At 34.1% G+C, this 121,896-nt stretch overlaps 14 protein-coding genes across 17 annotated transcripts; 7 read left to right on the top strand and 7 right to left on the bottom strand.

Annotated features, from left to right (window-relative positions):
* The first annotated feature begins 30,770 nt into the window (after positions 1–30,770).
* Positions 30,771–32,194, top strand: Cox7c (Cytochrome c oxidase subunit 7C). Its single transcript, XM_074241685.1, has 4 exons — positions 30,771–30,892; positions 30,967–31,064; positions 31,816–31,933; positions 32,089–32,194. Exons 2-3 carry the CDS (start codon positions 30,978–30,980, stop codon positions 31,927–31,929), a joined length of 201 nt encoding a protein of 66 aa, XP_074097786.1. The 5' UTR covers positions 30,771–30,892; positions 30,967–30,977; the 3' UTR covers positions 31,930–31,933; positions 32,089–32,194.
* Positions 32,195–44,471: 12,277 nt separating this feature from the next.
* Positions 44,472–49,548, bottom strand: D12 (YEATS domain containing 2 homolog D12). Its single transcript, XM_074241764.1, has 4 exons — positions 49,378–49,548; positions 49,033–49,124; positions 45,548–48,039; positions 44,472–44,955 (listed from the first exon to the last, which is right to left on the bottom strand). The coding sequence occupies exons 2-4, from the start codon at positions 49,115–49,117 to the stop codon at positions 44,785–44,787; spliced, it is 2,748 nt and encodes a 915-aa protein (XP_074097865.1). The 5' UTR covers positions 49,118–49,124; positions 49,378–49,548; the 3' UTR covers positions 44,472–44,784.
* LOC141526698 (uncharacterized) lies at positions 49,548–75,309 on the top strand. The gene is made up of 5 exons (XM_074241768.1): positions 49,548–49,636; positions 73,044–73,144; positions 73,222–73,952; positions 74,360–74,701; positions 74,767–75,309. Exons 2-5 carry the CDS (start codon positions 73,053–73,055, stop codon positions 75,231–75,233), a joined length of 1,632 nt encoding a protein of 543 aa, XP_074097869.1. The 5' UTR covers positions 49,548–49,636; positions 73,044–73,052; the 3' UTR covers positions 75,234–75,309.
* On the top strand, positions 66,357–68,360 carry LOC141526684 (tyrosine-protein phosphatase non-receptor type 9-like). Its single transcript, XM_074241752.1, has one exon. It carries the CDS (start codon positions 67,034–67,036, stop codon positions 67,997–67,999), a length of 966 nt encoding a protein of 321 aa, XP_074097853.1. The 5' UTR covers positions 66,357–67,033; the 3' UTR covers positions 68,000–68,360.
* LOC141526686 (uncharacterized) lies at positions 68,398–70,086 on the bottom strand. Its single transcript, XM_074241753.1, has one exon. The coding sequence runs from the start codon at positions 69,324–69,326 to the stop codon at positions 68,946–68,948; it is 381 nt and encodes a 126-aa protein (XP_074097854.1). The 5' UTR covers positions 69,327–70,086; the 3' UTR covers positions 68,398–68,945.
* Positions 75,310–75,841: 532 nt separating the features above from the next.
* On the bottom strand, positions 75,842–84,157 carry Lrt (Leucine-rich tendon-specific protein). Its single transcript, XM_074241765.1, has 5 exons — positions 83,160–84,157; positions 79,670–79,907; positions 79,157–79,468; positions 77,429–77,761; positions 75,842–77,323 (listed from the first exon to the last, which is right to left on the bottom strand). The coding sequence occupies exons 2-5, from the start codon at positions 79,904–79,906 to the stop codon at positions 75,977–75,979; spliced, it is 2,229 nt and encodes a 742-aa protein (XP_074097866.1). The 5' UTR covers position 79,907; positions 83,160–84,157; the 3' UTR covers positions 75,842–75,976.
* LOC141526697 (IQ and AAA domain-containing protein 1-like) lies at positions 80,194–84,157 on the top strand. Its single transcript, XM_074241767.1, has 4 exons — positions 80,194–80,330; positions 80,590–82,012; positions 82,666–82,999; positions 84,102–84,157. The coding sequence occupies exons 1-4, from the start codon at positions 80,194–80,196 to the stop codon at positions 84,122–84,124; spliced, it is 1,917 nt and encodes a 638-aa protein (XP_074097868.1). The 3' UTR covers positions 84,125–84,157.
* An 8,499-nt stretch (positions 84,158–92,656) lies between these two features.
* LOC141526802 (uncharacterized) lies at positions 92,657–98,686 on the top strand. The gene is made up of 3 exons (XM_074241908.1): positions 92,657–94,370; positions 94,519–94,592; positions 97,106–98,686. The coding sequence occupies exons 1-3, from the start codon at positions 92,848–92,850 to the stop codon at positions 98,635–98,637; spliced, it is 3,129 nt and encodes a 1,042-aa protein (XP_074098009.1). The 5' UTR covers positions 92,657–92,847; the 3' UTR covers positions 98,638–98,686.
* On the top strand, positions 94,372–97,109 carry LOC141526838 (cytochrome P450 9e2). Its single transcript, XM_074241973.1, is given in 2 exon segments — positions 94,372–95,939; positions 95,942–97,109. Coding segments are annotated over 2 exon segments (1,524 nt in total). The 5' UTR covers positions 94,372–95,225; the 3' UTR covers positions 96,752–97,109.
* LOC141526803 (transmembrane protease serine 9-like) lies at positions 98,647–105,037 on the bottom strand (the record flags this gene model as incomplete). The annotated part of the gene is made up of 7 exons (XM_074241909.1): positions 98,647–98,880; positions 99,032–99,283; positions 99,360–99,694; positions 99,834–99,921; positions 102,740–102,922; positions 104,357–104,608; positions 104,693–105,037. Coding segments are annotated over 7 exons (1,608 nt in total), but the record flags the coding sequence as incomplete, so codon positions are not given.
* Positions 99,572–102,713, bottom strand: LOC141526855 (brachyurin-like). The gene is made up of 3 exons (XM_074241997.1): positions 101,615–102,713; positions 101,301–101,552; positions 99,572–101,077 (listed from the first exon to the last, which is right to left on the bottom strand). The coding sequence occupies exons 1-3, from the start codon at positions 101,741–101,743 to the stop codon at positions 100,931–100,933; spliced, it is 528 nt and encodes a 175-aa protein (XP_074098098.1). The 5' UTR covers positions 101,744–102,713; the 3' UTR covers positions 99,572–100,930.
* Positions 105,038–106,120: 1,083 nt separating the features above from the next.
* Kpc2 (Kip1 ubiquitination-promoting complex subunit 2) lies at positions 106,121–109,391 on the bottom strand. 3 transcript variants are annotated; one of them, XM_074241975.1, is made up of 3 exons: positions 109,258–109,391; positions 108,256–108,481; positions 106,121–107,469 (listed from the first exon to the last, which is right to left on the bottom strand). In XM_074241975.1, the coding sequence occupies exons 2-3, from the start codon at positions 108,468–108,470 to the stop codon at positions 106,197–106,199; spliced, it is 1,488 nt and encodes a 495-aa protein (XP_074098076.1). In that variant the 5' UTR covers positions 108,471–108,481; positions 109,258–109,391; the 3' UTR covers positions 106,121–106,196. The 3 variants fall into 3 exon arrangements, with proteins under 3 accessions (XP_074098076.1, XP_074098077.1, XP_074098079.1); XM_074241976.1 differs by having other exon boundaries at positions 109,186–109,307; XM_074241978.1 differs by lacking the exon at positions 109,258–109,391 and adding an exon at positions 109,168–109,184.
* Positions 109,392–109,407: 16 nt separating this feature from the next.
* Positions 109,408–112,124, top strand: LOC141526849 (uncharacterized). 2 transcript variants are annotated; one of them, XM_074241990.1, is made up of 4 exons: positions 109,408–109,679; positions 110,649–110,868; positions 111,301–111,381; positions 111,807–112,124. In XM_074241990.1, the coding sequence occupies exons 1-4, from the start codon at positions 109,515–109,517 to the stop codon at positions 112,010–112,012; spliced, it is 672 nt and encodes a 223-aa protein (XP_074098091.1). In that variant the 5' UTR covers positions 109,408–109,514; the 3' UTR covers positions 112,013–112,124. The 2 variants fall into 2 exon arrangements, with proteins under 2 accessions (XP_074098091.1, XP_074098090.1); XM_074241989.1 differs by having other exon boundaries at positions 109,416–109,679; positions 111,256–111,381.
* Positions 112,049–118,519, bottom strand: LOC141526825 (maestro heat-like repeat-containing protein family member 1). The gene is made up of 2 exons (XM_074241940.1): positions 118,383–118,519; positions 112,049–117,039 (listed from the first exon to the last, which is right to left on the bottom strand). Exons 1-2 carry the CDS (start codon positions 118,420–118,422, stop codon positions 112,139–112,141), a joined length of 4,941 nt encoding a protein of 1,646 aa, XP_074098041.1. The 5' UTR covers positions 118,423–118,519; the 3' UTR covers positions 112,049–112,138.
* Between the last annotated feature and the right edge of the window lie 3,377 nt (positions 118,520–121,896).

Raw genomic sequence — 121,896 nt, forward strand, 5'->3', positions numbered from 1 at the left:
CGAATTTGCGTATTCACTAGAGGATTCTCATTTATATATCTGGCAGCGTACATAGGTATACATAGCACACGGCGTAAATGCGTAACATGTATGAACCGTTCGTTTCCGTTTTATAAATGTATATTTCAGCATGTCCCGTGCGACATTGCCTACAGATATTCTGTCGCATTTCACAATTTCCCTTCCCCTTTCCTTCTATACTTCAATTCTTTTGTGTATTATACATATATATACAAATCCACCCGCCCACTACCGGTGGCGTCCCCGAACCTCTGATAATTTTATTCAAAGGCATTAGTTTTTTCTTCTATTTCTATTTATCTTTTGTTTTTTCCGGAATTATTTTTATTTATTTTCAGCTTTTTTTTTTTTTTATATTTTCAAAGAGGTCCCGATAAGAAAAATATGAAGCCGTTTTGAGGCAGCTACTGTATCACGGTCTCTTTGTGCAAAATAGACGTCTCGGCAAAGTGCGAAGACGGGAGTGGGAAAGAGAGAACTGCTAGAGGCTCAGGACAAAGGATTGTCAGAAACTGTGTGAGATACGCTTCAGGACAAAGAGATCATTGAAAGTACACGCATTTTCCCAGGAAAATTTTTACTATTTTCTGTTTCCAGTCGTTGTTTATGACAGTACTTACGATTATATTCGCTCCTTTTTTCTTGAGTGTCTTGAGTGACGAGCTATAAAAATTCATTCTTTCAGAAATAGTAGTTCAAAAGCTTAGTTCAAAAGCTTAGCAAATACTTAAATATCTCTACTTTCCAAAAGTGAAATAACAATAAACAATATGTAATTATTAACCAAATATAGCAAAAAGTACGCCTCAAAAATCCTCTTATCTTTCAGTAAAATAATTTAGCGAGAAAATCTTTACAAGTTTTAAAAAATAAAAACCGGGAATTCATAGCTGAGAATATTTTAATTGAATTTAAAGCCGGATCTACTTTCCATTGGGAATAAAATCTCCTGTCTTTCACGTGCCTCGTCCCTTGTAATTTTTTTGCTTTGCTCTTTCCCGATTTTGCCATTCCCGATCTTTTTCCTCTTTTAATTCGCCCGTCAGCAGCGATTCGCTTTTTTTTCTCCTCCATTCATTTTTCTTCCTCTTCTCGAGATTTGGTTCCCCTTCTTGCCGCGGACGGCGCCCGCTCATTATTCACGTATGCCTTAATGTTCACAAGGACAAAGAGCGACTGAGAAATAGATTTAAAAAAGCACTCTATAACATGATGCATTATGGAAGCAATAAAAGTCACGTCATACTGTAATACAACTAATGTATTTTATGTACAGCAATAATAATAATAATAATTGTACGTAACTCGGTACGCTCCGACGATTGTATTGGTATGGACGTGATCTCTTAAGATAAATATGCGTGTGCTATATACTAGTTGCGTGGGTGCATGTATTTAAATTGACCGAGATCTCACACAACAAACAACAGTATATACACACACGTACACACATAACCGGGCAATAAATATTTTATGGCATAGGCTGCCAAGAGTTGCGCAACCTCCGGGCGAATAAGAGCTTACAATTCCTACCAGAGCGTCTGGAAGTTTTAACTCTTGATAATATTTTTGTTAGCACAATCATGCTTTTGTTAATTTAATAAACCCCCAAAGTGATATAATTAATAACCAAGCTGTCAAAAATCACTCGAAAAATCTAAAACTAGCATCCGCTGTGTTTACCCCGCATATCAAACTCCTTGGGTACAATCCATCTCTAATGACCCAACGATAATAAAGGGGAAGCCTGGGTAACGGGTTTTCTGAAGACTCTTTAGCTAAAACTCGAGAAAGTACAATCTCAGTCTTACACTAATGATAATGATGATAATAATAATTATCATGATTCCGAGGCTGATAATACCTGAAGCTAAAGTTATAAGTAATAACTAAAGAAGTTGTAATGCAGAGCTTTGTCATCAAACTGTCATTAGATTATTATTGCACTGTAAGTCTTCATCTTCAGACGAGAGATTACTTTAATACCTTAGAGTCATCACTTTCGCTCACTTGCTCTTGCAGTCCGACGGCAAAACTGTATTTTAACCTTCATAAAAAGTGACTTTATATATAAATATCTGTGATATATACATACGATGAGGTTTATTGGCATTCGTAAAGCGCAGAAGGTGTGTTTAATGGTGCGTCATATGTTTTAGGTATGAAATCTTTCATTCAATTCCCCTTGTGTCTTTTTAGTCAATCCACAGTTTGCTGCTTCAAGAATCTTCGTTTTATTTTTTATTTCGTTTCGTTTTATTTTATTTCATCTTTCTCTTCTTTGTTTTACGACTACTTCCTTCCTTTAAGGTTTTGTCTTCGCTCAATAAACATTCGCGAAGAAATATACAATTTTTAATGATAGAACTGCCATAAAAGTGAACTGTGTATCTAAAAACAAAATTGAAGATTTTATGGCTTTTTTTATTGGCTCTAATCCTTTTGCGGATATTGATTGGAAATTGAACTACTAGGATCAAGAAATTTTACCACCTTTTGGACTACTCTTGATATTTGAATTTTATGTGATCAAAAATTAATTATTCCAATCTATAAATGATCATTTTCAAGACAAAAATTTATCTTCAATACTTTACATTTAAACTCGACAAAAATTTAATTAAACAAATCGAAGGTATCGAACGGAAACCGTGAACGCTCGAAATAATTTAATCAAAGGAATAAATCCAGCGTTGATCAAAGAAACTATAATCAAAAATTCCTGGAAGTCAGTCCACCCTTGCTTGCAATTTTAAAGAAAAAGTATCTACTCGAGATCGGTAGGTAGAATCTATGAAAAATGGCGCAAACGGAAAGATTTAAGAGTAAGAAACAAGAGGCATGTCTAGCAGTAACAAAACGAGATTGGAAGCAGAGGAAGGATAAAGACCGGCATAGTGTTATGTCGATGTTGGCTCCTTGGTACTGTTCCCTTGATCTTCTTCACAGCACAGCAGCATCACATCCAACCAACCATCAACAATCTAGCCCTATAAAGAGGCTCACACACATCCATAGACTACTACACAGAGAGAGAGAGAGAGAGAGAGAGAGAGAGAGAGAGAGAGAGAGAGTAAAGCGTCCGCTGGGATTACCAGCCACTCGAGACTCTTTTCTCTTTCTCATTCATCTATTCTTCAGCCAGCGTAGGTACTTCTGCTCGATCTCTCTCATTTGATTCCCAACACCCAGAACAAGACCAAAACCGACAAAAAAGTAAATAACTCCCTTGGTCTTTGTATCGAGTGCTGGGTTAACAAGAACCCCGTTTAACGTACATCTATTAATCCTCTTCTTCGGTCCTACGCAAAAAAAGTTGTTTGAATTTGTTAAGTAGCTCACACATAGCCTAGAGTTATACTTCAGGCACAATGCAACTCTTTCTTCATTTTCAAACTCTAAACAAAAGACTACTCTGCTGTTGCTCACTGCTTCGGCTCTGGCTCTGGCTCTTGCGGCTACTTAACTAAACGGTTGGCAAACAACCGGGGTTTCCTCTGCAGTGTGCTTCAACCAGAATTAGAAGAATCTATCAACAAGAAGAGTTGTAATGCTTGTTTAAGTAATGCCAATAGCTAGCTACCCCAACGCCACTCAGCTATACACCTTGTCTAACCCAGTAAACTCCCGAGTTGATGAACTTACCAAGAGAACCAGAAAACAGGGGATTATTTTTAGCCGCTTACGGTTTCTCGAGTTTGCTATTTACAGTATTAACGAGTAGTTTCATCAGCAAATGCGAGGATGTTCCGTCAGGACCAACAGTCCATTTTAGTGATGGCTTCAACAACACTTTCTCAGGCAAACACAAACACTGGAACTACCTGAGTGTATTCGAAGCAAGCCAAGAGAAACTTGGTGACGATCCTCTGAACTAATAATTGAATCAAGTTTCGCGAATTGACTCCAACACTGAAGCAGCAGAGTGTTTGATCTCCGGGAGCTATTAATAAAAGAGCTGCTGATGATGCGAAAAAAGTGGATGCTAATATGCTATTGGACTACGTAGAGAGCACTTGAAAAAAGCACCTGGAGCTATATGTGACCTAAATAGGGTGAGTATTAAAGGGCTGCAGTGCATTTAAATTAACGTCGCATCTACGAAAATTGATTTAATGGCGATCAAATATTTTGTGAGTGGCTGCGCTTTACCGAAGAACTTTCGCCATGCATTTCTATTAAACGATGTGCACTTACTTTTAGTCACTAAAAGTTTTGTTTTTGGATCGAAAGGAACAAACAAATGGGGGATAACTTACTTAAAGATGGACCACCCCGATTAATGATTTCGAAGGAGAATAAATCGTTATACCAATGGAGCTACAACTCTTGCTTATCTGACGGGGATGAAAAGTACAGTGAAAAGTTCCCGGAGGGTGAGAAGTAGGTAAGGACCAAGTTTGAGAAGTAGACGCTTCGGAGGGTTTGAATTTCTAGCGGGTGAGATAAACGAATATGATATAAGTTTCTGGTGAGGGGAGTGTTAGAAAAAAGGAAATTGTGTAGCAATCGTTATTTGTTGCGTGGTATTTTTAGCGTCTACCAAAATTATCAGTCAAAATAGTAATTTTATCGATGATTGATGATAACTCTGACGGACATGAATAACTCCGCATGAATGGAAGCAAAAAAGGGCAGTCGGTTTAAATACCCAGGACGATCAATCATCTGTCTGGGGAAAAAGGACACCGAGTGTGAAAGCTTCCGTCGATTCAGTGGAAGCCAAGGTAGAACTAACATCCGGTTCTAATGTACTTCCGGGTCCTGAAAGCCAATGAAAGGATACCCATCAAATCTCCAGGGTATTCTCCCAATGTCCAGTCTGGAGTCTGATGATGTCAACGCTAACAGCAATAAACCGAGAGTTGACAAAGCAACAACCAGACCCGGTCTAAGGTCTAGTTCAGTGAGTGGCGATACCGCAAGCTTTCCGGTGGGACATGTCATTCTTTTCTTGAAAACCATTTTCGGACTGTGAAACTCGTCTCTCGGGGCAAATTCAAACTATGGCTTCCATTCTTTTCTCACCGACCTGGAATCAGGAGCTTTTCGGACAACGATCAGTAGAGAGAGAGAGAGAGAGAGAGAGAGAGAGAGAGAGAGAGAGAGAGATGATCAAAATATACAAGTTCACAGAGTGAAATCCAATGGACACTTAGATTTGTTGGTGAAGGATGTTTCAGTGATGCAGAAAACTGTCTGGTCTCCTCCTTGTTTCCTATTATTCCTCGTCTTGTGGAATTGGTGGGTCTTGTTGATAAAAAATAAACCAACTGAAGTAAAAACAATCCAGACAACAGATTTCCGTGTCCAGAGAAGAGTTTTCTTACAACAAAACGAGATACTTCTCAAGCAGTAACTGTTCCAGCCAGCGGACACATCCCAAACGTGTCCCTCAGAAGTTTCGGTAGTTTTTTTATCCGGCAACGTCGCTTCCAGAAACTAATACCAGGCTGGAGTGAGATTCTGTCGAGGGGTTGTAAAGTAAAGGGACGAGGACACGACCCGAGGCCAGAGAGCTACAATGAGTGGGTGACTGGATGTATACTATATACACATCTATAGACTACTTACACTGATAAAAGTCCGAAGCAGTGTAAAGCTCTGCTCAGTCATGCTTTACGTGTCTCCCCAAGCCACCCCTTCAGGCCTGCCTGGTCTTCGTGACCGATAAAAAGCCTCGATTCCCACGAGCCCCGGAGCTTCCCAGTGCTCTTATTTTCTTCTACTCAGCCTCTGTTTCTGTTTCAACATCTACCTATCCGATGAAAAGCTCTTGTAACTGTGAGAAAAACCACCTTAAAAATTAGGACACTGGAGATTTTTCATGACGCTCTCTTTCTCGACTCCACACTTTTCATGCACTTCTACTTATACCCCTCATTCTCTTCAGTTATTTTGCTGGACAACCTTTCTCTCTTCCTTCATTATCTTTTTTTAATTTCGAGGCTGGTTGGTTTTGTGCCAGATGTGAGCCCACTTTTATTATAATTTCAGGAATCCGCTTGTTTCTCCCTCCTCGTTATTCGGATATTCCCTTTTAGATCATGACACTCCTGTCATTATTTCTATTTCCCTTTATTTTTTATTTTTTTTTTTCCATGCCACATACTTTTGAACAAACAACAAAAACACAACACATTTTTTATATATTTTTCTACATCTGTATTTTATACATATGACCAATTAATTTTTCACTTGTCAAAGTAACCGCTGACGCAAAATGTTTTCCTTTTTGCAGTATAATTTTTCAACCTCTGTACATTTCAAAAATAAAAACAAAAAAAGGATCGAGTGAAATAAAAAAAAAAAAATAAATAAATAAAAAAAAAAAACGTCCAGAATCGTTTTTCCCCATTCGAGTGAACACGTCAGCTCTTCTGTGTATGCATACATACATTTACATACCTCACACCCTTACGAAGACCAACATTCACATTCACATTCAGCTCCATGTTATATTTTCCCTGTTGCTATTTTTATTCCGTTTTTACTTTACACCCACCTACACGAATTACTCCAACTGTCCGTGTCGATATACACCACGATTTCTGCGTGTGAGTGTTCCTAGATAGATTCCCACGGGCTCCGCGTGTACGTCGATACTTGGAACTGGCACAAAATCGCACCAGGGAATTTGTCCGGTGGAATCCAACACGACCTCTTCTCTCTTTAGCTTTTTTATTTCATTTCACCCCAAACAATTACATCGAGTTCACCTTCTCGCCTCGCGGGTAGTCAACCAGATGACGTTTTTTTTTTTACATACCACCGCTGGCTCCAAAGAACCTATTTTAAATCCTGATCAGCTGACTCCACAAACACGAACAACTGCTAGTAGTTGGTGACCAACAGTAGTTATATCAACATAAACATCAATAAAACAAGCCGTTGGACAAATTAGTTGCTAAATAGTTGGACATGAAATCTCGTGGACAGTGGCTGTGAGTTAGTGGTGATGCAAAGCCGTCTGTGATTAACGAGTTAGCCGTATTTTGTATTTTCAGCACCAGTTACCAGGATTGGTTTATAGCTACCTCAAAACTCCCGTTTACGTACGGTGAATTGCGGAAGTTTGGCTGGACGTGAGAATCGATCCACTTGGCATCTTCCCATCACACACTCGCTCACCAATGACAAACAAGGACATCCACCAGACGAGCTGAATCATCAGACGCAGTAACTGCTAGAATCCAGACTCTAGTCCTCAGATAAACGTCCTCGTCTTGGAACCACCAGGAGCGCTAGGGTAAACTATCCTCATCATTTTACGAGACTCGTTGGCACGATGGGTTACGATCCTGATCGTATTAAAACCCAGTCTTCAGTCTCCGAGGAATAGACACTCGCCTTTAGCAGTCTGCCGCCCACAAACACGCCAATCCAATGCATTATGCGTCCTCCAAATGGTATACCCTATTTCACCGGTGATATCCCAGAAAACTACCCACTTTATGGGTGTCTTATGACCCACTTTAAGTTTCCCTATCTGCCAAGCTATGAATCATTCTTGACTAATCTTATTATCATGCTACCCTTTGCATGAAAAAGCAAAATTGGAGAACCTTTCTAATCAATTTGTGTTAACAATTCCCGGAATGAACTCTTGGCATTTCTTTTCTGGTTACTTTTATTGTAACAGAAATAAAAATGGTGTTTTTAATATCCAGATGAAAGACTCGGAGTAAAGATGATAAGAAAGCAACCGTGGTCGGAATAATCGGCGCATGAAGACGGAAAGTACGTAAACCCTAGCTCAGGCTTATACCTCTCAACATCGCCGTTTGATGCTGCAGTCATATCACGTGCACACTCTAGGAGTAGAAGGAGTGCTCATACTTATACACTGGCGCCCAATCCCCGATCCTCTGCATTTCGACGTACTTATAATATACATAAATGTGTTTTGCCTCGTTTATGTTTGCTATCTCAGCTCACAGACATATAGGAAGTATCAACCAGAGATACTAACGTGAGAAAATCCAGACTTCAAGAGTGAGTGTTAGTTGGCCTACTCTATTTGGTTCCATCAGAACTGGTTGCTTTGGGTTTCGCTTTCTCTTAAAACTTCTTCCTCTCCATCTTCTTGATCTTCTTCGTCTTCCGCTTGCTCTTTACTATCACTGTTATTGCGCAGTTATACTGTAAAATATACGCTTGCTCGGATGTTAGATTTGGTGGAGGACAAAGAACCCAGAGCAGACTCGAACTGGTATACATAAAAAAAAAAAAAAAAAAGCTCTGGCATCGTAAAACCTTTATTTCTTAAGCTAAGGTTATCTCGGATCTAGACACCGTTGGCCTAAAAATTCAGATAGTTTGGCCCGATCCTAGATTCCAACAACTCCAACGTGAGCAAGATCATCATGATGATCACAGCCTGGTTTTATTATTTATCTTTTATCTGTATTGCTCAGCGTCACTGCTCGGATAATTCTCTTTTTCGTCACATTGTCTCATTCTCATGCTTGAAAAGTTTTGTCGTTTGTCGACGAGTGCTTTTAGAGGACACGAAATAAAGAAATTCTGAAATGGCACGGGTGGGTCAGCCCTCGAGGGATCACTGGACTCATGCTATAGTCTGCAATTAAAATAATTTCGTTGCCTCAACGAATTTCGCTCTCCAGTCTGCAGAGTCTGCTCTGGTATCTGTAACTCTTTTCTGGGCTAACTACGGCTGGATCCCTAGATCTCCATGCCGGTTTAACTTCCACTCGCGGTTTCTCTTTTTCCGCTGTTTTAAACAGCAATCAACAATTTTATGCGACGAGTCAACCCTTGAAGAGTATTTCTCAGTCGCATTGCTGTTTTAATAATTGTGATCATCATTATCATCATCATCATCATCATCATCATCATCATTATCATTATCATCATCATCTCATAGAAAATCAATAAGAATCTTTTGAGCAATCAAAAGCAAAGTCTTTTCACACATAATTCGAAGGCGTTAGTTAAAGTAGTACGAATTTTAATCAGAGGCATTCATTTGAACAATAGACTAATCAACTCAAAATTATGAAGCAGTAGATGAATAGAAGTACCGAATAGTCGATCGCTATCAATTACTTCCAGCTTGTCATTTTTATTTAGCGTGTATCATAATACCGGTTATCAAGTTTAATCAATGTGGCTTTATTATAGTCAAGAAGAATCCTTTTAGAACGGAGCTACAAAATGAAATAAATCCAATCCAAATCTATTGAATATTTTTGAACGTTATTCTCCACCTCCAATTCCATCGGTATTTCATTTAAAACATTTTTTGTCTCTGGATGCTCAATCTTGAATGCACCAGCCACCAATCGGGTAAAACCACTCCCACCTTTATTTCTCGACAATTTCAATTCGTGCTACACCATTGCCTACTTCCTCTCAATGACAAAGCCATCCAAAAGCTCCTGATCAAAACGGAAACACCCGAAATAAAACGTATACTTCGCTAAAATATAAATCCATAGTAACAATCGCACAACACTATTATATTTTCAGTCAATACCCAGATACAGACTATTGACAAGATGACACAGAAAGACAAATGTTTAGCATAAATTCCACGATTTTATCTAACAAAGGACTCTATTTCATTGTTATTGTCGATGGTGGTACTATTTTTATTATTATAATGTTTTTTATCATTTTTCCACTGGGCTGGGATGCTATCGATACTCTAACCTTTGATGACCCCAAGCGGATAAATTCCCAAAAGCCTAGACGCTCGCGGCGGTTAAATATCTCACGGTCCTTTGAGTTCCATCAAAAGAACACGGGCCAGCTTTGGCTAGTCTATAGGATCGCTAGTAGCTAGTGTTGCTTTATATCTACCCGATGAGCATTAAGGCATTAAAGCACAACCTGGACTGATGGAAATTGCTTTAAGCTTGACTTTTATATATTACAAAGAACATACTTTGCATCATTTTGGAGATTTACCTTTGGAACCTTTACTGAAATTCGTGTTGGTTTTGTGATTTCAGATTTAGATTCTTTTTCATTGAGATTTTTATATTAATTCAATGCAATTCACTGTTTCATCATTTTGTTCCTTAAAATTTCATTAATATCATCAAAAGTCATCGTTTTCTTAAAAATACATGAATTTCCTTCTTCTAATTTGTTAGAATGCATATTATCACTTTTTATAGGTGTCGTATTTTCTCAATTCCAAAAATTCAACTCATAAGACCAGTAGAGCTTCATTGATTTCTATTATCAAGCTTTAAAAATCTAATGAATTAGCATTCTTCGAATTCCAGTCTGCATACAGTTCCATGCAGAAAAGCCCCGACATTTCATAGCTTCCAATCTTATCTTAATTTGATCTTCCCTCGAAATTCTTCGAACTAACTCAATCCGTCTAATCTCCATCATCACTTCTAATGTTCTATAATTATTTCAACAAATCTTCAGCTCATCAATATTCAACATCCTCACAATCAGTATCAGTATCACAATTTTGATACACATTACACATGACACTATTCCTGGATCACCAGAACCGAGCATTGAGCACACTCTGTTAAACATAAACTTCAACGCAATATACAACAAATTAACCAGTGACTTTGGCAGAATAGAATCGCAAACGCTAACAAGCGTGGAAGCAAAACAGTTTAACCGTGCGGACGTCACGTGCGTGTGTTTACACAAGACCGGTCTTTGTGAGGATTGAAGGACTTGCCGGCTTCGAGTTGGAGGAGGGGCAGGAGTCCCAGTAGGGGATCCTGATGGGGAGATCGGGGGTGTAGCGGGTACACAAGGCACACCGACCAATGACTAACGACAATTGACAATCGACAAATGAGTGAGTACGAGCGTGAAATCAGTGATATCGCCACAATCATAAGCATCACTGATTATTCCTAGTTTCAGATTCTCCGGTCAAGCTTGCTACTAAATTAAAAACAACAAACAGTGAATAGTGAATGTGTAAATATAGTTTATGAATAAATCAGCAGTTAAACGTCAAGCGTATTCAAAGAAAAGCAAAACCTCACTTTTTTTTTTTTTTTTTTTTTTTTAAATCAACCCGATGACACTAGATACCACCAATGACATCCGTGACACTAGAGACGTCAATCCTGGTGTTGAGTAGTGCACAATTTATATTTAGCTCCATGCTACTCACTACTCTGTAATCTATTACTTTGTCTGCGTCTATGTCTTTATGTCTGTGACTCAGTGACTTCACCAACATTATACCGATATAGTGTAGATAGCATCTCTAAACATGAGAGAATCACTAGGGACTATTGATTCCCGTGCTCGCTGACACGCGTGGGGACTGACAAAGGACGTGCCTTGGACGCGTGTCGCTTTGTTCCACTTTAACCCTCGAACGCGCCCAAAGTACATTCAACCTGACTCGGCAACCGAATATATATGTATGGAGGTAGTCATCGTACAGTATTATTTCCTAACCACAAAAACCCGAGCTCTGACACATCCGCTTGTTTGTTAAATTAAAAAGAGGTAAAATAAATAAATACATATATGTTTATATAATAAAATAAATACAGGCTGAAGTCTGTCGGAAACGTATAATATATCATGACAAACCACACCTTGATTTTTGAATTTGGAAAAATAAATTTGTGGTAGATTTCATGAAAATTGAAAATGTCGGGTGTGATAAATTTGTTGGTTTAGAGAAAAATTTGCTTCGACAGGTTATGGGCCCAGTCTTAAAATTAAATTTTAGATAATTTATAGATTTAATTGGTGAAAAATCAGTAGCAAATCTTAGAACTTTTTTTATTGATAATATCAATCCTTCTTGGAGTGTATTTCACTCTGGAATGATTAAATCGATTTAAAAATATCTAATCCCCGAATTTTTTGTCATGTAATTGGTAAAAGATGTCATGTAATGAAGAAAGATATCGAAGAAGAATATGGTAAGAAAGATGCGAGGCACGCGAACGACCGGTTTCCGGCAACGCCTCCTACGGGTATAATGATTTAATTAACGAGTTATTTTACTTCTTAAACGTTTTTTACTATAATAAAACGCGATATTTTAATGATTATGGTGGATTAATATTAAGCGATCAAATGAATGAAAGCTGGTCGTATAAATATAAAATATAGTTGGCAAGTTATCTAATAAATATGAGTATCGCTTTAAAAAAAAGTAACTTTTTTTAATATCGTCTTTGTGTACATTGAATACTTTATTTCAAAATGACGCAATAGAACCGTTACTTCAAAGAACCCTACTATACAGTGTATTTGAGTTTCTTTGTTCCGACTACATATAACACTGGACTCATGTTTGAAACTTTTTTTTTTTTTCGTTTTATTAGTTTCTTTTTACACGTGTCATTTATAATGGAAATTGATTGTCTAACTTATAGCTAAACACTTTACTTTTCTGTTTCAAATAAATTATTCTACGGTGATTTGACTTTCATTTTATTGGTGTTAACTTTGGACGTTGATTTAGTACATTTTTTTTTTTTAATATTCAGTGGTGGTATGATTTACTTGTTGCTGTAAGATGGACTTTGTAGAGTAACGACTGACAAAAAGTTTATAAAAGTTTTTTGGCCTTGAAATATGTATGATTTAAAGAAAAAACTAATCAACTGATTGAAAATTGTCGTAAGATGAAATGTTGAGGGTGAAGTTTAAATTTTTACTTCATACTATCTTTTAGAAAGAAATAATTAATCGCGTTATTTATAAGATTGTCGCAAAATCGCTGTAAAATCTATAAAAAGCATAATATTTAAAAATATTATAAAAACGTTAAGCTATTATCATGTAATAGACCATAGTGAAGGAACTTTCTTGAAGTTAGACAAAGGAAGATATGTACATACGTTGAAACAGGGGTTAGAGATCAACTGGAACCAATTTCAGCAATGCCGAGCATTTAAATTGAGTCTGACGTAACCTCAAACGCTCGAGGGCGCTCTCCACCCAATCTTTTAAATAAATTACATAGTCTCGTCTCCCAGTTTAGCATTTTTTCATTTCTAATTTTTATTCAAGCAAGAAATTTTATTATTTAAAAAGCTTCTGCTTTTAATAATTCAGAAATTAATGGTTTTGCTTTCGATCTTTAGCCTAGATTAATTTTTGTACGATACTTTTTTTGTAGAGAATTTAATTTCTTAAAGACCAAGACCTTGATTTTTTTGACATTTTGATTTGTGACCATGCTTTAAATTTAATGCTTTAAATTTTGTCTTTAATAATTGACCTAGGATAACTCTGGAACAGACCAAGTTATCAATTAGTCATAAGACACCTTTCTTGTTGGGGATTAAATTATCTAAAAGTAAAGTCCTTGATATCTATGATATCTTAATTCGTTAACGAGTTCTCGATAAAAAACAACCATCTATAAATCATAAATTCAAACGCTATCAAATGAAAATCGCTAATCCATAATTCCTGTTGTTATTTCAGATCAGCTGGATATGGTGGAGCTAACTCGATACTACGGAACAAATAGTAAACTGCAAACTAGAGAACGAGGACGAAAAGAAAGACAAAGACATAGAGGAAGAGGAAGAAGAATAGGAAGAAATTGAGGTTGGGAAGATGAAACTTAATATGAAGAAAGAGAAGCAACTCAACGTAATATTAGTGTTAGTGTTGGCACTGTAGTAGTTCTACAGTGGGTCTTGGTATAACAGCACCAAGCCAGTGGTACAATGATCCCGGGGTCACGCTCCGGTCACTGACATCCGCGTTGGCCACCACTCTCTCTTCTCTTCTCTTTTCTAAGAGTTACAGCCATGGTAACTTTGCCCTAAGACACCAACAATACCACCCCAGCCAGTTCAGAGTACAGCCCGAGCTAACTCTTCGGAGAGCCCCAGTCTCTAACCTAACCTGCTTTGCCCTTTCGACCGCGCTTAGTTCTTAGATACTAGGTACCAGGCCCGCAATCAGGAAACTGCCCGCCATAAATATCGTCTAAGTTGTAAATGTCCAGTTCTTCATACATTTCATTTCATTTTTCTGTCTAAGGTATCAAAGGGCTTTGTTTATCGTACTGATATGATTTTGCCAACTTGCTAATAGATTTACTTTCACGGCTAGCTACTTTTTTTTTTGTTCAATACAAACTAAAATAGATGAAAATAATTTTTTTTTCCTTTAATCAAAAATATAAACAATTTATTCAAAATTGTTGGATTTTTCTTTTTCAATTTTTTTTTTCTCAAGTTCTCAAGTCTTTTGCACAAACTCAAAAATTTTTACGACGTTTTTTGAAATAAAATTTTTTTTTTTTCGATCAATAAAAAAATTACTCTTCAAAAGTAAAAAATTAAAAAATAATGTTTAAGTTTTTTATGAAAATAAACAAGAATTCAAAATTTCATAAAAATTATGCTAAGTGAATTTTTTAAAATTTTATAGATATTTAGAAAAAAAATTTTTTAATGAATGAGACAAAATTAATTAAGTTTATTTTTCGTCAATTTAAAAAAAAAAAAAATGATCTACTACATACTAAATTTTTTTAAATACAAAATTGATTGTTAATTTTTGAGATTAGTTTTTTTTACGCCAAACTTAATTGTATCGCAGGAAAACTATTTATAATTGATAATAACAATTGTTTACTTGCTGTCTAGCTCAGTTCCACCTTTTACTTCAATGAAACATTACAAGTTTACAAATAAGTCTGTAAATCCAATATTTGGTTACATATTAAGTTTCAATTTAACTGAATTACATGTCAATTAGAACCGGAACTAAGTTTGTTGTTGCTAGTTGTACTTAGATCTTAATTGGCTCCTTACTAATGTAATTTCAAACTATTTTAATTTATATTAACAGCCGCAACCTTATTAATACATGAAACAATTTCAGAGATAAATATATATTCTTGTTACCGACGAAAATACAAATTACACAAGTTAAGTCATCAGAATTTTTGTGCTGGCCTTTAGATGTACGCTTGTAAGCAGGACAAAGCAAAACTAGTGGTAGTATGTTGAAATTTGCATGGCAAAAATTTTTTCTTGCAGAAAACAAGCTAATGCATTAAGTATAAAAATAAAAATGAATGCAGAGTACAGAGCACGTACATAGAGAATAATACGTATAAAAAGTATGAAAAATAAAAAAGTACCTTGAGAAGATCCGCTTCTCAAGATTTTCTCACCGTTTGTCTAAAGTCAAGACGCGGGATAATCCACGTTGGCGTAACGACTTTACTGTTGAATTGAGAGCAAAAGCTAGCTTTAAAAATAAAAATTACAATGATGATGATGATGGTGATGATTGTTGTCGTTATCGCGATAGTAGCGGAAGAATTTAAGATTTTTGCTACGAGAAATTGGCAACCTACTGCTGAATTTTTTATTCCAATCGATAATTCATATTTTATTTAATAAAAAAAAAAAAAGTTATAAACTCGATTTTAAAATTTTATTTTTACCGAATAGAACTGATGGAAACGAATGAAAGCAGCAATCAAATTAAAATCGGATTGACTTTTTAATATTTGTGGAGTTGACAACAAATGTCAACCAGATGATTAAATTCTAAATTTATTTATCGGTTTTATTCTATTCGTGAAAATCCGCTGCATGACTTATAGTTATTAGTTATAACCCAAAATAAACAAGATAAAAATCGATTACTTCCAAAATCGGGTGTTAATTTATTCATCTGTTGATTGATTAAACCGAAATAGATCAAGTTTATCTCCCATTTAACCACATTTGAACCTAGAGTTATTCAATTTGACTTTTAAAAACTTCCTCGGGTCTAAAATCGCCTCGTTGACTATTAACGAAAATTAAAATGGTTTATTTGTAGAAATGATGTGGGCTGCGGCCTAGATTATAAAATTCTGAAAAAAAAGAACCCCCACAACCCCTATTTATCATCAGTTTTTCATACAATTAACGACATTAATATTTTATTAATCGATTAATCAAAAAATTGACCTGCGACCGATCAAATCGCGCGACAGCTTATTTTGTTCGGGATTTTAAAAGCTTTTTAATCGGCCAACTTATTTTATTCAAAAATGATTTTTTGACGGAATAAATTAATTAAATTGGAATATACCTTTTCATTTTGTTTACTTTCTATTAAAATATTAATTTTAATTGGGATTTCTTCACAGAAAACTATCAAGTGACTGAGAAGTAAATAATAAGTATTTCGTACGTGCCTGACTCGTTGCTCTGCCCTGGATTTAACAGTGGGTGAGCAAAGTTTCAGGTGTGTCCGCGGTGCTTTATTACGTCAGAAGAAAGAAACGACTTGAAGAATAAAAGAAGTCGGTTCCAGTCTGAGTCTACAGAGGTATGGAGAGAAAAAAGTAAGTAGGATGTCGAAAAAGGAAAAAAGTATAAAATGAAGTTAAAAAGTAAAAAAAGTTAATGTGAATGAAGAAGTAGTATAGAAGAAGATCAATGATAAATGATCGTTGAATTTTATAAAGTGTAATATAAGAAGTTACAATGAAGAATAAAAATAAGTCTTCCAATATCATCGCCGCTTTAAACAATCCCACTAATGGACACCGATCCGCTCGAGCAGCATAAGACAATTGACTCTATTGACTAAAAACCTTTTCTTTATATTATCGAGATCTGAGTGGTATGGAAGCATTCACTGTTATTTTAACTGTTCATTTATTTTCAAAAGACTCTTCTATATTTTTTGCTCAGATTGTAGTAATGGTATATGTATAGCTGACTTTAGTCGAAGTTTTTACTCCAGTGATGCAGAAGAATAACAAAGCGACCAAACCTCAATCGTACTCTGACGCCTGAAATTTGCTTTTTACCTGGCCAATGTGCAGCCTCAAATGAGGAGTTTATTTAAATATTTATTATTTAACAAAAGGTGAGCAAAGTTTCAGGTGTGTGAGTGTATTGGGGTGTCTTCAGATTCAACTATAGAAGAAAAATTCATTCGACTAAAAAATTATGTAAATATTAGATTTTAAGTATAATAAATGTGATTAAAGTCAAAACTGTTGAAAAATATTGATTTTTTAATAAAATATGTTGGGTAGTTGAAAGGTGCTTAAAATTTTACGTAAAATAAGCCTCGCGCGACTTGATTCGTCGCAGGTCAATTTTTGATTAATTGATTAATAAAATATTAATGCCGTTAATTCTATGAAAAACTGATAATTGATATGGGTTGTGTAGGTTCATTTTACTCGGGATTTCATGATCTAGGTCGGAGTACAGTTCATGAACAAAAATACACAAAGTAATTTTTTGTTAATCACTATAATTATGCGATTTAAGAAGCTATAAATTTTTCTAAAGGCCAATTAAATAAAATTATTTATGAAATTTTTCTCAATAAAAAATTTGAAAATTCTTTATTATAATAAACACGAATCTACGAGCTCAATTTATCTTTCAGAACATGTTCAATGCATTAAAAAATGAGTAATAGTATAACATCGATTATCTAATAAAAACCGCGGTCACCTAATACCCGTGAAAGGACACGTAATGCAATAAGGAAAATTCTTTAAGCAAAAAACATTAAAAATACTTGCGGTTTTAAAAGGCGCGGTCGGTGTTATAAAGTAAGGTCGAGATGCAATGAGTAATATTGTAGGTGACTGCATAACATATTATTTATACATAATAATAACTATCATAATTATAAGTATAATATAAGGTAAATAATAAAAGTATAAGTACAAGGTACTTATACCAATGTAACCCAAGTATCTTAGCTGCTTTGACCTATTTATAGGTATCGTGTAACAAGAGAGTACCGCAGCTTCTCATATGACGCGATGAATTACGTTAAGAATTAGATATACCACGTTACACATATGAAATCAGATGCAATCTGAATTATATCTAGTATTATCCTTTTGTTTGTTCTCCTTGCTATTTCGAGGATAGAATTACTAATGTACCATCAATTTTACCGAATTAAATCATTTCTGTACGTATTATTCTATCTAATATACCGGAAAAAGTTTGCTATATACAAAAATAAACATAGATTTATATAGACATTTGTAATTTGTATATATTTTGTAGAAAATTTGTAGGGTAAATGCACTAGTAGTTCTCCGGTTAGATAATATTAATTATTTTTTCAATTTGAATTGAACTTTTAAGTTTAGCTAGTAAATTTTTATATAAAAAATTGTCTTATTAAATTACACATACATTAATAACTGATTAAATGTTTCTTATTTTATCATAATATAGTAATCAGAAATAATAAATTGTATATGTGGTAGAAAATTCTCCATTTAAATTACGATCGAAATTAAATGATTGAAGAACTAAATAACAGATATTTAAATTTTAAAATATATTAATGAATTTTTTTAATAATTCAACATTAAAAATATATTAAAATGTCACAAACAAAAATTAAATTCTCAAAGCATGATATTAAACTTTTTATTTTATTTTAAAAATATTGTAATTATTTAAAATAATAGTTTTAATGAAATAATAATCGCCTAAAATTTGCGTTCATTATTCATAGGCAAGAATTTATAGTAGTTGACGCGCTTATTTACCGAAGTTATTGTGTTTTTATCGATCTTTGTACCTGACTGAAAGTTTAACTTGTATTTACGTAAATATTTTTCCCTTATTGCATCTATAAAGTTATTATAAAACTTATAATGACTTGTAAAAAAATTAAGTTTATTAAAATGAATCCTTAAGATGTTATTTCATTGATTAAAAAAAGTATTTACTTTTTAGAAGCGCAACTATAAAAGATTACTGATTTACTTCAAAACACAATAGATAATTTTAACTAATTATTTTTAGTATAATAAACAATGCAAAAAACTTATAGATACTATTAATAATGCATATTGTAAGTGGTTATAATTAAAAAATATTCAGAGAACATACAATCTTTATTTAACAGTAATATTATTACTTTTATATACGATCGGTCAACTACTAGTGCATTTACCCTAAATTAATTTTCCGATTTTTTTGGCTGAAAGTAAGTGAAGCCTCACTTCTTTGCAATTACATTTATTACGATAACATGTCCTTCGGTTACCTTATCTAGTGTTATTTTAAGAAAAAAATTTTTTTTTCTTGTCGGAATAAAATATATAACATCTAGAGCTTAAATCAAAAAAGGAAATATGATTCCAGAACATTTGTACTTCGTTAATTGAATTATGAAAATATTATTGACATGTTATCGTTTTTATAAATATTCTTAAATTTTTAAATATGTACACGATGTATCAACTAATACTGTAATTTTACGGTTGCGCAGTAATTATTACTGTACTATAATGTAACTCCAAAAATAAAACTCATAAAAACTAAAAGTTGATTACTGTTAATAGACTTATTTGCCAGGGTAACATTAAAAACTCGTAACCTCAAATTGTAACATAAAACAAATTAGCTTTATAGCATTTTAATTGCAATAATTACCCTCGAGTGAGTTGAATAGCTAATCGATAAGTATACCCACGGTATGAAATGTTAATCAATAAAAAATGACGCTTGAAGTATTTAGAAGTTGGCGCCCAGAATAATCCATGATCACGTGGTGCGCCCATCACTCCAATGGGGAATCCCCCGTTTTTAACGGAAACTCAATCGTCAAACTTGAAAGTGAGTTTGTACTTGCAAGTAGAAAGGAGTACTTGCAAGAGGGAAAGAAGTTGGGACAGGGAGGAAAAAACAAGGGAAGGAGATGGGAGTGGGCTTCCTCCTTTGTCCTCGCGATTGCTTGTAAAAATGCAAATGCTCTGAAAGATGCGAAGAGTTGATAAAAGTAAGGGGTGAATTTAAAACTGTCTCGGTCTCAGAGCGGCAGAACTCCTGGGAAACGTTTCAAAAGTACTGGACACTTGAAAATAAAGTACTGCCAATTGCATACTAAACAACAAAATTATGTTTTTAAGAGATGCAAATGTTACGGCTAAAAGAATTTTTATTAGGCTTCTGTTAATTAGTAAACAATTATATAATTGTTGAAGAAGCTTTTTTGTCGACAGAATTTATAAATTTTAGGCGAGAAAATTTTGAATTGTTTGTGTCAAAGGAATAATTGACTCACAAACGATTGAGAAGTTTGAAAGTACAAAAATTTTATAGTCTAGGCCAAAAATTAGTTACTCTCTTTATCTATTTAATAGAATTTTACTCCATAAATTATTCAAAAATTTTTTTTCGGCCTGGGCTCAACTTGTTCAAGTCAATTTTTTTCAAAATCAAAAATTCTATCGTAATAATAAAACAATTAACTCAAACGTTTGATGCATACTCTCAAATTTTTTTAAACCAACAATATTATTACTAATAAACATGTCAGAGTATCCAGATAATTTAATAACACCGAGACGTTTTTATGGTCGGGTAATAAGAATGAGAAATTAATTTTTTTATTAGTCTGTATTCAGCGAGAATTTTTAAGAACAGGTGAAGGGGTGTAACATCACGAGTGATTTCTCTTTATCATGGATTATTTTAATTAAAAAACCGGGAAAGAACATAAAAACTGTTAATTGCTGGAGATAATGAGACAGCGCGAGAAATAATAATTAAAAAATAATTACAATGATAATAATAATATAAAATTAATGTCACGAGTCACGAGTTACCTGGATTTATGATGTCATTAATTATGATATTATATCATCCCAAGAGATAAATAAATTTTTACGGGGGGCACAACTCTAACCATGTTTATTATTTTCATATTTTCTCTATGTACATGAATACGTTTATGTGTATGAATAAATTATTTTTTATATTTCAATTAGGCTCTTTATGTTTGTAATATCAGAGGACCGATCGCCGGACAGAAACATAACCATTATTTTACGAGCACATTAAATGTTTATTAAATTATTTCAAAAAAATCTACAATTTTTACCACTAATTAAAATTTTTATCAGTAAAGTGTCTGAAAAAAAACTTAGGAATTTAAAAAAGTAACAAAAAAAGGTGATTTTAATATAAAATTCGCAATCAGTTTGAAAAATTCCCAAAAAGTTAATTTTTTCGCGACCAACTTTGATCCTGAATAAATTTTGAAAAATTAATTTATCGAGAAATTACGGAATACTTTTTTTGCAGAACGCTCAATTTTCTACAAGAATGCTTTATGGTTGTCTAAATATAAAAATCCTTTGATAAGTTACAGAATTTCAAAGCTTGGAAGAACATTTCTAATGTTAAGAATTGAAAATTGAAATTAAAATCAAGAGTTTTAATTTTAACTTTATTTTATTAAGAAAATAGTAAAATTTTTTTAAAACGGTCTGGAGATCATAAATAAAAAGTGGAACTAAGACTTGTTAGATAGAGGAATCTCTTTTAACTAAAAGAAAAAACCAAAAAAATCCAATTAGTAATTATACAGAATAGAATTTTCCAAGATAGTTGACGGTGATGGCTGACAAATATTTGAGGGTCCTTGAATTTACGTTACTACTCCTGGTCAAGTGGTAGTCTTCATAGACAATGCACACATTTTGTTACCGAGGTTATTCCACAAGCTTTGTCAATAGTAGTCTTGAGCAAACATTTATTTCTGCATGGTAATATTTATTCTACTTCATTTTCCCTAGTTACTACCATTTTCAACTGTTACATCTCGTTATTTTATGTCTGTTTGATTTTTTCAATGTCGATGGTTTTTCGAATCGTGCTTAAATATTGCTACAACTGGGTTGAACGGAAAAATTGTTATATTAAGGAATCAATCGCTGCGTGAATTGAAGCAATACATATTTCATATCTCAAATGTCAAAAAGTCAACTCTAGAAGTCGAGGTTAGTTAAATTAATATACATAAGAAGGTAAACTACCTAATACTTGAACACTTATAAAAATGGGACCAGTACTTTTCGAATTGTTGTAATACAAAATCCGTATATTTACACTGATAAAAAAACAATCTTGATTCAAGAAACTTTTTTTCTTCAAAATTTTTCATGGTTTCTAAAAGTTAGTAAAATTAAAAAATGCAACAGCAAAATTTGATCAAAAATAAGAGAATTTTTTATCTTATAAAAAAATTGTGAAAATTAAATTTCTATACAATTTGTTAAAAATCACCAAAATTAAAAAAATTTCCGAATTTAAAAAAAATTTTCAATTTTTCTTGGCGGGAAATTTAAAAAAAGCTTATTCAAATTCAGTGATTTGATTTTGAATAATCTATTAATTTCTAAATAAATATCGGATATATTCATGTGAAAAAGAGTAAAGTATAGTTTAATAATGAGATTCTACACTGATAAAAAAACAATCTTGATTCAAGAAACTTTTTTTCTTCAAAATTTGAACTCTTGAAACTAGATATAGATATATTTCTTTCAAGAATTTTTGTCTCGTGGTTCAAGATAGGCGATAACATTGATTCAAGATGTTACCAACTTGTGTTAAGAATGGCTTTTTTTTTGAGTCATTAATTTACTTATTTCCAAGAAATAATTTTTTTTCGGTACAACAATTAAAGACTATTTAATTTTTGAAATATTCTTTGATGAATTATTTTAAGTTTTTTAAACGATAATGTTATTTTGGTTGAAAAACTAAATGTATCGATTGAAGATAATATAGCTCTTAAGCCAAGAAAATCTAAATCAAGACAAGAAATTCTTAAAGCAAAATAATCATTTGTCTTCCAAAATAAATTCAATTATTGTTGTCAAAATATAAATATTCAATTATCTGCGTTATTTTGCGCTTCAATCAATTCAAGGTTGTTTATATTTTCATGAAAATCACTCATTTGAATTAATAATTACATCTTTACATATTAAAAGTCGGGTTTACCTATAGATAAACAGTTTTTAAAATTTTTGATCGTAAAGCATTCTCTGATGCTCCGCGATATGAGTCGTGCAATAAATTTTCGATAGAAATATTCAGATCTCGGGATTTAGTAAAAAAAACCGGGCCTGGATTCTATGGGAAGATTTTATAATTATCCTACACCTTTTAGATATTCTCCAATTCTCTGAGTTTAATACTCGGCACCTGAGAATAGATAGAGCTAGAAAATAAAGAGAATAAGATTCTTAGTCTCTTAGGTTATTAAAGTAGTTCAAGCGGGTTTAAGGAGATCTTTTAGAGTGGCAAGAGTAGAGTGGGGATACAAGTTGGCACGACTGTTTCTCAAGAAAAATGGACGAGCGTTTATAGTTTAAACATCAGCCAAAACTTATTTTTACTATTTTAGGTTCCATTGTTTTAACTCCGTATCAATTGTTATTATAGACATAAGTATAATTAGAGTTGCGCTTATTAGCAACGAAGAAACTGTTAAACTTTATTAATTAACGCTGTGTTATATTAAGTAGCTTTTTTTTTAAGTTACTCCAGGAAAATTGTTAAGTACTTTTGACTTCTAGTTCACGAATCCGTCGTTGTGACTTTTGATTATTTTTACGAGAAATTATCTCTGTTATATTATATAAAATAGTTAACAAATTTCTCAACTTACCATTAGGTGCTGCTAAACATTGAAGCGTCCTGAAAAATATAAAACAAAAATTATTATTCTGTGGAAGCAATTAATTAAGTTTTCTTGTTGAAACGTTGGTTCGTTTATTTTTACAGTGATTTTTAATTAAATCTATACAAAAGATATGTTTATATATTTGTATGTATATATATATATATATATATATATATATATATATATATATATATATATATATATATATATATATATATATATATATATATATATATATAAATCTCGTCTTGATATATTCCTAACATATTTTCCAGCAGCACAACAATGACCTGCGGTGTGTTCATTGTTATGTTAAATCGCAATGCAATAACATTGAAACGAAAAGGCGTCAGGTAGTGACACGGTGGATGTACTGAAGAGAATGAGGATTGAGGATGAGAATGTGAGTTAGGCGAGGGTACCAGAGGTATTATTCAACACATACACACAACAGAAAGGGAATCGCCAAGCTTGAAACATAATAGAATACATAAATGTGGAATCAACCTGTACTGACGTAATAATAGGGTTGAAATATCCTGAACGAAAAATATAATACTTAGTCATAATGATAATAATAATAATAATAATAATAATAATAATAATAATAATAATAAAATGGCCTCGAAATGAGTTGAAAGATCTCGACATCAAAACCCGTAAAGTCATCAATATGAATCAGAGCATGCACCCTAACTCATCAGTCGCCAGGATGTACCTCTCCCGGAACATCGGAGGGAGAGGATTGCAGAGCTTGGAGCGGCTTCACGATCGTTTGGTTCTGGGTTTAACATACGAGGTTGCCAATTTCACAGCAGACGAGGACGACTTCCTGATGCAATTTGTTCATAGTCATGAAAATGCGCGGAAGGGGTCGTTCTTGTATAAGGCAGCAATCTACGCGGCAAATACCTTAGGTCTCGGAGAAATAAACGCTCTCATTGAACTCCCGAAAAAGGAGTTCAAGAGCGTCGTCAGGATAGCCGAGGAAAAAAACTCCTCGGTGAACACATGGACAAGTCCATGCACAGCGTGTATTTCAAACACGTCCGTGACCATGGCTTGTCCACCCAGCTGACATTCTCCTTCTTGAAGTCAGCTGGCCTGATGTCCGAGACCGAAGGGTTTATATTTGCCTGCCAAGATGGTGTTATCAACACTCTCGAATACCGTAGCAAGGTGCTCCAGGCGCAGCTTCCGGACACGTCCTGTCGGACGAGTAAACAACATCCGGAGACGCTGATGCACCTTTTGTCGGCATGTCTTGTGCTGGCAAGAGGTGCCTACATACAGCGTCACAATGCTGCCCTGCGAGTACTCTATTATCATTTCAGATATAGCTGCGGTATCGATGAGACACCAGTGCTGCCTTATCTGCCAGGAGATATTCCGCAGGTTGTTGAGAATGACAGTTCCAAAATTTATTGGAACATACCATTCGCAACAACCCGGCGGATTGACCACAACAAACCTGATATTGTGCTCTTTGACAAGGCTACTCGTGACATTTATGTCATTGAGTTTTCGGCCCCAGCCGAATACAATATCTCGGCCAAAGAAAAGCACAAACACCAGATATATCAGGATCTCCTGTTTGAAATTGGCAAACTGTACCCAGGTTACCGTGTCAAGCTCGTCGTTTTGGTTGTCGGCGTCCTTGGAGGGATGAAACAGTCTTTTGTGTCTTCACTTGCGAAGATACCGGCTTGCAGTTCAGCAGCCGTGTCTCTAGCAGTGCGGATGCAAAAGGCTGTCATTTTGGGATCCCTGCGTCTACTTAGGCAAATGAATTTGGCCTGCTGCACTCACTAACCGCCTTGTTGTGTGGAGTGGTGCAGCAGTAATGGATGGCGCTTAGGCTGGGCCCTCGGAGAGTCGGACTCCGGGGAAAACCCCCCTGAGCAATTAATAACAAATAATAATAATAATAATAATAATAATAATAATAATAATAATAATAATAATAATAATAATAATAATAATGACTGCCGTGACTAGTGAACAATAAATAAATAAAATTTTGCTTTTTTAAATAATGACTTTTGTTAAATTACACTGTACTTTCTTAACTATTGAAGTTTTTAAAGATATAAGCTCATCCCGATCTTACACTCATCAAGAGCTTTCATTTGAGTACCCACATGCATTTTCATATATTTTTCATATATACATATATATAATATATGTAAATATATGAAAAATTGATGTTGGTACTCAAATGAAAGCTCTTGATGAATGTAATGTCGGGGTGAGCTTATATCTTTAAAAATGTCAATAGTTCACGAGATACAAGGTCATTTTTTAATATTTTCGAATGCAGCCTAAATACTTATCATAATAAATTGACTAACAGTGAGAATGATATGAAAACTTAAAAAGGCACAAATTCAAGGTGAGACTTTTGCAATGACACTAAATTATATTTTAAAAAATCGATTTTATCTTATGACTATCCTGGAGACAAAATTTTTCTTATTCTCTTAATAATATAGAAAATAATAATAATAAATTCAAATAGTGCAGTGTAATATAATATAATCCAGAAAGATTCCAAAATAAACAAATGTCAAATGTAATTTATGAATAAAGAAATATTATAACTGCTAAGATATACGTCCTTACGATGTTTTGTTGCTCAGAACCAATAATTGATTAAACTCCGACCCATTTGACCCGATTTTAATGAAATGATACTCAAATGTTATCTTTCATCAAGGACTTAGACCTCCTTCAATGTTATTTTGATCAAAACAGTAGGTGCTGAGTTATAGCCAAAAATATAGACATCACTAGAGTTAGAATTGTCCATCGAATTGAATAGTTTTAAGTCTTTAAAACTCTGGTCCATTTTGCCCGATTTAAAAGAAGAAAGGCTTGAATCTATTTTTTTGTAGATAATTTTAACCCTCTTCAATATCATTTTAATTGAAAGTTTAATTATTAAGTTACAGCCAAAAGTATAATTATCACATGAGTTAGAATTGGGCAAACGTTGAAAAAGTTCTCTCCATTTTTTTAAGATTTATCACATTCTATAAATTAATTACCAAAGACTATAATCCGATAATACGAAGATTGCTTGACACTAATACGATAATTGAATAGTGAAAAAGTTGATAATTACATTAATTAAATAAAAAGTCTCAACAAACCGAGATTTATTAAATTACGTCGAATATCCTTGCCAAAAATCTGAAACCTCGATCAATCTTGGAATTTTAATAATGTATAATAAAGTACCTCGTAAAAATTAAGTAGCTTTAAATAAACTTGATAATCGAGGAAAACGTCAAGCTAAATATTTATAAGCTAAGACAAAGTAGCTCCAAGTTAAATTTATTTGGGTAGCGAAAAATTTAAAATTTATCGAGTTTCCATTTACATCATAAACCTCAACTCTGGTTTGGATCGGTTTCCACCGAACTGATTTTTGACCCACTTACTTTCTTGTATCCGCTGAATTTTTTATTTCAGGCAAATATTATTATTCAATTTTTCTTCTGGAGAAAGAAATATTAAATTATACCAATAAATAAAACAACTTTTACCGAACTTATTCTATTAAATTGTTTCCAGTCAAACTGAAATAAACTTTTCAAGTGAATACACTTTTAATAACTTTACTTTTTTAGAAAAACGCTTACTTAATTGGAAATTTATAAAAGGTTATTATTTTTTACGGAAACTTCGAACTAAACCCACAGCACATTTGTTTCACTGTTGAGGATTTCTGGATTATATGATTTATATCATTCAATTACAATATTTTGCAGTTAACAATATATCGCTAAAAGTTTAACAAACCACTCAAATTTTGTTAAATTATACTTTAACGTAAATTTAACTTTTTATTTTATTTTAAAAATATTGTAATTATTTAAAATAATAGTTTTAATGAAATAATAATCGCCTAAAATTTGCGTTCATTATTCATAGGCAAGAATTTATAGTAGTTGACGCGCTTATTTACCGAAGCTATTGTGTTTTTATCGATCTTTGTACCTGACTGAAAGTTTAACTTGTATTTACGTAAATATTTTTCCCTTATTGCATCTATAAAGTTATTATAAAACTTATAATGACTTGTAAAAAAATTAAGTTTATTAAAATGAATCCTTAAGATGTTATTTCATTGATTAAAAAAGTATTTACTTTTAGAAGCGCAACTATAAAAGATTACTGATTTACTTCAAAACACAATAGATAATTTTAACTAATTATTTTTAGTATAATAAACAATGCAAAAACTTATAGATACTATTAATAATGCATATTGTAAGTGGTTATAATTAAAAATATTCAGAGAACATACAATCTTTATTTAACAGTAATATTATTACTTTTATATACGATCGGTCAACTACTAGTGCATTTACCCTAAATTAATTTTCCGATTTTTTTGGCTGAAAGTAAGTGAAGCCTCACTTCTTTGCAATTACATTTATTACGATAACATGTCCTTCGGTTACCTTATCTAGTGTTATTTTAAGAAAAAAAATTTTTTTTTTGTCGGAATAAAATATATAACATCTAGAGCTAAAATCAAAAAAGGAAATATGTTTCCAGAACATTTGTACTTCGTTAATTGAATTATGAAAATATTATTGACATGTTATCGTTTTTATAAATATTCTTAAATTTTTAAATATGTACACGATGTATCAACTAATACTGTAATTTTACGGTTGCGCAGTAATTATTACTGTACTATAATGTAACTCCAAAAATAAAACTCATAAAAACTAAAAGTTGATTACTTTTAATAGACTTATTTGCCAGTGTAACATTAAAAACCCATAGAATAAAATATATAATCACTGGAGCTTAAGTTAAAAAAGAAAACATGTTCCATGAACATTTGTTATTAAGAGTATAAAATATAAAATGTAGAATATATAATTTATAATGTATAAGCAAAAAATCTAACAGACGGTTGTAAACATTTCGAGAAGACTGTTTTTTAAGAGGGATTTTAGTTGCCGTTGGCACTCACCTAAACGTCTCCGTCTACGATCTAGTCCTCCGTAATTCTGAATTCACTCAGGTCCTCCGTCTCCAGCTCCATAGCCAGTACGTGGGTGGTCACGAACCAAGCGGAACTCTCAGGGGATACCTCACTTTGCACTTACGATAACTGAGGACACTACATATTTTAAATCGATTCGATTACCTATGGTTTCTATATTTATGTACTTACATATGAATACTCTATCAGAATTTATAGATAGATTTAACAAATTAATTTTTTTTAATAATTCATTCGGTTAAAAATCAAAAAACGGTTAGGTGTCCGCTGATTTTAATGCAGTTGTAAGTACGATTGTATTTTAGTCGTCTAAAATTGTTCATACCTAAATCTATGTTTTTTTTTACACTCTATATTAAAATTCATACTTGTTTCTGATTATACATTCATATTCGGACGATAGTAACTAAACACAAAAAATTGTGATACTGTAATTGACAAAAATCCAATAATTTATAATACTGAAATTAAAATCTGTTAATTTTTAGAATTTTTATAACAGTTAAATTATTGTGAGAAAATTATTTAAAAATTTCTCTTCTAGACATTAAAAAAATTACAAATGCAATTAAAAAAAAAATTTTTTTTTTTACAATTAAGGTAAAAGCCACATTATTGACACTATTAATATTTAATATTTTGAACTGACAGTAATTTTTAAAAATTTTTTAATTAATTAGAATTCAATAAAAACTTATATGATAATTGGTGTTATTGCAGATGATAAAAATAAAAAAAATTGTGAGATGTTTGTCGATATCAGTATCATAATGATTTTTTTTTTAGCAAGTCAATTTTTATTTAATTTTGAAAAATTATAGATGCAATTCGTAATAAATTTCTTAATTGGAAATTAAAAAGTGATTAAGGGTCCGATAATATTGTATTAAAATCAATAAAAATCAAGTGATTTTAATTATTTTTTTATAAATTTTGAAAAATCATTGATGCAATTTTCTTTTAATTAATTTTCTTAATTATAAATAATTAAGTAATAACACATTCGACAATATTTTACTAAGTCACTAAAAATCTAATAATTTTCGTAATTTTTCGTAGCAAATAAATTTAAGAAAAGAATGAAGGCAATTTTATTTTTTAATTCTTTTAAAACTAACTGTCTTATATAACAATAAAAAAATTATCAGAATTTTTCAATCAAATAAATCTACCGATGCTAGTTTCCAATAATATTTCATAAATTTCTGTTTCATGAATTTATTGTTTTGAATTTCTGGCTATGAAAATTATAAAACTGAGAAAAAAAAATTGTAATCTGGATTATACTAGCTATTATCTGAAATTTTTTTTCACTCAGTATAATCTGAGATAATATCCAGTGTCATCTTGTTCTTTCCGTGCAGAAGATCAATACGTTTAATATTTTGAAGCAAAAAGTCAAAAAAATTTTTTATGAACGTTTTTTTGGCTTTAAAAATTTTTTTTCTCCAATTCAAAAAGACATATCAAAAAAATTTTTGTTTTTTTTTTCTTATTTATCTTTCGTACACATTTAAAAATTGATTGTTAAGAAATAAAATTTTAGACGGTTTTTTTTTATGAAAATTAAATTAGCCGACATTTCAAAATTTTTAGAAATTTTTTTTTTTAATTTCACCAAAAAAAATCAAAAAAAAAATTGTCGTGTTAAAAACTTGAAAAAATATAAGTGCAATTTCTTATAAATATCTTTTTAGTTGTAATTTAATTAATAAAAGAAAAAAAAAACAAAAATTTTTAGACGTCTGCTAATTTTTTTCAGCATTGATAGCGCGATTTGTATATTTATATATTTTTATGTAATTGATAAATAGTTTTTAAAAGATTACATGCTCCACAAACCATGACAAGATGTACCATCAATACATTATGTACCGTAAAGTTAAACTTATCCATTAGCAATCAGCAGACCTTTCAAAAAATAATTACCTTCATTCACTTGAACATTATATTTATCTACATGTTCAAGATCTCAATTATTTATTCTACAATACAAGTTTTTTCAATTTACGATTCTTGTCTTTTTTAATAACTTCCTCAGTCGATTGTAGCAACAATTGAAACAAGATTAATTTTTAATTACGCGTTCATTTTTATTCTTTTCTTTAATACTAATAGCTCAACCGTTTACAAGTACTTACAACTGCTGATTACCGTTTTATTTAATTATATTATACTTATTATTACTCAAAAGAGAAATTGCGCACAATTTACTTTATCCGCAATCGTTTTTATTGATTCCTTTTTCTCCGACTGACAACTGACGCCGAATTTCACAAGATGGCGGCACAAGTTCTACTTTTACTGTACTGCGCAGTTCTTCCACGCTTCTGGCGCATGCGCAGTAGTTTTTACTGCAGAGCTCAGCTTATTGTGATAGCAAAAGCGCAGCAAATTTACAGGTGTTGAATTATTGTGAGTAAAATTAATAATATTTGTGGTAATTATTAATTTTTTACGTTAATTTAATTATTTTTTATATTTTTTAGATAATTTCAAAATGATTTCCAGACAGTTGATTAGAAATTTTACCACTAGTGCTATCCGTCGCTCTGGCCATGGTGATCCTGGAGGTTACCCCGGAGCTGTACGTAATTGCATAACTTTATTGTTGAAATATTTTATTTTTATAATTATAATTTTATTTACTATTTTTTAGGTTGTTTTTTATCTTTGATAATGTCAATATTTTTTAAGTTATTTGAAGCTTGTAAATTTAAAAGCGTATCTCATTTTTTTTTTTAATTTTCAATTGTACAATATTTAATTTTTTTATTATTCAACTGAAATTAACAAACCTAAGAATTTTTTAGCAATTAAATTAATATGAAAAAATTTTAGTTAATAAATTTCAACATAAATTATACATCAAGAAATTTAACAAAAATCAAATTCAAATTTTGAAAAATATTTTTCCTTATCAAAATTGTAGAGAGAATAAAATTTTAAACCATAGAAAGTACAAAAATTAAGGTTAGATTTTTAAAAATTAATGTCAGGCTTAAAAAAAAATTATTTCAGTAAAAACATATGGAAATAACCATTGTCTGTCGAGTAAGTGTGGGCATTACTGCGGATTTTTTTATTTCAATTATAAATAAATCGTACTTGAGTTTTTTGAACTAAAAAAAATTTTTCCCTGTAATTGAAATCTTCAAGAAAATATTTGCATAGTAGTTTTTACACGTACAACAATTATTCAATTTGTTATTAATAAATTAAAATTAACTGGCTATACAGATAGTAAACTATAGCTTCAATATTTTTTTAATGATTTGTTTTATAAATTGTTCCACGTTCGTTATATTAATTTATTAATTATGTAATAATTTCCCCAGAACTTGCCGTTCAGTATCAACAACAGATTCAAGCTTACAGCTTATTTCATCATCTTCTTTGGCAGCGGATTTGCCTTACCATTCATTGTTGTCCGTCATCAAATGTTGAAATAAATTTGTAAGTTGTCTTTTTTTTTTTTTTTTTAAGCACTGTTTACGAATAATTTTAAATAATCAATAATTCAATGATAAAAAAAAATGTTGAAAATTTTTTTAATTATACTTAACAGATTATTATTAAAAATAACTAATTAATACTTATTTATGTTTCAGATAATATTTGCTGGAGTAGTTAATTGGAATTTAAAAAAAAATAATTTAAACCATTTAAATGTATTAAAATTTCTAGCAATAAAATCTTCATCTCTTTCAAACATAATTATATATAAATTATTGTATATTTATTAAATAATCATAATAATACATTAATACTCGTACAATAAAATTCCTTAGGATAAGTATATTATAGCTTAGAAGTATTGAATTCTTAATCATTTAATCTAAACCAGTAATTCATTGTTTTTGTTGTATTTTTGTATCTTTTTTTTTTTAATTATCGAAATCTGGGTACGGTACTGGAGGTCTAGGATTTTTTTTTGAGCCATCTGTTGACAAACAATCTATTAATATATAATTATGAATTATCAATAAAATATTTAAAAACTTACAATTTTGTGAATTTAATTTTTTACACTCAGGACAATCGAAACTATCAGAATCAGCGCAAGTTGATGTTTCTTTTTTTTTTGCTTCAATTTTAGTTTTTTTTCTTTGTGAAATTACCTGAAATTATCAAATACAAATCATTTTTTTTTTTAATTTAACTTTATCATTAAATGAAATATTTTTAAAATAAAAAATATAAAACGACTTTCAAATCAATAAATAATTTTTTAATTTAATTTTATGTTCTTAATTTTAATAAAAAATAATAATTTAATCATTAAATAAAAAAAGTGTCTATTTTAATATTTATGATTTAAATTTTTCAAAATGAAGTTAAATGCGCGCTTAAAAAACCTGCGCGCGCATGTGACTTTAATATGGCAGTTAAGTCAAAGTTTTTAACCGAAAAATTTTTCTCCGTAATTTTTCCACTTTATTCGTAAATATCGCGTTGTTTAATTAAAGTAATTATGTAAATTCGTTCTATAGGCCCTTATTAATAATTTAAGTAATAAATTTAAAAAATTTGTCGTTTATAAATAGAAAAAACTCAGTCTAAAAACTGAAACGGTTGAAAACAAATTTGGCGTTCTTCTTATAAATAGAAAAAACTCAGTCTAAAAACTGAATCGGTTGAAAACAAATTTGGCGTTCTTCAGTAGACATTTTGAGTATGTTCATTGTCAAAAATAATCAGCGAAGCTATTGTCATTTTTGTTTTACGTACGAGAACTTTAAATTATCGAATTTATGAATAGAGCGGATCAAAATTACAAGTAAGTGTTTGAAATTAAAAATTATTTAAATTTTGGTAAAAACATGACACTGAAGTTAGCAGACGCCTAAAAATTTTTATTTTTTTTTTTTTTTAATTAAATTACAACTAACAAAATATTTCTAAAAAATTGCACTTGTAGTTTTTTCATTTTTTTACATGTGATTTTTTTTTTTTAATTGTTCAATTGAAATTTCTTCAATAAAAAATTTCTAAAAATTTCGAAATGTCAGCTAACTTCATTTTCATGTAAAAACTTGTTAAAATTTAATGATATTAAAATCAGCCGGCACTTAAAAATTTTTAAATTTTTATTAACTAATAAATTAGTTATAGATAATTATTTTTAAAAAATTGCATTAATAGTTTTTTAAAATTTCTATGTGAAATTTTTCTTTCAAAGTTTTTAGTCATAATTAATTAGATAAAGATTATAAAATGGCTCTTAAAATTATTATGATAAAATTTTTTATTAAAATCAGAAGAGCTGATTATTTTTTTATTTCAAAAAAATTAACCCTTAATTTTTGAAATTTTTAAGGGATTTTTTTTTCTTGTTAAAAAATCACTAAAAACATTCGGGTCTGTTGATTTAGGTCTTATAAAATTGTATAATTAGAAAATCAGCTTCTTATAAACTGAAAATTAAGTTAAAAAATTTTTATCAGTCATAAAATTTTCTACTTGACTGAAAAAAAAACTTACATCAATACCATAAACAAAAGGTCGTTCACTTTTCGCATTTTTATAATCAACTTTTTTCCTCCAAGCATGATCTTCGCTATTCCGAGAGCTTATTAACGGCTTTCGTGATTCGTTGTTAATTATCAAACATTTGTCCCTGGCTTTGTCTTTCTGTACGCAGGACATTGTTATGCAAAGAATCAACCCAATAACCAAAATAATCATAATTAGAGAAAATGTACCCAGAGTTATTGGCGAAGTCCATAGCTGAAAATAAATTTCGTTGATCAAAATCAGTAAAAAATCAAAAATCATCCGTGTAAATCAAGTAAATGATCACCATATCATAACATCCATCAATAAACGGGTTAGTACATAGCCTACAAACTTTAGATCCTAAATTAGGTTGGTAGGATCCTACTGGACACCTCTGACATTGCGGTGATAAATCCTGGCTGTGAAACCCTGGTGAGCAAGGAACTAAAAGCAATAATTTACAAATTGACTGATCAATTTTTCATCAAGAAGAAGTTATTTCTTAGATAAACTTCAAAAGTTACCACAATTAATAGAACTAAGCCCATAACCTGCAGGGCAGCCAACCAGAAGCCGGACGCCAGCGCCACGGGCAAAAACTTCATGATGGTCTTTCTTTCTCTGGAACCTGGCTTTGGAAATGGGCTCCAATATTTGACGTCCTCCTTGAGACAATCTAAAAGCAACTGTCGTTAAAATTCCAACAAAGACTGTCTGGAATAAATGCAAAAACTTGGCAACTGTGAAATACTACTAACTGTTTTTAGTCAAGATAGTGCTGAGGTTCTGGCTCAGCAACAAAATCAGTTTGTCTTGGATAGCTTTGTGGCACCTGAGACCACACTTAGACAAAAACGGCACAGTCTTGGACAAAGAAGAAAGATTAACCAGGACTTTGATCGTAGCTTCGTGGTAGTTACACTGCGGAGCGAAGATAAATGTGTCACAAAGATGGCGCTTGCATAGAATTCCATTAAACTTCTGGGGCAGATAAGTCGCTAGAATCTCTAAAGCTTCTTCATCACAGTTACTAACCCGGTAGCGGTTACCTCCGCGCAAAGAGTACCGCGGAAGCGTGACTACTTGAATGCCATGTTTGTAGATGTGCTTGACTACTTCTTCGTTGTCTGGATCCACGTAGGTTAGAGTACAAGAGTAGTTTCCTGCATCTTGGATACTCAGACTATTGAGTTCTAGGTTCCCGTTCTTATGAACCGTCCCTAAAATAGTTAAAAATTACTAAGGAACAGAACCAAAGAAACTGAACAATTTACCAGAGACAGGAATGTCATCTTGCCGAGTCCAAGTGTAGTTAGGCTTGCTGATACTGAACATCCAGTTGAACCCACCCTCTTTGTTACAAGGAATCACTAAATCTATGCCCGGGAAAGACAGAATCTCGTGGTCTGAAACAAGAAAATAAGCTAACAAATCTTAAGTTAACCTCAGAATTTACTAACCGCGGCCTACGCCTTCTCCAGCCTGCAAAACTTTCTCCAAGTCCGTCAGCTGGATGTACTTGAGCCCCTTAGCCTGCGCAAGGCTCTTCTGCGCAGGATAAATCTCCTCGATGACCCTAGATGGCGCAAGCTCTAGTTTGTCTCCTATGTCTACAAACTTTTTGCACTTGAAACTCGCGATTCTGTCCAGCAGGTTGTGTCTCTCGGAGACTATGCTCTTGAAGGTCAGAATGCTAGCTTCCAGATCACAGATGCAATTCATGCAATTAACATCATTGTTAGCCTGAAGATTTCTCTTACGAGATTTCTGCTTGTTACTCCGTTCTTTCCTAACCTCTGTGGGCTGTTTGTCCTTGAACTTTATTTTGACATTCCTAATCTTGACTTCAGTTTCTTCCGTGTTATCAAAATGATCATCTTCGTCGTAATCATACGCCACGGACAGAATCTTTCGTTTTTTAAATCCTTCTAGGTTTCTTTTCTTCCTTTTGGTGTCTTCCTTCAAAATCTGCTCGATATCATTTCTCAATTCCTCCACATGACCTGCGTCATATCTAGACTTTAACTTTTTCTTATGACCAACGCGCTTTTTTAGCTTTCTTCTTGGGAGCTTTTTTCTTAACTTTCTTGGCAGATTTTTTTGCCAGCCTTCGATCACGCGTGGAATCAAAATCTGATGGAAAAGCTAGCCGTCGTTTTATGATCTGCAGAGTGGTGTTAACTCCACGTTGGACATCAAAGATTTGATCAATCAGCGCCTTCATTAGCTTCTTATCCTTCTGGTTGTCAAAGTAAACGCCCTCTATCAATGAACTGGCATCATTTCTTTTGCGTCTGAAGCTTTTGATAGCTTGTCTTGGACTGTTGTGCATCGCGTACATTATTTTGAACTTCTCTCCCAGTTTGTCGATCCTTCTAATGGGCTCATCGAAACTGGTGCTATCATATTCCACGTTTTTCTTCAAGTCTTTAATTTTCTCAGATTCCATGCGCTTTTCTAACTCTGACAGCAATCTATGCCTAAGTTTCCGAATGATTTCGTTTCGCTTGACTTCTCTGATCCAATTGTTGCGTTTCTTGCCAAAATCATCCTCTAAATTCATTTTTCGAGCAGATTTTCCGACTAATCGTGAAACTAAATTCTTATCCGAGCGCTTTAAGTACTTGGTATCAGAATCGGCGTTCATATCTGACATGTCAATGGTAAACTCGGAATCTGAACTATCAAAATCTTCAGGATTTCTATAAACAGATGAACCTTTCATAACTTTCACTCTCAAACGTGGATCCAATTCCCGAAGAGATCTGGAAGACCCTTCAACAGATTTGACCACTCGGTCAGCAAAGCTGGAGATTAGACGGTTCAGATTCTTATCCTTGTACAAGTCTTCGAAATTCAAGTCACCGAGGGTTGATTTACGATGTCTTTTCGACTTGACCGCGTGACTGCTATTTCCGAAGTCCTTTATTCTAGTCACGTAGATCAAGATCTTCTCAGTAACTCCTAGTTTGTTGCTATCAAGACCACTGGGTACTCCTGTATGAATTTTTTTTGTGTCATTGTGAAGATCATGCTTATTGTTAAGCAATTCCGGTTCTTTCGACTCTCTGATTTCTCTAGGTCTCACGTCTTTCGGATCAATTTTCACCCAAAATTTCTTATATTTATGCTTCCTCAGAGGCTTTTTGGCCACTGATTCTCGAAACAGAGTCCTGTATTCTGGGGTCTTATCTTTTTTTCGTCCATATAATTTAGAAGACAAGTGATAAGCTTTTGTCTGATATGGCTTTGGTTTGAAGGACTGTTTGGCAACTCGTACTGGTGGAGAAGTTGTCGCATCATTGCCTATCATGTGATTGAAGGCTCTCTTGATGTTATCTAAGATGCTGCGCTTAGCAGACTTCTGGCTTCCCAATTTCTTCTTTTTGCCAACCGATTTCTTCAACTTGTGTTTGTTTTCTTTTTTCGATACCCGGTGCTTCGAAGTCTTCTTCAATGATTTGCCAGTAGACCTAGATTTTACCGGCCCATGATTAACCGCAAGAAGATGCCTTCGTGGTACAGTATCGCCATTATGTGAAAAACCGTACTTGTAAATGCAATAGAACTCTGATGGTGACATCAATTCATTCGACTCTTCCAATTCTGGGCCGCTTAGTTTCACAATTGAGATACTATCGTTATCGGACTCGTATCTTTTGCTAGCACGATAGTTCTTGGAAGTTTCCAAGCATCGTTTCAGAGCATCTACTGAGAACTCCGTAGAAGTTTCTGTCTTAGAAATATTGAACTCTTTGATGGTTTCTTTTAACAAGTCACGATCATCTGAACTGTTTGGCCCAAATTTAAACTTCCAGCTAGTCTTGCCCGATAGAACCGACTTTTCAAGCTGCCGTTCCAAATTGTTTCTCAAATTTTCCACGAATTCATCACCTAGTTCAGATCTACGTTTCTCGACTATAACTGGGACACAAGGAGCAGGAACTTCCTTATGCCAAGACTGAGTACCTCCAATGTGATACTTGTCAGGAGCTTCAGTCGGCCAGATCATTGCAGCAGTTTGTCCGCAAGGTGGACACATAGTTGACGAAGTCGTCGATTCTTCAATAGTCTCAGTAGTTGACTCTGTGGTGCTCGGAATAGTTTCTTCTGAAGTAACTAGACCTTCATCGATTACCAAATCTTCTTGACTTGGACTCACTAGTTTCACTCTGTGACCTTCTAAGTCATCATCATAGACTAGATGGACCACTCGCACCGTATAACTGGACTTGCGTGTTACATAGTCTTTGGTATTATTGGTTGCAGTTACTGGGAAGCTGTTCAATCCTGTTGGTGATGGCATTGGAGTTGTGGAAGTACCAAAAGTTCCAGAAATATTGAAAGTGTTAGAGGTCTTAAAAACTCCAACAGTACTGGAGTTCTCAAAAACATGAGAAGAGTTGGAAGTCTCAATAACACCAGAAGCAGTATTACTCTCAGTAACAAGAGAACTATTCAAAGTCTCCGTAACAAACGAACTAGATGTTCCGTTTAAACCAATGTCACGCTTAGCCCGTTTTCGCATTCCATTACTTAGAATAGAAGACTTCACCCGACGCAATTCATGCTTTGATATTTGTAATGCTTCTTGGATTTGCTTTAACAACTGCTCCTTCTTAATCAATTCGTCGTTCTCGTCTTCCAGCATGGCAATCTCTGCTTTCTTGAGATTTACTCTAGAATCATGCTTTCTGGATTTCTTCGCTCGTTGAGTAATGATTGGTTCAGGTTCATAATCATCATCACTGTAATCATCTTCATCACAATCTCCGTAGTAATCATCATCCCGTTTTTGCCTCCGGTAATCTGGTTTTTTGTCAGCAGAAATAGTCGGCTTAGCTTGTCCACTTTCTGGTTGAGGGTGTCGTCGGTTTTCAAAGTCACTGATCATTTTACTCATTTCTTGGTAGGATTGCTTGGTTACAAGCTTGCGCGGCGTAAAGCTTCTCTCAGGAACTTTGTACCACTGCTGATAGACTCGAGTATAACCTTGAAAGTTCGTCGGTATGACTGGCTCAGGAAGATTTTGGTCTTGGTCTTGGTTAACCCATTCGTTATCTTTGAGCATAAAGGATGGAACAGTCAATTTGATCGTTTTATCCGTAAGATCAGAACCTTTTGACTCCATTACAGAGTTAGGAGGCATAGCCAGAAGTTTTCGTTCCCTACGAGTCTCCTGACTCGCAGCTTCTGAATTTAATGTCGTGCTCGTGCAGTCTTCATACTCCATGGAAGTCTGGTTGTATTCAGGATCCACAATATCCAGCTTTTCACGCCAAACTTCTACTTCAGGATCGTTAACGTATCGAGAATCTTCACTTTCAATCTGAACTCCTTCAGGAGATGGAGTACTGCTGCTTTCAAGGTCACTTGGAAGTGTGTACTTCTTTACAGTCGATGCCTTTATCAAGTCTTCCAACTCTTCTGTTTTCTTTTCAAACTCCTCTTCTTGGTTTTCTAGTAGATTCTCAAGTTCGCCAACTTCTTGCTCGCGTTCATTTACTTCTTTTTCCAGTTCTTCAAGTTTTTCTTCTAAAATGTCTCCAGATCCTGCCATTCCAGTTGTTGACGTTCCTGGGGATCCAGTCATTTGTAGGGTTGTATCATTAAAAGCTGCAGTAGAAGCAGTGAGACTGACAAATGACGTAGATGCTACGGATGGTGTTGAAGCGATTGGAGAATTAGTTTGTTGTGAAGTTGACTTTGAAAATTGAGTAGAGCTTGGAGACGATACTGATGTTGCGACACTCTTGGAAGATTGGCTAGTTTCCGAAGACGCTGATGTCACTGCTGATGATGTAATATTCTCTGATGTACTCGAAGAACTAGATGATACGGTTTCAGTTTGTTCTGAGGATTTAGTGGCTTCAATTGTGGAAGACTCAGTATCTAAAGAGGATAAAATTTCAGGTGTAGATTTAGTTAAACTCTCAGCATCTGTAGAAACTTCAGCAGCGGTAGCGGTTGGAGATTCAGCAGCGTTAGCGGTTGAAGACACCAGTGTTGTAGTTTTAGTCAAACGTTCAGGTTTGGAAGGAGTTTGAGTAACGAGATTTGTCTGCGGGAACCAAAAGAAATTGCCTTTGGCATTGCCTTCAGCCTTGCCTCTAGTTGTACTTTCAATTTCATCATCAGCTGATGTAGCTTGCATTGTTGACAGTTCAGTTTCACTCTCAGTTGTAGATATTGAAGGATAGGTTGAAGATTCTGTTGAGCTTACAGCAGCTTCACTGATTGTAGAAGTTACCAAAGATTCACCAGTTGAAGTTGTCGGAACAGATGTTGAGAAACTAGAACTCGAAGACACCGTAGATCCTATTGTTGATGATTGAGCAATTGAAGTTGAAACCATTTCTGACGTAGACTCTGTCAAATTTTCACTCGTTTCACTCGTCGTCTGCGATGAAGACGAACTAGGAGTATTTATTGAAGTTAGCAGTATTGAGCTTGGTGACTCTTTTACAGATGCAGAACTTTTGTTGTTTGTGATCGATGATAAAAAATGCTCCGTTGTTGTCGATTTTTCAGTTGCCGACGTCTGTTGAGTCACTGATGTTGATGTTCTTGATGAAACAAATTCTGTGCTGAAAATTGGAGACTCGGTCTTTGAAGTACTTTCTTCAGTTGGGAATGTTTCTATTTCAGTCAGCTGTGAAGCCAAAGCGGTTGTCACCTCTTCTTCTTCTTCTTCAGCTTTACTGATAGTACTTTTAGTAGCTTCAATTGGTGGAACTGGAGTAGTCATTGTAGATAACATACCAATAGTCGTAGGTGGTCTTTTGGTAGGTTTAGTTGGTCTAGGTCTTGGAGGTGGTCTAGGAAAGAAGAGATCCCAAAGAAATCCACATCGTTCTCTTTGGTCTTCCCAGGTTCGCATAAGCTTTCGTGCTTCGTCCTCTTCATCATCCAGCTTCCTTTCCTTATCAACTAGGTCTTTGATGAGTTTATCCAGCTTTTCACGCTGTTTTATAAGCTCTTCTTTAGAGATTTCGCATCTACTTTTTGTTGTTGTTACGGTAGTCGAAGTTGTCATCAAAGTTGTGCTGGTCGTTTCGGTTGTACTAGTTGTTTCAGGAGTCGTAGTCTCTGTTTCTGTTGTCTTGGTGGTTTCAGTCTCTGTGGCATTAGTCCCTAAAGTTGACTCAGTTGTCGTTGATTCCGTAGAAGATTCAGTAGCTGACATGCATTCAATGAATTCCGCAGTCTCATTTTCTGTCGTTAATCCAACGATTACCTCAGTAGTAGAACTAATAGTACTAGACATAGTAGTTCCTACCGTAGTCTGATTTGTTGGAGCTCCAGTCAAGAGTCCAATCTCCAACTCCAGCAAAATGGACGTCTCTGTTTCCAAAACAGCAGGATTAGTTTTCCTCATACTTGGAATCATTTCTGTAACTTCGGGTAAATTAGAATCTTCCGTCTCAACATCCTCGTGCCTCAAAATAGATGTTTCTAACCACGGCTTACTAATTTCTGGAGCTAACTCCGTATCAAGGTAGATCGCCAACATAGACACGGTAGGATCGTCCATGAACATCGAGGTCGTCTGCTCTGAGTTCAAATCAGAGTGATCAAATTCTTTGTTTACATCAAAGTCGGGCAGAGTATACGCCAAATACTCTGTCAAAGGCTCATCTTCAATATAGTTAGAAACTGCAGACATACCGGGTAGGTTGAAGTCTCCTAAATCAGAGTCTCCTGTTTGGGTAAGATCCAGCATGTAATAATCTGTTGGGTCTTTCTTTCCGAATCTTTTGTACCTTACACTACGTTCCAGTTCCTGTGAAGCCGCCTTTTCTATCTCATTTTCTTTTTCCTTTCTCGCTTTCACGGCTTTAACCAACTCAAAAGGACCAGGAATTTTCATACTCTTCATAAACTCAAAAATACTTATCGATCCTGAACTTTTAGCCTTACCACCATTCTCTTGCTTCGCCTTTTCTTTTTCCACCTCTTCCTCCGGTATATCCACAGGATTTCCAATAGTAACAGTCGGAATTTCCATACTGGGTGTGTTCTCGGTGTTCTTGATCTTGATCTTCTCTTTCACCACTTTCGCAAGATCATGAACCCCAGGTATTCTAAGCGGCGACAGCTTTCCTTTAGCTTTATCCGTCTTATTCTTCTTGTCAGACTCACTCTTCTTCATCAGATCAAAAGGATCTGGAATTGTAACATCGCTGATTTTCAAAATAGCTAAACCAATAGGAATCTTCTTTTCATTTTTCTTTTCTTCCTTCTCTTTATTATCTTCCTCTTCATCTTCTTCCACTGCCATCAGCCGCCTTCCAACTTTGACCACCCGACTTTGACTTCCACTCAACTTTTTCTCAACATTACCCTCCAGCGACCTTTTTACCTTCTTTCCTTCCTCATAATCCTCCATCTCTTGCTCCTCTTCCTTCTCCAGCATCTCCAAGTACGTATTCAACAGTTCTCCATCATTCTGTTTCTCCTCAGCCTTCCTCCTAACTGAATTTTTAAGCTGTACAACACCTGGTAAATTCAACCTGATGCTCCATCTCTTATTGTCAGCGTTTCTGAGCCGGTTCTTTAACTTCAAACCCCAACGCCGTTCCTTTCCCAATTTCTTGAGACTCTCGTCAATATTTCCAGTCTCCAAGCTGACAAACCTCTCCCTGCGATTAGGAACTTTCACCATGACGCCCTCTGCCGTCACATTCTGAATCATTACCACCGGTAGCAGCATTTCCAACAATTTCACATCATTAGTTCTCAAGAATCTGTAAGAACAGTTAGTTCTTCCACCAGCGTCCATTACTTCTTCAACATGAACATTTTGTATCACCGGACAGCTGGTAGATGTCTCAGGACTTAGCGTACTCGGTAATATCGAGTGGATTCCTCCTAAAATCGCGTCTATACCTGTAGTAGCTTGCGTTGTAGAAGTATCACCAGGAACAGGTTTAGTACTACCACCTGGACTAGTTTCATCAACCCGGTAGCAAGTGCAAGTCACCGTCTGCTCCAACGGATGTTTAACATCCGCTTCAACGCTCAAGTAATCTTTATAGTCATCATTAGAAACTTGCCGCTTCTTCCTGGATTCCTTGCCCTTAACTTCTCGCTTTTCCTGCTCCCTCAGCTGCTCATTGATCTGCTGGACCGAATCCACCAGCTGCTGAAGTTGTCCATTCAGCGGCTCAATCGCCATTGCCAGAGACTTGGACCTAACTTCACCATTATCCGCTCCATCCCTTGACATACCTCCATTCGCCGCATCGTCCAACACCAGGGAGTTGCGCCCCAGACGATCCATCGCTTTGGAATACTTATCTAAATAGTCAAGATTATCAAGCCGATCAGAGTTAAAGTATTTTCGAAAGCTTTTGTCGAACTCTAACGGCTTTCGATTCATAGCCAGGTAGTGTTCCATCTGGTCTTTGTCTAGGTAACTTTCGTCGTAGCCCAGGTCTGAATACTGTCTGCGGATTGGTCCGCGGTCTACCTTATCAACGTCATCCAGCAGCTGAACAGGCAACTGATTTACGTCCTGATCATCAGCATCGTCTAGAAGCTGGAGTGGATTCTGGTACTCCTCGTTCTCCAGGTCCTTCTTGGTCGGCCTGTGGACAAAAGATCTTCCAATGTCACCAACATCATGATGCAAATGAGCTTTGAAGCCCAAAATCGCTGATGTTGGGCTCATACGCCTAACATCCCGATTTTTGACCTCTCGGAACGCTGGGTGGTTCCTCAAAACGTACAATTCTTTCGCCAGAGAGTAAAGTTGGTAATCCCGTTTGGCTTTCGCCAGAGATTCATCCGCGGGCTGGTAGTCGTTGACACGAGGCGCCATCTTAGGTCTAGAATCGCTGTTAGGATTAAAGTACCAGGGATTCCCCTTTGCCAGGCTTCCTTCATTGTCGGTAAGGTCGTCGTAAGAATGAATAGGTTTGAATTTTGACGTTAGGACTGATCGTTTCGCTTTTGATTCAGGTTTTTTTGTAATCTCCGCTCCGCTTATTACAAAAGCCGCACACAAGAGGCTAAAAGAGATTTCACTATTAGATTTTTTTAATTTTACTTTATGAGCATTGATTTTAATTATTTTGACGTACCTGTAAATTACGTAATATCGCATTTGCTTTTGTGATTAAACTCAGACTTCATAGTACACATACAATCTTTGTTTTGTAATTATTATCGGTGTAGAGAAACTGATTTGGGTCATTGGTAATTTTTTTTTAAAAAAACACCAAATTTCATTATTTTTTTTTTTTTTTTTACTTAAATTCGGGTGGTTAAAAACGAGTATGTAGGTTGTATAGAAAATATATAAAGCTTTTATTAAAAACTGACACTTAATGGCAGCTTATTTGACAAGTACTAAGTTCAGTTGTTTTTTTTTTTTTTTTTTTTTTTTGAATTATTCGGAAGAACTTCAGTATAAGCAAAATTTTTCATATCTTGAAATAAAATAAAATAAAAAATAGATGTTTCAAAAATTAAAAACTTAAAAAGAGGCTACGTAAATATGTCAATATTTATTACATAAATTAACATTTTTTTATACAAAATATAAAACGTCTTGTACTTAAAAAGCGTAATACACTGAAATATTTAAGTATAAAATTAAATACAGTTAAGTAATTTCTTAGAAATTACTAAATTCTTAATAATATAAATAAAAAAAAAAACTTCGTGTCGGCTGGTAAATAAATAACGTGAATCAGTCTTCGGGTATATTGATCAATGTATGACCAATTGACCCAAATTATTAGAATTAGAATTATATTAGTTGGCAGTCGTGAAAAAATATAAAACAATTTAATTTCGAATTATCATTGAGTGGTTCCAAGTCCGGAGTTAGTAAAAATGTCAAATTCCTCCCGCTGGCGGATAGCTTTACGTACATCATTTATTGTAATTACATTTGGACACTTTAAATTATTCCTCTCCCAGGCCTTTGATAACGAAGACCGCAGCAAGTTCTCCAGCAGACATTCAACAGCCTGAAAATAATCAATTACAAATTATTGACACCAGACTTCAACATTGAATTCAATTTAAAAAAATTTTTTTTTGAAAAATTTAACAAATTGAAAAAAATAAGCGTTGCACGGAAAGAACGAGATTACACTGAATATGATCCCAGATTATACTCAATGATATCTGTGATGAAAAAAATTTCAGATAGTAACTAGAAAAATCTAGATTATACTGCGTGATATCTCGATTATACTCAGTATAATCTGGATTATACTCATTATAATCTGGATTATACTCATTATAATCTGGATTATACTCATTATAATCTGGATTATACTAGCTACTATCTAAAAAAATTTTCACTCAGTATAATCTAGGATGATATTCAGTATCATCTTGTTCTTTTCGAGTGTATCATAATTTAAATATTGTAAATGAATTAAAAAAAAATTTTTAATTTTTTTTTTCAATTTGCTTGAATGTTTAAATTAAAAAATTCGAAAAATGATCAAAAAGCTCACAAAAGTGAATTTAAAAATTTAAACAATTTAACTTTCCATTTTTTTGCGTTGAAAAAACGCTGCACATCTAAAAAATGACATCAATAATTCCTACCTTAGCGACAACACGACTAGCAGCGGCATCTCTGACCCCCTCTTCAATCTCTTCCTCAGCCAAAGTGACCCCCACCTGGCGGGCAGTTTCATTAACAAAGAAGTTCATCTTAGACTCCTCCTCGTTCATCTTTAACCTCACAAACTCTCCCTTATTTTCTTCAACCGCTTCCGACTCATCATCATCGCGATCATCATCATCACCTTCAATATCAATAATGTCAACTTGCTCCTTCTCCTCTCCGGACGACTTCATTTTCCTGATCCACTCAACCAGTTCTCTGGACTCGGTGCAAGTGTTAACCTCCTCTCTTTCTCCTTTCACCGAGTTTATCAGCGGCCTCATCGCCGTGAAACCCTGGAACCTGCACCAGAGCAGAATTTCCTTAGTCGTCCAAATTTCTTCCTTCTTAACCTTGAATTTCAGCATGTTCCTGATCTTTTTCGCGCGATACCACTCAACAGATCTTTGCTTCCCGACATTGAACCCCAGGAACTCCTCGACAGTTTGGCAAACATACGGAAAACTCTTCTTGAATTCGACGTCTTGAGCTTCTGGAGTCACTATAGGCAGCCGTTTGGCCAAAAAACTCACTATTTTTTCCACATCTGTCTCCTTCAACTCCATAAAGGAGTCTCTTAACCTCAAAACGTAATTAATATCTTTCTTCTTCTTCTCCACAAGCTTCATCCTCTTCCCCGTGACGATTTTAAGCGCCGGTTCGGTGTCAGGAACGTTCAGCATAACGCTTTTCGCGGGATTTATGCTGATAGTAATACCATTTTTGCTATTAACATTCTTCTTGAGAATACTGACTCCGTTACCGTTAATATTCTGCTTTTTCTCTTTGTTAAAGTTCAGAGGAATCTGCTTGTCATTAAACACTAGCACCTGCTTTACGGCACTCGCCATAGTTTCATTAATATCAGGAATTTTTATCTCCAACGGCTGACAGACCGCCTTCGATGATATTAATAGATTCGTTTTATCACCGTTAACACATTTAGACTGGTTTATTTTGCCGATTGATGAGATTTCCTGGCTCCTGGCACTGCCTAGAGCTCCTGAGCCAGGTTTCAGACTTCTAGAAGAGTTATTTCTGCTATTAATATCCTTCATACTCTTGATTCCCGCGTGGTTGATTGTCTTATTGAACTCTCCGATGCTATTAATATTAACATACCGATGTTCCAAGTAAATATTACTCATAACTTCCTTCCTCGTTAACGTCAACACTGTTTCATTATCACTGTCACCACCTGTATCATCACCGTTCTCATTAATATCAATCTCATTTTCAGAGCTTGATTCTTCCGATTCGTAAGTGGGTAGCGAGTAGTTTACAGGGAAAATTTTCAATGCATAAATTGTTTCGGTAACATGATCCAAGGTGAGATTGTGAACAAAAGCCCGAGGAAGATTTGCCTTGTTCTTGAAGATCAGCGTCACATTCAATGAAAAATTTCCCCAGCCACGACGAACCAGGTTGAAGGGAGCCCGATCTACTTCTATGACGTCGTTTGGCTTGTAGCTAGGGTGAAGTTGGAAGATTACTTTAGAGATGTACTCTGAGATTTTGTCATTGTCCTTCTCCCGGACGTACACTTGCCATTTATGGGTGTATTTGTCGTCGTTACGGTCCATTGGAGGAATGGGAGTTGAGATGTTGCCGATTACGATCACTCGGGTTTCTCTGAAGCCATCACCGCGTTGGAATTCTGGTTCGGTGTTTGGGCAGAGTTTTTTTGGAAGATTCTCGGTCTGTTCTTGGTTGTTCTTGCGCTTCAGAGGATTTGATGGTGGATTTTTAGTGGTTGATGAGGTTAGAGCTTGGAAAGATTTGGTACTTAAGCCTGGGTGTTGGTATCTTTGATGAGAAGATGCTAAATGTTGATGATTTAGATGATTTTGACTTGGAACTTGATGATTCTGATGATTAGCACTCAAAGATTGATGATTTTGACCTGGACCATGATGATTCTGATGATTAGCACTCAAAAATTGATGATTCTGTCTTGGAACTTGATGATTTTTATGATTACCACTCAAAGTTTGATGATTTTCACTTGGAACTTGATGATTAGAACTTATTCCATTAATACTCTGACCCGAGTTCTGAGAATCTTGATGACTAGGACCCGGAACGCCATTTTGTGAGCTCAACGGCTTGGTGCTGGATGTAGACGCTCCAGAATCACTTTTAGCGCTCAAACCATCGGTTCCTCGGTTTCGCAGGTTTCTAGGAGCCTTTCCCACGATTTGTTTTATCGCAGGGTGGATTCTCGCTTGCTTTGAGTCGCTGTTTGTACCTCCCTGGCATTCTTTCCGGTTATAAAACTCAGAAATAATCGCGTACCGCAACAAACTGAGCGTTCTGATCGCCTCATGCAGCCGGTCGTTGATCAGCAAGATTTCTTTCTCTTTTTCGTTGATTGATCTGTCGAACTCACGCTCAATTATTGTGTTGATTCGTTTTGTCTTGTTAATAAGAGCTGAAATAATAAATTAATTTATTAATTGTCGGTTTGTGAAATCACAATTATTTTTTTAAATTCAAAGTCATATAAATGAATAATAATCACCGGAATAGTGATGTATAACATAACAAGTCAAGTTTTTATAGTAATTAAAAAAATTTTTTCTTAATTCAAATTATCATTATAAATACTTGATACAATAAATTTTTACATTAGATTTACATTAGATCAAGATTTTTAGATACCTTAGGGAAGCAGTGCAACCTACTTTAGCTGAGAAAAAAATTTTCTCACCTTGAGAAAATTTTTCTCTTGAATATTTAATACCCATTTTATATTATTTTAGCGTGCAATTATACATATTGAATGAAAAAAAATGATTCAATATTATTTGATCTTCCCATTTGACATGTAAGTCAATAAAAATATTAATGAAAATTTACTTCTATCTTTATATTTAATTTTTTGGAGCAAGAGCCTGAATTTTTTCAAAACAAGAAACTTTTCTTGACTTAAATAAATTTTCTTGGATCAAGATACGTATTTCTTAAAGCAAGAGAGTTAATTTTGTTGGAATAAGTTTTTTTTCGCTCAAAAAAATATTTAGAAAGAAAAATATTTTCTTGGTTTGAACTTTTTTTTCTGTGTACCTATATAGCCAGTTAATTTTTATTTAATAATAACAAATTGAATAATTGTTGTACGTATAAAATTACTGTACAAATATTTTCTTGAAGATTTCAATTACAAGAATCAATTTTTTTTAATTCAAAAAGTTCAAGTATTTATTTATAATTGAAATAAAAAAATCCACAGTAATACTCACGCTTACTCTACTCAAATTTACAGACATCTGACAATTTTTTTAATTTTTTTACGACAAAAAATTGCACTTTTAATTATTTTTTATTTTTTTATTTTAAAAAATTTTTTTAAAAATCCAAAAAATTAAAAGCTGTCGATTAATTTCAGCGTCATAAAAATTAAAGGATAAATCTAGAAAATTACCAGTTTCTTCAAAAGTTTTCTGCTGACGACTCGGTCCTGCAATAGCATAATCTGGATCCTGGACATTGTCCTTTAATGTACTCATTTAAGACCTAAAAAAAAAAAAATTAATTAATCCTAAGGTAAAATTTAGAGAGATCAATACTAAGCAAATTAAAATTTAAAACTTACAATAAAAATTACTGATTAATTAAATGAAATGTGAATTTTAATAAAAACCAAAATTTATAATTAATAAAAAAAAAATACAATTGTTGACACCAATTGTTTAAATTGTAACATAAGGGAGTATAAAAAAAAAAAAAAAAAAAAAAAAACAATTGACATACGGAGGTTATGACTCACGTGTTTATTTTTCAGGCACTTGCTTTTGGAGCTTGCGGAGGCTAATTGGCTGACCTCTATTCCGGACACTGGAACAGTTTTCTGGGGGTCGGAACTTCTGGAAGTAACTTTTGAGATTGGCATTGAACGAATAATTTGTTTATGCTGACGCTAAATTGGCGATGCACGGTGCACTTGTTGCCATAACTTTTGTCACATGGACGCGGCTTCGATGAATATCCAGTGAGGTGGTGGAAATTAGAAGTCTACTTTGCCGGCGGTGAGAAAGTTGGCGGCTGGAGGTTGAATCATCACAAGATAAGTGATAATATAACCTTCCGCCGTTACTCTTGTCATCAAGGGAATCCCCTAATGCTGACTTTTATTTAAAATATTTAACAAAAATATTATAATCATTGTTGCTAATTATTTTTAAGTTAAATTTAAAATTTTACTAGAATTTGAATTTGCGCGCGCAAACGCGCGCCTAAATATAGAGTTTGCATATATTTTCATGCTTATGATATATTCGACCAATCACGTTACGAATAGTTTGCTTACATGATATATTTTCATACTTTTCATCTAAATTATAAAAGTGGATTTATCTAAAAATATTCTCAGACCTGAAATTTTTAGTAATTTATCATCATATTTTTAAAAATTGATTTTAAGTGACTTATTCATGAGTAATTGCGGCTTTTCCCCGCTAACAAGTTTATTCTTGTTAATATAGAAAATTTAACTTGCAACGTTTCAAGATCAATAGAAAATATTTGAGTATTTTTTTTGTTGAATAATTAAAATTTTGATGGAACTGAACAAATTTTTTTAACATTAAGTTAACTCGAAAAAATAATATCTTTTAATTTTATAAATCAACTATAGCTGTTACCCGTCCGCTTCGCTGGGCATTTTATCGAATTGTATTTTTAGATCTAAATTTGAAATTTAATTAGAGTATTGTTTTGACTTTCAAAAATTCCAAATTTCATCGAATTAGCATATACCTTTTATCCATGTTATTATTCCAACGAATATTCATTGTAACTTTCAATGTGCAATCATTATAATGTTTGCGTGGCTTTTTTTCAAAAATGAATAATAATTGACACGAAGAAAAAAATTTGAAATAAGAATTTGGAGTCTGTAGCAGCTATAGCTTGGAAATTAAAAATTTTTAATGTTAACACCCACTTTCGCAAACCCCTGTGAGATGAGCTATCGTAAAATTTGCCCATAGACTTTTTCTACATTTCTTACAGAAGATTCCTACCAAATTTGGAGTCGATAGAAGCTATAGTTTAAAAACGGGAATTTTTCATTATTAACGCCCCCGCAATCCTCTTTGGGGTAAAATATCGTAAAATTTGTCCATAAATTATTTTTTCATCACTTACAAAAAATTCCTACGAAATTTGGACTCCCATAATCAGGAAACTGTCATACTGACATATTTTATCTTGCAATTAACTTTCAAGTTCCGTATATCCGGATCAGAAAAATAAAATTTTATATAATATAGGTACATCTAAAATATATATGCTACGAAATGCATCAAATAAATAAGATACTCGCCAGACAAAGTTAATAAATTCTAACCGATGATTCGGATACGTGAGAATTTACTGTACAGTCATGAATAAATTATATCACGTTTCTTAATTAGTTATCAATTATTGATAATCGATAATTATATATAACTAGCTAATCGCTTTGATTCACCCAGAATGTATATATATATATATATATATATATATATATATATATATATATATATATATATATACTCCCCTATCCATAACTAATAAATAAAATTGAAAATAAAAAAAAATTAGAATTTTCAATAATTTTTGTATTTTGCAAATGATTTTACTTTATAAAAGTAATAATATGGCATCATTACACAATGTTTTGACTAGACTTTACGAAAATTTGAAAAAAAAAAATATTAGGAAAACGGTTGACCCTGAAGCCCATCCCTGAAACTTCCCGCTAATTCCATATTTAGGCGCTTAAAATAGCACTTATCATGTTTTTGAGCTCTTAGAGCTTAAAGAGACAGCTTTTCTATACTTTTGAGCTCTTCGAGCTCAAGTCTGATAGGAGTTTAATAAAACACGATTTTTTGAATTTTCAAACTGCAATAACTTTTGAATAAATGAACCGATTTTTACGTAACTCATAGTTACCAAAAATTTTAAGTTTGACAAAATTGTTTTTAATTAATTAAAAATGTTTTTTCTTTCGTTCAAAACTTGAAAAGCTATACAATCAGAACTCAATACAAATTAAAAACATATTTAAAAACTCTTTGGTTATTAATTTATTCAGTCATACAATTCAGTCAAAAATCATAACTGCTTTGAGGTAACAATCTAACTGAAATTTAATATTTTACTGACAATTTTTATCTACCTCTCGATCAAATTAAAAATTACTCCTCCGGTGCTATTGTGGATTTTAAAAAATCATTGAAATAAACAAAACAACATTTTGGTTTGGTAAACATTTATTATAAGCAAAAAATAAATAACTTTCTCTTTTCAACCAATGGCGCTGCGTCTGCAAAACTTCACCCAAGACGCTCCACCCTGCGAAAAAAAAAAAAAAAATTAAACTGCAAGCCGGAAAACCATATTGTTTTTCATGAAAATTATGCTATAGAATATTTATTCAAATTTCAGGAATGTAAAATTAATTCTAAGTCCCGTTAGTTTCACAATTGCAACCATAACTGGTATAAAAAGACCAGCAGTCCTTCAAATCCCGTACATTCTGGACCAATTTAAACCAGGGACAATTTTCATGTCGAAAATTAAAAATTATTTCGAAATGTGTACTGATTTCCTTCACCAGCTTCTATGAAGAGCTAAGCAATAATTATCCACGGAAGATGCTCCATTTTTGGACAATGAGTTCCAAAATTAAAATAACTATAGTAACATTCCGATCACAACTAGCCTAAAAAATGCCTTATTTTCCTTGTTGAAATTATCAACATTAAACAGTAGTCACCAATTAAAATACTCACTCAAACTACAATTAAACATTTTTCTAGTTTTCCTTAAACTTTATCCCAATTATTCGTTTGTTTGGGTACATTTGAAGTCAATAAAACAGGAAAATGTAGTCAATCCAATAGTTTATTATATGTTACACTTGAAACAAACAATTGTTATTCCTTGATAGATATCTTGTTTCATTTCAGTAGCTTTCAACACTGTAAACTATTTTGATAACGTTAACAGTTTTGAAAGCAATTAAAACATTCAAGATTGAGTTTGATTTCAATACAGTCTTCTTTTTAATCCAGATTAGTAAACTTCAAGTACTTGTAGAAATTTTTTGACGTAGAGGGCTAATACCAAATGTACAAATCTTGATAGGAACAGAAATGTCCACTGGAATTAGCTAACCACGTACAGAACTGGTTCTTCGACGATGTTCTTTTGGGCTGATTGAGTCATTCGATCAAAGATTGATAGAAAAGATACTTTTGACAGAATAACTCCGTAAGACCATTCTTCAGATTTCTTCACACTGGAATCACCACTTAGACAATTGTAATTGTTTTTTCTTGCCATGATTCAAAATACAAGCGCAAGAGAAAACAAGTACAACAGACAGAAGCAGTATACTTTTTCTTCTTATCTTGAATACGATGAATGTCTAGTTGATAAGAAAGTTGAGCCGAAGCATCTGTTTTGACATGAAGTAGAAGTTTATCAGCAACGGAACAGAAAGATCCAAAGTTACGGCATGATATGACACTGAACACCCAGTAATTTAGAATGCCTTGAGTTACCATGATACAAGTAAACACATGGAAACTCTAAAGTCATCGAAAAAAACTAGACGCTGAAGTAACCTTAAAATAATTGGTTAAAAATAGTTAAATACACTGAAAATAACGCTTTTAATGAAGATCTCGACGGTATATATCATCTCTGCTGAAAAAAGATCTATGAGACACAAGTAGATTATCTTAGAGTATGATAAAGAGTGACCAAATTTTAAGCCATATATAATAGCTAAATTTATCATTAAAGACAAATTTTTTGGGAACTGGGGGAAATAAAGGATAAAGGGGGAAGGGGAGGACCTTTACTCAGTAGGAATTTTCGGTAACTGAAAAAGTAATTCGGACAGCCCAGACCGGGAATCGAACCCGGATCGTTTGGTTACGCACCAAAGACTCTACCAGTTAAGCTATCCGAGACACTGTCCGTAATTACTATTCAGTCACCTAATAAGGCCTATCGAGTAATAAACACCACCGTCCATCTTACGGTTTTTCGTGGTTTAAAGATACTTATCAATTACAACAATTCTAAGCCTCATACATGATTTTAATGAGATGCTTAAAATTGTCGTGAAGGATTAGCCTCTTCGTTCCAGGTTGCTTGATTGTCTGATTCTTCGATTTGTAGAACGATTCGAATCGTTCGCGTTATAAGCGTTGCTGATGTTGATAAAGAGACATAAGCAACTTAAATAATGTCACGAATTCAGAAATACACTTGCTACAAACGGCATGAAGAGAAGATCCAGAGCTTCTGCATGATGATATCCTTCTCTAAGCTTTATTAAATAATCCAAGTTTCTATGATATGGACGAATACATAAGAAGCTCGAAGTACTTAAATAAAGACTAGAGATAAAGTTTCTTGATCTAAGACGGCTTCTGAAGTTATTCTTGAAGTTGATCTTCATACTTACTTTACACAAATCGAAGAAGGAATAGTCATTTGAATTCAAGCGGAAATTAATGATGGACTTGTCCCAGTGCTCAACTGCTCACTCAATAAAACAATGTAAGCTTATATTAGCTTTCTTCGATACCTCAAGGTGCTATGATGTTTAGAAATACACAACCACTTCAAAGATATCAAAGAAAGATTATACAAGATCTCAGTGATTTCATCCAAATAATTCTTCATGCAGCAAGGGGAATGAAAACACATAACCGATTAAAATGAGTCAAAAACACCAAATATTATAATTTTCGATGAAGTTCTATTGGCTTTAAATCTTTCCGGTGAGCTTTCCGCTGCAAAAATTCTGATCCGTTTCGATGATTGAAAGTACTCAAGTAGGTAAAAATACTTCAACGTCTTAATCATACGAATAGATCAGTATTTTTCTGACTGGTTGACAGGTCCAACAATCCAGCACCAATGTTGGTTTGTGACTAATGTGGAAGAGGCTCCCATGGATGAAAGAGGTGTTAGCAACAACAAAATTAACAATCACTCGTTCTTTGTTGTTAACTCATGCTATTATTAATTAGCAATAACAACAAAACAAAATATTTTCCTAGAATAAATAACAGGGTTTATTTGTTTTGTAACAAGTCACAAATAAATTATTAATTAAAATTTTTAACGTTGTAGTCTTAATTAGAACGATTTTCCTGTTCAAATCTTATCAATTGCCATGAAACAATAAATAAACAAGCTTACACATTATACAGTCATAAATAACATAATATGTAAGTCGAAATAAAAGGGATTATAATGATATTTCTTGGTCGAGAACAATAGATATTGGATGCTTGTAAGTAATCTCGATCCATGATTGCAGTCTTTAACAACAGTGATGTAGAAAAATTCACTTATTGAAAAAGGCAGCTAAAACAGAATAAGAATGTAATGTTTTAGGTCCTCTGAAACCGGCCAAGATGGTGGCGTTCTTATAGTAGTGTTGATGGGAATCAAAATCTATACCAGCTGTTCAATGATCTCATGAATGAAAACATGAGATCACTTAACACCTAGAGTAGCTCAAGATTCAGTATTCTTTCCGCTAGAATGTTTTCTTGACGATTTCCTTTTCTTCAAGACTTGTCTTTCTGATTACTGCAAGTCCTGTGTGGCTGTTTACATGTCTAAAATAGGCTTGATTACAAAAACGCATTGATTAGAACAAGATATAGAAACATAGAAATAAAGGTTAAATTAACTTAAAGAAAGTATAAGTGAAACCGGTAGTTCCGGTGCGGTGAAGAATGTTCGATTCTCATTTTGAAACTCAAAATGGATGGTGCAGTCGAGAAACACAATATCCTTTGAGAGTTACAAAGCTTAAGATTCGAAGTAAAGCTGCTCATTATATTACCCATTATTTTCAACACAATTCAAGACTAGGTTAGTTTCTAACCTATTTATTAAAACTGAGATTTATACTTGCGACTTTAAAGAGTAATGCAAACTTCAAATAAAAGGTCAAACTTACTTGAAATAAAGTATTGTGGACAAATATAAGTCTTTCGGTTACTTTTCAAAGTTAATTAATAAATCCACTGGGAGCAGGACACTCCCGTAATAACTAATGGTCAAGTTCACACTGGATTGAATCGATCTTTTTACAGGAATTTATATGTAAAAGAGAAGGAAATAAAGAGTAGTTAACTCGACTAATTTATTTATTTCTAATTAATATGGCAGGCATGCCTATTGTTATGTTATCATTCGAATTATTTAAGCGACTGATGTAAGCTTAATTAAACAAATGAGTTAGTCATTATAGTGTTGACTGTTGTTTAAGATTCATTTAATAACTGAATAAGATTCACTATAGGTTATAATTATGAGTTAATTGTCATACGTTATAGATCTTTGGAAAGCTGCCATCTTCACGGTAGCGTCATTAACTACTGAGCATGAGTGCAACCTGATATTTTTTGATGTAAATAATACATACATATAATATTCCCTTATCGATAACTAATGAATAAAAACATTTTTTGAAAATTATTATTAAGATTAACATTCTGATAATGATTGATGTGGCAAAATAAAAATCATATTTTTTTTCTAAGTCCAAAAAAAAATTTTTTTTTAAACCGACGTATTTTTTCATGAAATGTGCAGAAATGCAAAAAAAATTTTTTCTTCAAACTAAAAATTTTTTTGGACTTTTAAAAAAAATTGAATTTTTATTATACGCTCTTATAGCAACCTGGAACGCGATATGTTGATACAAGGTTTCTTCCCATAGATTTAAAAGGCTATACCAGAGAATTTTTTCATGGGTATGTACGATAAGTAACTGACTGAATCATTTTGTTGTTAGATTTAGGAATGAGGATTGAAATAAAAACTTTGGTAAATTTAAAATAATATTTATTCGCATTAAGAACTCAATTTTTAGTCCTTATGCTTGTCAATGTGAAACTGCATAAGAAAATTTATTTATAAACGTTTTAAACTGTTCAAAAAACTCAATGAGTTTTTCGTCGCCCGGTTAAATACAAGACTTCAAGACCAGTTTCTTCATCAACCATCACGACTGAATCACTTTCTTCATCGTCTGTAGAATCAGCATCATCGATCGGCTTTTCTTCAACTTTCGAGTCGAACTTCAAGACGTCGAACGAGCAGGATTTTTCATTGCTCTTGATGTAGTCAACCATAGCTGCAACATATTCTTCAACGTCAGTCTTCATCACATAGGCCATAGCTATATAATTCTTGAACTTATTTACATCAAATGTGCGCATTAATATTCTTCTTTCCTTTTCTTCCATTCGATCAAAGAATGGACATTTTGGTGTATTTTCTGACAACTCTATAAGCATTCGATTTCTTAGGACATCCAATTTTTCAATTTCTTTCCAAACATCAGCGTCTCGTTTGAATTTATTTATAAACTTCAACTTAATATAAGACTTCAGCTGTTGCATTTCAACAACAAAGTTGTCGCTATTTATTTTGTCGTAATCAAATTCCTTGGAAATATCAGTGCTGTCACAAAGTTCGTTATTGCGATAAACGATGCAACTGCTCTTGAAGAAAGGTGCAGCTACTGAAAGATCGATTTTTTCCGGGTTTTTATTGAATGCATGAAAAACAACCGTTTCATAATCTACGCCTTTATTCAACTCTAAACATTCGTTTATACTTTCCCGGCTGACCATGCCATTTGTGACGATGTACAGTAATTTGATTCGATCATTTTCATGAAAAATATAGTTTTTTCGGAGGTGCCGTACAAGACATCCTGGATCTCTTCGTTCACAAAGATGGACATTTGATAACTCAGTCACGTCGCCACTAGTATAATTCTTCATTCCAACGTTATCTTCATTGACCTCCCAACAGACGTCGCTCCAGTTCAAATAAACAATTCTTAACTGTCTTGCAGGCTCTTGGACAATCAATTGTTCTTTGATGCTTTCGACGTTACATTTAAATCGTTCAAGAGTCTTGAAGTTGTCGATGTGGTAATCCTCGTCTCTATTTATCGGATCCGAACAATCTTTTGCGTAAATAAAATAATCAACCATTTTTAATGAGGATCAAATTTTTGGGACTTCCCGATAGTACAACACTCTATTTTAAACTGAATAAACATAATGGTTGCCGGCGGTATTTATACGGCCTTCAAAGAACATGATATTGCGAATGGGAGTGAGTAAACTCGAATGACTCAGCTCAACAAATAAAGTATTTTAATGTAGCGACTTTAAGGAGCATTAGATAGATAGTGTTTTTAAAAAATGAACTATTAGCTATACTATTAGGTAAGTCACTCATTTTTTATCTAGCAAAATAGAGGAAGTTCTCCTAATAGCTGCTTTTTTATGCTGACGCTCGACGCCATCTTAAATTAATGCAGCGTCAAAGCTAAACATTGTTTAGCTTTCTAAAAGATGGCGTTCCAGTCGAAATTATACCACGTGACCTCATTTGAGGCTCTAAAACAGCGTCAAGCGTCAGCATCAAAGAGTTTCTTTCACATACTAATTAATCTATTAGTTATTAATATCACGGATTTTAATGTTATGACTAGTATTCTCAAATGAGAGCTTTCAGTAGGTATTGATAAAAGTACTGTCAACATTGTCGTTATGACGTCATACGAGATCATACCAAATGTAACCAGTATCAAGCGGAAAATCACGCTCCCCATGCGTGGAATTGAATGGTTACTCAGTACATGGATTCTGGATAGGTCAATTCAAGGACTCCAGACAGATTAACTCCCCGTACTCACGTGTAGGGCACGTGACTTTGAGCTCCATACTAATAACTTCGGACATGATCTCTGATAACCCCGTTATGACCTTGTTTACAGTATTTTTATCAATACCTACTGAAAGCTCTTATTTGTTAAATTCCGAAAATTCATTAAAAAAAACAAACTGATTAAAAATATTTGAGTTGTTGACTGTTTTTCTGGCAATAACGTAGTTGTACGCTAAGCGTATAAAACTAAAAACACTCTTTGCGCTCATCGGAATCTCATGTGAGTAATAATTCTGTTTATAAAAAATTTTAGAATATCTTCAAATACACTCAATGTTTTTTTTCCAATGGAATTAATTTTTTTGTTAATCACTCTGTTCTTCTATTTTTGTTTAAAATTAGCAATTCAATTTTTCATAAAGATTTTTTTTTTTTATTTTAGCAGTCGTTCGAGCGCAGTTAAAGATTGAGACTTTAAAGTATGAACAAAGTAAAACCGTCGAATTTCTAAACTACTCTGAACTTAGTCACGAGTCAATTTTGCTAGAAGACACTTTTTATTTAGATGTAGAAAGTCCTTGTAAAAAATTTATTTCTTCAATAGTTAATATTAAGATAGTGCCATATTTTTTTGTGTATATATTTCGCTATAGTTATAAAAATTCTTTTTGTTAAAATTAATCCTTCTCTATAAGATTTATCAATAAGTTCAGTCTGTGAATTAATGAAACAAATAAATTTATTTTTACTCGTAACTCAAAACTTTATTTTAAAATAACCCCATGTCACTCAAAAATTGCTTTTTAGATTACATTCAAACGAGAATTTATATGACAAAAATTTTTACGAAAGGTTAGACTCATTAATTATCATTAACTTGATATAATTTTCCAACTGATGTTCTTCCGCTGTAAAATTATCACTCTTGACATTGTCGTGATTAAAATTCTTTAAAATGTCATTGCTGTTACAAAGTTCTCCATTTTGATAAACTAAACAACTTCCTTTAAAAAAAGACGCAGCTACTGTAAGGTCAATTTTTTCCGGGTCTTCATTAAATGCATGGAAAACAACTCTTTCATAGCAGATATCTTTGTTCGCTTCGAAACATTTCATTACACTTTCTTTATCAATGATGCCACTCGTGACGATGTACATCAACTTAATTTTATTATCTTTATCAGCAATGTAGTTTTCTTTCAAGTATTCGATCAAGCTTTCCGGATCTGTAGCCATCATCCAATTGCACGCACAATCATCGTACGCATCTCTAGCTGTTTTCTCATCGACTTCCCAACAAGCGTCGCCCCAGTGCAAGTAAAGAGTTGCCCAATCTGCTTGGGGCTCTGTACCAACCAATAGTTCTTCTTTGATTTTTTTCTCATCCTCTTGAAACTGTTCAAGAGTTTTTAAGCCGTTTTCATGATAATACTTGACTCCTTCTGTTGATCCCGAAAAATCTTTCGCGTAAATAAAATAATTAACCATTTTCACGTTGTGTCAACTTTTCCTTGTTTGCAGTCAAGCAATGTTCCGTCGATAATCCTTTGACGTCTAATGTACACTGGTTCTACGTTAATAACAACAGTGTGTGTTACTCATCAAGTTATTTGTGTCGATGACGTATTGGTGCGGGTTAATTCACAAACTTTGATACAGATAAGGGGGCTTCCTGAAATAGAAACACTCGTTAGAATGATAAAAAAATAAATTTGAATAATCGGTAGTATTAAACTTTACCCAGGATTCGAACCCGTGACTTATACTTTGCACCAAACTCAACCACTAGGCCAAGCTACGAATCAAAATATTCACACCAATTCACAGTTTAACTTTTGTAAAATTACAAAGCTTTACGATTGAACTTACCTATGCAAATTCAGGAATTGTGAAGGATAACGTTTCTGATTAACTTATGTCACTATTTATAATTAATTATCGTAAATACACTGGAAGTGAGTTACTACTATACTGTCTGGAGGTCAATCTTACACTGAATAAACAAAACGAAATTTAAACGACACCCGGAACGTCTGACGCAACAGCTCGTTATAGTTATTATGACGTAAACTAATAACTATTGCGTGCGATTACATTATTAATTAATTCTACTGAACCACCAATTATTGCTAATGATTTAATTGAAAGATGTTTGTATTTGAATAGTCATGACGGTATCTTTGAAGAAAGATATCTATGAAGATATCTTTCGACTGAATAAGATTGATAATGAATTACAAGTTAAGGAACATATGGCCAACTTATTTATGTAAATAAAATGGCGCTGTCTACAGATAAGCGTCACTAACTCCTATGGATCACAATCTAAAATCATTGAAGGGTTACATTGCTTGTATTTCAAAACTATAAATTGGATTCAAGAATAAAGAAATTGCGTCATATATTTCAAAGCAATGCTGGATAGGTCAATTTATGAAATTCAGATAGATCAACTAAACATGATGACTAGGGTGTGCCTTCAATTTTCATGAAGAACCTTTTAAAATTAGAATTTTAAGTTCCGTTTTTGGCAGGAGCTGTGTTTAGGCATTTCCTAAGATATTTTTGGGTGAGACGATTTATTTGATTTTCATAGAATTTTTTAACAGGAGTTTAGTTTGGGTATTTCCGCTGAAATTATAAATTTTGGCCGAAAGTACCCAACTAAATCTCTTTTAATCAATAATGAATATTATATATATATATATATATATATATATATATATATATATATATATATATATATATATATATATATATATAATATTCCCCCATTGATAACTAATGAATAAAGAAATTAAAAATAAAAATAATGTTTATTCTAGAAAAGAAGATATTATTTTGAAATTATATGTCTATGTCAATCACCCATAATACATTTTTTGGTACCTATTATTGATAAATAACTAATGATTGCTTGATAGAATCTTTTTGTTAGGTCTGTATGAAATGAGAGACATAAATTATAAGCGACATAAATTTCATCTTAAATAATATTTATTGCAATCATCTCTTTACATACTGCAATCGTCCTAAATACATTTAGATAAAAATAACATCATAATAATCTGTGAACTTATAAAAACATTCTACATTCTAAAAAATTTTAAGCAGAATTATACAAAAATTTTGGCATCCGTTATCACATTTAAGTAATCCATTATTACACACTAATTGCTGAGCAATAATAATCAGAGATTACAAATATTGGTCCTCAAAGAACACTTGACTAAGAATTTAACTATAGTTACTTTTTTAACCTACTTTTCAACTTTTCTCTCGAAATAAATTCGCTAATTTCAAGGTCGCTACCAAACTTCACTCTTTCTTCTGCTTTGATACGTTCAATTCGACTAGCATGAGACTTATACAACTGAAGAAATTCTTCGACTTTGACTTCCTTCAATACCTTCCGATAGCCCTCATGTACTTCTTTAATTTTAGATAAAACATTAGATGGGAAAACGGTAACCAAATCTCCGTGAAACTTTTTTCTGTTGGAAACATATCTATGGTACTCACGTAAAGTTGGATATTTGTTTGATTCTCTCACACATTCAATGAACAGTTTAGGTAGAGACAAAACTCTGTCAAACTCTAGCGAATCGATAGCTTCGTAAGTAACTTCAATTTTGTCTTTGTCATCGTCGTTGTTAATAACGACTTTCTTGTTATTCTTCACCAATTCCGTATAGAAAGATTTATTATTGTCGATAGCAAAATAGGGACGGAACGTCTTTTCACAAATTTCAAACGTGTCTGACCCAGCTTTGGATGCCTCCAAGTCACCCTCAGAGTACATGAGGTGGACATAGTCATTTAGATGAACTTTCTCTTCAACAATATCGTCACGCAAAATTCCCTTGTGATTCAACTTTAGGTAGTTGAGTTTGTACAGATTGAACGGCTTTTCAATTTCACTGACTAGAAAACCATCTACAGTCTTGAAGATTTTCTTCAATAAATAATAAATTTTCTCCCTCCGTTTTTGGATTTTCTTCAAAGTCATTACGTAACTAAGTAGTTCCCTTCTCTTCTCGATAGACTTCAGATCCAGATCATAATTGAACCATGTCAAAATTTCAATCATATAGCGCGCTACGCTATAATACCCTCTCAGCCGTTCATGCTTGAAGTGTTGAGGATCATTTTTAAAAATTCCTGAGGACAATTCCACGCAGTACCACAAAGCAGTTAGTAAGGTCGTGCTTTCTTGAGGATCTGTTGGAAAAGATGAAAGTCCAATTTTGCAAACCGTCTGACTAATCCGTCTCATGGTGTATTTTCTAAACTGTTCGACGACGTTTCTATCCATCCACTCTTTTTTCTCACAGGTTTTCCACACTGCATAATAAAATAGCCCAATATTATATTTGTACTTATCGCCACCCAAATACGTCGCCATCAAAATGTAGTCGTTGTATTTGTCAAAGTAGTTGGTATCTGATAGCACAAGACAACCCTGAAACCGTCTTCGGGTTTGTAAATCATCCGCCATCAGTTGTTTGTTATTCAAGTAGCAAAAGCTATCGAGTGACTCACTCATTTTTTGATCGTTCATCAAAAATAATGGACAGTCCATGGTCGATTTTAAGTTACTAAAACTGGCAAGTGTCAGCCGGAATCCGCAGTATTTCTTATTGTCAGGGGAAATGATTTTTCGAACTAGATCATACCCTTCTAGAGTAACTACAGGAATTCTTTTATCTTCATCCAGAGTAACGTCAGAGAAATCAATTTTCTCTGCGCGCGTAAGTGCAGTAAGATTTCGCTCCTCTCTTCTTAAAAAATTCTCGAATTTTTTGTCGAACTTCAAGGCATCGAACGAGTAACATTTCGGGTCGCTAACGATATAGTTGATCAAAGACAAAATAGATTTTTTAATGCCAATCTTATCATCATAGACCGTAGCATCGAGATTCTGGTACCAATCCGTTTTAACAAATTCGCGCAGGAATAAATTTCTGTTCTTTGTTTCTAAGTAAACTGCCTTGTACCCCTTGCTTAATTTTTCCCATGACAACTCGTCAAGTAGTCGATCTTTTAAGTTACTCAATTTCTTGATTTCTTCGGAAGCATCTTCGTCTTGATGAGATTTATTGATGAATTTTAACTTGACATAAGACCTTAACTGATTTCTTTCAGCTAAAAAGTTGTTAATATTGACTTTGTCGTAGTCAAATTCCTTGGAGATGTCAGCGTCATCAAAAAGCTTGCTATTACGATACATCACGCAACGACTCTTGAAGAATGACGTTGCTGCCGAGAGATCGATTTTTTTTAGGTTTTCATTGAATACATGAAAAACAACTGTTTCGTAATGCATGTCCTTGTTTAATTTGGAACATTTCGATGCACTATCTTTATCAATTGCACCATCCGTGACGATGTACAGCAACTTAATTTTATTATTTTCACCACCCACATACATTTTTTTCAGGTACTTGATAATGTTCTCCAGCTCTGTGCCATCAAAGTCAGCATCCAAATCGATGTATGCTTCTCGAGTCCTGTCTTCATCGATGCTCCAACAATACTTGTCCCAGTACAAGTAAATAACTTTAGATTCTGTTGGAGGCTCTCCAGCAACCAAAAGTTCTTTTTCAATTTCTTTTACATCCTTTTTGAACTGTTCAAGTGTCTTCAAACCATTTCTATGAAAGTGCTTGACTCCAGCCGTAGAGGTTGAAGAATTGCTTGCGTAAATGAAGTAATTAACCATTTTCGCTTAATATAAACTTTTCTTTTTTTGCAGTAAAACAATATTGCTTCAATATCAACGTTTCTAATGAACTTATATCACTCTTTATAATTAACTAACACAAATTCGCTGAAATTTAGTTACTTCTATCCTGTTTAATGGTCAATTTTACGCTAAATAAAAACAACGACTTACATCAGAATTTATATAGCAGCCGGAACGTCTGACGCAACAATTTTCATTACTTAGTTAATTATTTTAATCATGGTTAAAATAAATAATAATAACTGAAATTTCCTGGACCACAAAGGATTTCCCATTACTTAACAAACACGCCTAGTTATGAATAGTAGTGACTCACCTTTCAACTGAATGAGATTAATAATGAGAAACAAGTTACAGAACTTGTGACATACTTATTGATGTAAACAAAACAGCGCCATCTACAGATAAGCTTGTTTCGTTTATATGCATACTGTTCTCCACAAGTCATAACGGGGGTTATCAGAGATCATGTCCGAAGTTATTAGTATGGAGCTCAAAGTCACGTGCCCTACACATGAGTACGGGGAATTGATCTGTCTGGATTCCTTAAATTAACCTATCCAGAATCCATGTACTGAGTAACCATTCAAGTTCACGCGTGGGGAGCGTGATTTTCCGCTTGATACTGGTTACACCCGGTATGATCTCATATGATGTCATAACGACAATGTTGACGGTACTTTTATCAATACCTACTGAAAGCTTTCATTTGGGAATACCAGTCAGAATTTACTTACATGACCAGGTCAGCTGACATAACCTATTTTAAATTCTAAGTGACGTATATGTGTACGCTAATATAGTAAATCGTATAAAAGTCAAACCATTGAGTCGATAGGTACAGTTGAGTCTCAGCAGCTCTTACGAGATGTCCAGCAAAGTAGTCATTATTGCACTCGTTGCTCTTATCGGAATCTCGAGTAAGTAATAATTCTGTTGATAAGAATTTTTTGGAAATCTTTCAAAACATCCCTCCCTTTTTTTTTTTTTTAATAGAATCAATTTTTATATAAATCACTTTATTCTTATTATTAACTTGATGAAAACTTTTTTCTTCGTGTTAAAACATATATTTAGATTCCTGACCTGTTATTGTTTCAAACTTAGTTTGGCTTCAGCTTACTTATAGATGGTTTAAGTTACCTACTTCATTTTAGTGTGACTCCACCGTAGATATCGAGCCAAAAATTCGTATCTGTGTAACGCTTAAATAGAAACATCAAGTCGAATTTGTCGATATCTATTCATCTAACAGTAAGTCTTACAACATGGATTCATTCTTTTCTTATTTTCAACAAAAAGTCTATTTTTTTTTCAGTGGTCCGAGCGAATCCGCAAGAAGTAATGCAGTTTGCATAACGTCGAATTTATGAGCAACTAACCTGTTCTGTTTTGCAAGGACTAGAATCAGTTGCATTGAGCAACATTGATTTCAAGTCAGTAGAGTCTCCTTGCAATATAAACGCTAAAAAAGTTTTCTTGAACAACATTAGAGTTCCGAGTTCTCAAAAAGCTTTCTAAATAACTGGAACGGAAGTTGTTCTAACTAACAACGAGTTCATCGGACCGGAACAGGAACATTACATGGTGGGCCATAAAGTGCACCTAGAAAATAATACATATCAAGGCCAACTCCAATTTCATCAAACAGCAGGAAATGAAATTGACATAGTAAGAAATATCTATTATGGTCAAGTCCAAATCCATGAGTTACTCGGAACTCAAGTAAAACGATCGTTCAATATTTATAATAAACTTCCAAATAACTTACCTATTGGAAACTGTGCAAGATTTATTCAAAGTGTGTATAATAAATCGAAGGCTGGAAGTGAGGTAGCTTTAAGGCTCGTTAGAAAAATTACTTGCAAGTGCAGTACTTTTTCTTCGGAAATGTAAATAACAACACTTAGTCGTAATTTTTTTTTTTTTTTTTTTTTGAATAACTTTTATTGTAACTATCAAGATTTTGTGTGTTAAAATTGCTTTTTTAATTTAATTTGTAAAGACTATTATCTATAAGTCGACCAAATAAATGGAATATTACCTAAAAATTATCTTCTTTTTTTTTTTTATTTACTCTTTCATCATATATCATATATCAATCAACCTAAATGCAAGCTTTGACACGTGGATCAAAAATTAATTTAAAAATGATGTTTTATCAATCGAATATTGCTCAGTAGATATCATTCAAATGAGATATTTTTCATTTTTTCACAACAATGAGCGCATTGAAAATAAATTATCATTGTTCGATGAAAAATCTATATTTTTTCGTACATTATAGAGCTACTTTGAAGAGAAAAAAAAATCGTCATCACCCTTTCTTCAGACCTGGATAGTTCCGTATTAAACGTAAAAATGATCGAAAAATATGTTATTATTCCTTTTTCTCAGTAAGGATAACAAAATCTACAAAGGTACATTGTATAACAATCTATTTGTATCCCAATATAAAATAGAGATCGATATATGAGGCATCAACTTATTCGTAATGTGATTGGTCGAATATATCATAAGCATGAAAATATATACAAATCCATAGTAACATTAGGACGTTAAATCTAGTACTGTTATAGTTGCTATGGGATTTAATTAATATTCATGTACGCATATTATGGGTTTTATCCATTACGTATATGGTCATAATTTGTACATTAAATCATCACCACAAATGAATTTAATACAATTAATGCCTTAGTAACAGTAATAATTGTGAAATATTTAACTATATATTCTGAAACTAGGCGTTACTCATACATTGCGGTTTACCTCCCATACAAAAGCTAGCATTACGTTAGCGATCAGGATAAACGAATCCATATTTACAATCAAATATCCCTATTTAAATATCATCGGCTGAATTAATTAATTAGTTATAATTCTAAATTTTGTAAGTGAAGGACGTGACACCTAGATATTGTTGCTGTACATTAAACTAAATTATTTATCCGTAACAATGGCACGGACGAGTGGCTTTGACGAGCTCAAATATGTAGACTTCATGGCGCTGATGGAGCACAGTGACTGCGAAGTATTAATCGCTGCGGAGCATCAGAAGATTATCAGTGAGAAGATACAAGGGACGTTTGAAGCGGAAAAAGCTAACAAAAGTCTGAACCGCTACGCAAATGCGGTTTGCTTCGATCACTCAAGAGTAATTTTACCAGCGGAACGAAACAGGGGAAACTACATTAACGCCAACTATGTAGATGGCTTTGAACATAGCAAGAAGTTCATCTGCGGACAAGCTCCAACCCGACGGACGTGTTATGATTTCTATCGTATGTTGTGGATGGAGCATGTGCAAATTGTTGTTATGCTCTGCAAAAAGAAAGAAAATGGCAGGGAAAAGTGTCACCCCTATTGGAGCGACAAGGAGCAATCGTCGATGAGGTTCGGAAAGTTTCGGGTCACTACTACCAGTGTAATGCGGTTTCCTCATTACGTTAAGTCAACAATTGTTTTGACAGATGGAACTGAAGCCACTCAGACAGTGACACATTACAACTTCATTGCTTGGCCGGACCATGATGTCCCGAATAATACCTCAGAATTTTTGAATTTTGTTCTAGAGGTGAGACAACGCCAGAAAGAGTTACATGGAGAGTCGCTGGAGATCGGCCACAAACGTTCCCAGCCGCCTCCAATCGTTGTCCATTGCAACGCCGGTCTAGGAAGAACTCCGTGTTTTTGTGTTGTGGACATTAGTATTTCTAGGTTCGACCAAACAAAAACAGTTTCGATACCGTCAATAGTGTCTAGTATTCGTCAAGCAAGATTTCATAGTTTGTTCAACCCTTTTCAGTACTTATTTTGTTACAAAGCTGTGAAAATGTATGTAGAGTCGGCTCCCGTGAAAGTTGCTACAAGGGCGACTCCAATCCAACAAGCTGTCTCGTTTTTTAGAAATTTAGTTAGATAAATCTTGACGTTAGTCATGATGAAGTAGGAGTTACATTTATTATGTTCGTGCTGTGAAATGGTCTCTTTAATTTAAGAATTATTATGTTATATAAGTTATAAATTATTATTTAAATTATGTTACGAATAAATCTGTATTTAAACTATAAAGGGGTCATTGTTTCATTCAAATGAAAACTAGTTAAGGAAGTACTTGGTGCAAAATATTAACGAGCTTTTGAAATCATGGATAATTAAATATAATCAGATGCATTACTAAGATTGTCGTTCGAATGCGATCTAGTAGGCAATTTTTTATCTCAAACAGGACAAAGTTAAAACTGAATTCGACGCTTAGTTCAATTATAATTGACAATTTTCGTAAAGATTATATATATATATATATATATATATATATATATATATATATATATATATATATATATATATATATATATATAATCTTCCCCTGTTGATAACTAATGAATAAAGATATTTTTAAAAAAAATTTTCCCAAAGAGAGTGACAAAAATCTTTACACAAATTTCTTCTTACTTGATCTTGCGAAAATCATTAGCAGCTCTAACAAATGTCTGATTGGGTTTAAAGAATAAAGAATAAAACCAAATATTATTATAATCTTAAATAATATTTATTAAGTAACTTAGCATAATCTAACGGTTCTACATTAGATTAAAATGACTTGATAACAATTAAAACTATCTAAAAATATAAGTATTGTCAAAATTTTGATTTTAATTATTATTATCACATTAAATTAATTTCTTAGCCTACACTTACAATACAGGAACTAAAAAAATCATCTATTGTCAGACTTATCGCATCCATTATTACAAACTAACTTCACTCGTCCTTTGAATTCACATTCAGTTGAACTATCTTGAGTTCCGGCACAGTTCAAACATCTCTCTAACGTTGATTCTTTCATTCCAAGTTTGATTGGAAGATCAACCTCCATAACCATAGATCTTACGGCCTCGACGGTTCAATGCATAAACGACATCCATGGCGGTGACAGTCGTACGTCTAGCGTACTCGGTATACTGGATAGCATCATGGATAGTGTTTGTGAGGAAGATCCTCAAAACATCACGAATCTCTTCATAGACTAATCCAGAGATACGCTTGACTCCACCACGACGAGCCAGACGACGGATAGCTGACTTGGTGATTCCTTGGATGTTATCTCGAAAAACTTTGCGGTAACGCTTGATGCCCGATTTTCCCAATCCTTTCCCTCCTTTGCCGAATCCTTTCCTTTCTTTGCCCGATCCTTTCCCTTCTTTAGCATCTTTAGGACAATCAGACATGATGATTGTGTTGATCATGGCAGTGAAGCTACTCCAAGATTATTTAGTCGATGACGTACTGGTGTATCTTTGCCAAGAACTAACTGTTGAAGACTCACGAAGAGCAAGAGCCTTCTGTCCTATATAACAGTTGATGCCGTACTAAATGAACCCGAGGGTTAGTTTTGGAATTTATACGGACCTAGAACCTATGGAGGGGGAAAAAATTTACCTAACTTTAAATATAGATTTGGAATAATTAATTATTATTAAAAAGATTTCATCACTAATGGAATTTCCTAGAGTTATTTGTTTCGACCCGTAGCCTTATAAAGACATGTTTATGACGATGATTCATATATTTATTCAATGAGATTGATAATACGTTAACAGTCACATAGCGTTCTATTTTTTACTTTTATCAAGAGGGAAGCGCCATCTACACAGTAGCGTCTCTAACTGCTAATACTTGAGTGACGTCAGAACTGATGATTGCATAATGCATAGTTACCTGCAACTTCAAGTTTTTGTATCAGATGCTAAAGTCGGTGTATTCAGTGCTCTTATAGATTTTGTTCACCATTTTCGTTCAAACCTTGAAAAGCATAGAATTTTTTCCAAAACTGTCAATAATTTAAGGAATTATTTTTATATCGTTCAATTTTCTAAGATTAAAAAATGAGCTGTGATAGACATTATTAATCAGATTACTTTTTTACGTCTTTGCAGAACAGTTTCTTCTGTTATCACATAATTAATGTCATTTTATGTACAATGTATGAATAAATTATATCACGTCTACAGTAAGTAATCGCTAAAGTGAATTCTGAAGAACAAATGATATTAATTTCTTATTAGTTGATAGACAATACTTTGTCAAATCGTCATGACAATTACTCAATAAATTATGAATGGGTACAATATTTCGGATGATTGAGGTTATTATATAATAATTTTTTTTTGTTTCTGTTTCAATCCATAAAAATATTTTTTTTGTTCTATTAAATGTACATTGAAGATTAATATCCGAAATTTTCATTAAGAAATATAAAATTTCATTTTTTTTTTTTTTTTTTTTTAAGTATCATCCAGAACAAATTTTAATTTTGCTTTGTTATTTAACTAAGTATTTACGGACACTGTCTCGGATAGCTTAACTGACAGAGCCTTTGACGCGTAACCAAACGATCCGGGTTCGAGTCCCGGTCTGGGCTGTCCGAATTATTTTTTCAGTTACCGAATTTGTCTTTAATGACAAATTTAGCCATGAATTATGGCTATAACTAAATAAATAATTATTTAAATTGTTACCTATGTAATACGAACTTTATTTAAAAATTATAAAATTTTACACCTACCATTTAAATAATTAATACACTGATAGAAAATTTATGTTGACTCAAGAGATATTTTCTTGATCTAAGAATTTATTTTGGAAGACAAATGATTATTTTGCTTTAAGAATTTCTTGTCTTGATTTAGATTTTCTTGGCTTAAGAGCTATATTATCTTCAATCGATACATTTAGTTTTTCAACCAAAATAACATTATCGTTTAAAAAACTTAAAATAATTCATCAAAGTATATTTCAAAAACTAAATAGTCTTTAATTGTTATACCGAAAAAAAATTATTTCTTGGAAATAAGTAAATTAATGAGTCAAAAAAAAGCCATTCTTAACACAAGTCGGTAACATCTTGAATCAATGTTATCGCCTATCTTGAACCAAGAGACAAAAATTCTTGAAAGAAATATATCTATATCTAGTTTCAAGAGTTCAAATTTTGAAGAAAAAACGTTTCTTGAATCAAGATTGTTTTTCTATCAGTGTAGTTTTATGAATTAATGAATATACTGTCCAATAGTAGTAATTTAGTAAATAAAAATATTCACAAAGTAAAATATCTTCAACATCAAAAACTATTTTAACACCACTTAGACTTACCCCGGTTTTTTACAGTGTATGATTAAATAAACTTTATTGACAAACATTCATTAGACCGGAAAGATTTTTCTCGGATCTAATAAAATTTGAATATGAATTGAACTCTAAAACTTTTCTTATAAAAAAAAACCTACCTGCAAAGCAACGGGTGGGTCCTTATAGAGGCATCAGAATTTCCCATGACGTCAACCCTAGGACAGAGGAGGGAGAGGGCCCTATTATTCTCAGGTCAGTTGAGGACCGAGGATTTTTGTTGTGTTGGTTAGCAAAGGACCAAATGGTCAAATTCTTAGTTCTCGTTTTTCCGAGTTAAGTTTCGATCATTTAGTGTATGTCCGTGTTAGAACTAGCACAGTGACGGCGTTTTCCGCCATGCTTAAGTTATTAAAACGTAAATAAATAAAAATAGTGATTATAAGTTGTTTGGTGATAATAATTTTGAAAAAAATACAGGCAAGTTTTTTTTTTAATTTATTTCTTCTATAATAATTATTTTTTTCTATTTTGATGTAATTTTTTAGCAATGGAGATGAAAATTAACATTTTAAATAACTTTGTACTAAGAAAATTGAATTTATGGAGTAATTTTTGGTTATTCAATAAATTATCGAACAGTTTATTAATTTATGTTTAAAAATTAACAGTTTCTGTCGGTTTAAATGGATTTTTTTTTCGAATAATTAGTCCGTAATAACAATTACGAGTAAACCGTATATTCAAGTAGTCTGTAGCGTGCTTGCGCAGACTCAGATTCTTTGTAATAGAAAACATCTGACTATCTACAGCGTGTATGTAGGAATGGAGAGGGATGACGAGAATAAGGCAAATAGAAAGTAAAAAAAAAAATATTTAGACGCAGAGTTTTTTTACTATTAAATGTAGTTAAATTTTTTTTATGCTCCATCGCTGCCGACACGAATTTTACTCGAAAAATTATTAAAAAAAATTCTAGAAAACGGTTGACCCTAAAGGCCATCCCTCGTAAAGTCACCAAATACGTGATTTTTTGAAGTTTTCGAAAATTTCTAAGCTGTTTGATGGATTTAGCTCATTTTGAAATTTATTTAAGCTAATTTTCTGTAAGATAAAGTCTGCCAAGTTTCATGCACTGAAAAAAATTCTTAAATCAAGAAAATAATTTTGAAGAGTTTCAATGTTTTGATTCAAGACCAAAAATTCTTGAATCAAGTAAAATTAACTTAAACCAAGAAAAATTTCTTAGTTTAAAAATTTTTTTACTTAAAACAAGAAAATTAAATTCTTCAAAATTATTTACTTGATTCAAATTAATTTTTTTTTCTGTGTGAAGATTCAATTCTGCAACATATGAGTAATTATTTTTTACTATATAAGCTACTACGAAAATTGTTTCATTATTATTGCGATTTGAAAATTCAAAAAATACTCTTTATTAAACTGCTACCAGACTTTTGAGTTGAAAGAGCTCAAAAACTTTCTTAGGTTCAATTTTAAGAGCTTATATATGGAATTAGCGGGAAGGTGTAGGAATGGCCTTCAGGGTGAACCGTTTTGCAGATTTTTTTCAAAAATTTTCTCCTATTTAAGGATATTTTTCCGATTTTTGATATCACTAATATTTATTGAGTTGTTTACAAAAACTGAGATTTTTTATTTTGATTATGTATTTTGTTAATAACAAATTGAAATTTTCATTAAAATAATAAAAAAACAACAACATTATTTACAGAATTTAATCCTGCATCAAATGAGTGGTTGTTCATATTTTTATTACAATTTCTAAGATTTTTTTTTAGGAAATTTAAAATTGTACTAATAATTTATCATTACAGATAAAAAAAATGCCTGATCATAATCAACCAGATGACGATTACAAAACCGAAGACAATTTTTCGGACAACGATGAGCTTCCTCTGACAAATGAATCACCCAGGTAATGACCATAATGAAACATCTTGAGATTACAATCTTCAATAATCACAACAAATTAATACTACCAAAATTTTCCAGCATCAGCATAGTTGACAGAATAAACAAGTCACTAAAAACCTTTCCGATGCCTTCGTCGATCAAAAAGTTCACCTCAAAACTCTGGAACTTGGTATCGTTTCTGCTGTTCATTTTGTACGTGGTGCTTTTTATGATAAGCTGCATTGTTTCAAAGTCAACATTGCTGTCAATGACATCGCAACTAGAGCCGAACCACACCGCGTACTGTCGAAAAAGACAAGGCAGCTTCGAGATGATGAGACTAGAACTGGTCCAGTCGGAGGAGGAGCGAATAATGTGGATCTGGTGCCTATTATTAGCATTTGCAGTTCCTGAGTTGGTAAATTCAGTGGTCTGCTTCAAAAAGTCCAGATCTAAGCCTTCAATTTGCCAGTTCCTGCAGGTTATGGGCCCAGAAACGCTCCATGTGGTTGGCATAGCGGTAATGGTCTTCGTAATTCTCCCGGAGATCGACATGATGCGGTTTTGGCTGCTCTGCATCTGGTTCATTTTCGACATGGGTTTTCTTAACCTACTGACCAGAGTCTACAACAACGCTAAGTCCAGAAAAAACACTGTGCTGATTGTCTTAGACTGTTTTATCCTGGCGAATTTGGCTATTATTAATATTGTGTTTTCGTTGCATGAAAGCACCTTTTATGATCACAGTTTTTGGGCGATTATGTTGGCGTCTATTTGTATATTTTTTGGATTTTGGCAGGATACTTCTTATTCTATACTGAGTCCAACTGGTAAGTACTAAAATAAATCACCGGTTGTCAAAACAAAGTAAATTCAAAATTATGCGATGAATTAATCCGTAGAAAAATTCCTTATCCAAAAATTGCCGTCTTAGTGATGAACAAAAAAATGAAATTGTTAATTTTAAAAATTCTCATGTACCGCGACCTAGATTTTAAAATTCCGAGTAAAATGAACCCCCACAAGCCCCATTAATCTCAAGTATTTCAAAAAATTAACAGCGTTAATATTTTATTAATCAATTAATCAAAAATCGACCTACGGCCAATTGAATCGAGCGGCGGCTTATTTTACTCGGAATTTCAAGAGCTTTTCAACTATGCACATAATCTTATCATAATCAATTAATTAGACATATTTTTTTCACATTAATCATAAGCAATTATGTATTCTTCAGGTTACATCCAAATTTTCAACACCGCTCGAGACAAACTCTTCCCTGCGAGACACTTCACCTTCGCACTGATATCAATCTGGAAGATTGTCGTCTTCTTTGCATCAACGATGACTATTCTGTACCTAAACGGCGATAATATCGTTCACATTTTTACCAAGCTTGGACAAACCTTCGGAGAACACAACCTCACTCTCATCGAAGACTTCAATAAGCGCGAAATTTACTACAACGGAACTATCGTTAGCTTGGAAACGATGATATCTATAAAAAATGGAAGTTTTACTTTCACTATTTCAATCCTGTTGACCCAAATTTTTTTGTCTATCGTCAGCAACGTCGAAGGTAAGTCACATTAGAGTTAATTAAAAAATATTCTTGATGCTAATGATTGTATTATAACCTTGAAGACGACAAAGGAGGGCTTCGGATGCTTCACGGGTTCGATTTCCGATCGCGACTCGGCTGGAACATCCCTCTGTCTTTCAGTTTTGGGTTAGTGATCTGGACTTTCTTCGTGCTGGAGCCATTTTGCAAGCTGAACCATGACATGATTATTCCAAGGTACCTTTCATTTGACTCCCGGGAACGGGGATTAAAAAAGGAACTCGATTTGCACAACAATACGCTCTCCGAAACCTGGAAAGTGATTGGCTCGATTGTCTCCGTTCTTTGGATAGGAATTCACACAATCATTCGCTATTACAAGATAATGGTAGAGAACAAAAAGCCCCAGAACTTCGAATACGATCGGCCATTGTTCAACAGATGGCTAAGTTCTCTTCGCGCTCATAAAGACAAATCTTTAGACCTCGAGAAAGAACTTATGACCTTCCAAAGGCAGCAAGAAATTCACTTGGACACCTTGTTCCAATAAATTTATCGTTTTTGTACAGATGATCCTTGTTAATGATATTTTGTAATTAAATTAGCTTTAAGATTTAAAAATTAAGGATTTTTACGAATAATACTTGTTGAAAAATGAATAATTTGTTGCAATTCTTTAAAGATTCCTTAACTATGGAAATTTTTTTAGAAATTTGATCGAGAATAAGAAACATGATTAATGGCTTTTAAATTTGTCATAAGAAGTCGCTAAAGATGACGAGAACAAGCCATCAATTAAGTCGAAATAGAGAATATCAATCCGCATTCGATCTGTTCCATGTTTCTGGATCCAATTATTGTAATTGTATCAGGAAAACATCGACGTTGTCATTTAAAAACATTAATTGGCTTGAGAAACTATAGATCTTATTATTTTCACTTTTAGATCAGAATTCGTTAATTTTCACGACTTTGATTTTAACCAAAAACGTAATAAAAATAAAAATGTTAAAATGTCAGCCAGAGCGCATAGCGGTTTTCTTACATCTAAGCCCCAATTTAAACATTATTAAATTAACAATACAATAATTAATATTAAATCAATGTATTTATCAAAAAACTTTAAAAATATCGTTAATAATAAAAAAAAAAAAAAAAACTATTTACAAAATCCTCATAAAAAAATAATCGGTTATCAGGCACTAAATAACATTATTAATGTACACTTCAACACTTATCCTAATTTTAATTATAAAATTAAAATTCAAATTATTTACAAACAAAATCTATCATTCAGACTTTAGTGGTAGCGAGTAACTTAATATAATGCGCTTTGTGAGTGATTTCAAGCTCCTGCGCAGGCATAAAACACTGAGTTTGAATCTGCGGAGCTTTAACTTTCTTGATCAAGCTACGAACGAAAATAACCACGGTGATGAACAGCACGAAAGACACCACGACAATAACCAAAATAATCATTTCGAAGCTCTGCTTGACAGCCTGGACTTCAACGCACCTGGACCTGCCGTTGGACTCGTCCAAGGTTTCATCATTGAAGCTGGCGCAGACTTTGTACCTGCCAGGAATGAGCCCAGTCATTTCAGCGTAGGCTAGCGAGCAGTTGAGCTTCTTCCTGTGTAGCGGTACTTCTCCAGCAAAGACAATAACGAACAGTTCACAAGAATTGGCTTCAAATGAAGACAAGCTGATGTCAACATGAAGGAAGCCTTGCTCGGACACGTTGACATGGACTCCAGTGATTCTGTGTCCTTCCTTACGAACTGCGGGAAGAACCGTTGAAGAAACGCTGGAGATGTTGGTGGTCATCTGGGACTCTTCCAGGGTGATGATGTCGCTGCATCCAAGACCCAGGGACAGGTCTTCGTGTTCAGAAGGGACCAGGAGGACTACGCAGTACCTGTACTTGTGACCGATCTGGAGGTTCAACGCTGGAATGGTCACTGACAGCGAACAAGGATTCCCCATGAATCTTGAATCACAGTGCAGAGTTTTCGACTCAATCTCGACTTCAGAGCTTCCGGTAGCCTCGTAGACAATCAAGCTGTCGCAGGTGTAACTTTCGCTGCAAGGCTCGACGTTCCACAGGATGTTGACTCCAGATTTATCGTAGCGGAACTCCTTGAGCGTCAATTGGGCGCCAGCTAGCGGGACTTTGGTCATCAGAGGAGGTGTAGGATCGCCACAAAGCAAGCTTCCCGGTGACACCTGGACCAGGATCCCATTCTCCAGAGCAGGGGGCGTTGCGCAGACTGCGGAGTTCTTCTCTTCTTCGTCAAGCGGTGAATTGCTGAGCCAGTTAGCGAAGTCTAGAAGAGTGCAATCGCAGTTCAAGGGGTTGTCTGCCAAGGACAGCCGCTTGAGCTTCAGTTTCGAGGTCGGCACGTCGCTGGACACCATGGTGATGTCGTTGTCGTCGAGTTTCAGGTCCTGAAGGCTTGTCAGGGGAATCACCAGGTCTGCTGTCAAGGAACGTAAGAAGTTGTGGGTCAGGTCCAAGGTCACCAGATTCTCCAAGTGTGCCAGCGAAGCGCTAGAGACTGCAACTATCCGATTGCTCGCCAGATCCAGGTTGGTTAGTGTTGACAAGTACTTGAAGGAATGATCCTCCAGGACGTCAATCTGGAAAAAAATTATTATTTATGTTAATTACTTGGTCAGTTGCCATGTCACGAAATTTTTTGCAACAATCCAAATTCCGTATTGAGTTATTACAAATTTGGTTACCTGATTGTGGCTCAAACTAAGGTAGCTGAGGTTCTTCAGCCCAACAAGCGCTCCCTGCTGGACATTAATAAGTTCATTCTCCGAGAGAGTTAGGAATCTCAATTTGGACATTGATGGGAGTAAATTGGGTCCCAGGGGCCCAATAAGTAAGTTACTAGATAGATCCAGTTCTTCGAGATTTTTCAATCCACGGAGCGCAGATAATGCTGAAACGCTTAATCGGTTTCCGCGCATCTTTAACGACCTCAGCTGCTTCAATGGGCCAAACGCTTGTGGAGACAATTGGGACAATAAATTTTCGCTAAGATCCAGGTATGTCAGACTAGCAAGACTCTGGAACAAAAAGTAATATATGCTACATATATATCTATATCTACATGGATCGATGGGGGGATTATAAGTCGGTTGAGAAAAAACCAGAGTATATTCTTAATCAAATGATTTAATTGTGGGAATCAATGCTAATAAGTTTAAAAGCTATATCACGAAGTCCGTTTAACTGAATTAATATCTTCTGGGAGTTGGTTGATTGACAGACGGACTTTTATTATGTTATGCCCGTAAAAAAGGGACACTGGACTTAAATTGATCGTATAACTCAAAAACAACTTGTATTGTGTTGTATTCTATTGAATCTGATTGATTAGACTGACGAAAAAAAAAAAAAAAAAAATTTTTTTTCTATTTTTGCGTAGAAAATGTCAAAGTTTCATATAAAAGAAAGAAAAAAAAATTAAAAATGTTTATCATCGAGAAATTCGGAGTTTTTTTCGGAAAATCTAAAAAATAACGATAAATAGGTTCGAATAATTTTTTTTTATTTTTTCTCAAAAAGAACATTCAATAAAAAAAAATTGTGAAAAAAAAAAGTCCCGATAAGTCAATTTTTTAAAAAGTTATGGCAATTTAAGCCACACCGTCCATAATCTGCTGGATTTTTAATTTTTTCAAAATGTAAAGCAAAATTTGAAAAAAAATTCCTCGAATTTTTTTATAACAAACCCACTGTATATCACTGTTTTACTTTTAAATTATCATAAGCTGGCAGATAGGAAGTACGAAGGAGTTTGATGAGTTAATTTAAGTCATATGGAGGTTTTTGGATGGTTTGAAAATCGTTTCAGGGAGAGGTGGGTGTTTTTTTGGGATTTTTGCAATTAATAAAATTTTTTTCGCTCAAATCAATGGATGGATCTTAAAGTAGATATCTTGGCGAACAAAATGAGCTATAACAAAAGGATTTTTGATGACGGAAATCCTAAAAAAATCAGTATTGAATTTTAAAAACATCATTTGTGCAGAAATATGCAACTTTTTTTAAGTAACTTTAGTATTTTGGGATTTTTTCGGGGAAGAAAATTTTTTTGATGAAAATCAATGAATGGACCTTAAAGTAGACATTTCAACGATTAAAATGAGCTATAATAAAAGTATTTTTGATCACGGGAACAATTAAAAAAAAAATTATTGAATCTTAAAAAATTTTATTTTTTCCCGTAATAAAGAAAAAATTCCCATCTTAACATTGGAAAAATAGGAAATCCAAATTCCTATGTTTTTTTTACCGTGCAGCATTAGTTTTCGCAATTGTAAAAATTGTAAATTGTTGTCGACCATGACTACTAATCAGATAATGCTATTTATATGTTGTTGGTCATAAATTCAGTTAAAAGTCCTTTGTGTCGATTGGTACAGAAAGATAATTGACGTAGTCAAATATTTACTCACTTTGAAAGAGTTTGCTTCAAGCGTGTGTAATTTGTTAAGAGACAAATCAAGCCTGTCTAGTCCATTGAGCTGAGCTAAGGCCAAAGTAGGAACAGACTCCAAAAGATTATTGGGCAACCCGAGTGCCTGGAGTGGCCGAACCAAGCCGGTAAAGGCATTGTCATTCACGCGCCTCAGTTCCCCAGTTGACACCACCAGCCCGTGAAGAGCCACGTCTTGTAGAAATTCCGCCGGGAGCGTTGAGATTCCCGTAACGGTTACGTCCAGAAGGGAGATCGCTCCTTGGCTGCTTTTTAGGTGGGAGTTTATTGTCTGGAATAATAATTAATTATTTATCGTGAGATGAATAGTCAACCCCAATAAACAGCTTAAACGAATTACTTAAATTGCACGCCTCATAACGCAAAGCTCTACTTTTGCTTTAATTTTCAATAAGAATATTTCTTAAAAATAAATGGGCTTTATGGGGCGTGCACTTTTGAATTTTCCAAGCTGTGTGGTTAAAACACGAACCTGCAGAGCCGTCCGGTCTCCGGTGCACCGCAAAGTGTGAGGAAAATCGCAGGAACACTCAACATTTTTTTTCGTTATATTCGGACACTCCCACGGACTGTCAAATTTTTCCGTCTGGAACGGCAAAGGCTCCGAAGTTGAAGAGGAAGTGGCCAGTGTAGTGGAGCTAGTTGCTTCTTCCGCGGTAATTTCAAAAATCCACAACAAGAGCAAGATCACTCGGACTTTAGTCGGCATTCTGTAATGAAAAAAACAGTATTTTTAAACAATTATCATAAAAGGTGTGTAAAAATGATGACAAAAATTCCGCGCCATTCGTCTTGCATCCTGCAAACCGTGAAATTCTCCCTTGACGTGAGAATGCCGCCCGAAAAGGAAAGGACGATTTCATTTGTCTTGAACCTTGATCCATAAATCAATCCCCGCTCTTAACTCAATTGCGGCCAACTTCACTTTCTGTCTTTCTGAGATAACACTCTTACACTAAAATACTAATATCTAAACTGTAATCAAAATTATCCAACATGTCTGATCAATTCTACGATAATCTCTGGCTGGAAACTAAAGAAGAAATCAAACAAGTCATTAACCAGGATATGAAGGTGCAAAAAAATTCGGATTCGGAAGAAACTTTGAAGCAGATGATTCTGGTATTTTTCAGGTTAGTAATCTTCATCATCAAGCTTCAGAATTTCAACCTAAATTTTCCGTTAGGTATCGCCGAATAGTATCTTCACTAATTCAATGTTTCTTCCAAACTATCCCCCGCAAAAAGCTTGAAGTGATTGAGAAATTCCTAGGCTGCTCGATCGCCCGAATGCTGGAATACAAGACCCAACTTATGAAATACGAGTGGGTTTGCTGGAATTCAACTCATTAAATTACTCAACAATTAGCGTCAACGTGGGTTATTTGTGCAGGTGGCCAGGAGACTTGCTAATTGAAATGAAGCTTACACCCGATGATATTGACATACCAATCCCCAGCAAGCGGAAAATCCCGCAGCCAAGATCAGACAATCAATTGGCGAAAGCTGTCTTGATGATCCAGAAGCACGAACGAGCCCGGGCATCAAGGAGGAAGTTTTCTTCCAAAGTAGATCCCCAAGATCGAAGATCAATTGGATTTGAAGACCTGGACAAGTTCTGCAAAGCTGTGGTCACTGTCCAACGATTCTGGCGAGGGTATCATACTCGCAAGCTTCTGAGACACCAAAAGGAACGCTTGGATGAAGTGCTAGGGCTAGTTCCTGGGGTTAGGAACACTAAAGTGTTGAATGAGGACCGGGAAAACTTTAATCGGAGGCTGGGATTGCAGGCTCGGATGCAAGAAGGTCCAGGGGATGATAAGAGCAAGATTATCGAAGAGATGGAACCTGGACTGATGGAGGACATCACCGACGAGCTTCGGGAGTGGTTCAGGGTCTGGTACCAGGAAGTAGGACACTTTGGAAGCTTTCCACCGGCTGATCAAGGAGGTTCAGTTCTGATTGTCACTGAACAGGCGGGACAGGTGATGCCGATTGAGGGACCGGGTTCTGACTTGGACAGACTAGAGTTCGAAGCTCTAGACACTCTAGTGCGACTTAGCGGACAGTGCTCGGAGAATTTGGAGCTAAATGACGATGTTTACTATCAAGTTCAACTGCAAGCGCGGAGGAAGGTGGATGAGTTGATGAGGGAGGAGTTGAAGCGGCTGAACAAGGCCTTGGTGAAGGACTTGAAGAAGAACAAGGCCAAGTCGAAGGTTCCTAAGCCCAAGAAGCGGAAGAAGATGATGAAGAAGAAGAAAGGGGTTAATGGCAATGTTGATGACAAAGTTAAGGAGATGTACGACGAGTTGATTGGAAGTGGAATCATCCGGAGCTACCCGATCACCAACTGGGACCAGTGGGTTGGAGACACTTCTTATAAGTGGGAAGATATGGCCAGGAATGCTCGCTTAGGAGACGTCAAGAGAGCGGTGATCGATCTCTGTGTTCTTCCTTTGATAACCAAGGAGGCTCACAAATTAGCGCCTCTGATAAGATCGGTCTGCATTGCCGGGCTACCAGGCTCGGGAAAAAGCATGCTGGCGAACATTATCTCCAGCTCGACAGGCGCTATTCTAATGGACCTGACACCCGGTAATTTAGACGGCTACCGCGGGAAGAAGAACGAAAAGAGACTCGTAAAAATGGTAATCGCCGTCGGGAGATCCTATCCTCAGGCGGTAATTATTTTGATCGATGGCGGAGATAAACCCTGGTGGAGGAAGCTGCCACCGGAGGATAAGGAGGCCAAGCCGAAGAGGATCAAAAAGTTGCTGAAGAAGATTAGGAGGTCTATAAAACCTGGGGACCAGGTAGGTATCGTTTTATTTGCCATTTCGGTATAGGAGACAAATTGTAATAGGTTAAGATTATCTTAATTGGTAGGTAATTAGATAGAATTCGGATGATTGATCAGCGGAGAATTTAGTATTAGGAGCTCGGTTAGGTTTATGTTTATTAATCAAGCATGTCACATCGCTAGCTGGTTAATCACGGTCTCAGACGGTGGGCACACGGGTTTAAAATGTTATTTGTTTGTTTATTATTATACATTATCATTATATGTCTTCTTTTATTCATCTGAACCCGTGAATAGAAATAGCCTGAGAAGTTGTCTCGATTCTTCACTTCCCACGCAAGTTTATGGCGTCGATAACCTGTCGGCTCACTGCGGGCGGCCTTGGACCTATGCAATCTTAAATTGAATACTTTTTTATCAACAATTACTCTCTAAGTGGTCGAGTGTTTGCAAACCTAATTAACTAATGTCATCTTTTGATTTTTTTAAATCTTCAATTCGCGGGCTTTTTTTTTTTTTTAATTCAAATTCCGGCTAAGCTGTAAGAGATAGGAAAAAATTACCCAGTATAAATTTTAATTTTCTACAAAAAAAGTCTCTTACAATTTTTTCCTATTTCCCGTAATTGATTTAAAATTTGATGACTAAAAAGCAAAAATTTTCCAGCTCCTCATCCTCGGCCTGGCCTCAGCACCCTGGAAGACATCCAAACCCTTCTACAGTTTCTACACCAACTTCATCGTGATCCCTCCAACGGACCCCAGTTCGCTAAACCTTTTCTACCAGCAGACCCTTTCCAAGCACTCAACTTTCCCTGAATTGTCCTGTCTTTCCCGCGTCTCCAACTACCCCCTGGGCGCCGTCGAAAAAGCCATCCAAGCTCTTTCCTCGAACACCAAAACCCAGCTCCCACTCACCCTCGCCCGCGCAATCTCCGCTGAATTAACATATTCAAATCCCACGCAGCTCTCAGCTATTAAGCAATTCGAAAAATTCGAAAGTAAGGCCAAAAAAACAAAAGTAACAACTTTATCGCCATTTTAGTTAACCCCCAACCAGTTACTAAATAAGTCCCGGCAGCTCTTCTCGCCAGGTAGCTTTTTTGCCACCCTGTTGTCCCTAACATTTTATTCCTCCTTCCCTCGTTCTCAGCTTCTTACCTTTTGTCGCGTGGTCACTATTTATTCTCCAAATTATTTCTCCAAGCCGTATCTTCACTGTTATCTTCACCAGATACACCTTTTAGGTTCACCGTTTTAGCAAATCGCTACACCCTTGTCCTCCGAACTTCCCTCTCTTGTCAACCATCGCTATTTTTCCACAATGCTTCACTAATGCCCAATTCTCCACCGAACAAAATTTCACCAAATTCGAATCGAAATTACGAGGATAGACTTTGATATTGATATTGATATTGATTCAGATTTAGATAAATCGAAGAGCGAACCGTAGAACGGATGATGAAGAAAGGTGAAACTTAACTAAACTAAACGTGGTCGTGGAGCGGGGCCTGACTGGATACTGTCCAGCAGAATGGTCATGATATTGAGGAGGGATGGAGTGTCTTTTTCCACTCAACTCTTAACTCTTAACTCTTGGTTGTCTTACTTCTTAGCTCGCCTCCGCATATTTCCACCTCCTCCTTAGTTGTCTCGGTCTTGGTTTCATTCTGCTGAGGACTAAGACCAACATAACACGGTCCTTTCCCCACCGGCAGAATAAGGAGCCAGAGGTATTATAGATCTCTCTTTCTCTTGCTGAAGAGCCGTCTCTGTTTGTATCTGGTGTCCCACGTCGTTGCCCGTTTCCACATAGCATACCCATGTATGGAACACACGACGTTCTCCGGCCCTACGCCCACTTACGGAGGCTACGCAACACACGCATCCAAGTGAGTGTCTGTGTCAGTGTGTGGGGACTTACACCACACACTCTACGGACAGTCCCACGAAATCTCAACTGGTATCGCCGCTAACCGTTTATACTCGATGCTATATACTTCGACTCGGTGTCTTCCTACAAGTACATTAAGCATTTTTAATCGTGGGAATGTACACACTTATTTTTTTTTAAGTCATCTTCTATTGGATTGATTTTTTGAGGCTTACGGGCTCGAGTATGCTGAAGTTAAGGAGGATTCAGATGATTGGAGGGACAATAACTTTATTTTTTGGTGTACTGAAACTTCTATAATTTCAAATCGCCTATTTAATTATTGATGAAAAAATAAAATTGGGTATTTTTTAAAATTGAATGTACTGCGACCTAGATAATGAAATCCCGAGTGAAATGAACCCCAACAACCCCTATTAATCATCAGTCATTTATACAATTAACGGCATTAATATTTTATTAATCAATTAATCAAAAATTGACCTGCGGCGAATCAAGTCGCGCGACGACTCATTTTACGCAGAATTTTAAAAGCTTTTCAACTATCTAATTTATTATATCTGAAACCAATTATTTTCCGAAATTTTTAACAATAACCGCCAAATCCTAAAAAAAAAACAGTTAAATTTAATAAATTTTGAAAGCAATGATCTTTGATAAATAAGAAAAACTAAGAATTTATTCAGTCTCATAAAGAGTACCAACGGAACTCTTCTCTCAAGCGGAATAAAAACCCACAACTGGGTGTAGATGACAATGAACAAATCCGCCCACATGAAGATCCATAAAATTACACTCATTCGTTTCATAATTAAGTGTCCATCTCAAGAGGTGAATATTTAAAAACATTTGCAGATTTCTTGTATCGGAAGTAAAAGGTGACAAAAAAAAAAATCTTTGAGTAGAATAAACTGCATTTCGTGGGCTAAAACGCGGCATAAATCCACGAAGCAAACACAACTTAGTGTATGTATAACCGTGACACTTTCGTCATATAAAAGTTTTATATTGCATCTGTGTGCTGGCGCGGGGACTACTACTATACTCGGCTGGGTAATCCTGAACGCGTGTGGGAGATCAAGAATCAGCATATGTGAAGCCCAAGACTATAATAATGAATGAAACGGGCTCTCATTTTTTTGCCGCCATACTATACTAGCGTAACTAAGTATAAGTATACTTATACGATCTGGCATCACATAACAGGCCCGAAAAAATAATAAGAGGGACTTAACTCATACTATTAGCTCGAAAAAAGAATGAATGAAAGTTTACTTTGAATACCCTTTCCCCCACTCCTCGCTTTCCTCTTTAACCTCCCCCCTCTTCTTTAACCGCAGCGCGTGTTGGCGCCCCTTCCGTAATTTATACGGAATTTCATAGTAGTAGTGAAAGGACAGTGTTTACATTATATATATTAAACTGGGCCTAGAATTTAAGCGATTAAGATCTCAGCTCATTTTTTTTCACTATTTATATATATATATAGCAGGCTATCTTAATCGGATTTCGGGGTTTATTGGCTTATAGACAGGCATTTATTTCACACCTATTCTGAATATACAATCTTTGGAGAGAAATTAAAATAATTTTATCGATTGCAAGGAAAAATAAGGAGATTTATACTCGAAATATTCAAATCTTTCGTAGCTCCTACATTAAGAAATACAAACCGGGCTCCTGCCCACGCAAGTTTATTGATTAAAGAAAGTCGTTTTACTGTTTTAATAGTAAATTACCGGTATTTGTGTAAATTATGAGTTGGGAAAGGAGGAAAATATTTTAGTTTCTTTATTTACATCTTCGTTTCGCTGGAATTAAAGATTTTTCAAAGATAATAAAAATTTTAATAAAATAAGAAAATAGAATTCATTTTGAGTGCATTTAATTAATTAAAAAAACAGTACAGAGGAGGGTTGGGCAAGACGGCCCACCTCAAAAATTGACCAAAAATTTATTTTTCTAATATTTCGGAGGTGGTCCATCTTGCCCCAAAAAAAAAAATTTTTTTTGGAACTTTCAAAAAATTCCGGTGAATTGAGTCAAAGTTGGACGAGTGTAAATCCAGTTGATAGTAGAAAGCCACAAAAAATAAAAACAGGCTTAGGTGGGCCGTCTTGCCCCACCCTCCCTATACCCGCGTTGTTGGATTTTCTGATCCACAATACACAATATAGTAATTTTTCCAATGGTAACATGGGAATTTTTTTTTCATGAAAAATTAAATTAAATTTATTAATTTCATAACTACAACTTTCTCATTTGAGCAATTTCAGATAATTTAAAAGTAAAACAATGATATACAGTCGGTTTGTGATAAAAAAAATTTGAGGAAATTTTTTCGAATTTTGCTTTACATTTCGAAACAATTCATCAAAAATTGACATATCGAGACGCTTTTTTTTTTTTTAATTTTTTTTATTAAATGTTCTTTTTGGGAAAAAATAGAAAAAAATTATTCTAACCTATCTACATCGTTATATTTTAGATTTTCCGAAAAAATTCCGAATTTCTCGATGATAAACATTTTTAACTTCTTTTTTCTTTAAATAAATTTTACTTGATTCAAAAATTTTTCGTCTTTATCCAAGATAGTGAAACTCTTGAAAATTATTTTCTTGGTTTAAGTATTTTTCTCTTTATTAACTTTTGAATTTTATGTCAAATTTCACCAAAACCGAAGTTGCAGGGATGGCCTTCAGGGTCAACCGTTTTTCTAATTTTTTTTTCTGTGCAATTACGAAACTATTAGTTTTATACTTCAGATATTTTGTTTTTAGAAAAATGGCATTTCTTATTTTATTAATTTTGAAATTTGAAAAAAACATTTAATAAACTGATTTCTAGGCAGTAAAAATGAATAAAAATAGCATAGTATATCCTTGAATCGAAGATGAACCTCGGATCTCGAAACTCGTTTACAACCCAGTCCGGAGTTATTCACAGAAATGGAAGATAACTGTTTGCGCTTACAATAAGGATAAGTACAAATACAAATGTACATCGCCATCCAGATGGGAGATCAAACGTCAACTCCTCGCAAAAAGTTTAATCAAACCGGCTATTAGCCGACTAGACTCGATCCTACTCGGCTCTTAGCTCTTACACTGGATGCGTAAGCCATTTTTTATGTCCGAGCTGGGTTGTCTGCTGAATTAATGATTAGCGCAAACATTTTCTAACGCATTCCCACGATATTTTTTATAATTACCAAGAAAGTCGGCTATTTTAGGACAGTATTATTATCATCATATTCTAAGATGGAAATAAAAGTTTGGAAAACCCAAAAAAACATGCCAGTGCAAAAAAAGAAACAAAAAAACCGTGCAAATGCAGTGAGAGAAAAAATTTCTTTTAAAAAAAATCGGCATTGTCGTGACAAGAATTTTATTTGGAAAATATTAATCAATTTTATTTTTTAGCTACAGAAATTTTTTGGTAAAAAAAATTTTTACTCCAAAAAAATCTTGAAATAAGAAAGTTACTTTTCAAATAATCAAAATTACGGGACAAAATAAAATTTTAAAAATTCAATAATTTTTTTTTAATTGTTCCCGTGATCAAAAATACTTTTATCATAGCTCCTTTTAATCGTTGAAATGTCTACTTTAAGGTCCATTCATTGATTTTCATCAAAAAAATTTTCTTCCCCGAAAAAATCCCAAAATACTAAAGTTACTTAAAAAAAATAGTATATTTCTGCAAAAATGATATTTTTAAAATTCAATTCTGATTTTTTTAGGGTTTCCGTCATCAAAAATCCTTTCTTTATAGTTCATTATGTTCGCCAAGATGTCAACTTTAAGATCCATCAATTGATTTGAGTGAAAAAAATTTTCTGAATTAAAAAAATCCCAAAAAAACACCCAGCTCTCCCTGAAACAATTTTCAAACCATCTAAAAATCTTCATATGACTCAAATTAACTCATCAAACTCCTTCGTACCTCCTATCTACCAGCTTAGCTTATCAACCGATCTAAAAATTAGCGAAGAAAAATATAACTTTCTTTTCTGCTTCCTATACGACTATTATTACAGAAGATCATCTAGCTATCTTCCTTACCAGCGCCTCTTAGATCATAACTTCCGTTGATTATATAGAGCTTTGTAATGTCGACAGCAACTAATCATGATCTATAGATCCTTCGCAGCGTCACTGGTCAACTGCGAGCACTTACGATGCCCACTTTATGTAAGATGATAACATTTTTACATCATAGTTAGTTACAGAATATAGAGAACTATCTACTCCGTTTCAATATTACGTCGTGATCTCGCCAACCCACTTATCATATAGTTGTCGCAACCAGAGAGTGTAGCTCGGATATTTTCGACTTTCATCCCCTCTCCACCCAATAATGTGCAACGCGGTTTTAGTTACAAATACGCCACTAGAAAGTAGTGCTCAATTCTAGTGGTTCGAATACGAGCGTGCTCCTTTTTTATCGACAAATGGTAGCTTATCTTTTGCTCACAACAAAAATTAAAATAATAATAATAAAAATGGATAATCATAATAGTAAAGACGCTCAGGTAGAAAAACCAAAAAGCCGTCATTCCTTTGTCCTTAGCGATCAACGCGAATTCATAATTGTACGTCAAGTTAAAAGTGTCAACAAATTAATAATATTGTTCATAAATCTTCACTTCATTACAATGGCGAGAGGTAATTTTATAGTTTTAGTAAAAGAAACAATAAATTATTATATATACCGAAATTAACAGACATCCAGCAATTGCAAAATTAAAATTTTTATAACCAAAAACTAATAAAATTTTTTTCATAATGGATTTGGAATAAAAACAAAAAAATTGTCAAATGTCTGCTGATTTCAGTACACGGAAAAAATACGTTGTAAAATTTATAGAAAAGTTTGTAAAATTGACAAAATTCTATCTATAAGTCGACTCATGTAATATTTACAGAACTTAATATGTTATTTTTATGTGGTAAATTTCTGTTATTATTACTGGAAATTTATTGTAATGAATTAAAAAGCATTACTTGAATCAGCATCATTGCAAACTAATTTATATCACGGTTTTGAATTTTTTAAAAATTTTAATTTTTCTAATTTTTTACAGTGTACTTTAAGACAAATTATTTTTTTATAATCAGTAAAAAAAAAAATTTGTTCACATATGATAAAAATTTAAAATTTACTATTAACAGATTAATCAAACATAATTTTAATTCAAGAAGTTACTTTGCAACGATCACATAATATTCTTATAGCCCTGAATAAAAAAAAGTATTGAGGCAAAGAAAAAAGTATTGAAAAGTATCGGATTAACTAGAAAACCAATACTTTTTTTTTAGACTTAGTACTTTTTTTTTAATCAGGGAGATTTCATAGAATTTATCTGTAAATTTTACAAAAAAATACGTAGTTTTCACGTAAACTCACAAGTAATAATTATGACTTGTGATCGTTTGTAATTACTAAAATTACTCTGTTTAAAAATATTGATTGAAAAGAATTAAAAATGATGAAATTCGAATTCTCTCCAATAATTTCCATTCTTTTGTTTGTACATATAGATGTACATAAAGATATACAGTTTGCATGGAGTGATCGCTTCTCAATTCTTTTCAATCAGTATTTTTAATCAGGGCACCAAGCATCTGACAATGTTTCCATTATATATTATTTCATGACACTGAAATCAACAGACACTTGACAATTTTTTCATTTTTCTTGAAAATTACTTCGATAAAAATGTAATTTTAAAAATTGCATTTTCAATTTTTTAAAACATTTAAAGATTGAATTTTTTAAATGATTTTTTCTTGTTAAAATTTATTTGTTATAACAATTCTAGAAATAATCGGATGTCACTCAATCTCAGCATCATTATTATTTCACGTAAATTATAAAAAATTAAAAAAATGCACATGTAATTATTTTATGCTATTGAATTTAACAGACATCGTACTACTTTTTAGATTTTTATAACAAGTAAAAATTAAAAAAAAAAGTACTAATTGTTGAAAAAATTTTATTTTTTAAAGATTTTCACTTTTTACTTATTCTAATTTTTAGTCGTGAAAATTTTTTATTACAATTTTTTTTATGATAATGTTGTTGCTAAAGAAATTCAAATAATTGACAGATGTCTGTTATTTTCAGTGACATCAAAGCTCTCAGTGTGAAATTTTATAAAATTTTTAGAGAAAATGCGAAGAATCCGGAGTGATAAGTCTCCGAGGAAGCGAGCAGATCGGAAACCATGGTACACCGATTTAGGTGACAAACGTGGCCGATCTTTTACAAGCCAGCGTCAGTACGACATCTATACGGCTTTTAAATTTTTAGAGGAGGAGGCCGGTCATATAGCTCGTTGCGGCCAGCCCTTAATTCCTGAGTGATTTTCCTGGGGGCTTATACCCGAAAGTCACTCAATCGACCTTGCGGAATAAATTTCAACACTCTTCGCGAGAAATTCTTAATAAACAAAAATTAATCAAATAATTAATTAACATCTGAAAAATTCGTTTATTTAATCGTTATAATTTTACAACAATTAATTCAGAGAAAATGATTAATTTTGTGCTTGAAAAATAGTTGACAAGCATTTGTACTCGTGGAATTTTTGGTCGAGCGTCGATATATTTTGCGTCGCAGTAAATTTCAAATACCCAAGGTCAACGACAACCAAACTAGCGAATGTTCTAGCTAAGAAATTTGAATGTTTCGACTTTTGTCGATTTTTACAATTTATAAAATTATATGGAAATTATCGAAAATTTTATTAAGAATTATTTATTTTGTGAAATTATTTTATATTGTGAAATATTTTTTATCACGTGAAGATTAATTAATTTGGGCTTAAGTCCGTAGATTTACATAAATTGTGGACATTAAGTCCAGGAATTTAGCTATTTTATGTTGAAAGTTTTCACTGGTAAATTTGGTTATAATTAATTAATTCTCGTCGTTGATTTTATATTGATAATTTTGAATTTTATCATTAAAAATTATTATTGAGATTAAATTAATTATTAAGAATAATTCACTGTTAGAATAATTTTATGTCGGCAGATTATTAAGACCTCTGTCCACATATTTTCATTGATTAATTCAAGACATCAAGACCTTTTGTTTTAATTATTTATTGTTGTCATATTAAGACCACGACAAGAAATTAGTCAGGAATTTTAATCTAATCTTATAATTTTAATCTATTTTAATATATTTAATACAGAATTAAAATTAGCAATCGGAATTTGGAAGTTGAATGTTCCCTGAATAAAAAAAAAGTATTGAGACAAAGAAAAAAGTATTGGTTTGACTAGAAAACCAATACTTTTCAATACTTTTTTCTTTGTCACAATACTTTTTTTTAATCAGGGTTAGTTCAAGTTATTTGGAATTTGATTGTTAATTGAAAAATATTGTTTTATCAGTTCTAATGATTGAATATTTTAATGGCTCAATTTTAAGTTCAAAACAAAATTAATTATCATCAATTATTAAATTTTTAAATAAAGTCAAATCAGTAGTGTCAGTGTGAGATAAGTGTGGGTTATGTGTGAGTTGCAGAGTATGTACGTCTACGTTTGGTCACTGGACTGTTACTCCTGTGAGCCGAGTCAACGATCCCTGCATACGATTGGTCTCTGTACGGGTGATTAAATAGTTTAGTCAGTTTAGTTAATTTGGTCAGTTAATAAATTGTACGGGTAGACGCCGAAAGGGGCTCGTCGAGAATAAGTACATTGTTGTAGATAGTGTGAGTGAGTGAGTGAAACTTTGTTAATTTTTTATAAGTCAAGATACTGTTAAGTTTTTATTGTTAATAAATATTGGCCAATTTTGTTAATTAATCATTTATTATTCAACAGCACCTTCCTCCACTCTCTCTAGCCTAAGATAGGAACTCTCAGCTCTGGACCGGTTCCAGGAACGGTGATAAAAATCCTGGTGGCGCCCTAATAATTCTTGTTAAATTTTTAGTTTATTTATAAATTGATTAGGAGCCAACCTGAGCAGGTAAAACTGTTACATATTGTTTTTGGTTTTAATTGGCTTTTATTATGAAAAATAAAATTTTTGTAGTCTAAAAACTTCTTTAAACTGTGGTTTAATAACGGTATTTAATAAATTTTAAATAAAATGAAAATAAAAATGATATTTCTTTTGCTGTCGTGAATTTTTCTGCTTGTTTCTTTTTTCAATTTTATTAAATTCCGTCATTTTAATCTGTTTTAAGATTAACTCAATATAAATTGAAATATTTTATAAATTAAAATATAAATTTGTTTATATTTTAATTTTTAATTACTTTTTGTTGTTATAATTATTAATTATATGTTAATAAAAAAAAAGACAAATAGTCGTTTATTTTTAATAGGAATAAAGAATTGTATATTATTACAGCTTTAAATGATTTAGAAAATAAACTTAAATCTTAGCGGTTAAAATTAAAATTAGCTTTGAGCGCTCTCTGGAGCCGAAAAATATTAAATTAAAACAAATTCAAATTTGCCGCGCGCGTAATAATACGAGCTTGGGACTCTTTCAACTCGAGCATGCGCAATAACGTTTGTGTGAGAAGAGGGGAGACATTCCGAAAATACCCGAGCTACACTCTCCGGTTGCGACAACTATATCAAGCATACGATGCCAAATGTAATTATGTCATCATAACAACTGATTGCTACTGATAACAACAACAAAAATCAATTTTTTTATTGAATCTTACTATCAGTACTCTAAATTACCATGATAACAATGGGTAATACTTTCTCCATAGAAGTGATAAGCAAACTCTCATCTAAAGCAAAAATCAGACTGGTGTATTAATGTATCTTGGATCATTGTGAAAAAAAAATTGCGCTGATGTCATCTTGCAGTCGATTACTCCTAAGTGCAAAGTGGGAGACTGTCAATGAATTACAACTGCAAACTCCAGTACATCACAGTTCTTCTTTGTGATAATACCGCATAAGAATGGATATATCATGGACAATAATTCTGGGCAGCATAATCGGCTTGCTGTTCTTGCTGAGCTACGTTTTATCAAAAGAAAGAAATTTCGCGAAATATGGAATGCCCTTTGTTCCAAAACATTCTATCTTCTACGACGTCGTGCAGGTTGTGCTGAAGAGACTCTCGATCATCAACCAAACTCTGAAGGTTTATAGGCATGATGATACCGCAAAGTACATCGGCTACCACGAGTTCTCCAAGCCTGTCATCATGATCCGTGACCCTGAACTTCTAAAGAGCATCACAGTGAAGAATTTCGAGCACTTCGTGGACCACCGTAGCTTTGGCGACCCTGAAATGGAACCTCTGTTCAGCAACAACTTGTTTGCTTTAAAAGGCGATAAGTGGCGGGAAATCAGGACGCTGCTGACTCCTGCTTTTACTTCTGCGAAGATGCGGGCTATGTTCAAGCTGATGTCTGAGTGCGCGAACAATTTCACCGAGTCGTTGTTGGAACAGATTCAAAAGACCAACGAGTTTAACTCAAAGGACATCTTCAGCCGCTATACCAACGACACCATCGCAACTTGTGCATTTGGAGTTGCCGTAGATTCAATGAAGAACCCGACGAACGACTTCTACGTCCTGGGCCGAAAAGCCACCAACTTCGAAGGAATCCAGATACTGAAGTTCGTTATCGCGATGAGCTCCCCGAAGCTGGCCAAGTTTCTTCGCTTGAAGCTCTTCGATAAAGAAGCGGATTCGTTCTTTCTGAACCTGGTCCGTGACACTATCACAACGAGAGACGAGAAGAATATCTACCGACCGGACATGATCCAGCTGATGATGGAGACCCGGAAACAGGAGCCAGGGTCCAAGAAGCCAGAGCTGTCAATTGAGAAAATGACGTCCCAGGCCTTCATTTTCTTCTTCGCGGGCTTCGACACCACCTCGACCTTGATGAGCTTCGCCGCTCACGAGATTGCAGTGAATACTGAGGTCCAGAAGAGGATCCAGGAAGAAATCGACGAGGTTCTGGAGAAAAGCGATGGGGATCCAAGCTACGAAGCTATCAACGGAATGCAGTATCTTGAAGCAGTCGTCTACGAAGCTCTGAGACTTTATCCAGCTGCCGTACAGGTAGATCGCGTGTGTACCAAGGATTTCGAACTGCCTCCTGCTGTTCCGGGGGCCAAGCCTTACATGGTCAAGGAAGGAGACGTGTTGATCCTTCCCATGTGGGCAGTTCACAGAAACCCCAAGTACTTTCCTGATCCGGAAAAGTTCGATCCTGAAAGATTCTTGGGGGATAAGGAAGCGCTTCACAGTCCGGCGTACTTTCCCTTTGGAGTTGGACCCAGGATGTGCATTGGGAACAGGTTTGCCATTTTGGAAACGAAGGTTCTTATCTTCCATCTCTTGGCCAAGTGCTCTATCAAGCCTGCTAAAAGGATGAAATTGCCGATGAAGATATCTTCGAGTTCTGTCGCTGTTACTGCTGAAGGAGGATTTTGGCTGGAGATTCTCGCCAGGAAAGGTGTGTAGTTAGTGAAGTTCAAGCGTTGGTGCATTAAGGTGTAGGAATCGGTGTTTGTTCGGTGTGTTAATCAAATATCTTAATGATGTTAGAGACTATCAAGTTTTTAACTAATTTATAAGTGCTTTTGTAAAAAATGATAATAATCACTTCAGCATTCGATTTTTTAATTTAATTCTTATGTACGCAATAAGTTTCAACCTTCTGTACAAAAAAGTTGCAGTAGAAGGTTAAACTAATCATCGCAGTAAAAAAAGTTGTAAAAAAAAATAAATAATTATGATTATAGCATAATTTTCTAACCAATTATCAATTAAGGTTGATGTAAGCAATAAAAAAATATATATTTTTGTACACATGTTGTTATCGAGTAATTTTTTTTATAAAAACAAACCTATTAATCAAAAAAATTATCTTGTAGTCCAGATACGTTTGACCTTCTATAGCGAAATCAAACCGTTACAAAAGATTCGGTAACAATAATTAGAATTTACAGAGCACCTCCTTCACTATAATCTTCATTAAATAAAAGAGAAGGGCAATGTTTCTTCTCGCTCACACTTTTGCGTAGAAGGAGCAGCATCTTTCCCCTCTACAACAGAGTGGGAGAAGTCGAACTTATAAAGTAGGAGTTGAACGAATTTACAGGAGTTCTATTTCCACTGTAATTGCTCAGACGAGGCAAGTATCTCAATTGATGAATGTCAAGGTTTCTGACGTAATGACTCACACTTGACACAGTCTAATGCGCAGTAAATATTACACATCCACATGCTGTCAAGGTCGACTACTAAACCGCTATTTATCTCAGTTATAGTTTAACGTTAGCAAATAACCGATTATTTAAACTGAAAACGTAAAAATGTATCTAATTTTAACAATCGCGTGTGTTTTCGTAATATACTTTTTATTTTTTCGGAAAAACTATTTCGCAAAACTTGGAATTCCCTACAAGACCCCTTTTCCTTTGCTAGGAAACATGTGGAAAGTCATATTTCGAAAATCAACCGGCGTTGATGTAATTACCGAAGTATACAATTGCAACTCGGAAGCTAAATACGTCGGGATATTCGAGTTCACAGTCCCTGTGTTAATGATCAAGGACCTGGAGCTGATAAAAGACATCACGGTGAAGCACTTTGACCACTTTGTTGACCACCGTACTGTAATGGATCCTGAAAGAGAAGCTTTGATTGGCAGCAACCTCTTTTCCCTTCACGGCGAACAGTGGCGGAAGGTCAGAGCTCTGCTAAGCCCAGCGTTTACATCCAGCAAAATGAAGGGGATGTTCGTGCTGATGTCAGAATACGCAAGGACTTTCTCCGATTACTTGGTCAATCAATCACGAAAGGGGTCCATTGACTTTAACTCTAAAGATATCTTCACCCGGTATACCAATGATGTGATTGCTACTTGTGCTTTTGGAGTCTCCGTGGACTCGATGGCTAATTCAGAGAACGATTTCTACGTTTTTGGGAAGAAAGGAACCAGTTTTGATGGTATAAAAGGGCTGAAGTTCTTCCTGTCAAATTCCTTTCCATGGCTAGCGAAGATATTTCGTGTGAAAGTCATTGAAAGCGACGTAGAAACGACGTAAGGGACGTAGAAACCTTCTTCTACGACCTGGTGAGAGAGACGATTAAAACCAGAAACGAAAGGGGGATCTACAGACCAAACATGATCCAACTGATGATGGAAACCCGTGGAAATGATCCAGGATCCAAGAATCCGGAACTCAGTATCGAGAGCATGACTTCCCAGGCCTTTATTTTTTTCTTCGGAGGTTTCGATTCTACTTCGACGACCATGTGCTTCGCGGCCCATGAAATTGCAGTGAACCCCAAGGTCCAGAAGAGGCTCCAAGAAGAGATCGACCAGGTTCTGAACGAAAACAATGGAGATCCTAGTTACGAAGCCATCAACGGAATGCAATACCTTGATGCTGTTATCAGCGAAACCCTTAGGAAATATCCTATCCAGGTTGCGGCCAACAGGATTTGCACCAAGAGCTTCGAACTGCCACCAGCCTTGCCGGGGTTGCAACCTCTGGTGATGAAACCTGGGGACTCTTTGTGGATCCCAACCTGGGCGATTCATCGAAGTGACCAGCACTTTCCGGATCCTGAAATGTTTGATCCAGAAAGATTCATGGATAAGGATAGCATTAATCATTCGGCCTACATGCCTTTTGGAATCTGCCCACGAATGTGCATCGGGAACCGCTTCGCGCTTCTTGAGATGAAGGTCATGTTCTTTCACGTCCTTGCAAAGTGTAGCATCAAGATTTCTGATAAGATGATCATGCCGATGCGACTGAGCAAAACCAGTTTGACTTTAATAGCAGAGGGGGGATTCTGGCTGGAGATACACCCGAGAGTGATTGTTTAATCGGGTGTCAAGTGCATCGCACGATATCTATTGGCTACCAAAAAATGGGTTGCATTTTATTATCCTTTCGAGATTAATTTTTACTAACATTAGCAGTAGTTAAAAAATGGAAATTAACATAATATGAATTATTTAGACGTCAGCACTTCGTATGCTATTCACGTTTAATTAGCATGAAAAATAATCAATCAAAATAAACATGCAGAACGAAGATTACCGCGTCTGATGCAATTGAGCATTTCAAGTGGGATGACTTGCAATAACTCTTGATGCAAGGTCACTCATTCCCACTGCTGCAAAATGATAAGTACTACCAGTTATTACTCGATGATCGCGCGAGTCAGTATCAATAAGTGCTTAACATGTTGGAAGTGTCGTTAGCAACGGTTCTAGCTGTTTTAGCTGGGCTGATTGTTGTTTACTATTTATTCTCCCGTGAGAACTACTTTGACAAATATGGAATTCCTCATCCTAAACGATTGGCAGTTTTCGGAAATATGGCCCCGCTGATTTTCCAAAGAGACACATTCGTAGGGCACATTTCGAACATCTACAACATGTTCAAGGAGCCTAAGTACGTTGGGTTCTATGATTTTGCCATGCCAGTGACGATGATCAGAGATTTAGACTTGATAAAGAGCATCACAGTGAAGCATTTCGATCACTTCATAGACCACCGAGGATTCACTGATCCTGAAATTGAACCTTTGTTCGGAAACAACTTGTTTTCTCTTCGTGGTGACAGGTGGCGGGAGATTCGAACCCTCCTGACGCCTGCATTTACGTCCAGCAAGATGAAGGGCATGTTCAAGCTGATGTCAGAGTGTGCCAACATTTTTACTGATGCTCTGGTGAAGCAAGTTAAAAATGGAGCTAATGGGTTTAATTCTAAAGACATCTTTACGCGTTACACCAATGACGCCATTGCCACCTGTGCATTTGGAATAGCAGTGGACTCGATGAAAAACCCCGACAACGACTTCTACATCCTGGGTCGACAAGCCACTACCTTCGAAGGCCTCAAGTCGCTCAAGTTCTTTCTGATTCGCTCGTTTCCGCTGATAACAAAACTGTTCCGCATGAAGTTGATCGATACTAAATGCGAAGAATTCTTCTACGAGCTAGTTAAAGACACGATTGCCGCCAGAGACGCTCAAGGAATCACCCGACCGGACATGATCCAACTAATGATGGAGACCCGCGGCAATAAACCTGGATCCAAGACTCCAGAACTCAGCATTGAAAGTATGACTTCGCAAGCCTTCATCTTCTTCTTCGGTGGATTTGATACCACAGCGACCACGATGTGCTTCATGGCCCACGAAATAGCGAGCAACTCTGATGTCCAAAAGAAGCTCCAGGAAGAAATAGACCAAGTGCTTGAAAAGGACAATGGGAGCCCCAGTTACGAGTCAATCAACGGAATGCATTACCTTGACGCTATCGTTAATGAAACTCTGCGCCTTCATTCGATTGGTGTAATCATTGACCGGATCTGCACAAAAAGCTATGAACTACCACCAACTGTACCTGAAGCCAAACCTCTGATGCTAAATCCTGGAGATAGTATTTGGATTCCTACTTATGCAATCCATCGAGACCCGCAATACTTCCCTAACCCGGATAAATTTGAACCGGAGCGATTTATGGATGATGCAAAAGACACCTTCAATCAATCTGCCTACATGCCCTTTGGTGTTGGGCCCCGGATGTGCATCGGAAACCGGTTCGCGCTTCTGGAAATCAAGGTACTGTTCTTCTACCTTCTTGCTAAGTGCAACATCACTCTTTCCAGTAAAATGATTTTGCCGATGAGACTCAGTAAGAGGAGCTTCAACCTGATCGCCGATGGCGGGTTTTGGTTGGATATCCAACCACGTAAATAATCAAAGGCCTTTGTATGCTTGTTTCTAAATAAAATATTATTCATTTCAACTACACTGTTATTTATTTATGACTAATTTGATTCAATGCTCTCAATGATACGTTTTGCGAATCACTCTTTTGATCCAAGGTAAGTAAGAGTACACCCGGGTGTAGATATCAGGAAGTCCAGATCCACAGTCGTAACCCATGGAGACGACACCAACTATCTCTCCATTGAGCAGTAAAGGTCCTCCACTGTCACCCTGAAAATATGCTTGAGGTAAGTTTCGTTCGAGAAATTAACAGCAGATCCTAACAATTTAATTCTGTCACAAATATCTGAAGCAATACCCATAAACAGAATTTTCAAAGTCTTGCGAAAGCCGCAAAAAAGCCTCAAATCACAAAACTTACGTCACAAAATCCAACACCTTCACCGTACCACCCACAAATATGATCCTGCGCAATGGGATAAGGAAGTCTCTGCAGACAATCTTCATTACTCAGAGTCAGAACAGGTGCTTTTTGCAGCCACTCAGAGGTGGCACCACTTTTGTCTTTCAAGTATCCCCACCCGAGAACTGTTGCGAGTTGCCCGGCGTCGCAGTAGTTAGTTGGCAGGTTTATGACCTGCACTGTAGCATCTAGAACAGCTTCTTCTCTCATCTAATCATTGTCACATTTAATCGTCACTGTTCATGATCAAATCACCAAGATAATCATCGAATTCGCCAATACTCACCGTCATGATTCCAAGATCGTGCATAACTAGCGGCGACTCTCCGGTATACGCAGGATGGACGTCTATCTTCTCGACTTCGTAGACTCGATTAAGATGCTTGGAACTACTGCTTCCAGCAGCGATTCTAAACGCATTTTTGTCGAAGATTCTCATGGTCTTGGTTCTCTGGTCTTGGGTACTAAGACAGTGTGCTGCTGTCAGAACGTGTTTCTTTGATACCAAGGCTCCGCCACAGAAATGATTACCCCAGTTTTGGATGGAAACTATGAACGGGAAATCATTGATCTTGGCGAAAGTTCCACCGACTATTTTTTTTGGACGTTTACCGTCGATTCCTGGTCCAGAAGTTCAAAAAAGTGTTAATAGTCTTCTTCTTTAGTATTAAGAAAGTGCAAGTTAATTTTTTTCATTAAAAAATCTTAAAATTATAAATTGAAACATTTTAAATTAGATCTTTTAATCAGAATTGCTTACCGAGAGGTAGAAAAATCGCAAGGATAAAAACGATATGGATAAAGCGATTCATTTTGGAAATACTGAGGTAACAATGTACTCTTAACGACTTTTATGCATTTTAAATCTGTTATCAGTTGGTGACACAATTTGGTGATTGCATTGAACATTATTATGATTTAGTAAATGGAGCATTATAATTTTATTGTTTATTGCATAAATCTGTGAAAGGACGTTAATTTTAGCATGTCTTTGTTATTTAATCTATAGAGTAATTTATTTACGCGTGTGAGGGTATTTGATAGAAGACACAAAACGTGCTGTTATTTATCGAAAAATTTTTTTTCGACTAGTAATGATTCGAAAAGACAAAATTCGATTGGACACATTCCGAAAAAAAATATTGACAATTCTAATAAATTTTTTTTATCAGAAAATTATTAAACCGAAAAAACAAAATTCGAATCGTCATTGATAGAAAAATTTTTTCTCGGCTTCTCCTCTGCCAACAATTACATGTGATCTGAGACTTTCCTTATTTTACTGGCCTAGGTATGTAATATACTATTTCCGTCTCGTAATAACTGGAAAACTTAACTCTCGATTGGACACTTTCCGAAAATTTTTTTGGATGATACAAAAAAAACTTTAGTATTAATGAACACCTTTGTACAGTCAGAAATTTAACCCTGGTTAAAAATACTGATTGAAAAGAATTGAGAAGCGGTAACTCCATGCAAACTGTTTATCTATTCATACAAACAAAAGAATTGAAATTATTGAAAAGAATTCGTATTTCATCATTTTTAATTCTTTTCAATCAATATTTTTAAACAGGAAAATTTCAAGTAATAATAAACAGAATATTTTCAGTGATTTTTTTGTCATTTGACATTTTCACTTCAGAAAATTGTTTGGTTTTGAGAAAGCGAGAGTAGAGCGCTACCTCAACTGCTTTGCATTATAAGGTGTGCAATCAATAATAATAACACAAATCATTTCTTTCATATTATTTTTATTTAATACTCTTATAATATTACATAACCTAATGTTCGATATAACCTAGAAAAATACACTTAAAATCCAATATTTCAGTAGCCAATAACCATCAAAAGTCATCAATACCTCCCGATGATCCCATAAATCCACGGGAAGTAGGCGTAAACACGAGTGTAAACATCCGGATATCCTGCACCACACCTCCAGCTCACTGAAATAACACCTATTACTTCATTGTTGTAGATCATAGGTCCGCCACTGTCACCCTGAAACCGAATTCCATTATATACTCTCACTAGAATTCAAATTTGCGCGCGCATGAATTTAGAATTTGCATATATTTTAATGCTTTGATATATTTGACCAATCACGTAACGAATAGTTTGCTTACATGATATATTTTCATATTTTTCATCTAAATTATATAAAAGTGGATCATAATCTTCTACTTAAAACTAACAATAACCTTCAACCATAAAAACATCTTACATGACAAATTCCAGTTCTCTGACTGTAAAACCCGCAAAACTGACCCTCGTAAATCTTCGTTGGAATTCTTTGATTGCACTCATGGTTGTTCAAGGTCATCATTGGCGTCATCTTCAGGACATCTGAAATGACGCCAGAACCGTGCGACGTATATCCCCACCCTAACGATGTTCCGTAAATGCCCACATTTACGTCAGAAGATGGCAGTCCAACGACTTTTTGTGTTTCGTCAATAGTTATTTCATACGCCAGCTGAAATTTATCCGATTTTATGTTAAGTAACAACGCTTTGAATAATAAATCTTAATACTCACCGTTACTATTGCTATATCATACAAAAAATCCGGCAGATCTCCTGTAAAACCTGGATGGATATCTATTCTCTCAATTCCACTTATATATTTTGGGTATTTGTAGTTACTAGTTCCCGTCACTATCGACATCTCCGATTTGGTGTTAAAAACTCGAAAACTATGAAATTTTGCAAACCAAAGGTTAATAAGCGATTCATTATCATAATTTCAAACAATGAAAGTCTATTTATATTTAATATATTACTTAATGTAATGTAATATATAGGTTGGCAAATACTTTACAAATATATAACATAAATCTTGAACAAATAACTATTTTTAGGACTTCGGGATAATAACTCAGATTAAAGACTTTGGACGCAAATCTGGACAATTAATTCAAATTATTAATGCCGTCAATCCGTATTTGCCTACTGATAACCTAGAAAAGTAATTTATTTGCCAAATAAGAGATAAATTCAGGCAATTGAAGGTCAGTGAAAGTTAACTCAGTAAGCCAGTGTATAGATAAGAATTTTATTATTTTTAGATTTAATCAACGTTCTATATTATGCTAAAAATCAAATTTTCCTCCTTGTGATTAATTTGACCAATCACGTTACTAATAAATTGTCTTCATATATATATTTCATCTCAATTTTATTAATTGGGACCCTGATAGCCAGCGCTTTCTTAGTAAGTGCTGACTTCCAGCAGTTATGGTTAATTTATACATCAAGTTGGCGATAATTCTTCTCTCAACAACAGTTGTAAGCAAATTGACGGAAATCTACGGTCGCAACTTGAATACAAGTTAACAATTAAACTTGTAGTTAAATTTCCTTTCAACTTTACTACCCTGGTTAAAAATATTGATTGAAAAGGATTGAAAATGATGAAATTAGAATACTTTTGAATAATTTCAATTCTTTTTCATGTATATATAGATATACAGTTCACATAGGGTGACTGATTCCCAATACTTTTCAATCAATATTTTTAATCAGGGTAAAATTTGAAGGAAATACTTGTACAGCAAGTTTTGATGTCTATTTGCAGAGTAAGTTATAGGTAACTAATAGGTAATCGCTCGCTTTGCCAACTTTTTCCGTCAAGTTTGCTTCAAATTGCGGACGTAGATTGATAGTAAGTTATAGGTAAGGTGGCTATCAGGGGATGAGAAGAATATTGAATGGTGGCTTTGATCCACTGGAGGTAGTGAAAAACGCGAGTGTAGACATCTGGTGTTCCTTTCCCGCATTCGAAGGACATTGATACGATACCCAAGCATTCTCCGTTTCTACTGTACAAGGGGCCGCCACTGTCACCCTGAAATATTATAAATTAATTACCTCAATAATTAAGGTAGTACCTCCGTGAAAAGCATATTTCAAGAAACTTGTAGAATTTTTTTTATCGAAAGATAAATATATTCATAACTAGAATTCAAATTTGCGCGCGCCTTGACTATAGAGTTTGCATATATTTTCATGCTTATGATATATTTGACCAATCAGGTTACGAATAGTTTGCTTACATGATATATTTTCATATTTTTCATCTAAATTATAAGAGTGGATTCACCACCAAAATTTCTGATCAATTCACGGCACTGTCTTTGAGAATTTTAATTCTTTTTAATCAGTATTCTTAACCTCCCTGATTAAAAAATCTAATTTGAAATGATTTAAAAGCATCGGATTTTAACACTATATAAATATATAATTAACATGGAGGTAATCATTTCAAATCATCTTTCTGAATCAGGGCAGGGCGCCGACATATTTGTTAAAGAGCCCTCGATGTTGGCCGAGTAGTTCAATGCGTTGGTCCGTTCGTACAACTCAAGTGGCAAGGCCCGGGTTCGATCCCTAGCAAGCTGAATAAGATTTTTCACATGATTTTTCTCACTGATATCTTTCAGTTCTCTGAGGCTCGCTCCAGTGCCGCCTAGGTTTAATTAAGGCAAGTTCTGAACCAACACAACTCCAAAACGGCCGTATGAACAACATTCTCAGTGCCAATTAAGGTTGTTCTTTCTCAACCTATACACTGATAGAAAATTTATGTTGACTCAAGAGATATTTTCTTGATCTAAGAATTTATTTTGTAAGACAAATGATTATTTTGCTTCAAGAATTTCTTGTCTTGATTTAGATTTTCTTGGCTTAAGAGCTATATTATCTTCAATCGATACATTTAGTTTTTCAACCAAAATAACATTATCGTTTAAAAAACTTAAAATAATTCATCAAAGTATATTTCAAAAACTAAATAGTCTTTAATTGTTATTCCGAAAAAAAATTATTTCTTGGAAATAAGTAAATTAATGACTCAAAAAAAAAAGCCATTCTTAACACAAGTCGGTAACATCTTGAATCAATGTTATCGCCTATCGTGAACCAAGAAACAAAAATTCTTGAAAGAAATATATCTATATCTAGTTTCAAGAGTTCAAATTTTGAAGAAAAAAAGTTTCTTGAATCAAGATTGTTTTTTTATCAGTGTAGTTTATGCTACTGCTGTCTTTTTCATTCGCTAGTGTCGCCTCTCTCACGGACTATTGTTCACTTACTTCCACGCAAGACTTTATTTGTTTACTTTACTAGTTTATCAATGATTTCTTAAAAACTATGTGGTAGGGAATTCCAGAATTTTTTTGGGTAATTATACATGTATTAATCTAAGTAATATTAGTTCTTCGCCATCATTGAAATTAATTGGAATAACACACCTAATAAAATATTTTGAAAGTAAACTTACATAGCAAAAACCGACACCCCAAGGTTGTACCGCACAAAGTTGTCCCGCATGAATAAAATTTCGTAGCTTGTATTGACACTCAAGATTGTCAATGGTAACAACGTTAGCTTTCTTCAAAAACTCCGACAATCTTTCTTCTTTCTCGTCAGATGTCCCCCATCCAACAACAGCGGCGTTAACATTTGGTGGTGTGTTCTCACGAGGAAGCTTTGCAATTTTTTGGGTTTCGTCGGGCTTTATAACGTATTCCAACTGCAAAGTTAAAATTTAGGTTGGATTAGTCTATCCACTCATCTTGATTAATAATTAGTAATTACTATTACTAAAAATTCTTACCTCAATAATGGCAATATCATTGACATAATTAGTCAAGGACCCTTGGTACTGCGGGTGGATTGTAAAGCTCTTTATTTTATGAACGTTTGCAGGATGGTAACAGTTGTTAGTTCCTGACGCCACCGTTATTCCGAACTTCGGGTAGCGCACGATTCCTTGTCCGAACTGATCATCATCAGACAGACAGTGGCCTGCGGTTAATATGTGTCTGGTTGTTATGAGAACTCCTCCGCAGATATGTTGACCGAAGAACCGAATTGATGCTATTGATGGATGTTCTTGTATGGAAGTTCTTGTGCCACCTGATATCTTGTTAGGGCATCTCCCGTAGGTGTCTGTGATAAAAAAAAAATTTATTTAACCCTAAGGCGATTCCAATGACTAATTTTATTAAGTAATATTTACTTTCTACAATTACTAGAATGGATAATGAATAATTATATCCAAAATAAGCTAGTATATCCAAAATGTCTTCTTTCCCCCTCCTTTAGCAACGCCCCTTAAAATCGTTACCTAGCAACGCTCCCAGCAATTGTTGCTTAGCAACTTAAGTAACGCCCCTAGAAACTATTAGAGGCGTTACTACGGCTGCTAGGTAACGGAAACTTTAGCAACGCCCCTAGCAACCGTTGCTTAGCAACGAGGCTTCATAAGTCCCACACAGGTTTTTTATTGAGAGAAGAGATGAAATTAATCAGAAAATAATAGTGATTTTCTTTCAAGTAAAAAATAATTTACCTTGAATAAATACGAAGGAAAGGATCAAAATATAAAAATAAATACTTTTGATAAACATTATTATTTTTAATTACCTAACAAAAGTGAACTGTATTTAAAAATATTTTTTCTTCTTTTATAGGAATTTAGTGTTTATTTTTCGTCATACTTATAATCCATTATTTTAGTATATTTGTTATTGCAAAAATTATCATTAATGTAAACGTATCTACTCTTATTGTTATTTTCATTGTTTAGATGTTTAGTTAGTGATAAAGTGAAAGTTTGCTGTGAGATCAGATGCCAAATATTTGGGTGATGATTAATGTAATCCAATTAATACAATTTTTAATTGTTATTTTAAAAATTTTCTGTGAAAAACAATAAATCAAAGAAATGAAATAAAAAATTTTAAAGAAGACAAAAATCTTGATTTTTGTCTGTAAATTTTTTTTTTAAATAATTAATATTTAATATTTTAAACTAACAGTAATTTTTTTCAATTTTTTTATTACTTAGAATTTAATAAAAATTTATATGATAGTTATTCTTATTACAGATAATTAAATATGTTTAAAAATAATTTAGGGTGTTAATATTTAGACCCTTGTCAATAATTAGGGCTTTTACCTTATTTAAAAAAAAAAATTACATCATTAAAATCAAATAAAAAAAAATAAAAATGTAAATTTCTTCAGCTAAAAAATAAAATTGTTTTTTTCACGAAATAAATTTTTTATTGCTGATTTTTTTTAAATTAAATTTTTCAGTGCAATAACAATTCCAATTAACTATCTGAATTTTCATATCTATTCATATGAATAGCGTGTTTCTCCGCATGATAAGTTTTAAAAATCTGACTCAAAACCGGCGAGACCTCCGGATCATTAATCCAAACGCTGGTGGACGAAGGAGTCTCTAGAATAGACAAATAAGCGAGGAGCATCTTAGGATTAGTAAGACTGAGCTGAATATGAGGATTGGTCATAATAGCCTTGTAAATGGGACTATCAGCATCGAGGCCCTGGTCAACATCATGTAAATTTTTATTCCTGACCCCGAGGAGCCATTCGCAGGCATTGAACTGATTATTCCCGGTAATCTTGAGCGCTTCAACGACATTCTTCTCCTGGAAGCCCATCTCTATCAAGGACTCCTTGATCTTGTGGTTCGGACGGAATTCGAGCTGCTTGTACTGATGAAAACTCTGGAGCAGCAGCCCGACAATGTACACCAGGTTGGTGTCTTTCTTCCCAGAGTCCTTAGAGCCTTTGATGATGTCGAAGCAGGCTTCCTTGATGCTCTTCCTTCTGAAGCTTCCCGGCTTGTTTCCAGTCGGGGAGCCAGAGCTGGGCCCTGCCCCTTTTTCGGGTTCAATTTTGGGCTCCCCGTCGGCCTGAATCGAGGGGAGAGACAAGTAGTCGTCATTGTCGCAGTCATCCGGGTCCTCCTGGTGCTCTATCAGCCACTCCAGAGCTTCCGAGACGTTCATTTTGCAGATTCTCAACGCCCGCAGCACTTTTGCTTCCGAGAAACCGATATCCGTCAGGTACTTTACCGTCTTCGGGTCGTAAGGAGGTCTGTAACGCAGCTCCAACGTCTCCCGGATTATTTCGTAGAGCGTTGAAGCCTCCGGACTGTTCATCAGAATTTTAGCTGATGCTTCGACTAGAGTTATCAAGATCTTCCGGATTTCAGCCTGGAAATCCGCCGGGCAGTCCGTCGTTGGTGTCGCTCTAGGAGGCTTTGCTTCCGATAAGTGACTTGTGGCTTTCAGGATCATTTCTACTCCAGGTCCTTTCACTGAATCTTCCGTCAGCTCCTTTACCTTCACCAACGGCCGGACCTGGATCATCAGCAGCTCGTCGGATGCTCCCACGTTTTCTTCTACCAGGCTGCTGTCGTCAGATAATTGACGGATGTGCTCCGCGTGGATTAGGTGGAACCCAGATGACACTTTTGATGGATCTTGACCGTAGAAATGCTTTATTGCTATTGTTTTTAACTTATCCACGCTCAAATCCGGTTTTACAGCTACGTCCAGCAAATCTCCTTCCAGGCTGTTAATTTATTTGTTGTTAATAATTTTTTTATTTTAATAAATACATTTTTTTTAAACCAATAAAAAAAACACAGTAAAAAATTTTGCGTCATTGCGTCAAAAAATTTTGTGTTAAAAATTTTTATGTTAAATATTTAACACTTTTTTGGGTTGATTTAACACAGTAAATGTTAAATTTACACATAAAAGTGTTAAATATTTAACATAAAATTTTTTGACTCAATGACGCAAAATTTTTTACTGTAAAGAGGTGATTTTCGGGAATTTTTTTCACAGGAAAAATAAAAGAATTTGGGGATCGGATTTTTTTTATTTTATTAAGGGTACATTAAAAACTATCACCCTAAATTTTTATTAAAAAATATTTAATTATTACAAAGTTATTAACAATCTCGTAGAGCACTAGAAAAAATTTTCTAATTTAAAAAATTTTTATTTAAAAAAAAATATCGACTGATTGAAAATTTTCTCATTATTCTTACTGTTTTTTTTTTTTTTTTTTATTTTAACCCGACTAAAAAAATCTTTAAAATAAAAATTTTTTAAATTCCGTACGTACGACTATAGAGCGGGAAATTTTTTATAGTGCTCTACGAGATTATTAATAACTTTGTAGTAATTAAATATTTTTTAATAAAAATTAAGGGTAATAATCTTTAATGTACCCTTAATAAAATAAAAAAAATCCGATCCCGAAATTCTTTTATTTTCCCGGTCAAAAAAATTCCCGAAAATCACCTTTTTTTTTTTTTTCTTAAAGACTGGTTTATAATAATTTTTTTACCTGATTACAGAAATGTTGAATGAATTAGAAGATGAAGAAGCTGCGGTCAATGAAATCATTTTATTATTAGATTTATTATCGTTTTTATTGTCATTTGTTGCACATGGTAATCCAGAGCCAGATCCTGACGTCGCCGTCGACGCTTTCTTGGCTGTCCTTGACGAATTTTTCCTATTCCACACATCAGCAATTTGTTCTTTCATCCATGGGATCATCAAATTGTTTTCTGTTTTGGTAAATATGTTTTTAATATTAATTTTTATAATTAATTCAGAAGAAAAAGTATTAAATTAGCCGACATTTGAAAATTTTTATAATTATTTTTATTGAAAAAATTGTTACAACAAAAATTTCACATGTAGAAAATTAAAAAAATTATACGTGCAATTTTTTAAAAATATTTTTTTACTTGCAATTTAATTGTTGAAAAAAGTAAAAAAATTTCTTTATTAAATTATGACATTAAAGTTAGCTTTACAATTGTTTTAATTTTTTTTAACAAATAAATTATAGCAAAAAAAAAATTATTAAAAAAAATGGACTTGTAGAAATTTTAATAAATTAAAAATGCAATTTTTTAAAAATAATTTTTTAAAGCAAATTTTATTGTTAAAAAAATTAAATTTTAATTATAATTTTCACTGACACTAATATCAGCTGATTTTTAAAACTTTTTCAATGTCATCATAAAAAAAAATATTTTTAAAATTTGCACTCAATTTTTAAAAATTTCTATACATGAAAAATTTTTAGAAAAATTTTTGTTGTAATGACAATCCAAAAAAATGTCACACATTATTTAATGTCAGTCTCATTAATTTAACATAAACATTCCTGAACAATTATTCAAAAAATAAATTCATCAAATCACAAGTGTCCTTAAAATTAATTTTAAAAAAAAATTTTAATAACCTTAATTCTACTTTTTACCTCAAAAAATTAAACTTAACAATTAAAAAAACTTAAATTAACAATTAACAATATCAAGATTAAAATCCTTACTTATTACAACTTATTAATTTTTTCCACAGATAAATTTCATTAGATTTTACAAAATAATGTTACAAACAACATTTTCGTCAACATCAATATTGACATATTTTTTTTTCTTTTTTTTTACAGGCAATAAAATTTTCTTCTTTACCGACAAAACTTGACAGCTACCAGCTGTTTCTCTCTCTTTGTTTTTCGGGGTTAGGAAATAAATTTAAAAGCTGAAAGGTGTTTGTTATTGATTTGAAATTGACAATAAATAAAAAATGAACGAAGAATCTCGATGTGGAGAGCTGCAACAATTAGTAAGGGAAGAAGAAGAAGAAGAAAATGAAGAAACTACCATAAATGCCAGTGGCGAGGCCACTCCGCCAACTAGTCCAGATAAATCTCAGCCTAGTAAAAATAATTACATTCCTCATGCATCCTCAGTAAGTCAATAATTTATTTATAAATTAATTTTATTATTATTTATTAATTTATAATAAAAAATCAATTTTATTTTTATTTTAAATAAATTACAACAACATTTTTAGTATAGAAATTATAAAATCTACAAATTTAATGACACTGAAGTTGACAGACATGAAAATTTGTTTAGATATTTTTAGAAATTTAATTGTTATAAAAAAAATTAAATTAAAAAGTTTCACATGTAAAAATTAATAAAAATTACAAGTGAAAATTTTTAGAAGCATTTTTTTATTGTAATTAATTTATTAAAAAAATTTTTTTAATTAACAGCTGACTGCTAACTTCAGTATTATCAAATTTAATGATATGACATTGAAATTAGTTGACACTTGATTTTTCTTTAAAAATAAAAGACATTAAATTTAGCTGTCACTTGACAATTTTTTAATTTTATTTGACAAAAAAATTATTTAAAAAAAAATTGCATTTTTTAATTTTTTAAAATTTTTATGTCAATTTTTTTTTTGCCATTATTTATTTATTATCAAATTTGTTTAATTATTAAATATATAGCAAATTAATTTTCATTAAAAATAAACTAGATTTAAAGAAAAATTTTTCTAAACTTGCACTCATAATTTTTTAGAGCTTCTAAATATGTAATTTTTTAAATAAATTTTTCTTGATGACATTTCACAATTGTGTTAATTTTTTTTCAACAAATAAATTATAGCAAAAAAAAATTATTAAAAAAATGGACTTGTAGAAATTTAAAAAAATTTAAAATGCAATTTTTGAGAACAAATTTTTTTTGTTAAAGAAAATTAAAAAATTTTCAAGTGACAGCTAACTTTAATGTCATTTTTTCTTGCCATAATTTATTTGTTAAAATAATTTTTCACAATTAATTTGTTGAATGAAATTTAAAAATAAAAATTTTAACTTAATTAAATTATTATTGATGGTTTTTTTTTGTTCATTAACAGCAACAAGTATTGTGGGAAAGTAACGCACAAACTTCGCCAATAATCAGCAAGACCAGCTCTGAACAAGCTACCAGCCAAGGATCAATGGTCTCTGGAAAAGTTAACTCCCATGGGAATCACCACCAAGTATTACAACAATCCCGGGTTATGTATGTTAATGAAAAAGATAAACAGCGGTCTAGTAAATCGGATTTTACTAGTAGAACTCGTCAGCACAGAGGTATTTTATTTTATTTTTTAAAAAATAATGACATAAAATTTTTTATTTTTATTTAAAAAAAAAATTGCACCAATTATCTTGAAATTTTTTTAAGTCCCATATTTTGTAATAAATTAAAAAAAAATAATAAATAATAAAACTTTTAATAAGTTAATATAAATTAATTTTTTTAATGTTAATTAAAAAATATTTTTCGACTATTTAATCTTACCCAAAATATGAATTATAAAAATTTCCAAGATAACATATAATTTTACGAATAGTAATTATTTATTTATTTAAGTTAAGCTTTTTATTGACCTTTCTATTCCACTTATCAGCACGCTATTTTTGTTTGTTTTATTAAATATCCCGCACAATTTTATTTAAAAACCAATAAATAAAAAGCAACAGCAAGCATACAAGCATGCAAGCATCATTCCTTTTTGTCAGAGGTCCCAGATGTCCGGCGAATGGAACAAGCCTTGTTGCAGCTGCTTGAAGACTTTCATAGCGGGAACCTTCGTGCCTTTGGTTAGTATTTTTCAACATTTTTAATTATTTAATTGATGTGGAATGAGCTTATATTTTTAAAAATGTCACCATTTCACAAGATCCACGGTCATTTCTTAATAACATACATTTTGATGTATTTTTCATATATATAAATTTATATAATGCATATTTTAAAGATATAAGCTCGTACTGATGTTACAGTCATCAAGAGCTTTTATTTGAGTACCCACATGCATTTTTGATATATTTTTCATATATACATATATATAATATATATAAATATATGAAATATATGAAAAATTGATGTGGGTACTCAAATGAAAGGTCTCGATGAGTGTAACATCGGGGTGATCTTATATCTTTAAAAATGTCAATATTTATCTAGAAATAGAGCATTTTTGAATGCAGCCTAACTAATATAGATCAATGAATTAAATATACAGGCAAAGACTGTAGCATGGAACAAATGACAGAAATCAGAGAGCAGCAAGAAAGATTAGCCCGAATGCACTTTGAAATTGGGCAACAGCAGCCCCGTCATCAAGAAAAAGATACTAGCGGCCCTGGACAGTCTAGTGCAAACATGCGACATCTTCTTCACAGACTCCAACAGCTCAGTATGTGCATCGAGAAACTGCACAATAAATAAAATAACAAATAAAATAAAATTTAGTAAATAATTAAATCCAATTAACAATATATAATAATAATAATAATAATATGTACAAATTTTATTTTATAAATATTTAGTAACAATGGAATTACAAGTATTAATTCAAGTAGTAAACCCAAAAGCGAGTGCCCTAGCAGCCCTGGACTTAACACTGTTGTCCTTATCCTTGAGGAGCTGTAGCATCCTTTGAACGTCTTCGGGCCTGGGCTGTCCAAAGAACCCCAAGATAAGAACTGCAGTAGCGCGAGTAGCAGCTACCTCAGACCTAGAGTACCCACGAACCATGGCGTTCCTCATCTCCTGAGCCCTGACCGGCAGGTCAATCACCAAGACCTTAACCAGCTCCCGGTAGAAATTTTCAACATTGAACTCAGCATTAACCGAAGAAGAAAGATGTCCTCTGATAACCTGAGCCAGAGACGAAGACTGGAGAAGATTTGAAAAACTAACCAGAGTTTCTCTCGCAGCTTTAGCGACGAGACTATTAACATCCTCAAGCCTGACTGTTAAACAAGGCAAGCATCCTAGAAGATGATCAGTAACGTCATCATCATCATAAGTCTTCAAAGATTTCAACCAGCCGCGAGAAACAGCTCCCAGAGCTCCTACAGCAGCCAGCCGCATGTCCCAATTGTCCTGCTTGTCAACAAAAGACTTCAAGGACAACACCACCCTTGGACTAATAGCCCTGCCGGGAGTCTGAAGCCCCAGCAGAGTCTCCAAGCCCCTCAGGGATTCAAGAATCACCTGGCTACCCCCACCAGCCACCAGCCCGCCATTGGTCGGCAATTCCTCCAAGCCGTCTAGCAGCGCCGCGACGCTGTTGTCGTAGAACTCATTCAGCTGCTGGGCGTCCAGCTTGTGAATATTAGACAGTCCTTGGATCGCGAGCTTCCTCACCAGAAACGACGAATCAGACCTGGCTTCTAATAACGTCGTGATTATGGAGTCCAGCCAAATAGGATCCGCATCAACCTGGCCGATCAGCTCTCCGTAGAATGCGATCGCTACGGCCCGCTGAGTAGCAATCTGGCTGGTCACCAACTTTCCAATAGATTGAGCGACGGAGATCAGCAAGTCGTCCTTAGACCCAGCCTTCCTTCCAAGACACCGGAGAACTGAACGGACTGTTGATATCAAGCTGTCACTGGCCTGGGTGTCGGATTCAAACCTCGGGTTGTCATTCAGCAGCCCTGAGGCGACGTTTATGTCAATGACAGTCAGCAAGTTCGTCAAGACTGTGTAGACTTGCCTGTAGGGGTTCAACTTGCAGGCCTTGCGATTGGGAACAAACCCAAACTTTGTACTCAAGACAGAAGCAGGCGTATCTGCATGCAACCAACCAGCCAGGTACTTTATCAAGCTGGTGATCAGCTCAGCGAGCCGTGAGCTTATCAAAAGTTCCGACTTTGCTGATTGGAGAACGTGTCCTAGAGCTATTACTGCTGCTAGAGACGCCAAGGAAGCTGTTTTGTTTACGTCACTGCGATTGGCCAAGGATCCATTGGTTGGCGAGGGAGCTTCCGCGAACAGATTGTTGTTCTCCAAGCGGTTCACCAGGAAATCTACCGCTACCAAACCTGTCTCTTCATCACTGCCCAGTTCCCTCCAGCTTTCCTCAGTTCCGCGGTCCGGAGGCAAGGGCTGGTGCAGCAGGTGTTCTATCACCTCTTCCGGGTGATGAACAGTCAAAGATTTGATGGCAGTTGCGGCAGCGTGTCTGCAACTGGCGTTCTCTATCTGGCGCATCTGGGTGACGATATTGTCAATCAGGTACAAGTCAGACCTCGGGATTTCATCGCCTCTGATCCGGAACAACTGGCTCAGGGAAATTCCAGCTGCTAGAGAGTTTTCTTCCCTCAGCAAGAGTCCTTCTATAAACCCCTCGGCCATCGCTACCACTTCTCCAGGGGTCACTCTCTGGCAGACTGTCTTGGCGAGCATCAGCACGCCTTCGTAGACGTCGTCAGGGGACTTTATGTCTTCGCTGATCAACCGGAGCTTGGATTCTTCCAGATCGTTGCTGCCTTCGACGAACTGGTGACCACTGCTGTGATGTCTCGCGGCTATTTCTAGAGTCAGAGCCAGAGAGTCGATGATAATCGGCCGGAGGAGACGCTCCGAGTCTGCTGACCAGCAGATTATTCTGCCTAGAAGCTTACCAGCTTTTAACTTTCCTTCAGGGTAGGTGTACTTCAGCGAATGGCAGTAAGACTTCAAGGTGGTTCTCAGGACCAGCAATGTCATCTTGCGCTCCGCTGGAGTCTTAGACTGCATCCAGGGCATGATAATCTCCACAAATTCAGCTAAATTATTAGCAGAATCACCGACTATTTCACTGCTGACTGCTCCAAGCCTCTGGACGACATGATTCTTGGATTCTTTCTTCAAAATCAAGTCGATTTCTGCACTAGCGCCGATCACTTTGTCCAAAATGGTCCCCATCAGCACTTGTTGATCCCCGTCAGTCAGCATCGGAGGGACTTTTAGCAGCGCAATCATCGTCTTCAGCAGCTGGGGGTACAGCTGAATCGGCCTGTACCCGGTGTGAGACTGCAAAAGCGACAGCAAAGTCGCCAAGCACGATACCTTGGACAAACTAGGCACAGTAGTACTAGAAGTCAGATCTTGATCAGAATTCGGCTTAGCTGCGATAATCTTGGCCAATTGTTCCAAAGCAAACAGCCCAGCTTCTTTAGTAGTAACTTCCTTGCAATCCGTCAGCTGCGTGACAATCCACGGCAGCACATGTTTGTTCTTCGCAATATAAATTTTGTAAACCAGCTCAGGATTTTTTACAGTCGCAAAAATTTCTCCGTAACAACGAAGCAAGCTCGCCTTAGTCGCTTCGACTACACTGATAGCGACCGAGTTTTTCATTAGCCCAAATAACTTTGTGGAATTATTTTGGCTGTCGATAACGTCACATGCTTCTTGCATCTTGGTTATAATTACCGACAGGTAGCGCTTAGCTGCAATTCCTACCGCGCGAGAATACACTTCGTTAAACGGATTAAGTCTTGACATATCTACAAGAACAGACAAGTGATTAGGATTATCAGTAACCGCTGCGAGAAAAATAGTCGTGGAGCTTTTTATAGTTTCTCCCTGAACCATCTCATTGGAAAGCTTTCCAGCCCAATCAGCGCTCTCTAACAGCCGACTGGTCCCCATGAGCTCTACCATCTGGTGCTTCCAATCATCATTACCTTCTTCCAGAAGCGAAGATATTTTTCCCAGCGAGATGTCCCACTCAGGCTTCAACTGGTGTCCAAACAACGGAGCCGCGGATTTTAAAAACGATATTACTGCCATGCAATTTTTATCATCGTCCAACAATTCCAAGCATCTTTTCAGGACTTTCGGCCCTGAGAATTCCTTGAAGGAGTTGTTTCCCTCGTTGTCCATCTGATGGACGACTTTTCCCACCAGAGCTGCCAGGCCACGAAGAATTGGCACCACTGCCAATGAATACGTCGGATCTAGCAAGGCCTTCAACAAGGCAGTCCAAAGCCAGTTTTCAGCCCCAGCAACTGTGTTAGCCAGCAAGAACAAAGCTTCTTCGTAGGCTTGGCTCTCTGTATCATCACCACACCGGATTATGATGAAGCAGATCAAGTTTGCGCGCTGCGAAGGCAAGAGATTAAGACTAGGATGGGCCAGCAGCGCAATTATCGGACCTGCTAGATGACGAACTGTGGCACCGCCGCTGTCTCCAAGGATGCTCTGGATGCTCAGGGCGATTCGCTGGAGCGAAAGGTCGTCCTCCGTTGGCAGGGTGTTGATCAGGTGTCTTATGATCACCAGAGCCCTGCCGCGATGCGACTGCGGGGCTGGAGATCTCAGGTGGTGCAGGACAAGGTCTAACCCTTCTTCTGGGTAGAAAGTGACTATCGCCCGGTAGCACTGGAGAACTTCATAGTGAGTCAGCAGAGCGTCTCTGGACAAGCTGGACCTTGTTTCAAAGGCAGGAGTCACGTTAACCAGCTCGAAGAGAATCTGCTGGATCGGTGCCAGGTGAGGACGCAGCAGCTCCCGGGCCTGGCTGTCGTTGTGACGGTCGTTGTCGATCAGGATAGTCGCTATCAGCTTGGTAGCAGCGAACCGCGTCGTTGGGTGCTTGCAGAAGTTTAATACCGAGGGGATCAACTTGATTGTTTCGTTTAGATTTTTACCGGTTGGTAAAAGCAGCAGGATTGGACACAGTGCGCTCAACACTGCTTTAGCCAGCCGGTTCTTGGTCGCGGAAGCTGGCTTCATCCAGGAACTACTGGTCAGGAACTCGAAGACAAAGCTCGCTTCTTCGGTGAAGCTGTCACGCGTGATACGAGATTCTGAATTCATGTCTAGGTTCCCGAGGTACTCGTTTATCGCCTCGGCGAATTTTTCTACCACGAAGCACAGCGCTAGCTTCTGGTGCTCTTCTTGCGCTTGGTTCAAGAAAGGCAGCACGAATGTCAGGGTCAGTTTTATAAAAGGCACCACGTCGTATGGATTGCTCGCGGCGATCAGTCCCAGCACCCGGATCATTGCTGAAGATTTGGGAATGCTACCGAATTCAAACTTGTTCAAGATGTTGCCGATTGCTTGGTTGCAGTAGCGATTACCTAGTGCGACTAGTACTTCTGTTGCTTCCACTTCGAATTCTGAAAGCTTTTCGACCGCTAATTCTGCTATGGAATCCGCCAGGGTAGGCATCTCCAATGTTTCGCGACTGGAGCTTGATTCTTCATTGTCATTGCAATTGTCAGTGGCATTGATATTATCATTGGGATTGGTCGAAGAATTAGTGCTGCTATTGCTGTTCAAAGTGTCCGTGATGATACGCAAAATAGCTGATGTATGAGCTGCTGTTATTTTTTTATGCAACTCGAAATAATATATTGTCGCGTGGAGAACTACTGTTGGGCTGCGGGTTGATATCTTACGGATTGATTCGTTGATGCAGCATGTTACTTGGTCACTTTTGTTGTTCAGTCCGTCTAGCAGAGCACCCACTACAGCTGGAAAATTATTACAATTTTTTAGATTTTTAGAATAAATTGTTAAAAAATTCATCATGTTGAAACTTCTAAAAAATTAGTGAAAATTAAGTTAGCTGACATTTCAAAATTAAAAAAATTTTTTTATTTAAAAAATTATTACAAAAAATAAAAAAATTAATTTCATTCGTAAAAAATTTTAAAAACTGTAAGTGCACTTTTTTAAAAATATTTTTTTGTTTTAATTTAATTATTGCAAAAATAAATTAAAGTTAGAAATTTATAATTATATTATTGTGAAAAAAATTTAATAAAAAATTCAACTTGTGGAAATTAAAAAAAAAAAAAAAAAAACACAAGTGTAAATTTTTTAATGTAATTCATTTGTTGAAAAATTAAAAAAATTAAGTCAGCTGACTTCAGTATCATGAATTTTTTTAATAATTAATTTTTGGTTGTAAAAATTCTAAAATTTGTCATATATCTGCTAATTTAATTATCATATTTATTGAAGATTTTTAATAATGACAATTAATGAAATAAAAAAAAATTTAAACAAACAATTGTTTATCTTGAAATTAAGGTTGTTAAACAAGATAAAATTCTTTCAAATTATAATTGGAATTTATAATCACAAGGTCAAAGACTATCATGCAAAATTTCAAGTTATTTTTTTAATAAATTCAAGTCCTGATGAAACAAAAACTTTATATGAAAATTAAGTTAGGAGATAGTTGATAATTTCAAGAATTTTTGTAACAAATAAATAATGAAAAAAAAAAAAATTTTTTTTAAATGACATTTAGAAATTTAAAAAAATAAAAAATACAATTTTTTTTAAATAATGGAGCAAACTTTTTTGTTAGAAAAAATTAAAAAATCCTCAAGTGACAGCTAAATTTAATGTCATAAATTTTCTTTTAATAAATAAATTTAAAGTTTAATTTTTAAAAAATTAAAAATTTTTTTGGTTCCCTAAATTTAGAGGTTAATATATTTTTTCAATACTGAGAAAATATGACATAATATTTCGTGTAAATATTCTATTCTACACAGCAATTAAGTTCTGTCAAATTTCAAGTAAACAAAATAAAATAAGTAAATACAAAATTAATAATTAAAATTTTAAACGAAAAAATTATTTTTAAAAATTAAAAAGTTCTATTTAAATTCACAAAATATTTGTAAAACAAGTAACTTGAAAAATTCGGCCAGATTTCCGAGTCACAAAAACAATAAACTCCAAAAAGCATTTTTTCCAGTAAAAACTTAAACATAATTATTTATTTTCATCATTAGTATAAATGATAAATAATTACTACTTTAGGTTTTAAACAAAAATATTAATAAAAAAAATAAAATACCTGACAATTCGCTCATTTTATCTTCATTTTGACATTTCATTGTAATTTAATATGTTAAACTATATTACTAGGTTAGATTCACGCACTTAGGGATGCACGATTCAAAATCGATTCTTACTAGAATCGATCTTTTCCTGTTGTCGATTCGATTATTTAGATCGATTCTTCAGAGCAAGTTGGGGTGCCTCAACCTAGTACGAATTAATACTTTCGAAAATGTTGAATTTCTATGAAACTGCAGTCTCTGTAACAACTGAAATTACAAACGGAATATTTGTTGAACGTTATGTTTGATACAAAATATTCTTTTTAAACGTGTGAAATATCAAATAGTTGATTCGGGAAAACGTAATGTATAAAGAATATTCACTGTTAAGAACGTCATATTTCTGAAATGTAAAACTAATAAAAGCGTAAATATTATTAAATGTAATGTTTCAATATTGCGAAAGATTCTAAGCGTGAGGTTTCATCAACGTAAGGGTTCTAAAAAAAAATCAATTGACATTATCGACTGAAAAAAAAAAAATTCCAGTTGATATAGTAGATTTGTCATGATAACAAAAAATAAAATCTCAAGAAGAGAAGTGCAAAATATCCCTGATAGCCACCTTACCCATAACTTAATGTCAATCTACGTCCGTAATTTGAAGCAAACTTGACGGAAAAAGTTGGCAAAGCGAGCGATTACCTATTAGTTACCTATAACTTACTCTGCAAATAGACGTCAAAACTTGCTGTACAAGTATTTCCTTCAAATTGTAGTAAAGTTGAAAGGAAATTTAACTACAAGTTTGATTGTTAACTTGTATTCAAGTTGCGGCCGTAGATTTCCGTCAATTTGCTTACAACTGTTGTTGAGAGAAGAATTACCGCCAACTTGATGTATAAATTAACCGTAACTGCTGGAAGTCAACACTTACTGAGAAAGCGCTGGCTGTCAGGGATTATAATTTAAAAATAAATATATTAATTTTATGTCGCATTAATGTCTGAACAACCTTAAAGATCACAATGAACGCTCAAAAATTAGTTTTAAATAATGAAACAAAATAAGATTAAAAAGTAAACGAAATTTACTATCCGGTTAATCTCATTTATCTTGAACTTAAAGTTAAATTATTTAGTTAATCTGAAATTTGGGTCCAGAGCATCTCTACATAAAATTTGTGTACATTTAAAAATCCCTCAGAAGAAAATCTTTGCATGAAACAAGTTTAATTAAAAATGTTTTAAAAAACAATTTATTATATATAAATTTCTTTACATAAAAAATCTCTCAGCGAAACTACTCCAGAATAAAGCGTCTAAGCGAAACAACTCTCAGAAAAAAAAGCCTCAGCGATACAACTCTCAGCGAGATATCTCTCAGAAATAAAAGCAGTATTTATTGCTAAATTTATGCCTTCCTTTATTAAATATTTATTATTGTTTTATTAATAAAGAAATATATGAACTTAGCAACAAATACTGCTTTTGTTTTCTGAGAGATATCTTACTGAGAGTATTACCGCTAAGGTTTTTTTTTTTTTCTGAGAGTTGTTTCGCTTAGACTTTTTTCTGAGAATTGTTTCGCTGACAGATTTTGATACAGAGAAATTGATGTCAGTAACACAGCTTTACTCCAGATTACTCAACGCTGTGACATACTGTACTCCACCAAAGTAATTGAATAACTTAACAAAAAAAAAAACTTTACTCAATTCTTTCACTACTCGACACTACCTTTATTCAAATTTAAGTTCACTCAGTACCAAGTGTATTCAATGATATCTTGACCCAATAGTATATTAGAAGTGTTGACGCGATTTTAAAAATCTTTATTCATATTTCTTTATAGAATAATATGTTTACTTTAAGTAAATTAAAAAAACTTTACTCAATAATTTCATTCTTAAAAAATAAAACTCTATTGTTTCTCAAGCTTTATTCAATGTCAACTTTACTCAATTCTCTAAAATTTATATATCTATATATAGTAACAATTTTTTTTTAAGTTATTCAATTATTTTAGTGGAGTACAGTATGTCGCATAGTTGAGTAATCTGGAATAAAGCTGTGTTATTGCCAAATTGATATGTAATCAAATGTTTTCTGAGACATAGAGAAATTTTATGCTGACATTGTTGATGGAGATCTATTTAATAAAAATAATTTTTACAATTTTAGGTTCTGATGTATGCTGTGTGTGTAGAGACGAAGATTCCCCCGTGCATGTAATCTACAACCCTTGCAGACATTGTCTGTTTTGTCAAGGGTGTCAAAAAGCCTACGTCAATACAGTGTATGCAGCGAACGAAGTTTTTAAATGTGCCTATTGCCGTGCTGAAGTTCTTTGGCTAGACTTAATTATTTAATATTAAAATTCAGTTTATGCCAAACATTTTAATGAATAACTTAAAATGAAAGTCTTTATAATTGTTTTAATAACTACTTTTAATTTTATTAAATTAAGATTATCTGAGATAAGCTCTATTAAAAAAATTAAATCTTATAATTAAGAAAAACTATATATTAAACTATATAAAGAATATGCATTATAATTTTTTATAAATAAATTTAAAAAAGTATTTTTCGTTCTTTTTTTTAAATAATACCATCTATAACAATAGATTTACTTAAAAATTAATATATTTATTTTTAAATTATAATATTTTGCACTTCTCTTCTTGAGATTTTATTTTTTGTTATCATGACAAATCTACTATATCAACTGGAATTTTTTTTTTTTCAGTCGATAATGTCAATTGATTTTTTTTTAGAACCCTCCCTGATAGCCACCTTATCTATAACTTACTGTCAATCTACGTCCGCAATTTGAAGCAAACTTGACGGAAAGAGTTGGCAAAGCGAGCGATTACCTATTAGTTACCTATAACTTACTCTGCAAATAGACGTCAAAACTTGCTGTACAAGTATTTCCTTCAAATTGTAGTAAAGTTGAAAAGAAATTTAACTACAAGTTTGATTGTTAACTTGTATTCAAGTTGCGGCCGTAGATTTCCGTCAATTTGCTTACAACTGTTGTTGAGAGAAGAATTACCGCCAACTTGATGTATAAATTAACCGTAACTGCTGGAAGTCAACACTTACTGAGAAAGCGCTGGCTATCAGGGCTTACGTTGATGAAACCTCACGCTTAGAATCTTTCGCAATATTGAAACATTACATTTAATAATATTTACGCTTTTATTAGTTTTACATTTCAGAAATATGACGTTCTTAACAGTGAATATTCTTTATACATTACGTTTTCCCGAATCAACTATTTGATATTTCACACGTTTAAAAAGAATATTTTGTATCAAACATAACGTTCAACAAATATTCCGTTTGTAATTTCAGTTGTTACAGAGACTGCAGTTTCATAGAAATTCAACATTTTCGAAAGTATTAATTCGGACTAGGTTGAGGCACCCGCAAGTTGAATCGACATATCGATTCTTCAGAGTCGGAATCGATCGTCTAAAAATAAAATGGCGACGATGACCGGGAATTTTGAAAGAAAGTTTTT

The sequence above is a fragment of the Cotesia typhae genome, unplaced genomic scaffold (genome assembly GCF_013202065.1).
Source record: "Cotesia typhae breed Kobodo isofemale line unplaced genomic scaffold, CoteBio_Ctyphae contig_36, whole genome shotgun sequence".
In the NCBI taxonomy this organism is placed as follows: Eukaryota; Metazoa; Arthropoda; class Insecta; order Hymenoptera; family Braconidae; genus Cotesia; species Cotesia typhae.

Coding starts and splice junctions, on each gene's coding strand:
- Cox7c (XM_074241685.1), top strand. CDS start 30,978: ATGATTTCCAGACAGTTGATTAGAAATTTTACCACTAGTGCTATCCGT. Junction 31,065..31,815: donor CTGGAGGTTACCCCGGAGCT/GTACGTAATTGC, acceptor TAATTTCCCCAG/AACTTGCCGTTCAGTATCAA.
- D12 (XM_074241764.1), bottom strand. CDS start 49,117: ATGAGTACATTAAAGGACAATGTCCAGGATCCAGATTATGCTATTGCA. Junction 48,040..49,032: donor GAAAACTTTTGAAGAAACTG/GTAATTTTCTAG, acceptor TTATTATTTCAG/CTCTTATTAACAAGACAAAA. Junction 44,956..45,547: donor CTAGTCGTGTTGTCGCTAAG/GTAGGAATTATT, acceptor GATTATTTTCAG/GCTGTTGAATGTCTGCTGGA.
- LOC141526684 (XM_074241752.1), top strand. CDS start 67,034: ATGGCACGGACGAGTGGCTTTGACGAGCTCAAATATGTAGACTTCATG.
- LOC141526686 (XM_074241753.1), bottom strand. CDS start 69,326: ATGATCAACACAATCATCATGTCTGATTGTCCTAAAGATGCTAAAGAA.
- LOC141526698 (XM_074241768.1), top strand. CDS start 73,053: ATGCCTGATCATAATCAACCAGATGACGATTACAAAACCGAAGACAAT. Junction 73,145..73,221: donor CTGACAAATGAATCACCCAG/GTAATGACCATA, acceptor AAAATTTTCCAG/CATCAGCATAGTTGACAGAA. Junction 73,953..74,359: donor TTCTATACTGAGTCCAACTG/GTAAGTACTAAA, acceptor TGTATTCTTCAG/GTTACATCCAAATTTTCAAC.
- Lrt (XM_074241765.1), bottom strand. CDS start 79,906: ATGCCGACTAAAGTCCGAGTGATCTTGCTCTTGTTGTGGATTTTTGAA. Junction 77,762..79,156: donor TTGAAGCAAACTCTTTCAAA/GTGAGTAAATAT, acceptor TTTTTGTTCCAG/AGTCTTGCTAGTCTGACATA. Junction 77,324..77,428: donor TTAGTTTGAGCCACAATCAG/GTAACCAAATTT, acceptor ATTTTTTTCCAG/ATTGACGTCCTGGAGGATCA.
- LOC141526697 (XM_074241767.1), top strand. CDS start 80,194: ATGTCTGATCAATTCTACGATAATCTCTGGCTGGAAACTAAAGAAGAA. Junction 80,331..80,589: donor ATGATTCTGGTATTTTTCAG/GTTAGTAATCTT, acceptor TTATTTGTGCAG/GTGGCCAGGAGACTTGCTAA. Junction 82,013..82,665: donor CTATAAAACCTGGGGACCAG/GTAGGTATCGTT, acceptor AAAATTTTCCAG/CTCCTCATCCTCGGCCTGGC.
- LOC141526802 (XM_074241908.1), top strand. CDS start 92,848: ATGGATATATCATGGACAATAATTCTGGGCAGCATAATCGGCTTGCTG. Junction 94,371..94,518: donor CTCGCCAGGAAAGGTGTGTA/GTTAGTGAAGTT, acceptor TAATCACTTCAG/CATTCGATTTTTTAATTTAA. Junction 94,593..97,105: donor CAAAAAAGTTGCAGTAGAAG/GTTAAACTAATC, acceptor AGTATCAATAAG/TGCTTAACATGTTGGAAGTG.
- LOC141526855 (XM_074241997.1), bottom strand. CDS start 101,743: ATGTCGATAGTGACGGGAACTAGTAACTACAAATACCCAAAATATATA. Junction 101,553..101,614: donor ATGATATAGCAATAGTAACG/GTGAGTATTAAG, acceptor GATAAATTTCAG/CTGGCGTATGAAATAACTAT. Junction 101,078..101,300: donor AGAGAACTGGAATTTGTCAT/GTAAGATGTTTT, acceptor ATTCGGTTTCAG/GGTGACAGTGGCGGACCTAT.
- Kpc2 (XM_074241975.1), bottom strand. CDS start 108,470: ATGATCCCATGGATGAAAGAACAAATTGCTGATGTGTGGAATAGGAAA. Junction 107,470..108,255: donor TTCAACATTTCTGTAATCAG/GTAAAAAAATTA, acceptor ATAAATTAACAG/CCTGGAAGGAGATTTGCTGG.
- LOC141526849 (XM_074241989.1), top strand. CDS start 109,515: ATGAACGAAGAATCTCGATGTGGAGAGCTGCAACAATTAGTAAGGGAA. Junction 109,680..110,648: donor ACATTCCTCATGCATCCTCA/GTAAGTCAATAA, acceptor GTTCATTAACAG/CAACAAGTATTGTGGGAAAG. Junction 111,382..111,806: donor CGGGAACCTTCGTGCCTTTG/GTTAGTATTTTT, acceptor TTAAATATACAG/GCAAAGACTGTAGCATGGAA.
- LOC141526825 (XM_074241940.1), bottom strand. CDS start 118,422: ATGAAATGTCAAAATGAAGATAAAATGAGCGAATTGTCAG. Junction 117,040..118,382: donor TAAAATGAGCGAATTGTCAG/GTATTTTATTTT, acceptor ATAATTTTCCAG/CTGTAGTGGGTGCTCTGCTA.